At 48.6% G+C, this 144179-nt stretch overlaps 1 protein-coding gene across 1 annotated transcript; it reads right to left on the reverse strand.

Annotated features, from left to right (window-relative positions):
* Window positions 1–10746: 10746 nt before the first annotated feature.
* On the reverse strand, window positions 10747–109791 carry C5H6orf136 (chromosome 5 C6orf136 homolog). Its single transcript, XM_086920704.1, has 6 exons — window positions 109614–109791; window positions 104953–105693; window positions 79071–79159; window positions 29126–29326; window positions 28875–28944; window positions 10747–11497 (listed from the first exon to the last, which is right to left on the reverse strand). Exons 1-6 carry the CDS (start codon window positions 109734–109736, stop codon window positions 11357–11359), a joined length of 1365 nt encoding a protein of 454 aa, XP_086776830.1. The 5' UTR covers window positions 109737–109791; the 3' UTR covers window positions 10747–11356.
* Between the last annotated feature and the right edge of the window lie 34388 nt (window positions 109792–144179).

The following is a 144179-nucleotide window of genomic DNA, read 5'->3' on the forward strand; positions in this document are numbered from 1 at the left end:
GGCGGGGTGAAACCATCAGGGCCGAGAGGCCGGAAATGATATTCACCAGCTGAATAGCCTCCTCAATGGAGGGGAGTGAGGGTGCGGGGGGAGTGGTGTGACAGGAGATCCGAAAAGGTACTGAGTGATAGACTGCTCACACTGGAGTAGAGGGTCAAGTAGAAATGTACAAATTCCTGAGCAATGGCCTTGTTCATATGGACCTCCTTTCTGACTTTTTTTCTTTTGTATGCCCCAGTTTACTTATTCTGGGAATCCAGATCCTTCAAGCAGTGCTCGAGCTGTTAATGTTTTCCTCACCACAGGGCGTTAAACTGGGCAGAGATGGCAAAGAAGGAACCCCGGAGGATGGATTGGAGGGTCCCCCACAGGAGAGGGGAGGGGAAGGGGGGGGGGGGGGGGGGAGAAGCATCAGGTAGATGGTTTGGCTCAAGGGAAAAGGTCATTTGCTCTCTTAACGTGGCCTAAACCAACTAGTGTTGAAGCATGGGTTCATTCAGTCCCCACAAGCAGCCTTGGGGGGTGAGAGGTGAAAAGCGTGATGGTGATAGGGGAGTGGCCATAGAGGGCCGACTCCAATGGCCGCATCCCGCATATAAGGATGTATGTAGTATGGTGGAGACCAAGAAATAATACAGCCGGGCAAAGGACTGGTGATTGAAACCGCAGAAGTAGGGGTTCAAGATCCTTCAGGTGTACGTCAAGGCCACCACAATCCCTCAACAGAGAAAGCGCCGGTGTGCCCAGCCCTTTGGACAGAGCGGTCCATAGCCAGGTGTAAAGCTAGTTGTCGTCTCACCCTATGATACCTCGGAAAACGTGGTGGCGTCTCCCCGGCGGAAGGCAGGGTTGGATCTGAAGGCATTCCCAGGCAGGGTCCTCAGCTGGGGTGAGCCCTGGCATCAGGGGGATCCCAGGCGGTCAGGGGGCTCAGGACATGGCATCTCTCTGGCCCGACACTTGTCTGCTGCCTTGAGTGTCTGCGAGCAGTGCTGCCAATCTGGGCTTTGCAGCAGGTAGTCGGTCAGAGCTGGTGCACCCCCGTCCATCTTGAGGGTCAGCACTCTCCTCCCCTCCCTTTAAGGTTTCGCTATCATCCCGAGTAACCCAACACCAGGGCGCCCCACCGCAGGCAAGGAGAGAAGCGTTTACTGAGCCAGAACAGCAACTTGGCGGGTTAGGCAGCAGAGAATTTAGAGAAACACTCCTACTCCTCCACCGCATTGTCACATTTAATTAATGCACCATGCGCACAGATCTCTTGACCGCCTCCCAAAGTTATGCAATCTTTCCTCATACTTCTGAGAAGAGGCGCTGATTCAGTTAGCTATTGAGCCAGAGAATTGTCCTCACCAAGAAAGCCCTCCTCTTGCACGTCCCCTTGTGGTTGGACTTTTTACCACTTTGTGTCCACCAGGTTTTTCAAATAACCCTTGTCCTGACTGTCTAGTTAGACATGTAGGAGCCTTCACTGTGGACTCGCTCTGTCAATTGCTCATCATTCCCATGTCCCAGTTACTGCCTCCACAAAAAAGTGCAGTCTTGGTGCCTTTACTGAAGAAACCCTCACTTGGATCTTACTAAACTATCATATCTTAGCTCGATTTCCCTTTTACCCTTATTAAGAAAATTACAAGAAGATGGCTTTGAGAAGGATTAAGGGGGCTGACATTTTTCCTGACATCACCACCTTATTCAGACATGCAGGTTAGTGCTGTTGAGGCACAGTGTTAGACTTGTTAACTTCTTTTCCAACCAACAGATCTGAAACGGTTGGTCTGTCACAATCTACATTATCTGCATGCAAGTTCAAACGGTGTGTTCCTCAACAGGCTTTATTTTCACAATTCTTTTATAATCTTCGTGCAGCCCCTAGCTCAGCTGCGTCATACTTTTGACGTGAATTGTACTCTCGCCAGCACACCCTTTCTGAGTAACCGTCGCACTTTGTAAATATGTCCTATCATCGTATGTACACAGTCAAAATGCACCTCTGATTTAATCTGACTGAAGAAACTTCAATAGTTTTAATTCAGAAGCCCACCTGACAATGTTGCTATGTTACACTGATTTCTGAAAGCGCACTATCACATGGGAGGGTGTCCTGGCACTGAGCAGGTATTAGACTAGCCCTATCTAGGGCCACAAGAGGTTCATTGATGAAGCAGATCTTCAGCTTCTTGCAAAATATGAGAAGTGAGGAAGAGGCTCGGATATGTGGCAGCAGTGAATTCACAAGCAATGTAGAAGAAGACACAACGTCCAGATCTGTATGCGAGGTATATACGCGACTAGCAGTCTGGCCAAGCGTAGTGATCTGGGGGTTTGTGGACTTAAATGCAATTGTTGAGAAATGCTGTGTTGCGATGTATGTAGTGCCTTTAAGGTGTGGATGAGAAATCTGAATTGTGCTCTTTTATGTACGGCGAACCAGAGGAGCGCTTTGAAATGAGATGTTTTTGCGGTGTGGGAGGCCAAGTGCGGCCGGCTGCCAGTTTTAAATGGTCTGCATCCTCTTGATGAGTTGCTTGATGATCTTGTAGTCCAGTTTGCTTGTGACTAGGGCGTGGATGACTGTTTTCCGGTTGTCGATTTGCAGCCACTTGATTTTCCTTAGTGTCTTGAAACATAACAGCGGTAGCGCTGACTTCGGCAGTTACGTCAAGTTTATTGTTGCTGATCCTGAAGTTTGTGATGGAAGTGGGTGTAGGTCCTAGTTTAACCACCAGGTGAAGTCCCACGGAGATGGGCTCTTACAGAATATTATGACTTCAGTATTGTCAGAGTTCAACTTCAGAAAGTTGATCCTCATCCAGTCAGCTATTCTGGCCATGCATGCCGTGAAGTTGTTCCGGGTGCTGGGTGTCTTGTCCTTGAGGGAGGGATGAAGTTGGGTCTTATCATAGGAGATGATATTGTGCGTTCTGATGAGGATGCTGCTGGACGGGAGGGTCATGTAGGTATTGAGTAGTGTTGGGCTCAGGAAAAATCCTTGGTAGACTTCGCAGACAAGGCCTCAAGAGTCCGAGGTGAAAGCTGCCAGGCTGACAGATCGGGTCCTGTCAATCTGGAAGGAACGGATCCATCAGAGAGTGGGCCCTTGGATTCCAATGGCTTGTAGGCACTGGATGGATGGGAGACCAGATGCAGCGGAGAGGTCCAGGAGGATGCGGGCTTTACTTGTTGTGGTTGAGCCAGACAGTGCAATGTTGAAGAGTTGATGGTTGTGAGGTTATCAGTGGGGCTTCTGTTGATGATCTTCTCCAGTACTTTGGCTGGGTATGGAAGCAGGGAGATTTGGTCTGTAGCTTACAAGTATCAACGGGTACAGGGAGGTTTCCATAACAGGGGGAGGACCATTGCATAGTTCCAAGCATCTTGCATAAGATGGAGGTGTTCAGGATAGGGCTCCGCATGGCACTGATGGGAAGCAGTCCTCTACAGCAGGTGTGGTGGTCGCAGGGTGTCCGACGTAACTCCTGAGAGGATGGACTTCATGGTGATCGTGATTTCCTCCAGGCTGGTGGTGTGCATGTGGTCAACGTGGGTTCCTTGGATGAGATGGGTAGTCTATTTGCGAGGTATGTCATGAGAGCTGAATTTGTTGCAGAAGAAGGAGCAATTGTTGCAGAGATCCGGGAGAGGTGAATTCTTTCACTATGGCGAAGATCTCCTTACTTCTGTTAGATGTCTGGTGTTGATACAGCCCGCAAAGGCAGTGCAATTGGTTGTCCAAGTGAACTGGAACTGTAGTGATTTAGGGCTGACTTGAAGGTTCCCCTGTCTACGTTGCTCAAGAGCCACTATGACCAGGCCAGCGGTGATCGCGTCATTGCATTTTGTTTTGGTGGGTCGGGCCAACATGACAATGGGAGGGAGGGAGCAGATGGACCGGGCTCTGCATTCAGGAGCAGCTACTGTACGCACAAGTTACTACTTGTGAAACGATATATCTGTAAAAGACATTAGTTAGTGATAGATTCCTTACCTTAGAATATCCCCAGGCGTCAGACTGGATCCGGAAAATTTTGCGTAGCAGTACCCTTGCGCGTCGGTAGGCGTCGTCTGCGGCTCCGCGTCCGTCGTCGGCGTCGTGGGCGCCGTGATGACGTCGTCGGAGTATATAGACGCCGCCTCCGCGTGCTGACGTCAGTTCTTAGCCACAGCTTTTCCGCGCCAGAAGCGCAGAGCCATGACAAAAACCGACACTGGTTCCAAGAAACTAGGGCCCTGAAAGGGGATGACCTTAACCCTAGATATCGGTTCGCAGAACGGGGAGGATGGGTGGGTCGGTAAGGAATCTATCACTAACTAATGTCTCTTACAGATATATCGTTACACAAGTAGTAACTTGTGCATCTGAAAGAGACACGTTAGTGATAGATTCCTTACCTTAGAATAGATACCCCAGCAATACCATCCCCGTGCTGGTGGGTCTGCGAACCAATATTCACACCAGAAAGTCCTGGAGAACGGAACGGCCGAAGTAGCCATCCCTCCGGACTTGACTGTCCAGGCAGTAGTGCCTCGCAAACGTGTGCAACGAAGCCCACGTAGCAGCCTGGCAAATGTCCTGCAAGGGCACACCTCGGCCCAAGGCAGTTGTAGTGGCCGTGGCTCGAGTGGAATGAGCCCGCAGCCCAACAGGTGGTTCCTTCTTAGCCAAGGAGTAACACGCCTGGATGCACATGATAATCCATCGAGAAATGGTCCTCTTGTGCACCGCTTTCCCTTTCTTAGCGCCCGCGTACCCAACAAAGAGTTGGTCATCCACCCGGAACTGGCGTGTGCGATCCAGATAGAACGAGAGCGCACGTTTTGGGTCCAGACGGTGGAGCCTCTCTTCCTCTCTCGAGGGGTGCGGAGGCGGAAAGAAGGTGGGCAATGTGATGGACTGCCCCATGTGGAAGGCCGTGACCACCTTAGGCAAGAAGGAGGGCCTAGTCCTCAAAACAACCTTGTCCGGATGGACTGAAAGGAAAGGAGGCTTACAAGAGAGGGCCTGGAGCTCACTCACTCTCCTGGCAGAGGTGATGGCTACCAGGAAGGCAGTCTTCAAAGAAAGAAGGCGAAGAGGACAGTTGTGAAGTGGCTCAAAGGGAGCGCACATCAGAAATGTTAGAACCAGGTTTAAGTCCCACTGAGGTATCACGAAAGGAACAGGAGGAAAGGTATGAGTGACGCCTTTCAGAAATCTGTTTACTGTAGGGGACTTGAACAAAGAAGGTTGATCAGGCAGCCTCAGAAAGGCTGAAAGAGCAGAAAGATAGCCCTTGATAGTGCCCAGAGCAGAGCCCTGCTGGGCAAGAGAAAGAAGGAAGAGAAGAATCTCAGAGAGAGAGGGGCATTGAGAGGATCCACAGCCTTTGCTGTGCACCATGCCACAAATCTGTTCCACCTGCAGGCGTATACCGTTTTTGTGGAGGGACGCCTGGCTGCCAGAATGATGTTGCAAACTTCAGGAGGCAAGTCAAATAGCCTCAAGTGTCGCCGCTCAATCTCCATGCATGGAGGTGGAGACTGGACAGGTTCGGGTGGAGGACCGCCCCCTGCTGCTGCGACAGAAGGTCCTCCTGAAGAGGCAGACGAACCGGGGGATCGACTGACATACTGAGTAGCTCGGGGTGCCCAGTCCGGAGCCACAAGGATGACTTGTGCTCGGTCGCGCTTGATCTTCTTCAGCACTCTGGGCAGAAGAGGTATAGGCGGAAAGGCGTACAACAGACCGCAGCTCCACTCGCGACGAAAAGCGTCTCCGAGCGAGTGCCGCCTTGGAAATTCCAACGCGCAGAACTGATGACATTGCGCGTTCTCTTCGGTGGCGAATAGATCTAACCAAGGCTCTCCCCAACGCAGAAAGAGGCCTTGCGCCACGTCCGAGTTCAGACGCCATTCGTGATCCATCGAGCACCGACGGCCGAGTTCGTCCGCCCTGGCGTTCAGAGAACCTGCCAGGTGTTGAACCACCAGAGTCACGCCCTGATGTTCCAGCCATTGCCAGAGGCGCAGAGCCTCCTGGCATAGGGTCCACGACCCCACACCGCCCTGTTTGTTGCAGTACCACATGGCGGTGGTGTTGTCCGTGAACACCTGCACTGCACTCCCTCGGACAGACGGGAGGAATGCTTTCAGTGCCTGACGGATCGCCCGCAGCTCCAACAGATTGATATGGAGCCGGGACTCCGCCGGAGACCAGAGTCCTCTGATCTCCGCCTCTCCCAAGTGGCCTCCCCGGGCCCTGGAGGGACACGTCCGTCACAACTACGTGCTCCGGTTGGGGAAGGGAGAGGGATCTGCCGTTGACCCAATCGCGGTCCGTGAGCCACCACTGCAGCTGTCTCGCAGTGCCCTCCGAGATCAGGACATGGTCGGAAAGGTTGCCCCGGTGCTGGGCCCACTGAAACTTCAGGTCCCACTGCAGAGCCCGCATCCGCCACCGTGCGTGATGCACCAGAAGGATGCAGGAGGCCATCAGCCCCAGAAGCTGCAGCGTCAGCCTGACCGAAACCCGGGATAACGGCCCGAAGATCGGAATCAGGGCCTGAATATCCCAGACTCGCTGTTCGGGCGGGTAAACCCGAAACTGCGCCGAGTCGAGAACCGCTCCGATGAAAAGTAGCTTCTGAGAGGGGCACAGGTGTGACTTCGGCACATTGATGGAAAATCCCAGCCTGTGCAGGAGATCCGCAGTAGTCTGGAGGTGGTGGACGACTGCCTGGGGCGAGTCCGCCTTTAACAACCAGTCGTCTAGGTAGGGGAAGACTGAAACCCCTAACCTGCGCAGGTGAGCTGCGACCACCGCCATCACCTTCGTGAACACCCGTGGGGCGCTGGTAAGGCCGAAGGGGAGCACGGTAAACTGAAAGTGCTCGAGGCCTACCGTGAACCGCAGGTAACGCCGGTGGGCCGGCAGGACGGGGATGTGGAAATACGCATCCTGCAAGTCCAACGCTACCATCCAGTCTCCTGGGTCTAGGGCAGCCAAGACCTGAGCCAGTGTCAGCATTTTGAACTTCTCCTTCCGGAGGAAGCCGTTGACGTTCCTCCGATCCAAGATAGGGCGTAGGCCCCCTTTGCCCTTCTTGGGTACCAGGAAGTAGTGGGAGTAGCAACCACGTCCTACTTCTGGCCCAGGAACGCGCTCGATGGCCCCCTTGGCCAAGAGGGACGAAACTTCCTCCTGCAGGAGCCGCAAATGATCCCCCGATACGCGGTGGTGTTGCGGTGGCATGGCTTGAGGGGTCGTCTCGAAGGGGAGGGAGTAGCCCCTTCGGACGATCTGCAGCACCCACCTGTCCGAAGTGACTGTGCGCCAGTGAGAGTGGTGATGGCGAACCCTGCCCCCCACTGGCGTCACATGGGCCGAAAAGCACGGACTAGGAGGGTTTAGAGGCGGATGCTGCGGGGGCAGGTGTGGACTGGCTCTGCTTGCCTCCCCAACCGCCTCCACAGCGGTTTCCACGGCCGCCGCCGCGCTGGACGACAGTTTGCGGCGAGTGGCTGGCGGCACGTGTGGGGACGCCCCTTCCTTGGCCACGAAAGGAGCGAAAGGCACCCACTTGCTGGCGCGGGGCCGAGTGGCCCAAGGACTTGGCTGTAGCCCTGGAGTCCTTAAAGCGCTCAAGCGCGTGGTCTGCCTGGTCGCCAAAGAGGCGACGGCCATCGAACGGCATGTCCATGAGTGTATTCTGGACATCAGCCAAGAAGTTGGGGGATCTGAGCCAGGCGTGGCGTCGAATCGCCACCGTCGTAGCCATCGCTCTGCCCAGCGAGTCAGTTGTATCCAGTCCGCACCTGATCGAATACTTCGCTGCGTCCCGGCCCTCCACTAGGGCTTGGCCGAGTTTGGCCCGTACCTCCAACGGACACTCTGGCAGCACTTCCGCCACCGTTTCCCATATAGAATGGGTGTAACGGCCCAAGAGGCATGCGGTGTTGGAAGACCGCAGTCCTAAGCTAAGGGACGAGAATACCTTTTTGCCAAAGGCCTCGTACCTCTTGGATTCCCGGTCAGGGGGAGCCGTCGGGAAGGCGGTCTGGGAGTTAGAGGCCTGGATAACCAGGCTCTCGGGGGTGGAGTGGGTGGACAGGAAACATGGGTCGCCCGGGGCCGGGCGGTGGCGTCTGGCCACGTTCCTATCTACAGGCGAACCTGTAGCGGGCCTGGACCAAGTGCCCAAAAGAACGTCCGACAAGGCCTCATTAAACGGCAGCATAGGCTCCATGGAGCATGACTGCGGCTTAAGGACCTCAGTGAGGAGGTTAGTCCTCACGGCCGCGACGGGGAGCTCAAGGCCCAACGCCTTAGCAGCCCTCATCAACACCACACTATATGTCGCGCCCTCCTCCGAAGCCACGGAAGGAGGAGAGACGAATCCAGGGTCTGGAGAGGTGTCCAGGCCACTGGCCTCCCCAAGGTCTCCTGTCCAGTCCATGTTAGACTGACATTCCCTTGTCAGAGGGTCCTCAGACCCCTCCCAATCCTCCTCTTCCCCCATCTCCTGAGACTCAGGGTCGTAAGTGAATGAGGATGGGTCATAGGGATGGAACTCCCCGACCGGCGTCGAGATCGGCGTCGAGATCGGCGCCGACAGGCTCCGTCCCGACGCCGGAACCCATACAGAGGAGGCAGTGGGGACGGCGTCGGCCGAGGTCAACGCCGGAGGGGACACCACACGGACCGACCCCGGGGGGGTCGTAAGGTCCACTGGGGACGATCCAACGCCCGACGAGGGCCGAACGGTACCCTGCGGCGTCGGGCCCGAAGGCATCGACGACGCCGGGACCGCAGAACCCTGCGGCGCCGAGCCCAAGGGCAGCGGTGGCGGCGGGATCGTGGAGCCCTGCGGCGCCGGCGCCAAAGACGCCGGCGGCGTCGAGGCCGAAGCACCCGACGGCGTCGGGGTCGCAGCCCCCGACCCACTAGGGCCCCCTGACGGGTTCGCTGGGCCCGAAGGCGCCGCGGAACCCGTCGGAGAAGAAAGGGACCTCATGGCCATGAGGAAGCGCTCTATCTCCTCCGGCGTCGCGTTCAGCCCAGGGACCGGGGGGTATGGAGCCGAACGCGGCGCCCGCGACTCACGAGGAGCCGCGTGGGCGGTGTCACCCGAACCCCCGGCCGCATCGCGCGAGCGTCGGGGGGAGTCGGAAGAGCGATGATGTCTCTTCGACTTCTTATGCTTCTTACCTGACGACTTGGACCCGGAGGAGTGGCGCCGACTCCCGGAGCTGTGACGGCTCCGCCCCCGCGACCTGTCCCTCGACCTCCAGTGGGACCGGGACCTCACACGGCGCGGGGCCGACTGGCGGATCTCGAGTCGCCTGCGGGACCGCTCCCGCCTGGCCTTCCGAGAGGGCCCGACAGTCGGAACAGGCCTCGTCGTCATGGTCGACGCCCAAACACGTCAGGCACAGGCGGTGAAGATCCGTAATCGACATGAGGCGTTCGCACTCGTCGCAGTGCTTGAAGCCGGGCATCCCTAACGGCACCGTCGGAGTCGTGAAGACTTCGAAATAGATCAAAAGATCCAAAAAGTTAGTCAAAAAATGACTAGGGAACTGCTTTTTCCAGATCTGCGCTGGCTGGCGCGGAAAAAAGAAGAACTGACGTCAGCACGCGGAGGCGGCGTCTATATACTCCGACGACGTCATCACGGCGCCCACGACGCCGACGACGGACGCGGAGCCGCAGACGACGCCTACCGACGCGCAAGGGTACTGCTACGCAAAATTTTCCGGATCCAGTCTGACGCCTGGGGATATTCTAAGGTAAGGAATCTATCACTAACGTGTCTCTTTCAGATACAAAGACACATGAACAAGAAAATAACCACCACAGACACAAGACGAAAAATGTGTGGGAGGGGATAGAGAGGAAAATAACGAAGGCAGAGAGTTAGGAGGGGAAAAAGCAGCATGGGCAGATGGTAGTGAAAAAAAAGCAACATGGACGGGTATAAGAGAGACAGCCTGAAAACACAAGCACGCCTAGCATAGGGAGTGCTTGAACACACAAAATTAGCTCCAAAAATGGGAGCAGTAGAAGGACAAGTACTTGGTCCATGCTCCAGGGGACGCCAAACACAAGAGGACATGAAGTACGCATGCCATGACGAATTGGAAGAATGCACATTAGAGAGACACTAAGGCTAACAAATGTTAAGCTGAAGGCGGGGTGCAAGCCCACTGACTGTAAACAACATGTGGGAAGAAAGTGCATGCACTGTCTGAGCGAGACAAAAAATGAGATCATATCCAACTACTCTTTACCTACTGCACTGGCTTACATTACACACAAAGGTATCCAGTTGAAACCCATGATCATTCACAAAGCACTCTACTCTTCTTGGCTTCCATACTAGCTACCAAATTCAGTTGGTGTTTTCCCAATTCGTTTTAAGACCCGCCTACTCCCTCCTCACAGAAAGCTCGCACGGAGACAGTTTTGAGGCAGTTTTATCAGTCACTGCTGTCATGCGTTTAAACTCTCTTCCTTTAAAGCTTCAGGAAACTTGTACACTTGACTTTTCACTGAAAACCTTCTCACTGTCATCCCTTTTCCTTAGTAATGGGATTGGGTCATTCAGGACAGGAAGTTTAGGCATCAGTGTGCTCAACAAAACCTCATACCATAATTCTGTGACATTTTTTTATGTCAATCCCTTCAAAAGTGCCTCCATGTAAACTTACAAGACTCACACCATGTCACACCAGCGGGCTCCTAGAATTAAAACACCTGGTCTTGACTTGTTCCTCTGATAATTTAATTTTGTACAACCTATGTTACAAACGGGCAGAGCAGGTCTGGTGCAGCAGACACACAAAAGGAAAACTGTCAGTGGTGGGTAGGTGGATTTCACCACCTTGATACATACTGAAGTAATGCGCACGTTAAGCCAGCCAAGAGGTGCTGATAACACTATGATAAACCGTTAACATACAACATTTAGACTGACGTTTACAATCGTGCAGAGAGAGAAAAGTAACACAGGCATATTTGGTTTTTTTACTGGAAGACATTGGCACCTACACAGCTGGTTTCTACTAGTTAAGGAAAGCCACTCTGGATAAAGTGCAAAGGATGCCCTCGTCTCGCTCCCCAAGGCACCTTATTCACTGTGGAGGACGGGACTCCCTGAAGATGGAAAAGGGGGGCTCTAGGGTAGCATTTACAGGACTCTTTTGAACAGACAGATCTGCTTCACATCTGTCCCCACGACAGAGCTAGTGGTCAGCTGCAGAGGTTTACAAAAAGGACAATTTGTCTTGTCCACAAATGCGCCTTTCCTACACAGCAAAATAGTTTATGGACATTAGCTCCTGTTCCGAAGCACCTCTTCTTTGTTGGAAATTGACTTCAACACTGCTTTTGCCCTGCCCTACACAGCTGCAAAAAGAGGAGGTTGAGGGCTGGTCGATGCTCTGCCATTCCTAGCGCCACGAGGAGGCCGGCAAGCAGTCGCTTAGTCTTGAAAACAGGGGGTTGTGCGGGCATTAACTGCAAAAGAGAAGACAATTCAAGCACATCAGTGTGCAGCAAGATGACCAGATCTTCTTCACAAGGTAAACATGTCAAGAATGTTAGCGGACAGGTTCAATTCAGGAAACTGACACTACCATAAATCATCAATCTAGGTGTGTTTTCTCCAATATACATTTAGCTTACGCACTGTGCAGGTTGGCAAATGCACTAGCAGACCCACACCAACATGCGTAGCACTGGATACAATCTTTAACCGAGACACCTCATGTCAGCCGAAAAACGCTCCAAAGCACCTGCACTGCTGCCTAGAGAATAGACAAACAAGTTACTTACCTTCGGTAACGCATTATCTGGTAGAGACAAAATCTAGCCGCAGATGCCATACCTTTGAATTCCCCCAGGCGTCAGACTGCATTTTGCATGACCAATACCCCTGCGTGCCTGTAGATGGTGTTGTCCGTGCCGTAAAAGATGTCTCCGTCACCTATATAGGCGCCATATTGGCGCGATTACTTCAGTTACTTTTCATGCCATAAGCGTGAAGCCCTTAATTGCACTGACACTGGTATGTCCAAACTAGGGCCCTGAATGGGACTATCCAGAAGCCTAGAAATTGGTCTGCAGAACGGGGAGGAAGGGTGGGTCGGTAAGGAATCCAGATACTGTCTCTCACATACAATGCTTTACAGAAGGTAAGTAATTTGTTCATCTGATGAGATATCTAGCCGTAGATTCCTTACCTTTGAATAGATACCCAAGCAATACCGTACCCGGTGGTGGACTGAGGACAAATTCTAAACTAGAAAGTCCTGCAGGACCGACCGGGTGAAGTGCCCATTCCTGCGGATCTGTCTATCTAGACAATCATGCTTGGTGAATGTGTGCAGGGACGCTCATGTTGCTGCCTGGCAGATGTCCAGGACTGGGACTCCATGTGCTTCTCTCCCTGCGGTCTATCCAGAACCCTGTCAATTTCAAAAAGAAACTTAAGACTCACCTTTTTGTTTGCTAATCTCCTCTTGTACCTCTCAGGCACCGCGCCTGGACACTCTTGAGTATCCGCACGCGATACAAGTGGACTTAACATAACAATGCAGTGGTCGCAGCTTTAACCATGGTGGTATGAGCACTTAAGCCCTCCGGTGGCTGCTTCTTGTCCAGTGTATTGCAGATTTTGATGTAGAGAACGACCCAGCACGAAATAGTTCATTTATGCACTGCCCGATCCTTCTTCACTCCAACATACCTCGCGAAGAGTTGGTCGTCTAATCGGAACTCTTGTGTGAGGTCAAGGCACAACGACAACACTCTTTTTGGGTGCAGGCGGTGGTGTCACTCGTCTTCTTTAGAGGGATCTGGAGGAGCGTAGAAAGTGTGCAAGGTGACTGATTTGCCCACATGGAATGGTGTAACCACTTTCAGTAAGAAAGAGGTCCTAGTGCGAAGCACCAGTCTGTCTGGAAGCACAGACAGGAATTGAGGCTTGGATAATAAAGCCTGCTGCTCAATCACCCTCCAGCAGATGTCATTGCCACAAGAAAGCCTATTTTGATGGTGAGAAGCCAGAGGGGACAGTTATGAAGAGGTTAGAAAGGAGATCAAATGAGGAATGTGAGAACCAGATTAACGTCCCATTGAGGCATAAAGAACGGAGAAGGTGGGAACATATGACCTTTTTGGAACCTATTTACAATGGATGATTTAAATAAGGAAGGTTGGTCAGGCATCCACAAGAAATCAGATGAGGCAGCTACTCTTTCAAATTGACCAGAGCACATCCCTGCTGGGTAAGGGTAAAAAAATAAGTAACATTTCAGAAAAGGAGTTAGAAAGAGAGCCAATAGACTCCTCTGTACAATATGTTAGAAACTTTTTACATCTACAGGCATATAGAGTCTTGGTGAAGGGAAGCATGACTGCCAGAATAACATTATGGACTTCGGGAGGAAGGTAGAAAGCTATCAACTGCCGCCATTCAATCTCCACGCAAGAAGGCGGAGACCTGACAGGTTCGGGTGGATGACCCTCCCCTGCTGCTCTGACAGAAGATCCTCCCCAAAGAGACAACCTGATCGCAGGATCGAAGCTCATGTTCAGAAGCTCAGGAAACCAAACTCTCCATGCCCAGTCCAGACACACAAGGATGATTTGGGCCCAGTTGTTCCTGATCTTCATGAGAACTCTGGGCAGGAGTTGTATGGGCGGAAAGGCGTACAGGAGGCCTGAGCGCCACTTCACGAAAAGTGTCTCCTTGTGAGAGCTGCATTTGAAACTCCAGCACGCAAAACTGCTGACATTGCACATTCTAGGCAGAGGCAAACCGATCTAACCATGGCTCTCCCCACTGTTAAAAAAAAACTTTAGGGATTTAGTTCTGTAAGGTCCTTTCAGATACTATCACCAATAATGAATCCCATATCATATCTAAGGTTAAGGGCCTTTTGTCTTCCTGGTTTCCTAAATATATTTCTTGGTGGGGAAGATTACAAACTCTTAAAATGATGATAACCCTAATTATTAATTTTTTATCGTCCATGTTATCTTTAAAACTTTCTTCCGCCTTTTTCCATGAGATTGTTTCAATCTCTTCAAAAAATGTATGGAATGATAAGAGCTCGAATTGCTTATAAATACCTCTGGAAACCTTCTGACCTGGGTAGTTGTAATCTTCTGGATTGGAATCTATATCAAATTGCCTTCCTAGCATCTCAAGGTGCACTTTGGTTCTTACGGATTCCCAATATATCCCAATATATACCGTTTGGATTTACATTGAACGTGAGCTATGCGCTCCTTTTTATTCACTCCTTCCTTTCTCAAAGCTTCTAGGCGTGTTTTAGGTCATTCTCAACGTATTATATTAGCCAAGATTAATGCATTAAAATATACTGACAAAAAGGTATCCAAACCTATTCATAATTCAAGATGGTCTTTTTTATGGTACAATCCTAAACGTTCTACTGACTTTGACCCCAGCAGGGCCTCTTTGTGGGCGCCACCAAAAGGTATCAGATTGGTGAAAGACTTCTATGATTCTAATCATGACCCGCTTCACTTTTCTTTCTTAGCCAAAAAAGATAGTCTTAGCAACATGGACTTTTATTCTTTTTTTAAACTAAAGGTTAAACTTTCTAAAATATCCCTCTCTACAGATTGGGTTACTTTTTCACTTTTCTATGTGGTTACGTTCAGGCCATGCTGCGTCTAAAATGTATCAATTCTTATCTGCTCCACTCCCTTCACAGTCTACAATTACTTATGTTAAATGGTCCCATCATTTTGCAGATGACACTTTAAAACATATTTCACAAGATACCTGGCATTTATAGGGAAATTATCCCTATGTGATAAAATTGCTCCTTCAATTATCCAATCCAAATTCTTCACATTAAATCTTCTATATTGGACCCCTCTGGTTTGCATAAATTGAAACTATGAGATGGCGATCTTTGTTGGGACTGTAATCTAGTACCAGGCACCCATCAACATATGTTTTTTGAATGTACGTTAATAAACTCTTTCAGGGGCCGGATACAGAAACACTTATCACTAATTTTTAACACATCTATAGAACTTTCTTTGCCTATGATTTTACTAGGTCCATGGGCTACAGTTATTCCTTTACCCCTTCACAATACGGATCTGGAGCTATTAGTATAATTTTAACAGCAATGGATAAAAGTAAGTCTAACAGAATGGAAATCTTTTCATCTTCTGTCTTATCATACCTGGTGGGCATGGTTCTCTACCTTGGTGGAGCACATACCTTTGCAGAGGAAAAACATTACTCGCCTTGCATTTGTAGTAATGTTTGGCGGTGCTTGGACAATTATATGAACTTATCCTCTCAGGGGGTGGCAGCTCAGTATCCTTTTGATTCAATTTCTTAACTTATTTTCTTATCAGTGAAGCAGATGTCCCTTTCCATCCATTTTATTCCTCTCTTTTTTATCCTTCTGTCTTTCTCTAATATTCTTTCGTCTTTCTCTCTTCCCCGGCCATTCTTGCTGATTTGACTTATTTTTCTAGCAATACAACTATTTTAGGTCAATGTTTGGATATATGTAGTTGGCTTTACCTGCTCCATATTTCTGGGATATCTGCCAATAATTGATGAATTGATGATATTTATTTGTCATGATATTTATTGTTCACTTTATTAAAATAATGATATTTTAGCCTCTCTTTTTATCCCAGTTCATTGGTTCTTGGTTATGAAATCCTTTTTCCTTTTAAATGCTTTGGTACTAATTTATTATATACTTGATTCTGACCTGTTGTATTACAAATGTATTTATTTTTTCAAATAAGCAATAAAGATATTTGAACAAAAAAAAAAAAGAAACCCTGTGCCACCTGCGGGTGGAAATGCCATTCGCAGGGCCCAAAGGCTCACCGGAGGGGTCAGTCCGCTCAAATACGCAGTGCATGGCCTTCTAGAACTCTCTTACATACGCCCTCGGAAAGGGTGGGAGGCTTGCATTCAGCCCTGGCAACAACTCTGCAGAGCCTTACATAAAATTGGCAGATGAGAAGTCGAACATTCCTCGGCTTCTCGTGTTTCTTATGTTTCTTCCCAGAGTGTTCTGATTACTTAGAGTGGGAGGAAGAAGATTGGAGCTCCTGGAGCGGTCTCACAACCTTTCTCTTGATCAGGACCGAGACTGATGCGGTGCCGCCTACCAGGCTGCTAGCAGATTCAGGGAAAGCTCCCTCAAAGCCTCCGGCACCATGGCCCAGACGTCTGTGCACATCTTGGAGTTGTGGTTGTGCTCAAAACACCACAGACCTATGAGGTGTGGGTCAGTAACCGACATGGCACGATGACAGGTGCCACATAGTTTAAAACCTGCCTTCCTCGAAGACATCACCTCGACACACCAGAAAGAAAAGTTCCTCAAAAAGTGAACTCGACAAAACGTCAAGAATAGTGAAAAAAATGACAGAGGCATAGCTTTCTTTGGATCAGAGCTAACTGGTGTGGAAAGAATACAACTGGCATCAGCGCGCCTATATAGGTGTCGCAGAGCCGACTGACGCAACCTACTGGTGCTTGGTGTACTGCTCACGCAAACATTTTCTGGATCATGTCTGACGCCTGGGTGAATCAAAGGTAAGGAATTTGCAGCTAGATGGCTCAACCAGATATTAGTTTACAACAGTAATATCTGAATAGGACAAAACTTATAGGGGCAATGACGTTTATACGAAATTGGCACCTTCAATGATATCCTGGACACTCTAGTTCAGGATCAGATCAAATAATTCTAAAAGGGACACTGTTACTTTGAAGAAATACACTTGTGTTTCCATGTGTGTGTCACCAACCACCACACCCAGCTTTTCCAGCATACACGATTGTAGCAATGCATGCAAATTAACACCTTGGATGTTATGAAGGAGGCAGAACATGTACTGTAAATTAGATCATTATTTGGGGTGGGCGACTTCCTACCTCAAGGAACAATGACAACCCTAGAACCCCCTAAAGTCACTAAATCAACACGAGGCGGTAGCTAAGGCTCAAACTAAGTCAATTTGAGGCAGGCCGTGATGGAGGAGGGAGGGATACACTAACCAGGTTCATCCTGGTCAAAGAGTAAACCTCCTGACCTATTCTTTCACCACAGCTTTTTTAAGCACTCTAGAACCACAGGAGAGGGCCTTAGAAACGTGCAGGGTGTCAGGCAGAGGCTGAAAACAGCAGGGTCCAGTCCAAATGGCACTTGGGAACTGGGCAGTTGCAAGGAGGTCTCTTGTAACTTGTATCTCTGTAGCTTGAACAGCTCAGCAGCCTGACCCTTGGCATAAACTTATTTTTCCTAGTTACAAGTGGGAGCAGGCCAGTCCTTCAGGACTCCTACCACAGTCAGCAGATCCAGACCACTTATGTTCTTTCTCTGATCCAAGAGTGTCCTGTAGTGGGTACCTAGAAATGCCACATTCATGCCATGGGTCGGAAGGATTCCTGGGCATGCTCTCACTAATGGGTTAAGAGTTCTTGAGGGCCAACCCTACTCATGTTTAGCATTTTCAAGATGGAACACTTCAGCCAAATTAAACACAAGCTCTGCAGGGATGTGAAATTCCTATAGTTCGCAGCCCAGGACATATCGTTTGGGGTCAAGGGCATCAAGTTTTCATGTGTATTTTGTCTCTGGGACAAGTAGGCCTAACACACAGAAGCACAAACCCTTTGGCTGCCAATTTACAGTACCACATTATGAATCAGGGAGGGGCATTTCCTGCAGTGAAGGTAATATTTGTGTCCATGTTGTTCAAACTTATATTAATGGTTCATTAATGCAAAGACTTTATTATTAGGGCGAGTGCTCTAAATAAATGCTGTAAGCTCGCCTGCAGTACCAACGGTGGTTCCGGTATAAAAATGTGAACACGTTTTCAAAGTTTCGCAATACGAGGCTATGTATAATGCTCTCAGAATATGCTCTGATTAGATGCAAATATTTGCAGAAGCTTGAAAACCAGATTGACATTTCTTTGCTTTCAAAATAAAATGTTCACCAAAAAAAGCAAGTGGGAAAAAACAAATCATTTCGCTGAACTACAGTAAAATTTTAGGTACCATTTCTTTGCAGCATCATTTAGCAAAATGTGTTGATGTATGCTAGCATTTCCCAAAAATATTCATAATGTAAAATCAGTGTAACCAGTTTCAATAAGATTGTCAAAGACAGTAGGTCTGAAATTGATGGTCATCCTTCTGGTTTTGTCAATGTGTCTCTTGATGCTGCAAAAAAATGGTACCTAAACTTTTACAGAAGTTTAGCTAAATGTTTTTTTCCCCACTTGCATTATTTTGTGAATTTTTTTTTTCTTAAAGCAAAAAATCATCAATCTAGCTTTCAAGCTTCTAATCAGACTATTTTGGGACCATTATACATAGCCTCATATTGCTAAACTTTGAAAACGTGTACACATTTTTATACTGGAACAACTGTCAGTAATGCAGTTCGAGCTTACAACATTTACTTAGAGCTCTCACCCTAATAAACAAGCATTGAAAATGCAATAGGTCTCGCCTTTGATTAAGTTAAAGCCATTTGCTTTCCTAATGGTATTGTATAGCAAAGCAAATGGCTAACTTAATAAAAGGCAAGACCTATTGCATTTTCAATGCTTGTTTCCCCGAGCTACTGGGGAAGAGGTTAATCTGCGACGCCCGCTGCCTCCCTCCCTTTTCACCTGGAATAAAAAAAAAAACAAGGGACTGCAATACGATACGAGCAATCACCTGGGATTCTGCCTGCGCTCCGGCACGGTAGTGAAATAATCTCTCTCTTCCGGTGGTACATTAAAGTCAGACGGCCAAACAATATCAATGTTAATACTTTACCCGGACACTGTTCTGGATGTATTTGTCATTGCTAGAGTGAATTATCCACAAAATGCTCGGATAGTAGGTAAAAAATGCTAATGGCACCCGTTTAAGATGCGCAACAGATTTGTTGCAAATGTCACAAATACTATGACTACAATGCTGACGGTAACATCGCAAATGTCTAAAGCATAACAGTAATTGTCTTGTATATAATGAAAAATTGCTAATAAAACTGTTTCAAAAACTATATATTCAATACTCGAGTGGTATAATGACCAAGCTTCGTGCAGGAGTTTCTGCAGTTTTAAGGTATTTTTGGGTATATGAAGGCCAACGTGACCTGTGTACCAGAGCCCTAGAGTAAAATCATTATATGTAACACGCGAAAACTGTTTATGTGTTGCCTTTCCTGGAAGTATTGAGTGAAACGTCCCTTCGTTTAAAATAAAGAGAAATACAATTGCAAGCAGTGAACACCAGCAAATAGCAATTTATAAATGATGTATAAATAAAAAAGGGTCTGTAAACCCGGGCTACAATCTCAAATGAAACGCAGAGGTCGAGTCTATGCATTAGTTATAACAGCTCCTTAAAAATAAAAAAATTTGGGGTCGTGGCTAAGCGGGCCATCACGGCGGACGCAAACTAGTGGAGCTCCGTTCCGCCCGCTACTTATCCGACTAAATATCCTGTCTCTTCGTACTACCCTGTTGCCAAACTGTTGAATTATCATGATACCATCTTACAGCAGGCACGGGCGAAGGAACCCCTCCTGTATGAAAATCAGCAGATTCTCATCTTTCCAGACTACACGAGATTAGTGCAACGAAAGCGGCAGTCGTTTATGGCGGCAAAGGCGCGCCTTCCGGACCTCAAGCTCCCCTATGCTTTGCTCTATCCGTCCCGCCTGAGGGTGGTGTTCCAGTCTCGCACCCATTTTTTTGATACTCCGGAGGAGGTATTTCAATGGACTGACGAGACAGTGAAAGAGAGAGTGCATACCCCGCCGGGCATAGACTCAGATTCTTCGCAGAGTGGGGCGCAGTCGCAAGCTGCCCGGGGGTCGCGGGAATTTGTGTTCCAGATCCAGGAGGCGCTCCACCTCGGGAGGGGCGAAGGACACCCCTGACCCTCCGATAGTGGATCCCTGAACTCCTGGCACACAGGCAGGAGGGACTCTGACACTACTGTGACTATACAGTGATTGGTATGCCTGGGGAGCCACTGTAGAGAAGCTCGGGGAGAGAGCCAGGGCCGAAGAGTCTCTGGGTACACGATGAATGTGATGATTGTGGAGCGGTGGGGGAGATGTATGAGGGGCAGACCCTTTTCCCCCCTTGCTTAGGGATTATTGGGGGGTAGTTGGGTATATGGGCATTTTGAGAGGGATCCATTGGTGTGGACGGCCTCAGGTCCAACGTTTGGGTCAGAGGGCGGACCATACAGCGAAAGGTACTTCAGTTTTTGATGTATGGGAGTGGGGGGAGGGCAGTTCATTGTTTTGAAGGGGGGGGGGGGGGGGCTTGTTTGGGTTGGGTCGCACGACAGTTGGGGCGTCTTCATGGATCATTTGTATGCACCAGACAAGAAAGAACAGTTTTCCCTTACCTACCACATAATTGAAAAATGCAGCTACTACAAAATAGGTGACAAGAACAAGACCATAACTTGCAATATTACAACAAGGTATATATTATTTATTTCATTTTTATAAATATATGCTCCATAAATTTACTTCAAATAACATTGTTTCAAAAAATTCATCAGATATGGTGAAATTTATAATTTTTATACAAACAAAGTATTTTTATAAATACAGAAAAAGAGAACACAAGAATTTGTATGCACCTCCATGGCCCATCATATGGGCATTTCCATTCCTTGTTTCCGGATGGCAAGTACAGAGACTAGGGCCTTAGGTCCCAGAGCATCCCTACGTGTCCTTAGCTGGAATGAGCGGGGAGTATTGGACAAGGTTAAGAGGGGGGCTGTTTTGCGGCAGGCAAAAAGGGAGCGTGCAGATATCTTGTTACTGCAGGAAACCCATTTACTGGGCAACAAAACACTTTGCTTACAGTGTTTTGGCTACCAGCAGGTCTACCATGCGGGATTTGTCAGAGGCTCCGGGGGAGTGGCCATATTGGTACACCGCAGACTCTCCTATGTTCACTCTACTCCATGGGTTGATCCGCAGGGCAGGTACATATTCATCAGGGGTATGGTAGGAGAGGAGACCCTGGTGCTGGGTAGTGTGTATGCTCCGCCTCCTCTGCAGTGGTCGTTGGTGGAGAAGCTATTTGCAGTCTGGGCTGATATTCCTGAGACACCAGCGGTGATAGGGGGGGACTGGAACCATGTCATGGATGGACTGGTAGATGGATATAGGCCTGGGGGTGGGCGGGCAGCCGGAGCATCCACTAAAGTAGGGGACATGGTTAAAAGCTTGGACTGGGTGGACACGTGGCGCTATTTACATGCACATGGGCGGGAATATACATACATGTCTGCAGTCCACAAATCCTTTTCTAGAATAGATTATATATTTGCCCCTCGAGCAGTTATTGGAAGGGTGGAGTCGGAGGCTGTGCTGTCGCGGGGGCTCTCGGACCATTCCCCCGTCACCATAGAACTTACCTTAGATAGAGGGCGGCAGCCATTTCGATGGCACCTCTCTACATGGCACCTTCATAACGAGGACTATCAGAAACACATGGGGGAGGCCATTGCACACTTCTTGGTGGAGAATGTTGGATCGGTCATGGATGCAGAGATGGTGTGGGAGGCCCTGAAGCCCACGCTGCGGGGAGTAGACATTGCATGGTGTGCGGATAGGCTCTGGCAGCGTAAAGCTAACTTAATCCGCGCCGCAGCAGACATTGAGGTCCTGGAGCGCCGCTGTAGTGTAGATGGAGAAAGTCAGGTGGTGGGGCAACTTCTTTTGGCACAGCAATCCTATGCGTCCCTGCTGCTGGATGAGGCGCGCCAGGTATGGCTTGCGATGCGCAGCAGGATTTATCAGTGGGGGGATAAGTCAGGAACGATGTTACATCGGCTCTGCCAAAGCACGTTCCAGGTGCAGACCCTACCGGGGATCCTGGATGCTGCTGGAGACTATCACAGACCCGAGGGAGCTGGCTGAAAGTTTTGCAACATATTACGCCGCTCAGTATGCCCCGAACGAGTGCCTCCCGCCAGACATGGTAGAAAAATGTATTGCAGATTTGCCACCACGAGCGGTGACAGATGAGGTGCGTGAACGCCTCGAGCTCCCATTGACGGTGGAAGAGTTGGGAGGGGCCCTGGGAGAACTTAATACCGGAAAGGCTCCAGGACCCAATGGGTTTCCGAGCGAGTTTTACAAGAAATACCATCTACAGCTAGGTGCGCATTACAGAGCGGCACTAGAAAAAGCCAGGGAACGGGGCTGCCTCCCCGCAGATTGAAGGCATGCTGAGGTGGTGGTGTTCCACAAGCCACGTAGGCCCCCGGAGCAACATGCGTCATACCGGCCCATATCTCTCCTTAACGTAGAGGCTCAGATTCTAGCTAAGGCACTGGCTAACCGTCTCCTACCCCACATTGTGGGGCTCGTTCACCCGGATCAGGCCGGGTTCGTGCCCAATAGGGCAACTAGACACAATATTCGCAGGGCCCATGTGGTGGCGGCGGTTCGAGATACCGGGAGGCAAGCGGCACGTCCCTAGCGGATATTGACAGGGCCTTCGATTCACTGAGCTGGGTCTACCCGGTGGGCGCTTTTGCCTCGGCTTAACTTAGGGCCTCGTTTCCCGTCATATCTGCGACTCTTGTACATGGACCCGGCGGCCTCGGTTAGGGTGGCAGGGGCTATTTCCTCTAAATTTTCCATTGGGCGTGGCACCAGGCAGGGCCGCCCCCTTTCGCCGTACCTGTTCGCCCTGGCCATGGAGCCGTTGTATAGAATTGCACTCTTTGCTGATGATGTCCTGTTTTTTCTCACAATTTTTAGTAGGTCGGGCCGCGTATCCTTGAGATAATGCAGATATTTGGCGAAATCTTCGGGTTATACATGAATCCTCGTAAGTCGACCCTATGGGTGCTGGGGGAGCATTCCAGGGTGGGGGACTGGGCATCCACGCTACAGGTAGCAGTTGGGGGTATTAAATACCTGGGAGTGTATCTCTGAGGTTCCTGCGATCTCCTGGGAGCGCAACCTGGTGCCAGTTTGGGATCGGGTTCGGACGGAAATGAAGACGTGGTCCCGAATGCCCCATACTATCTATGGCAGGTCGGCCATCTTTAAAATGGTGGCCCTTCCCAGATTACTCTATCAACTACAGAACCACCCCAACCCGATCTCACCCCATTGGTTCCGGCAAGTTGATTCGGCACTGGGGCAGTTTCTTTGGGCAGGAAGAGCGGTGCGGGTGGCGCTGCGCACTTTTTTTTGTCAACATACTGTGGTGGCTGGCAACCTCCGATATCCTTTCCTAGTACCGAGCCTAACATCTCCTGGTCCTGAATGAATGGTGGTATGGGGATAGTGGGGACCCAGCATATGCCCTAGAACGACATCTTATGGGCTCTAACACTCTACATGCGGTTTTGTACGCGGCGCAGTTGCGAAGGAGGTTGCCGCCTGTCACCCAGGTAGTGTTTCGGATCTGGAGGCAGGCACTACGTCGAATGGGAAGGTGGGGCACGTTGAATGAGGAGACCCCGTTGTGGCATAATGGGGGCCTGCCGGCTCTGGCGGCTCTCCAGGGTTTCAGGGGCTGGGATAATATCGGAATTTCGACACTAGGACATGTAATGTCGGGAACAAGACTCAAATCCTTCCAGAATCTACGCGAAGAGTATGATATGCCCCAGTCCCAATTCTTTAAATATCTGCAATTGCGCCATGCCATTACACCAAGCTTGGAAGGTCTTGATTCCCTCCCAGAATTTAGTCCATAAGAGGCCAAGGTCTTTATGGGGGACTTCGGGGATAAGAAGATATCTCGTATTTAACAGACATTAGTCACACATTGCTCCACAACACTGCAGAAGCTTCGGGAGTCCTGGGAGAGGAATGTGGGGGCACTGGAGGAGGAGGACTGGCGGGAGGCGTTGGCGGCCCCTAGAGGTGCGGCCATATCGATACGCTTGTGGCTCATCCAATTCAAATACCTGCATAGGGTCTACTTTACAAGAGAGAGATTGTGGCGGGCAGGCCCCATCGCATCCACAGACTGTCTCCGGTGTGGCTGGGAGGTGGGGACGTTAATCCACACGGTGTGGAGTTGTAGCTCACTGGCTAGGTTCTGGAAAGGGGTGTGGGGTTGTGTGTCTGAGGTCCGAGGGTGGGAACTCCCTCGCACACCGCAATTAGGTCTGCTGCATGTGTTAGAAGTGGTGGGGGGGTAACGTGTATAAGCAGCATTTACTGTTACTGGGCCTAACCTTGGCCAAAAGAGACGTAGCCAAAGCATGGAAAGATCCCCGAGCTCCCTCGGTTCTGGTGTGGAAGAAGGGGCTTGTCTTTTGTATGGGGCTGGAACAGCCAATCTTTGTGGCCCGAGCCTGCCCACGAAAGCACTACCGGATATGGAAGCGGTGGGCTGACTAACGGGGCCTGTGGCTGGAGCCTCCGTTGGAACAGGAGGTTGCTCTGGAGGTGGCATAAAGGGGGCCAAAATGAAGGTGTGTGTACATTATCAGACTAAAGCTTGGTTCGTAGGAACTGTGAGAGGATGTCGTGCGACTGGGGCGGGTGGGATCCGGGTGGGAGGAGTTGGGGGACGGGGGTTGGCGAGGGGAGGTGGGATGTAGAATTGTTAAGTTTGATATTATTTTTGGACTAAAAATGATGCAAAATGATGCATAGATTGCCATTTCTTTGATACTGTGTATTTGATTGGCAGTTAAATCCGGAGTGCGGGCTTCTGCGCTGTGTGTGCAATCTGGCAATTAAAAAAATGTCATAAAGTTAGCCTTAAACCCACATCACCGTGCGTGCCTCCAAGCGCTATTCGCATACCCTTGCAAATGAGTAACCAAAACTAAAAATCATGCTCCCATGTTTCATTTACTACTGTTTCGTTTGCTTAAAATAAACCGGACAAGAATAAGCATTGATGAAATTCACTCAAAGAAAAAACTACATTTAAGCAAAAGTAAAATTTTAAATCAGCCCACAGCTACTGACTAAAGTGGCATAGTCATCGAGTTTTAACAATATGAACACATCGCAGGAGATGTCAAAAATGCCCAGCGCAAAAAGAAACGCCCAACAGCAGGCAAAAAAGCATACGCATTAAAGAAACTGTTTCCATGACCACTATAACAAACATAAAACCTTGCTCCGCTTTGCTATTTTGTCACAGTGAACTTGATATCAGTACATGGAAGTCGCCCGTACTCAAAAGGCTGGAGTGGTCTGTACACCACAGATAGGCAGGATTCACACACCTATCTCAGCGGGGCATGGCCTCGATGGCCAACACTGCTACTCAAGCATGCCTGTAGGAATGACAGCATTTCCATCGCCAGCGGGCAGCCGGGGACGCAAAAAGGGGAGGGGCGAGGTACACAGCCACACATGCAGACAAAGGGTGCACTTCCTGACACATAACAGGTTCTGATGCCCGGGGCTGCAGTTTTCTGCCAGGTTTCATCTATCCCGCTCACAAAGCCAATGCCTGGACTCTGATGCGGCCTGCAGCTGAACGGGGCTCGGGAAGTTTCGTGTTCTGCTACTGGAGCAGCCAAGCTGGGCTGCGGTTTCAATTCGGAAAACTGGAGCAAATGTTTATGTGATAAATTGGACCAAACCTAACACCCATGGCAATTAAACTCAGCCCCGCTCGCACGCAAATGCCATGTACAGAATTAACGGTAAACCACCACGAAGGTTGTGTTTAGAGAGAAAGAAAGGGGCGTCTGTTCTCCCCAGCAGAGGGGGGGGCAGCACGGCCTCATACTGAGAGCCCTGTGAGCCACACGAGAAAGACTGGCAACAAATCACCTATGAGAAACCATGCGCAACCACTGCATAATTACATATGCTCTATAAAAGACCTACCTACAAATCAAAAAGGATTTTAGCAGCTAGTACCCAACAGGCGGGATCTATCAAGGCCCCAACATTAAGATCTGTAAATGAGTTACAAAAAAGCGTGCTATGACAGGATATATGGAAGAGGAAAACAGAAGAACCACCCTGAGTTACCAGGACGCTCTTCGCTGTCCTCAGATGAACATCTCCTCTTATGAAGTTCCTGTATTGTAAGTGCCAGCGGGGCAGTTCAATACCAGAGTTTAAGACTGTCACATAAAATGCATTTAGATACAATAACACGAAATGGTACTTATTGATATAGTCAATATTAGTCTCAACAGTGTGTGAATGTTTCTGTGCTTTTCGAGAGGAGCAATGTTTTTTTAAACCAAGAACTAGTTCATTTTAATCTGAGAAAGCTCACCTGAAGGGCACGTCTTGGGAAGGCGAGGCTGCTTGCGCCACTAATGATTCCAGAAATATACCCATCTAGTTACCAGCTCTACATGGTAACGAGACAATGCAAGCCGCTACTTCACCGAGCCTGAAAGGGCCCCTTCAGGCTGCAGTAGTACCCTCCGCGAAGTACCTGGGTGACCTTTCGCTTGCAGTCAGTGTGTATTAATTATAAAGCGCCTGCCAACCCATTCTAATCAATGCAAACCCAGCTCCAGTTTCTCCAGCGGTGAGACAAAAAAATGTTTTGCCGCGTTACACTCCAACAAAGCACGGCTCTCCTGGCCAGACACAGCCCGGAGCGGGCTATTGCTGCCATTGCAACTAGAGCACACTAAATTACCTCTTATTTGTTACCATCCATAATTGATGGACAGATTGAAATATAGCTGCCGCTGTATCACGGAGCGGGTCTACTGAAAGGATGGGGGAGGGTGGGAAGCTGTAATGCTCGGTTTGCTCCTGCACTAAATATTTCCTTGCAGAGACGCGGCTCGGAGGTGGAGCCCCTCGGAGGGAAGGCAGTGCAACACTGAGAGTGTGGTGGGGGGTGGTCGCCAACGGGTGCACGGAACAGTATTACATACACTCTTTTCCTTCTCTGAGGGACTTGTCTTGGAGGTGCAGCCCCAATGAAGGGAGGAAAGAGCTGAGGGGTAGGAGAACGGTAGGGCCTGGTGAAGAGAGCTAGAACGTTTAGTCTGCTTTTTGCACTACACCACTCCTTGCAGCGACAAGTCCTGGGGGTAAAGCCGGTGGGAGGGGGAAGAGGGCATAGTTGTGAGGGGGCGGGGAGGGCCCGGTGTAGTGCGGGAAAGGCAGGGAGCGGTAATGCTCAGTCTTAATTCCTCATCACCCTCTTCTCTGCGGGGGCAAGTCTTGGAGGTGGAACCCCAGGGAGAGAGGGGCGCGCACAGATGGGGAGGGAATGGTGTGGAGGGCCTCGGAAAAGTAGGGAAGGGACAGGAAGATGTAAAGTACAGTCTCTTTTCTGCACCCTGTCATTCCTTCTAAAGTCAAAGCTTAGAGATGGAGCCCACGGAAGGGAAGGGGCACAGAGCTAGAGAGCAAATGATACTGACCGCCCAGACAAGGGATTATAAGCCAGCGCGCCTTCCACCTCATCTTTTCTTGTTCCTGCAGGGTGAAAGCCTGTGGAAATGAGGAGTACAGAGATGGGGGTCGAGGGGTACTGACAGCACGGTGAGACCAGTAAGACTCAACATGACGACTGCACTACCTCACTCCCTACAGGACCACAGGTGTCAGCCGCAGCCTGTGACACAAACACGAGTACAGATGTGGCAAGGGATACGAACGAGAAAGCCTAGTAAACAGCACCCGAGGGTTTTAATGATACCATGAAACTGTGAACTTCCTCACCCTGCCTGTGTTAGGGAGTTCACCACGTGCCTCCTCCAGGGGAGTGCACTGAGCGCCTTCTTCAGCCTCTGCGTCGGACGAAAGCTCTGACCTCTGTCCAGAAGTGCCCCGGCCAGCACAAGTTCCACGCAGCCCCAGCCGTCCGCGGGCGAACAGACAGGCAGCGCAACCCCGGGCTTTGATCACACACACGGTCCGCTTACCTCATATGGAAGAGCGCCCTTTATCAATCAGTTTTGCTCCGTGGATGCAGCGGCTCCCACCAAAATAATCCTCAAACACGTCCAGACCCTTCCAAGAACAGGAGAACAAGCGCGGCGCGGTCCCGAAAGTAAAAGAGGATCTCTTGTCTTTATGGGGCCATGTGTTTTGAACACATGGCCCCATGGCCCCAAAAAGATAAGAAAGCTTTTATGCCAGAAGGAAAGCAGGAGAGCCCGTCCAAATGGGCTGTCTGAAAAAGAGAAAAGTCTACGTCACAAAGAGCTCTTTCCCAATGGCTGGCCACCATTTAGCATAAACGGTGACACCGGCCATTGGGAAAGAGGGGCGTGGCTTGAAGCACTTTACTGAAAGTCCTCCAAAACATAAAATCTCGCCGAGCGAGCTGCGCAGGTGCGCAGCCACGCTAGCAGAGACCTAAAAAGGCTTTGCATTAATGAACCATAAATACAAGTTTGAACAGCATCAACACATGGACACAAATATTACCTCAACTGTAGTCAAAGCCCTTCCTTGATCCATAATGTGGTACTGTAAACTGGCAGACAAAGGGTTTTTGCTGCATGGGGTTAGGCCTACTTGTCCCAAAGACAACATACACATGAAAACCTGTTGCCCTGACCCCAAACCATATGTCCAGGGCCTCGGGCTACTGCAAATCAGCTTAGCGGATCTCTTACAGTATCTGAAGAAACGGAGGAAAAGCATAAATGGATTCCTCAACCAATACAGAAGGGGAGCGTCTTCTAAGCTTTTCAAAGCCATAGTTCATTGAGCCACAAAAGAGGGTTCCCCTTTCGACCAACAAATTACAGATTTAGGGACTTGCAAGATAAAAAGGAAACACACTACTTTTTCAAGTTGTGGATAAATGAGATTCACTTTCTGATTTTTCCTCCTGCCAATATTAGAGAACAGAGACTCTCACACAACAACCTATTTATAGTCTAAAGCATGCCCTGCCTCACCTTGTCCACTTTGTGGTAGCAGATCAAGCCGTCTGGGCCAAGAAAGAATGTGGAATGGGCATCATAGCATCTGTAAAACAAAAAGGACCCAGTGAAAGGAGCAAACGCAGCACAAATTATCAAAGAGCAAGAGTTTCTCTCTCACAACTTCTGAACAAACTGATAATGTCCGAATTCAAGACTAGAATGACCAGATGTTCGCTGAGCACCTGACAGTACAATCCCCAGAGAAGGCTGCTGCCCACACTCACCTGTACAGTTCTGTCTTATCTTTCTTGTAGAAACGGAACATTAGCACATGGAAGGGAAGCCCCGTCACCCGCCACCGAGCTTGGACACTCCAGTTGTCAGGATGCTGCGTCAGCTTCAGCACCTCCATCTGGACATCGGCAAAGTAGTTCCAGGCCAGGAAGCGCAAGAGTGTCAGCACAACCTGGTACATAGGGCGGCCACTGGGAATGAGAGGGAGAACAGTGAAGTACTTTATTAGAGGCCAAAAACTACCAGTATCAACTTTGTTGTTGCCATCAGCGAAAACAAATTTGATAGTTAAATCAGCCCAGAACAAATCAATGCCAGAGGTAGGGGGAATCGAGTCCCGCTTTCAGTAGAGCCAGTGCCAAAGTCACCACCCTGCAAGGTTATGTAATCATAATAAAGCATAGCTTGAGAGTCTATCAAAGACACTGCGGTTCAATGTAAGCATTCTTGGTAAATAATGAAACTATGAAGAGCAGGAAAAAAAGGTCATTAACCATTTAAGCTGCAAAACCATTACTAGAGCTCTATTAACTGTTTCATAGTGATCTCTGAGCTACCGGACTGCTGTTGTATTGCCGAGCCGTGCCGAGCCGCTGCTCTGCAGGGCCGTGAACGTGACCCAGTACCTGCAAAGAACTACATACCTGCCAGCCGCGAGCCCCGTGCCTCAAGCCCAAAGAAGATCTTGCGGCTGCACTCAGCAGCGTGAAGGTAGACAGAGGTAAGCGGCGACAAGCCGGCTCTTCCTTTCAGAGGGCAAACAACAATGTGAGGAAAGGAGTGGGGGAGCAGGCTAAAGCTGCAGTTCCTCCCGTATGCCTACAAGTGGTCTGCTTTAGGCCGGCGCGGCAGGACGGTCCACTTCACCCCCCCCCCCCAGCACTCATACGAGAAGCACAGCTCCGCACAGGATTCCAAGCCACACAGTCCTAGAGCCCTGATAGGCTGAGGAAACCCTGCAAGGGCCAACAACACGAACATGAAAGGACCAATAATACGATATTTTATAAGGGGGTGAGTCCCAATAAGCCCTCAAACCGGCTCAGTTAGACAGCCAGCAACGATTGCAGTGACCATCTGGACTGTGGACGTGACAGACTAGCGGCATAACAGTGGCTACGTGAGCCTGTGGAGGGGAGATTTCGAAGAGGCGGTGACATCCTATACTAATCTCCAGCTAGTCTGAAGGTGCCCACCTGTCCACACGCTAAATTTGATTCCTTTTTGCTGAAAGCCACCACAGATGGAGAATTAAATCGCACTGATGGAGAAGAGACTGTCGCTGGGTGGAGGGGGTAACTCAATAGAGGTTGGTCATAATGAGGTACTGGAATACAGTGACGCACAGGCAGGGGCTGTTGGGCCAGACCACTTGGATCAATTACCAGTGTCTTTTCCATCACCGTCTCCTAGTATTCTCAGCTACAGCAAAGGGAAAAACACTACCTAAAAGGAAAAGAGCGCCTCAAAAACTGAATAAACCCCCAAAAAACTAAAAAGATCAAGGAAATCGACCCCAACCTTAATTGCCACAGAGCAGATACCCCAGCAAAATGTGCCAACTTTAATGATGCCGCGATCTCTTGAGGAGACTTTAACAGAAACTAACAGCCTTGCTATAGCCTGTACTTTCACGTTTGACTGCAATAGAAGGAATGCTAAAATCCCTAATGATTGACAAAACAGCGAATGGTGAGTCACTCACAAACAAAGATAAAACTCTTGTGCAGACATCTAGTAATGTGAGTCCCAGAGCGCACACAGTGTTTCCCTTGCGGGAGCGAGCAAGAGCACCATCAGTTTTAAAGTTAATTACAAACAGATGGTTTCAAAGCTCGCTCCCGCAAGGGAATCGCCAAACGTGCATGTGTTGCCATTGAAAGCAATGAGTGCACGTTTTTGGCCTAAAAACCGAAATCGATTACAAGAGGTCTCCTCCTATGCAGCGCATGCGAGCTGTGTAGGCGAGACCAAAAAAAGACAAGGAGTGGTATAATGTAGTTGCTCCCTATCAAATCTTATGCTTCCAAGCGATGTGGGAAGTGGACCCCATTCTTCTTAATAGTTATTGATGTTTTAATACCCCGGCCATCCCATCGACCAAAGGAAGAGCTAAAGGGGGATTGCAGACGTGTATATCTAACACCATCAGATTTAAAGTGGCATGCTTTGTTAATAAATCGCCATTTTTTTCACATCATATTAGATAGCAACCATAGCTTAAATTGGCTGATAATAAATTTTATAACAACAATTTTGTGACCCCATAAGAGGTGGTAAAAGACCTCGAAGAAACAGAGGATATAATACTTAAACAAGTAAACCCACTTTACTGTATATGGGCAGGCGATTTAATCATAGCAATATGCAAGAACGGAGATTATCGTATGTGCCAACAAATCTCACAAAATGAGGGCTTGAATGACCATTTTAAGCACACCGTCTATGGAAATGCTCTGAATAACCAGTTAATGGTATTGCAGGTGGAGATTAGGACACAGAGAACCCTAAATAATGGTCAAATAATCCCGACATTTACGGGGGGGGGGGGCACCTCGGTGATAGATCATATAATAAAATCTATTAATAGAAAGAATGATCAAGTGGAGGTAAATATAAGGATGACAGAATTTAGTGACCATGCTAACCTCTCCCTAATGCTGCCTTGGTAAGGCCAATGTTCAACTAAAAAGAGCACTATAACCCCTAAACTTGTCCTAGCTAGACGAAATGGCTACTCCTTAAATGGAGTAAGATTGACGAAGTGCTTTTTTCCCCCCGATTGATACAGACAAATTATAATGAGGTTACCTCCTGTCTAAACCAGCTAACAAATAAACCTCAAGTAGTTACTGCATTTATGAAGATCCTAGAGGCGATCAAGCAACAACTAATTCGCCCATCGGGTGCAGGTAACCAGCTACAAAATCGCTGGTTTGATAACTGCTCAAAAGCCTCTGCCAACCTTCCCCATGCCCTAAAAGTTAAACCAAGGGATAAATTACAAATTAAAATGAGAGATGTAAACAAGCTTGTTAAAAAACAGAAAAAACAAGTATGATCTGAAGCATGGGAGAAATTAAGGACAGCAGCCAATGATAGTGATTCTAAATCTTTTGGAGAAGTGGTTAATGCACCATTTCTACAAGAAGTAGGTGGCCCATCCACAGACGTGTGTATAGACGAAAATACGTGGATAGATCACTCCCAAAAAATCTTCTAAAGGCTGAATACAAGTACTACTGTAGAACAGCCGGACAAGATAATTTGCACTCCCCCTAGTTTTTTAATATGGAGGCGGTAGAGAGTGCATTGTCGCAAGCATCATCATTAAAGGCAGCAGGACCAGATTTGGTACCAGTTGATATTTTTTCTGAACCACAGAACCTTTTGGGTCCCTCTACTCACGCTAGTATTTAATGCCATTGGCATCCTGGGCCCCCTTCCATCTTGGAAACAGTCCATTATAGTAACGATAAACAACAAGCATTTACAATGCAACGGTCTCGCCTTTGCAAAAGTTAGCGCTTTTGGCATTGTAAATGACAAATGTTTTATTTATGTGTTGGTTTTGGAAACAGATAAATAAATGGCATTGTCATGAGCAGTAGAGAGTGAGTAGTAGAGAGTGAGTAGTAGAGAGTGAGTAGTAGAGAGAGTAGTAGTGAGTAGTAGAGAGAGTAGTAGTGAGTAGTAGAGAGTGAGCGTGTAGTAGAGAGTAGTGAGTGTGTAGTAGAGTGTGTGTAGTAGAGAGTGTGTAGTAGAGAGTGTGTAGTAGAGAGTGTGTAGTAGAGAGTGTGTAGTAGAGAGTAGTAGAGAGTGTGTAGTAGAGAGTGTGTAGTAGAGAGTGAGCAGTAGAGACTAGTGAGTGTGTAGTAGAGTGGTGAGTGTGTAGTAGAGTGGTGAGTGTGTAGTAGAATGTGTAGTAGAGTGTGTAGGAGAATGTGTAGTAGGGAGTGTAGTAGAGTGTGTAGTAGAGAGTGTGTAGTAGAGAGTAGTGAGTGTGTAGTAGAGAGTGTGTAATACAGAATGTGAAGTAGAGAGATTGAAGTAGAGAGATTGAAGTAGAGAGATTGAAGTAGAGAGATTGAAGTAGAGAGATTGAAGTAGAGAGATTGAATTAGAGAGATTGAATTAGAGAGATTGAATTAGAGAGATTGAGGTAGAGAGATTGAAGTAGAGAGATTGAAGTAGAGAGTGTGGAGTAGAGAGTGGAGAGTCTGTAGTAGAGTGTAGTAGAAAGTAGTGAGTGTGTAGTAGAGTAGTAGAGAATGTGTAGTAGAGTAGTAGAGAGTAGTAGAGGGTGTGTAGTAGAGTGTGTAGTAGAGCGTGTGTGTAGCAGAGTGTGTAGTAGAGTGTAGTAGAGTGTGTAGTGTAGAGTGTGTAGTGTAGAGTGTGTAGTGTAGAGTGTGTAGTGTAGAGTGTGTAATGTAGAGTGTGTAATGTAGAGTGTGTAATGTAGAGTGTGTAATGTAGAGTGTGTAATGTAGAGTGTGTAATGTAGAGTGTGTAATGTAGAGTGTGTAGTAGAGTGTGTAGTAGAGTGTGTAGTAGTGTGTAGTAGTGTGTAGTAGTGTGTAGTAGAGAGTGTAGTAAGTAGTGACTGTAGTAGATAGTGTGTAGTAGAGAGTGTCTAGTATAGAGTGTGTAGAAGAGAGTAGTGGCTGTAGTAGTGAGTGTGTAGTGAGTGTGTAGTAGAGAGTAGTGACTGTAGTAGAGAGTAGTGACTGTAGTAGAGAGTGTGTAGTAGTGTGTAGTAGAGAGTAGTGACTGTAGTAGAGTGTGTAGTACAGTGTGTAGTAGAGAGTAGCGACTGTAGTAGAGAGTGTGTAGTAGAGTGTGTAGTAGAGTGTGTAGTAGAGAGTGTGTAGTAGAGAGTGTGTAGTAGAGAGTAGAGTGCGTAGCAGAGAGTAGTGACTGTAGTAGAGAGTGTGTAGTAGAGTGTGTAGTAGAGAGTGTGTAGTAGAGTGTAGTAGAGAGTAGAGTGCGTAGCAGAGAGTAGTGACTGTAGTAGAGAGTGTGTAGCAGAATGTGTAGTAGAGAGTAGTGACTGTAGTAGGGAGTGTGTAGTAGAGAGTAGTGACTGTAGTAGAGAGTGTGTAGTAGAAAGTGTGTAGTAGAGAGTGTGCAGTGATTTGAGTTTTACATCAAATTAAAAACAGGAACAGAACAAACTCATCCTATACATTATTGTGGTAGGTGCCCACGCATATAGGGTTAAATGATGCGTTAGATGCCACAGGTCCCACCAACACGCTTCCTTTATGATAGGAGAATGCCCAACATCGCGGAGATTTGCTCTCTGCTCTTCCCGGATATTTGTATTTTCAAATGTATAATGTTATCCTGCTAAACGAAGACGATGCTCAAACTATAAAAGAAGAGGGTTTCACAGATATGTTAGTCCTTCCGGGCAAACGAAATGACCCAAAGAAAGATCAAGTGACAGTTTAGAGCTCCAAGTGAGTCTTAATAAAATCAGTGTCTGGAACGCATAGCATCAAAAAACGAGCGGGGCATCAAACTGCAGTGTCATTCAATCAAAGCTTCAAGGCTTCTGAGCGCTAGCCGAGAATTATTTTTTGTGAAGCACTAATCACTGTGGAAGGTGCCCCTGCTATCCCAGATGTGAGAAGTCAGTCTGATATGAAAATAAGCAGTATTTGGAATGAATGTATTTGGCAGGGGGAAGGTGGGGCGGCGCAAGACCGTACTGACGAGTGAACAGGAGCCATTTTGTACCGAGTGATTCTGCCTGTGTGCATGTAGACAAACCAGGCAGCAGCATGAGCATGTGATTCGGTAAAATAACAAGCATTTACAATGCAATGGTTTTGCCTTTGTTAAAGTTAGAGCTATTGGCATTGCTCTTGACACTCTGAAGCTCCACTCTGCACTCTGAAGCTCCACTCTGAAGCTCCGAAGCTCCACTCTGAAGCTCCGAAGCTCCACTCTGAAGCTCCGAAGCTCCACTCTGAAGCTCCGAAGCTCCACTCTGCACTCTGAAGCTCCACTCTGAAGCTCCACTCTGCACTCTGAAGCTCCACTCTGAAGCTCCACTCTGAAGCTCCGAAGCTCCACTCTGAAGCTCCACTCTGAAGCTCCGAAGCTCCACTCTGAAGCTCCGAAGCTCCACTCTGAAGCTCCGAAGCTCCACTCTGAAGCTCCGAAGCTCCACTCTGAAGCTCCGAAGCTCCACTCTGAAGCTCCACTCTGAAGCTCCACTCTGCACTCTGAAGCTCCACTCTGAAGCTCCACTCTGCACTCTGAAGCTCCACTCTGAAGCTCCACTCTGAAGCTCCGAAGCTCCACTCTGAAGCTCCGAAGCTCCACTCTGAAGCTCCACTCTGCACTCTGAAGCTCCACTCTGAAGCTCCACTCTGCACTCTAAAGCTCCACTCTGAAGCTCCACTCTGCACTCTAAAGCTCCACTCTGCACTCTAAAGCTCCACTCTGAAGCTCCACTCTGAAGCTCCACTCTGCACTCTGAAGCTCCACTCTGAAGCTCCACTCTGCACTCTGAAGCTCCACTCTGAAGCTCCACTCTGAAGCTCCGAAGCTCCACTCTGAAGCTCCGAAGCTCCACTCTGAAGCTCCACTCTGCACTCTGAAGCTCCACTCTGAAGCTCCACTCTGCACTCTAAAGCTCCACTCTGAAGCTCCACTCTGCACTCTAAAGCTCCACTCTGCACTCTAAAGCTCCACTCTGAAGCTCCACTCTGCACTCTAAAGCTCCACTCTGAAGCTCCACTCTGCACTCTAAAGCTCCACTCTGAAGCTCCACTCTGCACTCTAAAGCTCCACTCTGAAGCTCCACTCTGCACTCTAAAGCTCCACTCTGAAGCTCCACTCTGCACTCTGAAGCTCCACTCTGAAGCTCCACTCTGCACTCTGAAGCTCCACTCTGAAGCTCCACTCTGCACTCTAAAGCTCCACTCTGCACTCTAAAGCTCCACTCTGAAGCTCCACTCTGCACTCTAAAGCTCCACTCTGCACTCTAAAGCTCCACTCTGAAGCTCCACTCTGCACTCTAAAGCTCCACTCTGAAGCTCCACTCTGCACTCTAAAGCTCCACTCTGAAGCTCCACTCTGCACTCTAAAGCTCCACTCTGAAGCTCCACTCTGCACTCTAAAGCTCCACTCTGAAGCTCCACTCTGAAGCTCCACTCTGAAGCTCCACTCTGAAGCTCCACTCTGAAGCTCCACTCTGAAGCTCCACTCTGAAGCTCCACTCTGAAGCTCCACTCTGAAGCTCCACTCTGAAGCTCCACTCTGAAGCTCCACTCTGAAGCTCCACTCTGAAGCTCCACTCTGAAGCTCCACTCTGCACTCTAAAGCTCCACTCTGAAGCTCCACTCTGAAGCTCCACTCTGAAGCTCCACTCTGCACTCTAAAGCTCCACTCTGAAGCTCCACTCTGAAGCTCCACTCTGAAGCTCCACTCTGCACTCTAAAGCTCCACTCTGCACTCTAAAGCTCCACTCTGAAGCTCCACTCTGCACTCTAAAGCTCCACTCTGCACTCTAAAGCTCCACTCTGAAGCTCCACTCTGCACTCTAAAGCTCCACTCTGAAGCTCCACTCTGAAGCTCCACTCTGAAGCTCCACTCTGCACTCTAAAGCTCCACTCTGCACTCTAAAGCTCCACTCTGAAGCTCCACTCTGCACTCTAAAGCTCCACTCTGCACTCTAAAGCTCCACTCTGAAGCTCCACTCTGCACTCTAAAGCTCCACTCTGAAGCTCCACTCTGCACTCTAAAGCTCCACTCTGAAGCTCCACTCTGCACTCTAAAGCTCCACTCTGAAGCTCCACTCTGCACTCTAAAGCTCCACTCTGAAGCTCCACTCTGAAGCTCCACTCTGAAGCTCCACTCTGAAGCTCCACTCTGAAGCTCCACTCTGAAGCTCCACTCTGAAGCTCCACTCTGAAGCTCCACTCTGAAGCTCCACTCTGAAGCTCCACTCTGAAGCTCCACTCTGAAGCTCCACTCTGAAGCTCCACTCTGAAGCTCCACTCTGCACTCTAAAGCTCCACTCTGAAGCTCCACTCTGAAGCTCCACTCTGCACTCTAAAGCTCCACTCTGAAGCTCCACTCTGAAGCTCCACTCTGAAGCTCCACTCTGAAGCTCCACTCTGAAGCTCCACTCTGAAGCTCCACTCTGAAGCTCCACTCTGAAGCTCCACTCTGAAGCTCCACTCTGAAGCTCCACTCTGAAGCTCCACTCTGAAGCTCCACTCTGAAGCTCCACTCTGAAGCTCCACTCTGAAGCTCCACTCTGAAGCTCCACTCTGAAGCTCCACTCTGAAGCTCCACTCTGCACTCTAAAGCTCCACTCTGAAGCTCCACTCTGAAGCTCCACTCTGAAGCTCCACTCTGAAGCTCCACTCTGAAGCTCCACTCTGAAGCTCCACTCTGAAGCTCCACTCTGAAGCTCCACTCTGCACTCTAAAGCTCCACTCTGAAGCTCCACTCTGCACTCTAAAGCTCCACTCTGAAGCTCCACTCTGCACTCTAAAGCTCCACTCTGAAGCTCCACTCTGCACTCTAAAGCTCCACTCTGAAGCTCCACTCTGCACTCTAAAGCTCCACTCTGAAGCTCCACTCTGCACTCTAAAGCTCCACTCTGAAGCTCCACTCTGCACTCTGAAGCTCCACTCTGAAGCTCCACTCTGAAGCTCCACTCTGAAGCTCCACTCTGAAGCTCCACTCTGAAGCTCCACTCTGAAGCTCCACTCTGAAGCTCCACTCTGAAGCTCCACTCTGAAGCTCCACTCTGAAGCTCCACTCTGCACTCTAAAGCTCCACTCTGAAGCTCCACTCTGCACTCTAAAGCTCCACTCTGAAGCTCCACTCTGCACTCTAAAGCTCCACTCTGAAGCTCCACTCTGCACTCTAAAGCTCCACTCTGAAGCTCCACTCTGAAGCTCCACTCTGAAGCTCCACTCTGAAGCTCCACTCTGAAGCTCCACTCTGAAGCTCCACTCTGAAGCTCCACTCTGAAGCTCCACTCTGAAGCTCCACTCTGAAGCTCCACTCTGAAGCTCCACTCTGAAGCTCCACTCTGAAGCTCCACTCTGAAGCTCCACTCTGAAGCTCCACTCTGAAGCTCCACTCTGAAGCTCCACTCTGAAGCTCCACTCTGAAGCTCCACTCTGAAGCTCCACTCTGAAGCTCCACTCTGAAGCTCCACTCTGAAGCTCCACTCTGAAGCTCCACTCTGAAGCTCCACTCTGAAGCTCCACTCTGAAGCTCCACTCTGAAGCTCCACTCTGAAGCTCCACTCTGAAGCTCCACTCTGAAGCTCCACTCTGAAGCTCCACTCTGAAGCTCCACTCTGCACTCTGAAGCTCCACTCTGAAGCTCCACTCTGCACTCTGAAGCTCCACTCTGAAGCTCCACTCTGCACTCTGAAGCTCCACTCTGAAGCTCCACTCTGCACTCTGAAGCTCCACTCTGAAGCTCCACTCTGCACTCTGAAGCTCCACTCTGAAGCTCCACTCTGCACTCTGAAGCTCCACTCTGAAGCTCCACTCTGCACTCTGAAGCTCCACTCTGAAGCTCCACTCTGCACTCTAAAGCTCCACTCTGAAGCTCCACTCTGCACTCTGAAGCTCCACTCTGAAGCTCCGAAGCTCCACTCTGAAGCTCCACTCTGCACTCTGAAGCTCCACTCTGAAGCTCCACTCTGCACTCTGAAGCTCCACTCTGAAGCTCCACTCTGCACTCTGAAGCTCCACTCTGAAGCTCCGAAGCTCCACTCTGAAGCTCCACTCTGCACTCTGAAGCTCCACTCTGAAGCTCTGAAGCTCCACTCTGAAGCTCCGAAGCTCCACTCTGAAGCTCCGAAGCTCCACTCTGAAGCTCCGAAGCTCCACTCTGAAGCTCCACTCTGAAGCTCCACTCTGAAGCTCCACTCTGCACTCTGAAGCTCCACTCTGAAGCTCCACTCTGCACTCTGAAGCTCCACTCTGAAGCTCCACTCTGCACTCTGAAGCTCCACTCTGAAGCTCCACTCTGAAGCTCCACTCTGAAGCTCCACTCTGAAGCTCCACTCTGCACTCTAAAGCTCCACTCTGAAGCTCCACTCTGCACTCTGAAGCTCCACTCTGAAGCTCCACTCTGCACTCTAAAGCTCCACTCTGAAGCTCCACTCTGCACTCTAAAGCTCCACTCTGAAGCTCCACTCTGCACTCTAAAGCTCCACTCTGAAGCTCCACTCTGAAGCTCCACTCTGCACTCTAAAGCTCCACTCTGAAGCTCCACTCTGCACTCTAAAGCTCCACTCTGAAGCTCCACTCTGAAGCTCCACTCTGAAGCTCCACTCTGAAGCTCCACTCTGAAGCTCCACTCTGAAGCTCCACTCTGAAGCTCCACTCTGAAGCTCCACTCTGAAGCTCCACTCTGAAGCTCCACTCTGAAGCTCCACTCTGCACTCTGAAGCTCCACTCTGAAGCTCCACTCTGCACTCTGAAGCTCCACTCTGAAGCTCCACTCTGCACTCTGAAGCTCCACTCTGAAGCTCCACTCTGCATTCTGAAGCTCCACTCTGAAGCTCCACTCTGCACTCTGAAGCTCCACTCTGAAGCTCCACTCTGAAGCTCCACTCTGAAGCTCCACTCTGAAGCTCCGAAGCTCCACTCTGCACTCTGAAGCTCCACTCTGAAGCTCCACTCTGAAGCTCCACTCTGAAGCTCCACTCTGCACTCTGAAGCTCCACTCTGAAGCTCCACTCTGCACTCTAAAGCTCCACTCTGAAGCTCCACTCTGCACTCTAAAGCTCCACTCTGAAGCTCCACTCTGCACTCTAAAGCTCCACTCTGAAGCTCCACTCTGCACTCTAAAGCTCCACTCTGAAGCTCCACTCTGCACTCTAAAGCTCCACTCTGAAGCTCCACTCTGCACTCTAAAGCTCCACTCTGAAGCTCCACTCTGCACTCTAAAGCTCCACTCTGAAGCTCCACTCTGCACTCTAAAGCTCCACTCTGAAGCTCCACTCTGCACTCTAAAGCTCCACTCTGAAGCTCCACTCTGCACTCTAAAGCTCCACTCTGAAGCTCCACTCTGCACTCTAAAGCTCCACTCTAAAGCTCCACTCTGAAGCTCCACTCTGAAGCTCCACTCTGCACTCTAAAGCTCCACTCTGAAGCTCCACTCTGCACTCTAAAGCTCCACTCTGAAGCTCCACTCTGCACTCTAAAGCTCCACTCTGAAGCTCCACTCTGAAGCTCCACTCTGAAGCTCCACTCTGAAGCTCCACTCTGAAGCTCCACTCTGAAGCTCCACTCTGAAGCTCCACTCTGAAGCTCCACTCTGAAGCTCCACTCTGAAGCTCCACTCTGAAGCTCCACTCTGCACTCTAAAGCTCCACTCTGAAGCTCCACTCTGCACTCTAAAGCTCCACTCTGAAGCTCCACTCTGCACTCTAAAGCTCCACTCTGAAGCTCCACTCTGCACTCTAAAGCTCCACTCTGAAGCTCCACTCTGCACTCTAAAGCTCCACTCTGAAGCTCCACTCTGCACTCTAAAGCTCCACTCTGAAGCTCCACTCTGCACTCTAAAGCTCCACTCTGAAGCTCCACTCTGAAGCTCCACTCTGAAGCTCCACTCTGAAGCTCCACTCTGAAGCTCCACTCTGAAGCTCCACTCTGAAGCTCCACTCTGAAGCTCCACTCTGAAGCTCCACTCTGAAGCTCCACTCTGAAGCTCCACTCTGAAGCTCCACTCTGAAGCTCCACTCTGAAGCTCCACTCTGAAGCTCCACTCTGAAGCTCCACTCTGAAGCTCCACTCTGAAGCTCCACTCTGAAGCTCCACTCTGAAGCTCCACTCTGAAGCTCCACTCTGCACTCTGAAGCTCCACTCTGCACTCTGAAGCTCCACTCTGAAGCTCCACTCTGCACTCTGAAGCTCCACTCTGAAGCTCCACTCTGCACTCTGAAGCTCCACTCTGAAGCTCCACTCTGCACTCTGAAGCTCCACTCTGAAGCTCCACTCTGCACTCTAAAGCTCCACTCTGAAGCTCCACTCTGCACTCTGAAGCTCCACTCTGAAGCTCCGAAGCTCCACTCTGAAGCTCCACTCTGCACTCTGAAGCTCCACTCTGAAGCTCTGAAGCTCCACTCTGAAGCTCCGAAGCTCCACTCTGAAGCTCCGAAGCTCCACTCTGAAGCTCCGAAGCTCCACTCTGAAGCTCCACTCTGAAGCTCCACTCTGAAGCTCCACTCTGAAGCTCCACTCTGAAGCTCCACTCTGAAGCTCCACTCTGAAGCTCCACTCTGCACTCTGAAGCTCCACTCTGAAGCTCCACTCTGCACTCTGAAGCTCCACTCTGAAGCTCCACTCTGCACTCTGAAGCTCCACTCTGAAGCTCCACTCTGCACTCTGAAGCTCCACTCTGCACTCTGAAGCTCCACTCTGCACTCTGAAGCTCCACTCTGCACTCTGAAGCTCCACTCTGCACTCTGAAGCTCCACTCTGCACTCTGAAGCTCCACTCTGCACTCTGAAGCTCCACTCTGCACTCTGAAGCTCCACTCTGAAGCTCCACTCTGCACTCTGAAGCTCCACTCTGAAGCTCCACTCTGCACTAGCTCCACTCTGAAGCTCCACTCTGAAGCTCCACTCTGAAGCTCCACTCTGAAGCTCCACTCTGAAGCTCCACTCTGAAGCTCCACTCTGAAGCTCCACTCTGAACGGTCAGACTCCAAAAATCGGCCCTAATCACAATAGTATTATTTCACCTGCGTGAATATAAGTCTTTGAAATTCTGGCCTGTGGTAATACACACAAGTAATATAAAATTGTTGTTCCAAAGAGCATTAAATGGAAATAAAACAAGTACCAGACCCATTGACGCCTGCACCTTAAAAGTGAAACTGACTGAAGCAAGCGCCAGGGCCACATTGGAAAAAAAAGCCACACACATTAGATGCAGTCAAGGCGCGCTCACGAGGTCAGAAGGCACTCCACATGAACAACTACCAGACACATTGACGCCTGCACTTTCAAAGTGAAATGAAACAAAGTGAAACTGACTAAAGGAAGCGCACGGCCCATTAGATGCAGTCAAGGCGCGCTCACGAGGTCAAATCTCCAAAGGAGAAGCTCGTGACAGCCTGACTACAGCAGAAAAAGCTCGTAACAGTCTGATGTCCACAATATTCCCAGAAAAGTGGCAACATAAGTTGTCTCGCATAGACAGCAAAAGCTTCGCTTTTGCTTTCGTCTAGGCGAGACCTAAAAAAGGAGATGGTTCCTAACCTGCAAACTATCAGAATGGAAGACTGGGCATGTGAGAAAAGGATCCTGGCGGAGGTGCAATATGGATTCAGGAAAGGTAGAGGGATCATGGACCAAAGTTTGACCTTGGCACTTCTAGCAGGAAAGTATACACAGGCCAAACAAGAGCGAATATGCTACTTACCAGTATGCATCTGTTCTTGGCATGTAGGGCTGCTGACATTCATATCTGTGCATAGATCGCCACCTAGTGTTGGGTCCGGATGATTGCACATTGTTGTCTTGGAAGAGTCTTCGAAGTATCACGAGATAGGTGGCTCCTCCCCTGGACTACAGTGCGCATGGGCATCCTCAGATTGTTTTTCGCCATTGTGGCAGAGATGGAGTGTAATACAGTGAGTGATATCCATGCTACATAGTAATTCTAAATGCTACAGCTGCTACAGGCACCGGGGAGGAGGGTGGGCGATATGAATGTCAGCAGCCCTACATGCCAAGAACAGATGCATACTGGTAAGTAGCATATTCGGTTTGAGGCATGTGGGCTGCTGAATTCATATCTGTGCATAGATTACATAGCAATCCTTCCTGTTAGCGGCGGCTGCCCGTGCCAGCTGCAGCAGTCTGAAAAAGTTTTGAGAACAGCCTGTCCTACAGCTGCCTGCTGTTTAGAATGCACATCTACGCAGTAGTGTTTCGTAAATGTTTGTGTGGTGGACCAAGTGGCTGCCTTACATATCTCTTCTAAAGGAATATTCCCCAGGAAAGCCATGGACGCTCCTAACTTACGTGTGGAGTGTGCTCGTGGTGGAATGGTTAGTGTGCGTTTGGCCTTAGCATAGCAAATCTGTATACACTTAACGATCCACCGGGCTATCCCTGCTTTGGGAATGGGGTTGCCTTTATGTTGTGGAGAAAAGGCAACAAAAAGTTGTTTTGTTTTTCTGAAATCCGTTGTTCTGTCTGTATAGTACATTAGAGCCCTTTTGACATCTAACGTGTGTAGGGATCTCTCCGCGACATTTTCTGGATTAGGAAAGAAAACTGGCAGTTTTATGGTCTGGTTCATGTGGAACTGCGAAATCACCTTAGGCATAAAGGTAGGGTTGGTGCGTAATACAACCCTATTTGCGTGGACCTGTATGAATGGCTCCTGAATGGTTAGTGCCTGGAGTTCACTAACTCTCCTCAGTGAGGTAATGGCTTCTAGGAAAGCAACTTTCCAGGTCAGAAATTGAATCTCACAAGAATGTAGAGGTTCAAAAGGTGGTCCCATCAATCTGGTGAGGACCACATTTAGGTTCCAGACCGGCGACGGTGGGTGTCTGGGAGGGATCACTCTTTTAAGTCCTTCCAGAAAAGCTTTAATGGCAGGCACTCTGAATAATGAGGAGCTGTCTGTTCTGAAGATAGGCTGCTATGGCGGATAAATGTATACGAATGGAACTGTACGCTAGATTACATCTGTATAAATGCAACAAATAACAGATAATGTTTTGAATAGATGCATCCAGTGGGTTAATGTCATTGTTGGTACAATATATGACAAACCTTTTCCATTTAGCCGCATAGCATGCTCTGGTTGTGGGCCGTCTTGCCTCCTTGATGATATTCATACATTCTGGCGGCAAGTTGAGGTAGCCAAATTCTAGGACGTCAGGAGCCAGATCGCCAGGTTGAGCTGTTGCGGATCCGGATGCTGAATGTCGCCATGGCTCTGCGTCAAAAGCCTGGGTGTGAGGCGTTGCCTTTGATGCGGTACCATGGATAGTTCTAGAAACGTGGTGTACCATGGTTGGCGTGCCCACATTGGAGCAACCAGGATGAGGGTCATCGAGTGTTGCCGTAGTTTGCGCGCCACCAGCGGTATCAAAGGTGCTGGGGGAAAAGCGTACGCAAATTTGCCTGACCAGTTCATCCATATCGCATTGCCCTGCGACTGTGGATGTGGGAACCTGCTTGCGAAACTTTGGCATTTTGCGTTTTCCCTTGTGGCGAATAGGTCTATCTCTGGATGACCCCATTGCTGGAAGTACGGTTGAAGTACTGATGGATGTATTTCCCACTCGTGCATCTGGTGGCTGTGTCTGCTGAGCAGATCTGCCATCTGGTTGTCTTTGCCCAGGAGATGTTCCGCCATGAGGAAGATGTTCCTCTGAATGGCCCACTTCCACATGCTCTGAGCCAGATGAGACAACTGTGGAGAGTGTGTTCCTCCCTGCTTCTGTATGTAGTACATGGCAGTCATGTTGTCCGTCCGGATCAACACAACCTTGTTGCACAAGTGTACCTTGAAAGCTTTCATCACCGTGAAGATTGCCATCAGTTCCAGAAGGTTGATGTGCATCTTCTTTTGCTGTACTGTCCATAGTCCCTGCACTGTGTAGTGGAGTAGATGAGCTCCCCATCCTTGGAGAGACGCTTCCGCCGTCAGTACAATTTGTGGCACAGGCTCTTGGAACGGTCGGCCCTTGCAAAGCTTTTGTGGGTTCCACCAATGCAGAGAGTTGAATGCCTGACTGCTCACCAACACTAGGTCTTTTAACTGTCCTTGAGCCTGATTCCACTGACGTGCTAAGCACTCCTGAAGCCGACGCATGTATAGTCTCGCGTGCTGGACTATGAAAATGCAGGAGGCCATCATGCCTATCAACTGCATGAACACTTTCGCTGGAAGCGAGTGTTGAGGTCTGAAATTTCTTTTCAGCAATTGCATGCTGTTTATTCTCTCTGAATTTGGCTGAGCTTTGGCTGCCAGAGAGTTGATTGTCGCGCCAGGTACTGTCGCACATGGGCGGGCTGAAGATGTGACTTCGGATAATTCAGTGAGAATCCCAGACTGTGAAGAAGATGAATGGTGTGGGACATGTGGCTGGCACACTTCTGGGCCGTCTTTGCTTGAATAAGCCAGTCGTCCAGATATGGGTAGACATGTATGTGCTGTCTCCTGAGGTGTGCTGCTACTGTCGCCAGACACTTTGTGAACACCCTGGGTGCCGTCGTTACTCCGAAAGGGAGGACTTTCAACTGATAATGTTGATGTTGAATAGTGAACCTGAGATACTGTCTGTGTGATGGGTGTATGGGTATATGGAGATACGCATCTTTTAGATCCAGTGTTGCGAGGAAGTCTCCCTGACTGAGTAACGGCAGAACCTGCTGTAAGGTGAGCATACGAAAATGCTCTGACAGAATGTAACTCTTTAGAGGTCTGAGGTCCAGTATAGGTCTGAGAGACCCGTCCTTTTTGGGTATTAAAAAGTACAGAGAGTACACCCCTGACCCTTGGTCGTCTACGGGCACGAGCTCTATGGCCCCTTTTTGCAGCATGCTGACGACCTCCTGCTGCAATAAGTGTAAGTGCTCTGCGGACATAGGACGGTGTCTTGGTGGGATGTTGGGTTGAGTGGACGTTAATTCCAGACAATACCCGTACTGAACAATGTCTCTCACCCACCTGTCTGTGGTGATGGACTTCCAGACTGGCAGGAACTGCTGTAGTCTCCCCCCGACAGGTGTTACATGGTTGGGGGGCAGTGACAGGGCGTCACTGTTTGGTGTTGGCAGAGGATCTGGAACTGTTGTTTCCTCTGCCTCTGCCTTAGACGTTGTTTCCACGATATCCACCCCGGTTGTTCTTATTGTAGGTGGATGGTGTACCTCCCTTATTGTATTGTGTCGGTTGTGTTGACTGGCCTCTTGAGGGGCCCCTAGTATTGGAGCGACGAAAGGAGCCACCCCGAAACTGCTGTGACTGCAGAGCCCCCATAGACTTTGCAGTCTCTGTGTCTTTTTTAAGTTTTTCAAGGGTGGTGTCAACCTCAGGTCCGAATAAGAAGTCTGGGTTAAGTGGCTGATTGAGGATAGAAGTTTGTATTTCAGGTTTGAATCCTGAAATTCTCAACCAGGCGTGTCTCCTTAACATAACACTAGTGTTGATGGCCCTGGCTGCAGTGTCCGCTGCGTCTAGAGCGCACTTGTTGGAAGCATTGGTTATCAGTTTCCACTCCTGGATGAGTAGTTCTGCCCCCTCCTTGTACTGATCAGGTAGGTGTTGCAACAGTGTCTCAAGAGTATAATAATGTGACCTGTCATATCTGGCCAAGAGTGCCTGAGTGTTGGCAATGCGCCAGATGTTAGCCGCCTGCGCAGCTACTCTTTTTCCTGAAGTTTCCATAACTTTTGACTCTTTGTCAGGAGGAGGAGCATCACCTGTAGTCTGGGAGTTTGCTCTCTTACGTGCATTAGAAACAACCAATGAGTCCAATGGCAACTGTCCCCTTATATAAGGAGGGTCCACAGGGGCTGGTCTATATTTTTTCTCAATCCTTGGGTTTAACACCCTGACTCTAGTGGTGTCTTTAAAAATGTCACCAGCATGCTTGAGGACCCCTTTGAGTATGGGTAGGGTTTTGACTGCCCTTTCTGACGTGGAAAAGGTGTCGACCAGAAAGTCTTCATCCACAGGGTCAGCATGAAGCTCGACGTCATGATTACTGGCTGCCCTTTCAATAAGGGCGTTAAAAGCAGTTGTGTCCTCAGTAGGAGATGTTTTCACACTGTACACATGAGTGTCAGGGCCAGTCTGCGGATCCCTCGAGTCAGCAGGGTCCACCCATTGTTAGTCTTGATCATCAGGATCAGTGTCCACATGATAGAGGTCATCCTCATGTTCATCATCCCCTGCATCCACATCTGAGTATGTTGGGGAAAAATTTTGAGGTTCCTGTCTATAGAGATGGAGGGGTTCCACAAGAGCTGGAGATGATGTTGAAACTCTTCTTCTTCAAGGGAATCTTATATGATTCCATGGGAGTTTCTGGCATTAATTTTCTTTTGTATATGGACAGTCTACCAGTTTCCGAGTCGATGAATTGCCTCGGCTCCCGGTCTTCAGGCTCTTCTGTAGCCTCCATTTCCGCCGACACCTGTTTAGTGCCGCCGATAGCTTGTTTAGGCTCGAACATCTTCGGACGCACCGCGGGTGGTAACCCGAATTTGATAGGTGTCGAGGCGGTCTGAACTTGTCCGACCAGCTTCGGCGTCGGGGCCTACTTCGGTCCGACCGCTGTAGCCTTATCCTTGATGCGTTGGAGTGACTCAGACACTTCCTTGGCTATGAATGGACTGGGGCGCGTCGACTCGACAGGGTCCTTGGAGCCAGTCTTTGACTTGTCCGTAGGCCTCGACCGAGGATCGATCCAGTCTTTCGGTTCGAGCCTCTTGTGCGAATCGACTCTTCGGCGTCGGCCTTGGTGGTTCGACGGCCTTGACCTTGGTCTTCGGTGCCCCAACCATCAGATCGACGACCTTCTTGAGCTTTCCGGTATCGACGGCCATCTTCTTTTTCTTCGGCTCCGAGGGGTTTGAGGCTTTGGAGCCGACCAGAGTCACTTGCACTTTCCGTTTTGGTTTCGTCAATGATGCTGTCGGTTTCGATTTCTTTGTATCGACCAATGGCGGTTTCGAAACCGAAGGCTCTTTAGTAATGTTCGAAGCCGGGCCTTTATGCGGGGCTGTAGAACGAGATTGTAGATCTCGGGTAAGGCCTAGTGGCGATCCCTCGACCGGAGCCTTATTGAGTGCGTCATCGTCGGCCTCCGTATAGCGGGTTGGGCCTAGCTCTTCGCCTGAGCTATCTTCTACGGCCCCAAGGGCCTCCACGTCGTCCCCTACCTCATAGACAAAGTTTTCGTCTTCGTCTTGCACCTCTTTGTCTTCGGCTCATACTCTGAGTCATGGCCCGAAGCCGGATCGGAGCAGTGTTCCGGATCCTCTTGGTCTTCGGTCCCAAAGATGTTCACGGAACAGGCGCTGACTTCTTTGACTCCAATCGAGCCGTGCGTCGAATCTTAAGAGTTTTCTTCGACCTGAACCGGGCACAGGCCATACAGTTGGCTTCGTTGTGGTCTGGGGACAGGCATTTGTTGCACACCGGGTGACATCGATGTGCGGTTATTTTGCATTGCAAAGGGGACACCTCTTGAATGGACTTCTTTCCATTTGAGATCGAAGATCGGGTCGAGTGTGGAAAGAAACTGGTTGAGTCCTCGAAGTCCTCTAGAAACAAGGCACCGATACCGAACGGACCGATACCGACGCTGTCAAAAGCCTTTTGGCTTTGTAGAAAAGTTTTCCTAACTTGAACTAAGATAGTAACATCCGAACCGGCGGAAAAAAACAATCTGAGGATGGAGATGATGCCCATGCGCACTGTAGTCCAGGGGAGGAGCCACCTATCTCGTGATACTTCGAAGACTCTTCCAGGACAACAATGTGCAATCATCCGGACCCAACACTAGGCGGCGATCTATGCACAGATATGAATTCAGCAGCCCACATGCCTCGAACAATCTGTATATGGCATTGATGGATCTCTCTGCTGCATTTGACTGTGTTAACCATAACAAGTTGTGGCAAGTCATGGAGCAAATGGGGGTGGAGGCGGCAATAATGTGTTTCATAAGACAACTGTACACAGGTGGCACAGCAAAGGTTCGCCATGGAAGGCTGGGTGAATGCACCAGACAGTTTAATATTACAAATGGAGTAAGGCAGGGCTGCGTACTTGCGCCCTTCCTGTTCTCATTGTACACCAACAAATTAAACGAGCACCTGGTCGAAAAGGTAACAGACACTTCAATCGCAAGTAGAATGCAGCTCCCCATCCTGCTGTACACAGACGATGCGGTCCTGCTGGCACGAACTCCTTTAGCCCTACAAAACTATCAATAATTACGTATCCTTTATGAAAACCCTTGATCTACAAGTAAAGAAAGCGAAGTCTTTTATTATGTGTATTGACAAAAGTAAAAAGAAAGGAAATTATGCCATCGAGAGAAAAGTTGACATTGTAGCCAATTTCCCATATTTAAGCATCATCTTCGACAATAATTTAGATTGGAAAATGATGGTCTCTTCAAAGGCCACACAGATTAATAAATGCAGAGCCGCAATCTTCAGGTTCACATTGAATCTGGGTAACAAATCAATACCAGAGATGGTCAAAATCTATCAGTCCACAACTGTCTCTGTGGCTACATTTGGGGCATCAATATGGGGTATAACCAATGTGGGTACTGTCTGCCCCTAAGGCATGTACCAATGTAATCACACACAAAGAACTAGGTTTACCCTAGATATCTGACACAATCAAACTGGCCCCTTTGTTACTCTGGTTGTCAATTTGGAAACGGGAGTCAGTACAGATAAACCAATGTATCATAAATGACCATGAAATTGGCATATGGGTCTAAAATTGTGTGGCTAAATTATATAAGGTGCACTCTAGAATCTCTGGGATTGGGGGTCCTTTACAATGACCCCGCACAATGTGAAACCTTTTCGAAGGCAAAATTAATACAATCTTTCTTAGAGAAATATGAGCAAGAAAGAACATAGATACAAGGATAAAGCCAAGGTAATAGCATATAATAAGAGACCCCTATTGGTGCACGGACAATTTTCGTACCTTGCTTGTGTGACCAATAATCGCCATCGCTTCATGTTAACAAGGTTTCGGTTGGGCTATGTAATGCAAATGCTACTTACCAGTATGCATCTGTTCTTGGCATGTAGGGCTGCTGACATTCATATCTGTGCATAGATCGCCGCCTAGTGTTGGGTCCGGATGATTGCACATTGTTGTACTGGAAGAGTCTTCGAAGTATCACGAGATAGGTGGCTCCTCCCCTGGACTACAGTGCGCATGGGCATCGCCTCCATCCCCAGATTGTTTTTAGCCATTGGCAGAGATGGAGTGAACTATGTGAGTGATGACCATGCTATGAGCATATATATATATATATATATATATATATATATATATATATATGAATACTGCAGCTGCTACAGGCGCCGGGGAGGAGGGCGGGCGATATGAATGTCAGCAGTCCTACATGCCAAGAACAGATGCATACTGGTAAGTAGCATTTGCAGTTCGAGGCATGTGGGCTGCTGAATTCATATCTGTGCATAGAATACATAGCAGTCCCCCTCTTATCGGCGGCCGCCCGTGCCAGCTGCAGCAGTTTGAAAAAGTGTTCTGAGAACAGCCTGACCAACAGCTGCCTGCTGTTTAGAGTGCACGTCTACACAGTAATGTTTAGTAAAAGTGTGTGTGGTAGACCATGTGGCTGCTCTACAAATATCCTCTAAGGGAATGTTCCCAAGGAAAGCCATAGAGGCCCCCAACTTTCTGGTGGAGTGGGCTCTTGGTGGAATAGTGAGAGTGCGTTTAGCCTTAGCGTAACAGATCTGAATACATTTCACGATCCACCTAGCGATACCAGCTTTGGAAATAGCATTACCCTTGTGGTGTGAGGCAAATGCAACGAAAAGTTGCTTGGTCTTTCGAAAATCCTTTGTCCTGTCAATGTAGTACATTAAGGCCCTTTTAACATCAAGGGTGTGGAGCATCCGCTCCGCCAGCGACTCAGGGTTTCGAAAAAACACTGGCAACTCAATTGTCTGGTTTATGTGGAATTGAGATACAACCTTGGGTAGAAATTTAGGGTTAGTGCGGAGCACCACCCTGTTAGCATGCACTTGGAAAAATGGTTCTTGGATGGTGAGTGCCTGCAACTCACTAACCCTCCGTAGCGATGTAATTGCTACTAAGAAAGCCACCTTCCAAGTTAGAAACTGAAGCTCACAAGAGTGCAGTGGCTCAAAAGGAGGACCCATCAGCCTTGTATGAACCACATTGAGGTTCCATTCAGGTGCTGGTGGTGTCCGTGGTGGAATGACCCTTTTGAGTCCTTCCAGAAATGCCTTGATAGCAGGAACCTTGAAAAGTGAAAGGTGTTGCCTATTCTGGAGGTATGCGGCCATAGCAGACAGGTGAATGCGGATGGAAGAATACGCCAAATTGCATTGGTACAGATGGAACAGGTAACAAATGATGTTCTGAATGGAAGCATCTAGCGGGTCAATGTCGTGGTTTACACAGTAAACGACAAACCGCTTCCATTTAGCCGCATAACATGCTCTAGTAGTGGGCTTCCTTGCCTCCCGAATGATGTCCATGCAATCGGGGGGAAGATTGAGGTAGCCAAACTCTAGGACTTCAGGAGCCAGATCGCCAGGTTGAGCTGTTGCGGATCTGGGTGCTGAATGTCGCCATGGCTCTGCGTCAGAAGGCTGGGTGTGAGATGAAGCCTTTGATGCGGTACCACGGAAAGTTCCAGAAACGTGGTGTACCATGGTTGGCGAGCCCACGTTGGAGCAACCAGGATGAGAGTCATCGAGTGCTGCCTGAGCTTGCGCGCCACCAGCGGTATCGGAGGTGCTGGGGGAAAAGCGTACGCAAATCTGCCTGACCAGTTCATCCATATCGCATTGCCCTGCGATTGCGGGTGTGGGAACCTGGCGGCGAAGCTTTGGCATTTTGCGTTCTCCCTTGGGGCGAACAGGTCTATCTCTGGATGACCCCACCTTTGGAAGTACGGTTGGAGTACTGATGGATGTATCTCCCACTCGTGCATTTGGTGGCTGTGCCTGCTGAGCAGGTCCGCCATCTGATTGTCCTTGCCTGGGAGATGCTCCGCCATGAGGAATATGTTCCTCTGAATGGCCCACTTCCACATGCTCTGAGCCAGATGAGACAGCTGCGGAGAGTGTGTGCCTCCCTGCTTCTGAATGTAGTACATGGCCGTCATGTTGTCCGTCCGGATCAACACGACCTTGTTGCACAGATGTACTTTGAATGCCTTTAAGGCCATGAAGATCGCCATCAGTTCCAGTACATTGATGTGCATCTTCCTTTGCTGTCGTGTCCATAGTCCCTGCACTGTGTAGTGGAGTACATGCGCTCCCCATCCCTGGAGAGAAGCGTCCGTCGTCAGGATAATCTGTGGCACAGGCTCTTGGAACGGTCGGCCCTTGCAAAGGTTTTGTGGATTCCACCAATGCAGAGAGTTGTATGCTCGACCGCTCACCAACACTAGGTCTGTTAGTTGCCCGTGAGCCTGAGTCCACTGACGTGCTAGGCACTCCTGAAGCGGACGCATATGTAACCTCGCGTGCAGGACGATGGAGATGCAGGAGGCCATCATGCCTATCAACTGCATGAACACCTTCGCTGGAAGCGAGTGCTGAGGTCTGAATCGTTGGATCAGCGCCTGGATACTGGCGATTCTCACTGAATTTGGCTGCGCAGTGGCTGCCAGAGTGTCTATTGTCGCGCCCAGATACTGCCGTATATGGGCGGGTTGGCGATGGGATTTTGGGTAATTGAGTGAGAATCCCAGATCGTGCAGGAGATGAATGGTGCGGGACACGTGGTCGGCGCACTGCTGTTCCGAGTTTGCCTGAATGAGCCAGTCGTCTAGATAAGGATAGACGTGGATGTTTTGGCGTCTTAGATGCGCCGCCACAGTCGCCAGGCACTTTGTAAAAACTCTTGACGCTGTGGTGACCCCGAAAGGCAGAACCCTGAACTGGTAGTGCTGGTCTTGAATTGTGAATCTGAGGTACTTCCTGTGTGAAGGATGCAGGGGAATGTAAAAGTATGCATCCTTGAGATCTAGCGTAGCCAGGAAGTCCCCCTGCCGAAGCAGAGGGAGAACCTGCTGCAACGTGAGCATATGGAAGTGTTCTGACAGAATGTACCAGTTGAGGGGCCTGAGGTCCAGGATGGGCCTGAGGGATCCGTCCTTTTTGGGGATTAGAAAGTACAGAGAGTAAATTCCTGATCCCCTTTCTTGCAGTGGCACGAGCTCTATTGCCCCTTTTTGCAGCATGGCTTTGACCTCCTGCTGCAACAAGTGCAAGTGCTCGCCGGACATAGGACGGCTTCTTGGAGGTATGTTTGGTGGAGTGGAAGTAAGTTCCAGACAGTAACCGTACTGGATAAGAGACTTGACCCACCTGTCCGTGGTGATGGATTTCCACGCGGGCAGGAACTGCTGGAGTCTCCCCCCGACCGGTGTTGTGTGGTCGGGGGGCAGTGACAAGGCGTCACTGTTTGTTGGTGGTGGAGGACCTGGAGCTATTGTTTCCACGTCCTCTGCCTTTGACGTTGTTGCCCCTGTAGCCACCTCTACCCTTGTTGGTGTATGGAGGTTTGGGTGTTGCTTTTAAAGTACTGCGTGGATTGTGATGCCTGACCCCTTGAGGTGCCTCTGTTATTGGAGCGGCGAAAGGAACCACCCCGAAACTGCTGGGATTGGAGGGCCCCCATAGACTTAGCAGTGTCCGTGTCTTTCTTCATTTTTTCAAGGGTTGCATCCACTTCTGGGCCAAACAGGTGGTCTGGATTAACTGTTTGATTTAAGATGGTTGTCTGGATGTCTGGTTTAAACCCTGATATTCTAAGCCATGCATGTCTACGCAGTAACACACTAGTGTTGATAGCCCTGGAGGCGGTATCAGCCACGTCCAGTGCACACTTAATGGAAGCGTTGGTGATTAGCTTCCCCTCCTGAATTAACATTTCAGCACCCTCTTTGTACTGATCGGGTAAGTGCTGCAGAAGTGTTTCTAGGGTGTCATAGTGCGCCCTATCGTAGCGTGCAAGTAGGGCCTGCGTGTTTGAAATGCGCCAAATATTAGCTGCCTGTGCAGCAATACGTTTTCCTGAGGCTTCAAAGATCTTCGATTCTTTATCTGGGGAGGAGCATCACCCGTGGTTTGCGAGTTTGCCCGCTTGCGTGCGTTGGATACCACCAAAGAGTCCAGTGGCAAGTGTCCCTTGATGTACGTCGGATCAGTGGGCGCTGCCTTGTATTTTTTGTCAATACGAGGATTGATGACCCGCGCCCGAGTGGGATCCTTGAAAACCTCAGGCGCGTGCTTCAGCACCCCCTTGAGCATAGGCAATGTCTTGACAGTCTTTTCAGCCACTGAGAAGGTGTCAAACAGAAAATCGACATCCACTGGGTCCACATGGAGGTCGACATCATGGTTAGCCGCAGCTCTCTCAATCAGCGCGTTGAAGGCTGCTGAGTCCTCTGTTGGAGAAGTTTTTGCTGCAAAAAGTTGTGGTTCATGACTTGACTGAGGGTCCTCAGGGTCGCCTCCAGCAGACCAAGGTTCATTGACCTCCTCCGGATCCGAGTACGCTGGATAATTGTACTCGTCCTCCTCATCTCCGTCGCCCTCCCCAGCGATAGAGTGAGCTGGTGAGAGTGCTAAATTTTGTGGAGATGCAGGTTCCACAGGGGCAGAAGTACCCGCAGAGTCCAACTTCTTCTTGAGTGGAATACGAAAATGTTCCAACACTGGCTCCGGGGTGATCCTCCTTTTAAGGAGAGAGAGTTTGCCTGTGTTGGCGTCGATGATAACCTCTCGACGCTCCTCGTCCGCGAGTGGCTGGAGCCGAGGCTTCGACACCATCAATGATGCTTTCGGCGCAGACACCAGCTTCGAGGGCGCCCCGGGCCCGTGTTTTGGAGCGAAAGCCTTCGGCGTCGTCTTCGGTGGCAGCGTGTAACGGATTTCTGTCTGCGCTTTCGCCGGTGTCTGTGGAGGCTTCGGCACCACATCTTTCGGTCCGGGAGCCAAGGTGTCCTTCCGAATACGTTGAAGGGACTCCCTGACCTTCTTGGTCAAGGACGGTGAGGGCTGGACCGGCTCGAGCGATTCCCCCGAGTCCGGAGTCGGGTCGGCGATCAAAGGCACGGTCTTCGGAGCCGACACATCACCACCCTTGGCCTTGTCGACCGGAATCGGCGCAGCCAGAGCTTCGGGGTCGTCTTGACGAGTCTTCGAGGCTCTTTTCGGGTCGTCGACCTTCTTCGGCGCCGACGCGGCCGCGTCGGTCGTCTTCGCCTTCGGCTTCGACACCGGGGTCTTCGGGTCGGCCATCTTAGCATGGCTCTTGATGTCGGCGGCCATTTTGGACGACTTAGGCGCTGAGGCCTTTGGAGCCTTTAGTTTCACCAGTGCGACTTTCACTTTCGGTTTCGACACCGCTGGTGTGGACTCTGATGGCTTCACTTTCGGTTTCTGTACCGGGAGTGGCGCATCACCAATGTCCGTGGCCGGGGCCGTGGGACGAGTAGTAAGGTCTTGGGTAAGGCCCGAAGGCGATCCCTCGACCTGGGCCGTATAATGGGGATTGACCCCTGAGTCAGTCTGAGGATGCTCCTCCTCCGAGCTATCCTCCACGGTGGCAATGGCCCCGTCGTCGTCCCCTACCTCACCGACGACTTCCTCAAATTCCTCGTCCCCCGCGTCGTAGTTGTCATCCTCCGAGGCCGGGCTGGAGTCCGAAACTTGTAGGACGGTGTCGTCATTAACGTCTTCCTCAAAGATGTTGTCCGGCGGGGGTGCCGATAACTGGGCCTGGAGCCTAGCGGCTCTACGAAGCTTGAGAGTTTTCTTGCACCGGAACTTGGAGCAGGCCATACACCTGGCCTCATCGTGGTCCGGCGACAAACATTTGTTGCACACTGGGTGCACGTCGAGTTGTGAATATTTTGAGGTGCACACCGGGCACCTCTTAAACGGAGTTCGTTCCATGTTGAGTAGTCTGGAGCGTCGTGTAGGCCCGTCCGCGCCGACAGCACGCGGAAGGACAGCAAGTGTTCGGAGCCGATGAATAAACAAACCCGAACGATTAACAATACCGACGCAAATCCTAAAGACCTTTTGGTCTCAAGTTAGAAAAGTTAAACAACTATCGATTCCGACAGAGGGAACCGAAACACATCCGAACCCAATGGCGGAAAAAAACAATCTGGGGATGGAGGCGATGCCCATGCGCACTGTAGTCCAGGGGAGGAGCCACCTATCTCGTGATACTTCGAAGACTCTTCCAGGACAACAATGTGCAATCATCCGGACCCAACACTAGGCGGCGATCTATGCACAGATATGAATTCAGCAGCCCACATGCCTCAAACCTATAATGCTGGGCTACCCAGCGAAGGTGTTTTCCAAGAGCCAATTGGGACGATATCTGTGTGACTCCTGATCAAGACAACCAATTATCCACATATTGTATTTCTGCCATTTTTACAAAACAGAGGAAAAGATTTATCATTCCATTCTTGAAGAAATTCTGTTACGTAATTACAATACTGCATTGTTTGTTATGTTACAATTAGAGACTCCTTATGCTTGCTTGGCAATGGCCTAGTTTTTCTGTGCAGCATCCAAAACTCGTTGGTTAGCAAATGTGATCAAATGTTTCATTTCTTATAATAAGCAAACTACGGAAAAATATAAATGCATCAAGATACAGTTGAATTAGTGAGGTGATATTCATGCTGTTTAAGGGTTTTATGAAAGAAAAATGGTTTTAAAACACAAGTGTTTATGATCATTTATTTGATACATTTGAATATCCATTTTTATGAACTTTTATGTATTTGCTTTAATGGAACAAATCTTTTTATTCAAGTTTGAGCAAACAAAGTAAAGTAATCCTATGGTAGTACACATCTATATGCCTACAACCACATTGGCTGGCAGCGTATAGATTGCATAAAGATCTTCAGTACACAGCTTTAGTGCCTACAACCCGGTGGCCTGCAGCCTTACCTGGACTGCAGAAGTAACTCTATATACAAAAAGGAAACACATAATGGGAACTTAAAGCCAAGGATGGTCCGTGTATTAATGTATGTGCTCATCACGCAGTTCTTGCCCAATCAGCTGCGGGATGTACTTGTCTATGTATTTGCTTTTAAATGCGATATAAAGTACTAATAGATGGATCTCTGACAGAGTACGGGAAAAGAGTGCAAGAAAGATTCGAGAATAACAAGTTATTTACCTTCGATAACGATATATCTGTAAGAAACATTAGTTAGATTACTTATCTTAGAATATCCCAAGGTGTCAGACTGGATCCGGAAAGTTTTCGGCAGCAGTAACCCTGCGGGTCGGTAGGCGTTTTCTGTGGCACCGCGGTCACGCCGCCCTCGCGCTCCGACGCCAGTTCTGTACATAGCTTTCCACACCAGGAACGCAGAGCAATGCAAGAAACCAACACTGGTGTCATGAAAGTAGGGCCCTCAAAAGGAGATACCTTAACCCTAGATATCGGTTCGCAGAATGGGGAGGATGGGTGGGGCGGTCAGGAATCTAACTAACTAATGTTTCTTACAGATATATTGTTACCGAAGGTAAGTAACTTGTTCATCTGAAAGAAACACATTAGTTAAATTCCTTGCCTTAGAATAGATACCCCAGCAATACCAACCCCGGTGGTGGGCCTGCGAACCAAGATCACACCAGAAACACCTGGAGAACGGAACGGCCAAAAAAGCCATCTCAATGGGGGTCTGAGGTGGCGTTTCTTCGTCAGGACCTCCAGAAGGCGGTTGACCGAATCACGGAAGCTGAGACGCGGGTCTCCACTGTTGAGGATACTGTGTCCGCCCTCCAGAAGAAGGTCGACAAGCTGGCCATGGTCTCCAGGGAGCTGGCGGCTAGGGCCGAGGACGCCGAGGGGAGGGCCCGCGGCAATAACATCCGCCTGGTGGGCTTTCCGGAGGGAAGCGAGGGGTCCTCGATGGGAAGTTTCCTTTCAAACTGGCTCTAGGCGCTGCTACCCGCTGAGGACATCTCATCTTGCTTCATTGTCGAGAGAGCGCATCGTGCCCTGGGTAAGAAGCCACCGCCAGGTGAGCGCCCACGTCCGGTCATTGCTCGTCTCCTTAATTACGCAGACCGGGATGCCATACTGCGCTTTGCCCGAACACATAAACAGAAAATGGTCTTGGATTCCCATCCCATCATGGCTTTCCCGGACTACATCCGGATTGTCCAGCAGCAACGACAGTCCTTTGTAGTTGCTAAGCGGCGACTGCGTGACCTGAATCTCTCCTACGCTCTTATGTTTCCAGCCCGCATGAAAGTAATCTATCAGTCCAAATCCTACTTCTTCGACACCCCTGAGGAGGTCTTTGCATGAACTGACGAGCGCCAGCATTTTAAACCACACACTCCGCCACCTCAAGACTCCTCTCAGGGTTCGCATCGGAGTGGCTGCCAAGGTGGGGACACCTCTCACTGGCAACACCACTCCAACTGGCGTTCCCAGAACAAGAAAGACGCTGTAGAGTGAGATACACTGGGCTGTGCTACCATTGGTTGCTCTATTTTCTTCTTGTGAGGGCTGCAGTGACACACCTAGACTCTGGACATTGTGTCTAAGGGACCTTTCACGCTATCTCTGGCAGGGATGGACCTAACGCGCCTTCTTGTTCTAAGTTAATGGGAGGGTTTGGGAGAGGGGAGCCATTGGAGGGTCTACCAGGGTCTTCCGTTGGAGGGCCAGGACGAGATTCTGCGGCGACAGATACTCAGGTGGGTGGGGGGTTGGGCAGTTCGTTTCGCAGTTATGTTGTATGTTATTTGCACCGTACCATCTCACATGCTTATATGGTCATCCGTGCTTTGCTCCATTTAGGGCTCATTACACACACAGCTAGGGACACTCCCCTGGGGGACCTCAATATTGTACTCTGGAATGTGCGGGCCTACTAAATAAGGTCAAGCGAGGGGTGATTCTGACCCAAGCCAAAAGCTACTCCGCCGATGTTCTGCTCCTACAAGAGACTCACCTACTGGGCAACAAGGCCCTGTGCCTTTCCAGATTTGGTTACAACTTGGTGTACCATTGGGCTTCTCCAGCGGAGCGCGCGGACCGGCCATACTTCTTCATCACAGGGTCCTCTTCCAGGTTACTCGACAGTGGTTAGACCCCGGCGGCCGCTTCACGGTCATTTCTGGTTCTGGCAGGTAAGCAGATAACGATGGGTAGCATATATACGCCCCACCCCCCTTAGTCAGACATTTGTGGAAAGACTGATGCAGCTCTGGGGAGAACTTCCTGACGGCTTGATTATACTTGGGGGGGGTGGGGGCTCTAACAACATTATGGCCCCTCTAGACAGGTGGTGGGCGCAGCCCCCCACCGCCCCCTCAGATCTAAACTCACCATCCTGGCGCATGCTTTAGGCTGGACACACATATGGTGGGCCCTTCCCCCCTGCAAGGCAGGATACACATAACGTCTTCGGTGCACCCCACGCTTTCCCGCTTGGACTACATGCTTCTTTCACATAGCTACACACATAGGGTAATGTGCACCTCCATCCTCCCAGGAGGCTTGTCGGACCACTCACCTACCCAGCTCAAACTCCGTCTGCAGACCAGTCGTCCCTCCTATTGCTGGCGCATGTCACTATGGTTAGTGGAGAAGTGTGGCTCAATGGTTAGAGCGGCAGACCCTGATGCAGAGGTCTGGCCCGGAACCAGGGTTCAATTCCCCGCCTCGGCGGGTCTTGGGCTAAAAAATTCCACGGACCTGATCATTCTCGCCTCGGTGCCTATTCCAATCATGGAGTCCCACTCTGCAACTCTGGGCAATAGCTTGCTTAATCTCCACAACGGCCCCCACAACGCTAAGGATGCCTGGCCTCCACCTTGAGGGTGCCCAGGAGTGGACGCCTCACAGAGAAAGCCAGGATGGGTTCCACAGCGGTATTCGTACAAGCGCCTTGAGACCCTTGCGGGTGAGTAGTGCGCTATACAAGTATCAATTTTTTATTTACATGGTTGCTTTGTGATCCCGAGTATCTGGAGGCGCTTCACCGTGCTACGGTGGGTTATTTTGCCTCGAACTTCGCTCGGTTTCATCCCAGATATCACTTTGGGAAGCCTTCAAACCCACGATATGTGGGGTAGATATTAGCTGCCGCACGGGAGAAAAGAGACGCCGCTTGGTGCAGATTCAAGCACTAGAAGAGCGACAACCTGACCTCCAGGACGCAGTGATGGAGGGTTCGGACGGGGGTGCTCGCCGCAGTGTGCTCCAGGTTCAACAGCAGTTGCACAAGCTACTTGCAAACAATGCCAAGGAAGCCTGGCTGGCGACTCAATACCGGATATATCAGTGGGGAGATAAATCCAGTCAGATTTCCACAGACTTTGCCAAGAGAGGTCCTCCCCGACGCAGGTCCAGTTACTTAGATCCTCTACGGGCGCCTTGTGCTCCTCCCCAGAGACAGTGGTGCGGGTTTTCGCTGAGTTCTACGCCGCGCTGTACAGCGCCTGTGAGGACCTCGCCGATTCGCTCATAGATGCTTTTCTAGTATATATACCTCCGAAGCGCTTATCGGATGAGCAGCGAGACGCTCTTGACAAGCCCATCTCTTAGGACGAATTGCAGGCCGCTCTCACCAATAGCCACCCATGCCGCGCACCGGGTTCCAACGGGATCCCCAGCAACTTCTTACGCCCCCATATGGGGACCGCTGGCCCCCATCTTCTTAGTGCATTGCATCAGGCGCTCTAGGAGGGAATCTTGCCCCCTGATTGTCGGCATGCTGAAATCGTTGTTTTCCTCAAACCGTGCCGCCCGCCAGAAGACCCGTGCTCGTATCGCCCCATATCTTTTTTAAATTTTGAGCCGAAGCTGCTGGGGAAGGTGCTGGCTGATCGCCTCCGTACCTGTATCCTTGACCTCGTCCACCCGAACCAGTCAGGCTGTATGCCGCAACGGTGCACAAGGTATAACATATGACGAGCGCATAACAATGTCGCCGAAGCCCACCGACTGGGACGCCCCGCTGCAGTCCTACTGGCCGATATCGATAAGGCATTTGATTCCCTGGGCTAGACTTATCTTTTTAAATTATTGGAGGCTGTTAATTTAGGGCCTCGCTTTCAAGCGTATGTTAAACTATTGTACACAGACCTAACGGCCTCAGTGCGGGTGGCAGGGTATCGCTTGAAACCCCTTTCATATCCGGAGGGGAACAAGGCAGGGATGCTCTTTTTTCCCGCTTCTCTTCGCTTTGGCGATTGAACCGTTGGCAGCGTGGGTGCGCCTGGCCGCGGTCTACAGGGGACTGGTTTGGTCCCCTGAATACTCAGATAAAATTGCACTCTATGCGGATGGCGCACTATTCTTTTTCTCGGACCCTTGGGTCACCGGACAGAGGGTGTTGCAAATTCTGAGGTGTTTGGGGAAACGACAGGGCTTTGCGTCAACCCGTCCAAGTCGACGCTTTTCCCTATTTACAGGTATCAGGGGTGTCAAGACTGGGCCTCACAGATAGTCATTGCAAACAATGGATTTAATAACCTAGGTATTCATATCACTGGAGACCCCACCTTGGCGTGGTCGCTTAACATCGCCCCTCTGCTTCCGGTGGTCCGGGAAGAGACAACAATATGGTCCCATCTTCCCCTGTCGTTATGAGGCAGATCTGCAATTTTCAAAACGGTGTCCTTGCCAACCTTGCTATACAGACTGCAAAACTACCCATACCGTATCCCACCGTCCTGGTTTCGTCAAGTGAATGCTCTCCTGAACAGTTTCCTGTGGGGTGGGGGAGTGGTGAGGGGGGGTGGGGGGGGGGGGGGGGGTTTGAGTGGCTCTGGCAACCTTTGTCCAATCTACTTACTGTGGGGGCATTGCGGCGCGGACGTGTGGTCGTACTACTGGGCGACCCAACTGCTGGTCATCAATGATTGGTGGAATAACCCGCAAAGTGATCCGGCTTACGCGGTGGAGCGACTCTTCCTGGAGGTGTATCCACTGCTTGATCTCCTGTATAGTAACTCTACCCTGGAAGCCCTCCCCCCAGCCTGTCGCACAGTGATCCAGATATGGAGATGCGTCTCTAGGTCCATGGGTATGCTGACATGCGAGACACCCCTCTAGTGGGGCACGTGCCTCCGACCGTTCTCAGCTTTGCCCGGATTCCATCGTTGGGACACAATGGGGATCTCTACACTGGGTGATGTGATGCGCGCACCTACAATTAAATCCTTTCAAAGGCTGCAGGAGTTTGACCTACACAAGTCTCAATTCCATAAATACCTCCAGCTTCGCCACGCTCCGTTTCCTCTGATTAAAAACCTTACAACGCTACCAGAATTTCACCCACTGGAGGGTAGACTGTTGATGGGTGATCTGGGAGGAAATCAAATCAGCCAACTCTATCAGACACTGACCACACATACCTAGACTAACCTGCACTGGACGAGGGCAGCGTGGGAGACCGATACACCGACCCTTTCGAATGATGACTGGACTGAGGCCCTTGCCAGCCCCAGGGGTTCAGCGGTGTCCTCTAGATATCGACTGATCCCGTTTAAATATCTTCATCGGGTGTACTACACCCGCCTCCGTCTCTGAAAGATGAGGGCTATCCCTTCCCCCACCTGCCTCAGATGCCAGTCGAAAGACGGGCCCTTTTTGCATACGGTCTGGGGCTGTACGGCGCTACAACATTTTTGGTCTGGAGTACTATCCTGCCTGGGGCGAGTGCTGGGTGGGACTCCCAACAGATCCTCGACAAACTCTTCTCCACAGTACAGAAGATATTGGGGGGGGAGGGGGGGGGGGGGGGGGACATATGCAAAAGACACCACCAATGATGCCCTCATCAGCGACTTGTGTACCTATGATCCGTGCATTCTATGAACATTGAAAATCTAATGTAAAAAAAAAAAAGCCATCTCTCCGGACTGGACTGTCCAGGCAGTAGTGCTTGGCAAACGTGTGCAGCGAAGCCCACGTAGCTGCCTGACAAATGTCCTTCAAGGGGACTCCCCGACCCAGGGCAGTGGAAGCCGCCGTGGCCCGAGTGGAATGGGGACGAAGCCCCACAGGAGGCTCCTTTTTGGCCAAGGATTTACAGACCTTGATGCACTAAAGGACCCACTGAGAGATGGTCCGCTTGTGCACCGCATGTCCCTTCTTAGTGCCCACGTAGCCAATAAAGGGTTGGTCGTCCACCCGGAACTGTTGTGTGCGGTTGAGGTAAAAGGAGAGTGCACGTTTTGGGTCCAGACGGTGGAGCCTCTCTTTCGAGAGATGCGGAGGCGGAAAGAAGGTGGGCAAGGTAATGGACTGGCCGATGTGAAAGGCAGTAACAACCTTGGGCAGAAAAGAAGGCCGAGTCCTCAGAACAACCTTGTCCGGATGGACAGAGAGGAAAGTAGGCTTAGAGGAAAGAGCCTGGAGCTCACTCACTCTTCTGGCGGAGGTGATGGCAACCAGGAAAGCAGTTTTGAGAGTCAGAAGACGAAGTGGGCAATTATGAAGTGGCTCAAAGGAAGCACACATCAAATAAGTAAGAACCAGGATCAAGTCCCACTGAGGCATCACAAAAGGAACAGGAGGGAACATGTGCGTGATGCCTTTTAAGAACCTATTTACAACAGGGGACTTGAAAAGAGAAGGCTGATCAGGAAGCCTCAAGAAGGCTGAAATGGCCGAGAGATAGCCCATGATAGTGCCCAGATTAGAGCCCTGCTGGGCAAGATAAAGAAGAAAGAGGAGAACCTCTGAAAGAGGGGCTGAGAGTGGATCCACAGCTTTTGCTGTGCGCCATGCCACAAATGTGTTCCAGTTGCAGGCGTATACCGTTTTTGTGGAGGGACGCCTGGCTGCCAGAATGACATCACAGACTTCAGGAGTTGGCCTAACGGCTAGGGTGCTCGACCTCAGACCTGGGTTCGAATCTCGGTAAAGACGCCAAACATCCTGTGATTCTGGGCAAATCACTTAATCTTCCCGTGCCTAACAAAAATGAATGTGTGTCCTCATGTAACGTAACTGGTGCTATGTAAAGCGCTCCGATACCAGATTCGGGTCAAGTTCGCTCAATATAAAACGGATTAAAAAAAGTCAAATGGCCTCAACTGTCGCCGCTCAATCTCCACTCATGTAGGTGGAGACTGGACAGGTTCGGGTGGAGGACCGTCCCCTGTTGCAGCGACAGAAGGTCCTCATGAAGAGGCAGACGAATCGGGGGATCGACTGACATACTGAGTAGCTGAGGATACCAGTATCTTCATGCCCAGTCCGGAGCCACAAGGATGACTTGGACCCAGTCGCGCCTGATCTTCTTCAATACTCTGGGCAGAAGTGGTATAAGCGGAAAGGCGTACAACAGGCCGCAACTCCAATTGTGACGAAAAGCATCGCCAAGCGAGTGCCCCCTTGGAAATTCCAACGTGCAGAACTGATGAAATTGCGAGTTCTCTCCAGTGGCGAATAGATCTAACCAAGGCTCTCCCCACTTCTGAAAGAGACCTTGCGCCACGTCAGAGTTCAGACGCCATTCGTGATCTATCATGCACCGGCGGCTGAGTTCGTCCGCCCTGTCGTTCAGGGAACCTGCCAGGGTGATACCCTGGAGTTCCAGTCATGTCCAGAGGCGCAGAGCCTCCTGACAAAGAGTCCACGACCCCACCCCGCCCTGTTTGTTGCAGTACCACATGGCGGTGGTGTGGTCTGTGAACACCTGCACTACACTTCCCCGGACAGAGGGAAGGAATGCCTTCAGTACAAGCCGGATCGCCCGCAGCTCCAGAAGGTTGATATGGAGCCGGGACTCCGCGGGAGACCAGAGGCCTCTGATCTCCGCCTCTCCAATGTGGCCCCCCCATCCCAGGAGGGACGCATCCGTCACCACTGTGTGCTCTGGTTGGGGAAGGGAGAGGGATCTGCCACAAACCCAATCACGGTCTGTGAGCCACCACTGCAGCTGATTCGCAGTGCCCTCTGAGATCAGGATGTAGTCGGACAGGTTGCCCTGATACTGTGCCCACTGGAACTTCAGGTCCCACTGCAGGGCCCGCATCAACCACCTGGCGTGATGTACCAGCAGGATGCAGGGGGCCATCATCCCCAGGAGCCGCAGCGTCAGTCTGACCGAAACTCGGGATAAAGGCCGAAATATCGGAATCAGAGCTTGAATATCCCAAACCCGCTGCTCGGGAGGATAAACCCAAAACTGCGCCGAGTCCAGAAACGCTCCGATGAAGAGGAGCTTCTGAGAGGGACTCAAGTGTGACTTCGGCACGTTGATGGAGAACCCCAGTGAGTGCAGGAGATCGGCCGTAGCCTGGAGGTGTGAGACGACTGCCTGGGGCAAGCCCGTCTTCAACAACCAGTCGTCGAGATAGGGGAAGACTGGAACCCCTAATCTGCGCAGATGAGCTGCGACCACCGCCATCACTTTTGTGCACACCCGAGGGGCACTGGCGAGGCCGAAGGGGAGCACGGTAAACTGAAAGTGCTTGTGGCCTACTGTGAACCGCAGGTAGCGCCGGCAGGATGGGGATGTGGAAATATGCGTCCTGCAAGTCCAACGCAACCTTCCAGTCTCCAGGGTAGCCAGGACCTGAGCTAAAGTAAGCATCTTGAACTTCTCCTTCCGGAGGCAGCCGTTGACGCTCCTGAGGTCCAAGATAGGGCGCAGGCCCCCTTTGCCCTTCTTGGGAACTAAAGGGCCGTAACTTCCTTCTGCAGAAGTTGCAAGTGATCCCCCAACATGCAGTGGTACTGCGGTGGCATGGCTGGAGGGGTCGCCTCGAAGGGGAGGGAGTAACCCCTTCGGACGATTTGCAGAACCCACCTGTCCGAAGTGATGGTACGTCAGTGGAGTAGGTGATGGCGAACCCTGCCTCCTAATGGTGTTGAATGGGTCTGAAAGCTCTTAATAGGAAGGCTTTGATGCTGCGGGAGCGGATGTGGACTGACCGGGTCTCTGTCCTCCTGCACCACCATGGCGGTGGAGGTTGGTTCTGCGGCCTGTGGCTGGACGAACGTGTGGGGGCGCCCCTTCCTTGGTCACGAAAGGGAGGAAAAGCAGAGGTCTGCCTGGGCTGGCCCGACAGGCCCAAGTACTTGGCCGTAGCCCTGGAGTCCTTGAAACGCTCTAGCGCACGGTCTGCTTTGTCACCAAATAGGCGACGGCCATCGAATGGCATGTCCATGAGCGTGTTCTGGACATCCCTCGAAAAATTGGCGGACCTCAGCCAGCCGTGGCGACGGATCTCCACTGTCGTGGAAATCGATCTGCCTAGCGAGTCCGTGGTATCAAGTCCACATCGGATGGAATACCGTGCTGCGTCCCGGCCCTCAGCAAGAGCCTGGGCGAGCTGTGTGCGGGCCTCCTCCGGACACTGAGGCAGCACGTCCGCCACCGTATCCCACAGAGAGTGGGTGTAACGGCCCATAAGGCATGCGGTATTAGTGGACCACAATCCTAAGCTGACTGAGGAGAACAGTTTCCAGTTTCTTCCCAAACTGATCAAGACTTTTGGATTCCCGATCCGGGGAAGCGGTCGGGAATGCGGTCTGGGACGTGGAGGCCTGGATCACCAGACTCTCGGGTGGGGTGTACGGACAGAAAGCAGGGGTCGCCCGGAGCCGGGCGGTGGCATCAGGCCACGTTCCGATCCGCAGGAGGCACTGTGGAGGGCTTGGAACAAGTGCCTATAAGAACGTCTGTGAGGGCCTCATTGAACGGCAGCATAGGCTCTGAAGAGCTTACTGGCGGTTGAAGCACCACGGTCAGGAGATTAGTCCTCACGACCGCAGCAGGGAGTTCAAGAGCCAAGGCATTGGCTGCCCTGCGCAACACCACACCATATGTAGCACCCTCCTCCGTATTCACGGAGGGAGGAGAGATGAAACCAGTGTCAGGCGATGTGTCAAGTCAAGATTACTGGCCTCCACCAGCTCATCTGCCCAGTCCTGACTTAACTGGCACTGTTGTGCCAGAGGGTCTTCAGACCCCTCCCAGTCCTCCCCTTCATCCGTGTCCTGATAAACAGGCATAAATGACAGTGCCGGGTCATAGATGAATTGCTCACCCACCGATGCCGGAGACGGACCGGCGGCGTCCGAGGACGGCGCTGGGAGTGGCACCATGGGGGTCGGCACCAGCGGTGGAGTCGTGAGGTCGACTGGCACCGACCGGGATCCATGCCTGGATCCCAGGGTGTCCTGCGGCGTCTGGACCAAAGTCGTCGACGGTGCCGGGGTCGAAGCCGCCGGCACAATAGGACCCCCAGTCGGACCTGCGGGGTCCAAAGGCGTGTCGGAAGGCCTTGATGGCGGGAAGAGAGTCCTCATGGTTTTCAAAAAAATTCTCAAACAGCGATCGCCCTGACGCTAGAATCAACACCGGGGAAATCCGCCAGGTTATTTAACGAGCCGCGAGCATTAAATACCCGGATGTGCTTGAATTATAAACGGATTGAAAGCCGCCTGACAAGAAAGGTTGATTTTAATTGAAATGCTTTCAAATAAACGAGATCATTAAAAGACCGCGGAGCTAAGAAAGGAGCAGAACGAGGGCTCCAGAATCAATACGAGCGATAACTTGATGCACAACAATGGACTTTTAACTCACAACAATCGCGCTCTAGCGTGGGAGTCTAACCTTGAAGATAAAGTAGACTCAGTGCGGACGTAAATTATACAGTCTTTTCACCCAGATGCTTTTGCATAGGTGAAACGTTACAAACTGGAGAAATTTTAATAAAACATTGTCCTGAAGAAGGAGACCATAATCACCATAAGTCTCCGAAACGCGTCGACGCAAACAAAAACGTTTAAATTTGGAGTTGTCAACAAACAGTTGGGTATAAGAAATGTATATCTTCCCATTGTTGCCAACAAAGTGTCCGAATTAACAAACACTAAGACAAAGTTTACTGTCTCGGTTCATATTTCTCCTTCACCACATTAGGTGGCTTTTTTTTTATGTATGTAATAGTTTTAAATGAAATTGTTGATTAATTTATATGTCTCTTTTATATTAATAAATTTGTATACTGTGTATAATTGTTTTTGTTTTCATTATAGAGCCTTTCCCAAATGTGTTGACCACATAAAATCGAATGTGAGTAAGTGACTGCATGTAGTGAGTGCTTCAGCTGGCAATTATTCCTAACCCCCAAAAGGAATACTTTGTTTTACTTAACAGAGAGTCCTCATGGCCACGAGGAAGTCTCGAATCTCGCCCGGAGTCGCATTGAGCCCAGGGACCGGAGGGTGTGGAGCTGGATGTGACGCTTGCGGCTCCGGCGGAGCCGCGTGGGTGGTGCCACTCGAACCCTCGGCCGAGTCACGCGACCGGTGAGGGGAGTCAGAAGAGCGATGTCGCTTCTTCGACTTCTTGCCATGCCTCGACTTAACTGAGTGCGAGGACTTGGATCCCGACGTGCGGTGATGGCTACGGCTGCGCGACCGGTCCCTCAACTTCCTCATCGACCGGCGCGGAGCCGACTGCCGGAGCTCGAGAAGCTTACCGGACCGCTCCCGCCTAGCTTTCGAAGTCAAGGCCCGACAGTCAGGGCACGACTTGTCGTCGTGGTCGGCCCCTAAATAGTAGAGACACCGGCGGTGGGGGTCGGTAACCGACATTAGTCGGTGACAGGCTTCACACGGCTTGAAACCGTGCATCCCTACCGGCACTAGGAGTCGAAGCAGACTCGAAAAAGATAGTCAAAAAGACCAAAAAGTTAGTCAAAAAGTTACTACGGGTACTAGCTCTTCCCGGATCTGCGCTTGCTGGCGCGGAAAAAAGAAGAAGAAGAACTGACGTCAGCTCGCGAGGGCGGTGTCTAAGTACTCCGACGACATCATCCTGGCGATCACGGCGACGGACGCGGAGCAGCAGACAACGCTTACCGATGCGCAGGGGTACTGCTGACGAAAACTTTCCGGATCCAGTCTGACGCCTGGGGATATTATAAGGTAAGGAATCTAACTAACGTGTTTCTTTCAGATCTTTAATTTATGCTACACGTCAAACTTCTGTACAATTAAACATTGATGCTACATATGTCTGCACAATCTAACACGGATGTATGCCATACACTTCTGTAAAATCTAGGGTGGGCTGGACTGTTCAGTCTCGGACAAATTGGATGGGTGATTTGTAAGCTGGAAAAAACATTCAAGTTAACTGGGTTCTATTGTAGCATATATGGATTAAAGTCACATGATATACATGGAATTGTGAGTAGTCTCCTTTCTCGGCTGGTGGGCAGGAGTAGAAGCAGATCTAAATACATTCTTAAACAATACTAATCCAAGAAAATATGGAAACAAATAATGGCCTGCAAATCTCTGGGTCAATCACCAAGTCACAGCTCAGCAACCCTGCTACTCAAGCCATTGCCAAGTTTGGAAGTCCCAAAATGTAAAAAAATACCCTAACCTCATTGGACAAGGAAACTTTTTCTTCCATATTCCGTTTGAGTTCCATGAACCCAGAGACCGGTTTGCAATACTGACGGCCTTCAATTGGCTGGCTACAACATCAGAAATAAGCATTGGCATAGCCAATAGGTATCACCTTTGGGACATTATAAGTGTTTGGCCATGCAACAGTTGATGTTGCTGCAACAAGGAAATTGCACCGCATAACTAAATACTCATAAGGTTCCAAAGGCAAGATCTATTGGCTATGCCAATGCTTGTTAACACAGTGGGAGGGCCTTCCTATGGTAGTGCACGAGGCAGGCCAGGATTGAGTTATAAATCGGGACAGTTGTACTGAAGAGCCTCTATTGTTGCCTCAGCACTGACATACGAGTTCATTATGCAAGTGAGGATAAAGGTGCTTTGTAGGAGCTCTAGGGCACCGCAGATGTCTCAGTACACTAGTTCAAGATTCAAATTAGGATGGAGGTGTCTTATGTGAGATATTGGTGCATGGGTCAGTTCACTATAAATTATGTTGTGAGAAACTTGTTATTGCCTCAGAGCTGGGAAACACTGCAAAATGCAGGTCAGACAAGAGTTGCTCATATTTCAATACTGGGATGAAAGTGCATAATACAAAAAAAATAGAAGGGCATTGTGAAACAATTCAATGGACATTACTTGAAAAATTACAATAGTTCATGGATTTTTTTAGTAAGTACACAATAAAACAAGCATTGAAAATGCAATAGGTCTTGCCTTTGCTTAAGTTAAAGCCATTTGCTTTGCTAATGGTATTGTATAGCAAAGCAAATGGCTTTGACGTAATAAAAGGCGAGGGCTATTGCATTTTCAATGCTTGTTTCTATTGTGAACTTTGACAATTATCGAATTTGAGCAACGTCGCACATAAGGTATCTATCGCTGTGTTTCTCGGAAAAGTTTGAAATATAACTTCAGACACTGTCTTTGAATAGCTCTCTCAAACAAACGCCTTTTGAAAATATACAAACTATAGCAATTTCTCACTTAAACCGGACACAAGGTCAAACTGAAACACAGCAATGTGGACTGATACTAAAAATTCCAAAATAGATTTGGGGACATTACCAGATAAACATTGCGGACACAATGCTTGCATATACCGTACATATATTGCACTAGTGCACCAGAGACCAAAACCGGGATGTAATTTGTCTCTGAATACCAGGCACCTATTCAGGGTACTAGAAGAAACACAGCACAACTTTTCTGTCAAAATATTGTTATATGTTGAATGTTGATCTAGTAAAAGCATTTGATTATCAAAGCTGGATTTGCCTGTTCACAGTACTACATTTACGGTTGAAGACTGACTTCTTAAAATGTGTTTTCCTATTATTCACAAGCCCAACTGCCAGGGTTAAGACCGGGAATATAAAATCCACCACGTACAAAGTTTACACCAGACAGGGATACACTCTAACATCAATGTTAAATGTATTGGCTATAGAACCCCGGGCAAACATACTGAGGATATAAGGCAGAGACAGGGGTATAGAATTGTTGGTCTCTGGCGCACTAGTGCGAGATTATTAGGGACAGCAGTCTATAGATTATCTTTGTGAGGATCTCAACGCAAGGTGGGTAAGGAGGCTATCAATATCAAGCCTTCCCTAGTGGCATTCATAAGATGTTCTGCCTCCTATCCAGTACAGTACATTTGCGCCAGACTTGGTGCCAGTATTTCTATATATATGAAATAGAATTATATTGGTAGGCCATTACTGGAACCTTCACCACATGCTACCATCACTGGAACCTTCACCTCATGCTATCTCCAGAGCTGTTCACTGGACATTGATTGAGTGTGCCTTATGTAGGGAGGTTTAGATATTATTGTGAGTAGTTTCTTCACAGTCCTCTCTGATCACAATGATCAGAGGCCCCCCTCTGCTATGACTTACGAAACCAAGTGTGTGCTCTGGTTGAATAAGTGTGTACATTACAGTCTGGGTATTGTGGTTTATTTCTCTTTCTCAGGTACTAATGCCTCCTTTTGTGTGCCGTCTTGCACTAACAACTTTAGTAAAAGGGATAACATGATGACAAAGTGGGACCTTATCGACTCCAGTAGATGCACGACTACTTCGGACAGATGCTTGCTCTGCTGGCTGATCACAAACCCCCGCTGCTGGGTGTTATATGGAGTAGGCAGCGCACAGCAGAAAGCACTTGGAAATTGTAGAATTTCTTGTTAGATGACAACTAGTTCAGAGAATTACTGAGAGCAGTAATAAGGCATTACTCCACGAAAATGAAGGAATGTCCTCCGACTCCTTAGCAGTGTGGGGGGCCCTCAAGGTGGTAGCTAGAGTGGGAATAAAGAAAACGCTTGAGGGTGATATGATAAACATTGATCGTAGACTACCACATCATGATCTTGAAAAGCTTGGCTATCCGGTCACCCATTTAAGATCCTCCTAGGCACCCAAATACCTAGAGGGCAATATGGGGTGCTACCGGCGCTTCGTGGAGCAGCGTCGGTCAGGATGGTCACAGTATCAGGCAGCCGGTGCGGAGCACTGTAGCATTTTCTGCAGGCTGCGTTCCCTCATGTTATCCCGCAGTGCTCTGTAGTGATTTTGAGGCCTTCTGTTAGCTTAGAATGGCCATTCGAATGCGGCGCTTTTAAAATGTAAATCAACCTTCTGACCACAGAATGCGGCGTTAAGTTTATTTAAACTCCTGCTTTTGTTAGAAAACGTTCCCATCTGTAAAGGGAATCTCTTGTTTTCAAAGCTAATGTAATTTTAGTGCTATTATCAGTTCAATGTCGGCTGTCGTTCGGAAATCATGTAAAAGGAGACGGGAATATAAAACAATGTAAGGCAAAAGAACGTAAGCACGCAACCCTGGTACTGTATTAATGAAAAACATAATTCGCGTAATATTCTACGCATTCAAGTCTTTTAGATGAAACAGTGATGAAAAGTCAAGCAATGCTCTTCTTACAAAACCTGCTGTTACGAATAGGTAGTTCTGCTAAAATACGACTTGACTGACAGGTGCTACTACAGAAACAACAGGTTACAGGTTGTCTTTATGGGGCCATGTGTTTAAAACACATGGCCCCATGAAAATAACAAATCTTTTGCGACAGGGAGGAAGTCAGACGAGCCAGTCCAAGTGGGCCATCTGACAAAGAGAAAGGTCCACGTCAGACAAACCTCTTTCCCAATGGCTGGCCACCGTTTAGCATAAACTGTGATGCCGGCCAATGGGAAAGAGGGGTGGGGCTTAAAGCCTGATACCGAAGCTCCCCATAATCATTAAATCTCACCAGCGGGACTGCGCATGTGTGCAGCCCGCGCAGCTGAGACATAAAAAAAAAAAAAAATCAGACTTAACACTCATTAGATTGAAGTTTGCAAATGCCAAATAGAAAACTTCCCACAATAGACTGGGCCAGAGTGCTATATGGAGGCTACTTAGGAGTGTCGGATTTAAAGTAAAATAAACTGCCGGCCTTTACATTTGAAGTGTAGGCAGTGACCCAGAGATAGAAAAGATGCACAGGCACCCACGGTTGTAGTGAAAGTTAAGATTTTCATGGAACAAGAGGTGGGAAGTGGCGTCTCATCGCCAGCACTAGCACGGCATCTGTGGACACACAACCACCATAGCTGCTCATAGTGACATCTTCCCAAGCCCCGAGTTTTCAGCTAGGAGCACTCTGCATATTGGGACCAGCAGTTTCTCCTTTCCTACTTCGAATAAGGACGCAGAAGCCCCAACTTAAAATGTACTATAAGTTGAAATGCCGGGTCTGCTGTATTGCTCCATGTCTACAGCATAGTATGGACAGGCAGAAGTTACATTGTCTTTCTCAGGATGGAAAAGTCAAGAAGACAAAATCGGCTACGGCCGTTGGAATATTCAGATACTGCTCTTGAACCACAACTCCTAAGGGTGCTTCTTTTAACAAGACTAGTTCATGCTAAAACGAAAGGATAGCTAGTTTTGTATCGTTTGGTGTTCACGGAAGTCTGGGTGTGACTTTTAAAAGAAAGAGGGGTGCATTCTCACAATAACGGAGAGCGTCTCCAGCACCAACAAAAACGGAGCCCGCCATACAGTAACTCCTTGAGGTAGTCTGTGGTTACCCCAGTTACCTAGCTTTGTTACGGAGTTCCGTGTTGCTGGGGCTCTGTTGCCCCTACTGCTCACGCGTCGCAGCGAGCAAGTAGTGACACGACGTGCGCAGTTCCATGATTTTAACGTTGTGGAGGTGTGTTCAAACATGGAAAGCGGAGTGTGAGAGATGAAAATATTTGTTATGCGGGGGGAGTCCTAATCTCAGGTACAGTGTACGATCTGTTACGTTTGGCAATTACAAGACTAATGACCGAAGGAGTGGGTAGAAGACAGTTCACTCAGGGTGTTTTCACGAGTACCACTGGTGCTTTTTGCTATTTAAGGTTGTCTGCATCTTTAGCTTATTTTGTTACTCTAAAGTAATCGTTAGCTGACACCTTAGTCAAGTGCGAGGGAGACACTACATTTCTTGACTGTACACGGACAACTTTGGGAAGAGCCGAGCCCGAGGGGAGGGGGTCTGGCTTGGATTTTACGAGCCAAAGCACAACGCTAGCCATAAACTAACATAAAGAATAAAAAAAACAGAGACACCATCCTTGTGACCGAGTGACAGACCTCCTTTCAGTGTAATGTAACCCTTGAAACGCATATTCAAAAATAGAAACTAAAATATAAAACATTGATTTTTCAGAAAGACACACATTCCCTGGATGGTGTCATCCGTGATGTCATGAGTGATGTCACTGACCATGTCATGAGTGATGTAATATGTGACGTCATCAGCAGTGCATTGCAGGCGCGCAAGTTATAGTGAGTCCAACTAACTATAACGTGGGAATTTCAATGGTTTTATGTCAGTAAAATTTCCAGCTAACTATAACTGGTGTGAAACCTATGGTTTTTTCAGTGAATTGAATAGGTTTTTTAAATGCCAATTCCCAACTATAACGTGTGTGAAACCTATGGTTTTTTCAGTTATTTTCATAGGTTTTTTAATAGCAAATTGTTGGGCTACATCTGGCTGATAATTGAGCTACATTTGTTTTTTTTTGTCTCTGGTGGCCATCTTTGGGCTACTTTGGGCTACATTGGGCTACATTTGGGCTCTAACATATTTATAGCCCAATGTAGCCCAATATATATTTTTTCAAAGTTAATATTCGTAAAAACCACTGGAGCATATATCTTGAGACATAGCAAAGGCACATCGGGGTACCAGTCCCTACAATTTTGCCAAGTTTGGTGGAAATCCATGGTGGAAATCCATTCAGCCGTTAGGGCTAAAAGTGAGTTCGACCGCCCTATGGAAATTAACATGGGGAAAACACGTTTTGGGACCCCCCTTTTATCTCGGCTCCCGCCTGACGAATCCCCCCCACATTTTCAGGGAAGGAGCGGAGCGGGCCACGAACTTTGAGAAATTCGCGAAGATTCGTCCACCGGCGCCAAAGTTATTCCCAATAGAATGTTGCGGATTTCCTATGGAAAGTAGATCCTAACTATAAATATATATATATATTTTTTTTTCACTGAAAAAACCACAGGTTTCAGGGATGTTATAGTTAGCTGGACATTACACTCGTACCAAACCAGTGAAATTCCGCCGTTATAGTTAGTTGAGCTAACTATAACTCGCGCCCCTGCAATGCACTGCTGATGACGTCACATATTACATCATTCATGACATGGTAAGTGACTTGTCAAGAAAGGAGACTGTGCCCGTCAGGAGAGACCCGATTCCTGGGAAGACCTGTACGTGACCCATCGAATGGAAAATATTCCTGAGGACAACTGGACTGACTGAGCCTTTCCATGAGAATTAAGATTGCCAAAGCTCAGCCCAAGAGGAAGCACAATGCACCAAGAGCATAATTCGTGCATATATAGCGACTCCTTCGCCTTTAGAAAGAGTTGAACCTGCAGCATCTGTTTACAGGGTGCTTGTTCCAGCAGCCTCCTTCCTAAGCCCCATATCAACCAGGAGGAATGTGACCTTCACAATCCCAGTGTGTGGTCCAGTCTCACTGGTTTTAGAAGAATGTGCCGATTTCGGGTTCTTTGAACTAGTTCCTGGGCCTTACTCAAAAAGATATTGCCGGTTCAAGTCACAGTCACTATCTAACCCTACAGACCAGATCAGTCACCAAAACACTACAATAGCATTGGGCCCGTATTTCTTATATCCAGTTACAATCTCTGATCCTGTGCGCATTCCATTTTTAATTCCCACTGAATGTTGCTTACCCCATCGCATTGAATTTGAACTGCTATCCCCTCCACTTCCTGAAGTAAGTCCTAACAGCTTGCCCTGGTTACCCTGGCAAACAAGCATTTACAATGCAATAGGTCTCGCAGCATTAAAGTTTAAATACTGGCATTGTAAATGACAATGCTTTGCATTAATGGTTTTTTTTAATTTGCAATTGGTATATTAACATTTTTTGTGAATGGTTAGCTGTTGCTTATGCTAAGCAAAGTTGGAAGTAATATAAAGTGCTAGTCTTGCTTGTTATAAGCATGCTGATTTAAAGCGCCCTGATACCTGCGGGTAATGTTTGCGCTATATAAAAGTGAAAACTGATAAATACATTTAAAAAAGCCTACCTGTACCACGTCCGTTCTTCTTTTGAAGGAGTGGGTCTACGGGAGGTGAGAGCCGGCACTCTTTGTAGACCAGGCAAGATGGCACGGAAGAAGCTGGCATGGGCACCCAGTGGGCACTGCCGTCGAGCCCAAAGCTCCTTGAGGTACCCTATAGACCAAGGTAGGCGTAATAAAGCTACTAGCCCCCACGCCCCCGCCCCCCAATTACCAACTCCATCTCTAAATGATGAGGAGGGTGGGCAGTAATAGATACAAAGGGGGCATTAGGCTTTCAAAGCGAAACTTTGAAATCTGTTGATAATGGACAGCCCCTCACTGACACAGGAAAGAGATTTACCCTCGAGATAATCGAGAGTCCGTGAAGGGGGCGCAGCCAACAGGCGAGTCAACAGTGAACACAGGGTGAGAAGTAAAAAAAATGTTTACATTTGATACAACGGTCTGGGGTGCTTCTGGACGTTGTTAACTTTGCAATCTTCTCTATATTAATGCCAAGTAGTTGAAACAGAGCTGCAAGTGGTCTGGTGTTTCAGACAGTTCTGGGATTTTGTATTGTACAGCCCTCTGCATCCATGTAACCATATGCCCATAACTCCACATGCGAAAGCAAAATACATGTCCAAGAAAGCACAGCGTTTCTGGCATAAAATCAGGAATGGCTGCCCAAGCGTGTCGCGTGTCGTGAGGATATGGATACCTGGCAACTGTGTCGGGAGGAGCCAATGGTAAGCATGAATTAATCAGTGTGTTCAGCAAGTAAAACAGAGTGTGGTTGGTAAATGTTTTGAGACACGTAGATGAACGTTATGGGAAGATCCGGGTTTCTTTAGTGCTAAAATAAGTGAGCCCAGAAAATCTGCGGGGTCCAGGGAGGGGCAGAGAGATGGCTGCAAACCAGTAACTGCCCGCTCTTCAGGGTGCTGTGGACACCGAGAGCCCCAGGGCTGGGTGTGGTGGGGAGGGGAAGGCTAGTAGGTCATGAATTATTCATTAATAAGCGTAAATCACTAGTCAGGAATGAGTCGATCACAAGTCAGTTTAACATTACAATGTAACGTACCATCATCCACACAAGCATCACTGCGCTGCACTCACAATACTTTGGTGCTTTAGCAGCCATTTCATCGGGCATGATCAAAAGTGTTGCGACACCACAAAGCAGTTCTTCATCAGCGCTGCATCACTAACCAATAGAAACGCACCACGAGTGCAGCAGTAGAATGCACAGTGATGCACCATCAACTAACAACGCATCGTAATCACAAAGATGGGAAGTAAATAAAACAAACTTACAGCATCATCACCATCACTTTGTTTTTTCACTAAAGTGCCTACACCGAGTAACAAGCCAAAGCCGCCCATGTTACCTTACTCACCAGCGCGGGTTCCATTCGTAGAAATTACAGCTGGCTTCGGACCAGAGTTTCAAGACCCCTCTTACAAATCCATTGGGCCAGAAGTTTGTGGAGGCCCGCCCACGTTACCTCACCAGCGCGGGTCCCATTTATAGAAATTACAGCTGGCTTCGGACCAGAGTTTCGGGACCCCTCTTACAGATCCATTGGGCTAGAGGTTTGTGGAACTGTGAGTCGCTCAGTAACAAACACAACATCTTGGCACTCTGAGTCCATAAAACCCGCCCACAGGTGAAAGACGGACGTGTGCAGCAGCTTCACACCCAATGAACGGCGAGCTAATGTTCTCTCGCCCAATCCTAGCTCACAGTTCTGCTTCCGAGACCGGACAGCCAATCAAACAATTAGCAAGAGCTCACTCAGCTACTCTTGGATCGCTGGGCGTGAAACCGAAACCACGGTGGGAGCGCACGAGATGCCGTCGCCATGAGCGTGCACATCGGCTGCAAGCTGTGGATCGCGGAGAAGACACGCCGAGCCTGCTGCAGCTGAGAGTGACCCGCTGCGGAGGAAGAGGGACATGCGAAAAGAGCCCGGTGCGTGAGGGGGGAGTGTGGGGGGTAGAGGGAGGGGATGTGTGTGTATGTGTGTGTGCGCACGCGGCGGCGGCGTGTTCTCTATGTGTGTGTGTGTCTAGTTACAAGGAGTCAAGGGAGACAAGAGATTCTGAACGCGCGCGCGACCTGATCCGGTTGCGCGTGCACATCACTTGTCTCCTGTCTCCCTTGACTCTTTGAAAGCAGAACTGATTACAATAGAGTCTCGCAGAGACGATCGCCTCGCAATCGGTTCGCAGGTGCGAGACCTAAAAACTTGATCATTCAATTGGCATACACCAGTACAGTAATTCGTGGACAACGGTAGTGAATGGCAGTGCCCTCAGCAGCTTCTGCCACTAACAAATGTCTTCTCAAGAACACCAAGAAAAGGCTTTACAACTTGACAGACTTTTCACTAGGCAGCAATTTTCACTTTGTCTCTTACTTCAATACAGAGTGTCCCTGTTCCCTCTGCTTGACAGCATCTGTGTCAAGACACAGTCACTGATGGAGAAATTATCCTGGGAGAGGGAGACAGAGAATAGTTGACATTGATTCTTGGGCAGGAAGAACAATCGCACACAGGAAGAAATAACTTTAAGAAGAGACAATGATAATAACTGTGGGGCAGGAGAAACTGGAAGTGGACAAGTAGATGCTGTAGATGGTGAAAAACCAACCATGACGGTGCTGGCACATGGTGCACACATACTGTGCACCACCAGTCACGCCAAACTTTCATTACGGACTCCTTTTGTGAAAAATGGAGTAAAAGAAGTGGACTTATCTGACCCAACCACTGGATGAACAGCATGTAATTCTATATACGAGTCACGTCATAAAATATAAATATTGCCCCCTTTTAAATTTTTACCTATGACATGAATGCAACACAAGAGTAAGCAAATAAGGGCTTTTCACAGCTGCCAGAAAGCATGCGCTAGACTGCTGCCTAATATGCTGAAACTGCCACAGCAACAGCTGTTTGAGGAGCTTTAAGCGCTATGACAAGTATCGGACAACTGCAGAGGTCTACAAATATGCTAATCTGTAGGTTCAAAGCATACACACAACAGCTGTCAGGTGGCCAAGCAAACAGTGAAATAACAGAAACATAGCAGGCTCTGTGATACTCACCGCGTCTTCATGTTCAGGAGCCCGTTGTCAAACTCCATGTCCTGCGAGTACATGCTATAATCGTGCCTCTTCAGGAAGAAGTTGGGAAGCTGGAGAAGGAAAGGTATACCATTAGCAATAAAGGGGTAAGTAACCCTGTGTAACAATTCCTTTGTTCAATGTGTAGGAGAGTAGGGTCTGCAATCCTATGATCACCCAGATTTTTTGCTTTTGTTTCACTGGTTTACGACTTTCTCTGGCTGTGGGCCTGCTAATCAGACCCACAGCCTGGCTGTTCTCTTTCTAAATTACGATATGTACCCTAGGTGCATTTACCAATTGGTACTGGGCCACCTTATCAGACCCTGTAACTCAGGGCATAGTGTACCCAGGGCCGCCAGGGGCTGCAGCATGTATTATGCCACCCCTGGCTGGCCTCCTAAATTTGACACAACTGGCTGCATGACAGCTGGGGCAAAGTCGTGTAATCACCCTTTGCTTTAGGTATAGTAACACTATATCTAACCATACAATGGACCCCCGAGTTCCTATCAGTCACTCCTATGGCAGGCCTTGACAATCCTGAAGGCAGAGTGCGTGGGCTCGTGTGAACTAGGTTCTGGCCCGAGCCGAGCCCGGTTGCAGCTTGCGAACAAAGATCCAATGGCTGTTCCATGATAACGCGACACCGAAGTTACCGATGTGGTACGCGTTATCAAGGCATGTCGAGTAAGGTGTCATACGAATCAGGATGCTGCCCTCTCACCAATTCTGGCGACGAGGTTAGCATTCCGCCCTTCTAGAGGGACACGGCATGTACGTAACTGTGAACCCCGGTTAAAGTTAACTAAAGCCTCAGCTCCACAAAATGGATGCTGCCACCACAGACACGAGTCTGACCTCCTGCTGCTGGGAGTCCTTCCAGCGAGGAGCGCTTGGACAAAGGGTTTCCTGTCGAGGGCGGTGTTCGCACCGTCCCAGACAGGGTTTGTGTATTCTGGGTAGGTAGGGCTTTTGCGAGAAGGTGACTGCGGAGTGGCACCCCGGTGCTCACTACGCATCTGCCGGTCAGAACCAGTTCCAGGGGCGCCAGCCCTGGCCTGGGGAAAGTCCGGCAGGGGAGAGGGGTGTAACTACCCCCCTTCCTGGTCCCACCCTTAGGGCAGGACCTAGTCATGTACCCACCCCTTTCTTTAGGATAAAGGCCGGAGCGGGGACCCTTCCAAATTAGATCATCTTTGAATCAAGAACTACTTTCTACGAAAGGACCTTCGAGACTCTTCTCAAGATTTCTCCCTTGTGACTAAGGAGTAGTCACCCTGCATCAGCGGGCACCATCTAAGAACTCTGCGGTTTGCTGCAAGTCCTTCCTCAAGGATCCGACGGCCCAGCTCGACGAGAACCGGCTTCCCTGGCACCTCTGACCTCTACCCACGTCATCAGCTCAGCTGTGATCTGTGGGTGCGACGAGACCTCGAGGGACCGGCCATCATCAAAACCTGCACGCTCTTAACCAGCACGACCATCGAAGTAATTCCCTGGTGAGTGCTCTGGGGTCCGAGAAGCCCCGACCCTGAGCCGCTCCAGCACCGAAGTGCAGTCTCCCAGCATCTCCACGATCTGCGTGGGGCCCTTCTGCTCGCTGCTCAACACGTTGTCCGGTCACTAGCCGCTGGCTTGTGCCCTCCTGGGACGACATCCGACAACCAACGCTGCTGGTCTGGTTGCTCCAGACTGGCCTTCGCTTCTATCTTTGAGAGAAGCACCCCGGACCCTCCTGGTCCCCTCAAGACGCCATTTTAGGGCCACCACGTGGCCCTGAAATCTGCCAAGGCTTGTTGCCCCAATCCTGGGCCCAGCGACGCCGACAGCATCATCCTTCGTGGGACAGCTCGCACCTCCATCCTGGTCGCCGACAACGCCTCCTGGTCCGTGAGACTGCAGAGCCTAGCGTCGCCCACTCACCTAGTCGAGGTGACGGCCAACCGGTGCCCTCCTGGTACCCTCTGACTACTGGCTAGTAGTACGAACTTGGTCCCCTCTGCTTTCAGGTATCAACGATCTCTGATCCAGGCTTGGATCTCTACGAACTATTCATCACTGGTCGCCGGCCAGCAACTCCTTTTTCTTCCGGCTCCTGGCTCGTCAGCGAAGACCCCCGACGCCTGTAAGACTTGTGCAGCCGCAGCCCTCGTGGCTAGGTAACTTCGGCATTTCGGTGCCTGCATAGCCTCCTTACTCTAGGGTCCTGAGTCCCTCGCTTCCGACTTGCCTTATCGGGTCCGCCCGAGACCACTAAACTTTCCGTGTCCTCGGACACTTGTTTTAATTGTGCACTTGAAGTATTTTCCTAAGAGATTTGGTTTGTGCTTAGTACCCTGTCCTCATAAAGAGTACAGGGCTGTTGTGAATCTTAATAAATATCCTGTTTATTTTCATAACACTTGTGTGGTGTCCTTTCACTGGGTGTTCAAGGGATACATGTGTGGTAAACAGCTGGCTTAACACGCCCTCTCGAGTCTTTAGCCTTAGACTGCTCGTATCCACGCTACTAGGATAGCTGGTCTATAGGTTGACTTACAACCAATCATCATAAGGGTCGTTTGGAACGATACATAGCGGTCGCTAGAATAGCGAACGCTGCATATCGGGCCAACTTCTCACACAATGTATGCAATATATCCTAAACATTCAATTTCTAATAGCAAACATTATAAATTTAATGTAAGAAAATGGTTCTACAACAGTTTTTAGGAATCAAATTGGGATACAAGGAACACACAACAAAAACAAGGAATTCTTAGTCAAAAATGACGATTGTATTGTGTGAGTATTATGTACACATTAACTCTTTGAGCGTCGGAAGGCCCATGGCCCTCAGACGTCACAGTGGGCGTGTGTGTCGGATGGCCGGGGTCCGTCCGAACTGCGCACGTGTATTTTTATCCGCACCGCGGCAGAATGTCCGCCACGGTGAAGCGGTTAATGAATATGGCTGTCAATAAAACAATACAATACAGGGCAATAAAGTGACTGAAGTGCAGAAAGGTGGCTTTTGGTGATAAGTGAAAAAAAGCTATACATGTATTATACAAATAGGTAACATTTAAGACAAATAATAATGTTGTACTGTCCAATCCTAAAAGCATGAACACATGACCTAAGTGTAACCTTATATTTGGGTCAGGGAAGATGCATGGACTAATGTGACTGCAACGACAACGTTTCGACCCTGGGCGGAAGCGCAGCTTAATATGAGTCAGGGGCAGGTCTTCATCATGACTGGTAGGTTGGCAAACAAGTGTTGATAGCCTGTCGAATAATGAGCAACAAGGATTCAGGCGTGTCCTGCCTATATAGTGAGCTAAGCAAGGTAATGCATAGGTGATTGAGCGCTTAACTCAAGGAATAAATGCCAGGGATCCCATGAAGTAAGTAGATAGTGATCCGAATTATGAAGAGCTGGGGGACCTACACCAGGAGGTTGTGGTCTAGGAAAAAATCAAAATAACTGTAGACACATTCGTAACTGTCGCAAGAACGTAACACGTATGGGTCCTGTCTAACTAAGAAAGAAAAAAAAATTTAAAAATGAATAGCAAAGTGACTAAGGGGGCGTGAGTCCTGTTAATATCCAGTAGTAGCGTGCATTCAAAAGAGGGATATTAATTAATCCAGGAAATGAGACACAAATTCTTAAACATGTATCCTGAAGGTACTGTGTGTTTGCAGAAGGAAAGAAAGCATTGTTAGGTCACCTAAAATGGGTACAATGAAGTAGACTAATGCTTTGAAAGAACACACAACCATTTAACAGGTTTTAAATGGACCGAGGTCACTCAACGTGAAGGTGCTCAACATTAGAGTCATTGCAGCACAGCCATGCCTTTCTTGTATGTACGCTCATGGCTCCAGTGTTTACCGGTTGAGATGTAATCGCACAGTCCAATGCAGCTGCATCAAAATGTTCATATGAAGTGATCACATATTCCTAACCATTTTGAATATCAAGTGGGAGCATTATGCCACTGGGTGCGTTCCTGCAGTGCAGTTACCGTTTACGCTACTGGATTACATATCAGGCTTCCTTTCTTAGTACCAAAGCATCTACATGAATGTCACTGTTGTGGACTGGACTTGGAATTCCTTCTGTAGTGTTACGCAGTGATCACTGTGGCAGCGCCGTGATTCCAGTCCTTGGCTTTTAACAGTCAACCTGATGCGTTCTGGGAGTTCTTGTCTTGGTTAAGTCCAGTGAACCAATTCGACTAACTTACCAGAAAATTATTTGTAACAGGAAAAGACAGAACTGGAAACATGGTTTCCTACTGTCATGGAATCTGGTGGCTTCTCTATACTCTCATATCAGAAGCTGTGTATCCAAAACTCAGAGGTTGCAGGCCTCGAAAAATCTACTTGCCTACTCGCAATGGCGAGCCAGATTTAACTGGGCGAGCGATTTTATTTCCTTCTGGCGAGTGAACTTCAGCTGGAAAGGATCATGTGAAGTGTTCATTCAGAAAGTGAATGAGCAATAAAGAGGACTTTAAATCTTGTTTTGTGTTCAATAAATGAGGTCAAATATCAATTTGTCTTTTTATTAATTGCTACATATATTATCTTGAAAAATGTGGTTTACTTTTTATTTCTTGCTACAGTTAGAGGATTATGCAAAGAGAGATGTGTCAATTATTGTGAATCAATAGGCTGTCAGTTTTCTTATTATATAAAAACATTTAAATACCTTGTAAAAGAATAGTAAAAATATTTCAAAATATATCAGGAATTCCGAAAGCATTTTTTTTTGTAATTCAGACTTGCGATGCAAACACATATTTAAACAGAACCAAACAAATCACAACACTTTACTTGATGATGTGCAAATGACAAAAAAATTCAGAAACTCTATTTTCAAATATTGTTTGTACACTGTATAGTTTTATCAGCAAAGCCACATGTCAGTGGGAAGTTTTGTGACCTTATCAATGGAAAATCTGCTGATTACAAATGATAGTGTTCTACCACTTCATGCTTTAGTTATATATTTATTAAATGTAATAGTTGTTAAACATGATTTGAGAAACATTCCTTCCCCCGTCCTGATGACAATGCTGTAAATGAGCTAAGAGGCAAGTCAGGGGTCATGTGCATCCTATATGTGACTAGATTTTTATTATATAGAGAGAAAACGTTTAATTGAATCAAACAAGAGTTTTTTGTATAGCAGACGTCCTGAACTCACATATTTGAAGGTGCTCTCATATGTGACAATGAAGAAAATGGCGGCTCAGTAAATTAAAATATTTTACCATGATCGCATCACTTGAAACCAGTTTATGAGTCAAGAGCATTACAGTTAGGTCGAGTACAGTATTTAAGTTACTAGACCCGCAGGTCTGGTAACAGTTTTATGATTTTGAGGCCTGGTTTGTGTTATATTCAGCACTAATCACCCCTTATAGGCACAACACTCCGAGCAGGTGCTTCATGCCCGCGTCGGCCGCCTCTCTCATTGGTTATCGTATGTTCATAAAATCTGGTCTGCTCCCACAAATGGCCACAAATTCCAATGAAAACTGACATAATTCTACAGAATGGAGTCCGCCTCATTGCCTAACCTTGAATCCTCAGTATTAGCCACAATCTCTGAGAGAGAACCTTTAACTCTGAAAAGAACAGACATCGTGCAGTCAATTTTCCACCCTCTCTAAGTGCAATTGCACAGCAACGTTCCTCTAAAACAGTACGGCAATCTTAATTCCACATGACGGGACAGGAACCAATATGGTTATGGAGATATCAGAAAAAGGAGTAACTTCACTTCTTTATTCTTGAGCAAATTTTGCAAGAGCAAAACGCTAGCCAGCCCATGAGTTCCATCCCCAAATTACTTGTGGGTACTGAATGCCACCCGACAAACAACTGGTTTGTTTTACTAATTTAACTAAGACACATCATGTCTCTCCTATGACTTCCGGTTTCCTCTTTACCTTCGCATAGCCCCAGGATGCTCCCATCGGAGTGACAGTTGCTCTTTACAAATAATCAAATCAACTAGAGCACTCTTTTATAGTCCAAATTTACTGCTCCAGAAAGCATCAAAGCCTCTGTTGCAGGGATGGATTCTGCGGAGTCAAAGAACTATGCTTGGGATTATGGGACCACAGTAGGCAGGGACTGAGTCATCTCATCATCTCATCTGGAACCTCCTCGACACCACAGCTCCAGACGTTGCCTTCCTCACGGAGACCTGGATGAACGCCTCTTCAGCTCCCGACATCGCCATCGCCATCCCAGAGGGCTACAAGATCGTCCGGAGGGACCGAAACGCCAACCAGATGGGAGGAGGCATCGCCATCATCCACAGGAGCACCATCCGTCTCACGACCAGCACCGACAACTCCCTGACCACCGCCGAACACCTGCATTTCCAGATCCACACCAACCCGAACACCACCCTCAGAGGCACCCTGATCTACCGACCCCCTGGACCACGCACACAATTCAGCGAGGACATCGCCGACTTCGTCAGCCCACATGCCCTCCCCTCCGCTGACTACATCCTCCTGGGAGACCTCAACTTCCATCTGGAGAACAACAACGACCGCAACACCAGCACCCTGCTCGACAACCTCACCAACCTGGGACTCAAGCAACTGGTGTCCACCCCCACCCACCTCGCCGGACACACACTCGACGCTGTCTTCTCATCCAGCAAGGACATCAACTTCAGCCACACCACAGAGCTTCAATGGACGGACCACAGCTGCGTCCACTTCACCTTCAAGAAAACAACGACCCACCACCACCAGCAACAGACCGCCCGCAGAAGCTGGAACAAGATCACAGCAGACCAGCTCGCCACCTCCCTGAGCCAGCACCCTCCTGCCAGCTCAGCGAACCCCAGCCAGGCCGCCGACAACCTCACGAAGTGGATCAGCAACTGCGCGGACGAACTCGCCCCACTGAGGACCCCGCCCAGCAGACCCGGCAGCAAGAAAGCCCCATGGTTCACCGACGAACTCAAGAGCTCCAAGAAGAACTGCCGAGCCCTCGAGAAAGTCTGGAGAAGGGAACCGACACCGGACAACAGGACCTCCTTCAAACTTGCCACCCGGAAACACCACCAGCTGATCCGCGCCGCCAAGAAAACAGCATTCAAGGACCGGTTGGACAACAACGCACACAACTGCAAGGAACTCTTCAACATCGTCAAAGAGCTTTCCAACCCCAGCGCAGGAAACAACGACATCACCCCATCGCAAGACCTCTGCAACTCCCTGGCTTCATACTTCCACAACAAGATCGCGGACATACACAACAGCTTCAACAACCAACCAACGCACACCATGACCGAACAACCACCCCCCACCACCACCCTCCACGCCTGGACCCCGATCAGCACCGAAGACACCATCCGCACGATGAACTCCATCCACTCCGGATCACCGACCGACCCCTGCCCTCACCACGTCTTCAACAAAGCCGACGCTGTCATCGCACCCCACCTGCGAGACATCATCAACACATCCCTCGACACCACCATCTTCCCCGAGAGCTGGAAACACGCCGAACTCAGCGCCCTACTCAAGAAACCAACAGCGGACCCCACCGACCTCAAGAACTACCGCCCCATCTCGCTCCTCCCGTTTCCAGCCAAAGTCATCGAGAAGACCGTCAACAAGCAGATGGCCGCTTTCCTCGAGACGAACGGATCCCTCGACCCCTCACAGTCCGGCTTCCGAGCCAACCACAGCACCGAGACCGCCCTCATCGCCGCCACCGACGACATCCGAGCCCTGATGGACAATGGAGAAACAGCGGCCCTCATCCTCCTAGACCTCTCCGCGGCATTCGACACGGTCTGCCACCGCACCCTAGTGCAGCGCCTCAGCAACGTCGGAATCCAGGACAAGGCGCTGGAGTGGATCACCTCCTTCCTCGACGGGAGAACACAGAGAGTCCGCCTACCACCGTACAAGTCAGAGGCCACCGAAGTCATCTGCGGCGTCCCCCAAGGATCATCTCTGAGCCCCACCCTCTTCAACGTCTACATGAGCCCCCTCGCGGCCATCGTACGCAAACACAACCTCAGCATAATCTCCTACGCCGACGACACCCAGCTGATCCTCTCCCTGACCAACGACCCCGCCGCCGCCAGAGCCAACCTGCACGAAGGGATGAAAGAGGTAGCCGAGTGGATGACGACCAGCCGCCTGAAACTGAACTCGGACAAGACGGAGGTCCTCATCCTGGGCCCCTCTCCCTCCGCCTGGGACGACTCCTGGTGGCCTCCCGCCCTGGGCACCGCACCCAAACCGACAGACCATGCACGCAACCTGGGCTTCATCCTGGACTCCTCCCTCTCCATGACCAGGCAAGTCAACAACGTCTCCTCGGCATGCTTCAACATCCTACGCATGCTACGGAAGATCTTCTGGTGGATCCCCACCGAGACCAGGAAGACCGTCACCCAGGCCCTCGTCACCAGCCGACTGGACTACGGCAACGCCCTCTACGCCGGGACCACCGCCAAGCTCCAGAAGAGACTCCAGCGGATCCAGAACGCCTCAGCCAGACTCATCCTCGACATCCCACGAACCAGCCACATCTCCGGACATCTGCGAGACCTTCACTGGCTCCCCGTCAACAAAAGAATCACCTTCCGCCTCCTCACCCACGCACACAAAGCCCTACACGACCAAGGCCCGAGCTACCTCAACAGCCGAGTCAACTTCTACGCTCCCAAACGCCACCTCCGATCAGCCAACCACGCCCTCGCCGCCGTCCCCCGCATCCGAAGAGCGACTACAGGAGGAAGGTCCTTCTCCCACCTGGCCGCCAAGACCTGGAACTCCCTCCCGACCGACCTGCGCCTGACCCAAGACCACCTCTCCTTCAGGAAGAAGCTGAAGACCTGGCTGTTCGAGCAGTAGCGGCTCCCCCCCCCCCCAGCGCCTTGAGACCCCACGGGTATGTAGCGCGCTTTATAAGTGTCACTGATTGATTGATTGATCACCTTAGTGCCCATGAGCCCGGGACCGACCAGATATAGTGTGTCTCACTTGCCCTCCTACTCACTCACAGAGGAACAAGTAATTAGACACCACAGAGCACAACACTCCCAAACTTTTCAGGAATCATGGTTGCAGTACACACACTTTCCCTCTCATAGTCATACTTTTTATCTGTGTTCAAATACTGTGTTTTTACCGCACTTTGTTCATTTGCACTCCGAGCCGCCCACGAGCTCCAGCTGCCATCTTGGGGCTGGTTGGGACGCGCTCTAGCTTATCACCACTTCCGGGAGAGAGCTATTTAGGGCGAACGAGCACAAGGCTCGGGGATACCCTTTGAGATTTACATGAGCACGAGTTAGGACAGCAGCATGACAGAAAGGACCTAATACATATATTTAGAGCTGAAATACTAGCATTGCATATTTTTAGAGCGGAGCCACTAGCATTGCACACTATTGCGTGACTACGACGCCTCACTTGCTCATTAATTTGTATAATATATACGTGAAGTAATACGTTTTTATTTGTGTTCAAATACTGTGTTTTTACCGCACTTTGTTCATTTGCATTCCGAGCCGCCGACGTGCTCCAGCTGCCATCTTGGGGCTGGTTGGGACGCGCTCTAGCTTATCACCACTTCCGGGAGAGAGCTATTTAGTCCTCACTCAGCAGGATGCGCAGCGGGCGCGCGCCGAAGACGCGCCTAAGACAAGCCCGTCTGCGCCCGTCCGAGCCAGATCCGGGCCCAGGGCTATCCCCCCTGGTCCTGCTGCCACCCAAGAGACTACGCCACCCCTATATTACACCTCCGCACAGCTCAGAGAAATGAACCCAGGTTTGGGTAGGTCCTGCCAAGTAGTATCGCCCCTCAAATGCCTGACATCCACACTTACATCATGTGTAGGCTGCGTTTTTTCTCTTCCTCCTCCTCTACCCACGATTAACACCACATCGTACTCACCTCCAATCACCAGTGCCCCGCTCTCAGTTGAACACCATTATAGAGCAGCACTGATTAATGCTCGTTCCCTCCCTAAACACAGTCTGGCTATTAGGGAGTGCATTCTTAACCAGGAACTGGACATTCTCTTTATTACGGAATCCTGGGGAGATGAGGCATCGGGCCCTGATTTTGTTCTGGCCACCCCTGAAGGCTACTGTGTGGCCAGACAAGACAGAATTTCTGGGCGAGGTGGCGGCTTAGCCATTATTCACAAAGACATTTATCGCGCAAAATTCGAGCTCATTCAAAGCCCTAATTGCGAAGCTTATGCGTTTGCCATCAATCTCACGCAGAAGCAAGCCTTTAAGGGGACACTTGTGTACAGGCCACCGGGTCCTCGTACTAAATTTCTAGCTGCACTCACAGAAATGACTGAATCAGTAATAGGATCCCCGGATTACACGATTCTTGGGGACTTTAATTTCCCTCTTGAAAACCTGGAAAATAAAGATACAGCCCAACTCATCACCGATATGCAGGCATTAGGACTGCAGCAGTTGGTGAGGGCCCTACGCATAGAGCCGGGCACACACTGGACGGCTTGTTCACCAATAATCCTGGCATTGATTTGTCAGCGGTGTTACCTTTAGTATGGTCTGACCACCAAGCTATTATTTTTAGGATTCGATCGTTACCATCCAAATCCTCTCAGACTAAAGCCCGGTCGTCAGTGGGGACACGGATGTGGAAAAACGCAGACATTCCACATCTTACAAATCTCCTAATGTCATCAGTCCCAAAAAGTTCATGCGACCCTGATACTATGTCCATTAATTTTCAGGACTGGATCTTGAAGGCAGCTAATCAGGTTGCACCTGAAAAATTCTATTGCCCAAACAGAGCTACTCCATCGGCCCAGTGGTATACTGAGGAGTTGCGTCTCCAACGTCAGTATTGTAGAAATTTAGAAAGGTGCTGGAGAAAGCACTATAGCCCCTCCGCTAAGCAAGTTTATAAAAACGCTTTAGCGATATACAAGAAAGCTGTCAACACGCAAAAGAATGTCTTTTTTACTGGTCAAATTGAGCATGTACAGAATTCCGCTAGGATGCTGTTTCAAGTGGTGAGCTCTCTCTCTAACCCTCCTGCGGGACCCGTGATTGAGGAATATCAGGAACTTTGTAGTTCACTGGCCACATTCTTCACCACTAAGGTGATGGATATCTATTCCACTTTTATCCAAGAACCGTTAGGAAGAACCATTGATCAATTCACTAATTTGCCTCTTACTCATCCTCCCCTTTCTCATTTTCAGTCAGTCACCGAAGATCAGGTCAGCAACCTTGTTGCTAAGATTAAATCGGGTTCTCCGCTCGATCCATGTCCTCCTACCATAATGAATCAATTAAATAATACCATCACTCAGCCACTCACCGATATTTGTAATTCCATCTTCAAAACCGGTGTCTACCCTGAGATTTGGAAGAAGGCCATTGTCAAACCTTTGCTTAAGAAGCCTTCTTTAGACCCCACCATTACGGCCAACTACAGACCTATTGCATGCCTTCCCTTCCCGGCTAAAATCTCAGAGGCCATTATGAACCAGCAGCTCTCAGAGTTTATTGAACAACATAAACTCTTGGATGATACTCAGTTCGGGTTCCGGAGGGGACACGGAACTGAGACAGCACTGATAAAGGCCTCCGATGAAATTAGAGACATCATGGATTCGGGAGGAGCGGCAGTGCTTATTCTGTTGGACCTGTCGGCGGCTTTTGACACGGTCGACCACACCATCTTGGTCGACCGTGTCGCAGCCCTTGGGATTAACCATCTGGCCAAAGATCTTATAGCCTCTTTTTTAGCTAATCGCAAGCAGGCAGTCAAACTGGGTAGTTATTACCCATCGATCTCTGAACTGCCATGCGGGGTCCCTCAAGGATCCTCGTTAAGTCCTACGCTTTTTAACATTTATGTCGCAGACTTGGCGAGGGTCATCAAATCGCATGGGAAGCGTTTAACTACCTACGCTGATGACACCCAGCTTGTGATGGCGGTGCATAAGAATGGTCCAGTGGTAGCAGCTAAACTTCAGGAGGGGCTACTGGATGTACAATCTTGGATGCACAGTAACTGTTTAAAACTTAATGCGGAGAAAACTGAGGTTATGACCTTTGGTAATATTTCTCCAGAGTGGTCCCCTATATGGTGGCCCAGTCAGATGGGCCCTTCCCCGGTCCCAGCTACCAAGGTCAGAAATCTTGGAGTGATCTTCGATAATAAACTATCCTTTAGACATCACGTAAACAAGGTAGTTTCAGCTGCATTATTTATGTTGAAAAAGATTTTAAAAAACTCCTGCCGTATTTACCAGCATCAGCAGGAAAAACACTGATTACCACCCTAGTGTTTTCCAAGCTTGACTATGGAAATGCTCTCTTTTTCAACACGCATAAATACATCCTGAATAAGCTTCAATCTGTCCAAAATATGGCAGCACGGATCCTGCTCAACATTCCCAGGCGCCACCCCACTTCGGCAGCCATACGACATCTCCATTGGCTAAGAGTGGAGAGCAGGATCAAATTCAAAGCTCTATGTATCGCCTATAAGGCCATCCATCACACCGGATCGAAGTTCTTAAAAGAGGCATTTCAGGTGTACACCCCTAAAAGGAATTTAAGATCAGCAGCAAGCCGTCTACTGTCTGTACCCCGTACAAGAACGGCTACTTGGGGTGACAGACGATTTCTGGTAGCAACTCCCATATTGTGGAACTCACTCCCCTCAGATATTAAATCTGCACCAACCCTCATTGGCTTCCGTAAGGCTTTGAAGACCTGGCTCTTCAATTAATAAGTTCATGTCCTGATTAATGTATTTCAGAGTATCTCATTGCGCCTAGACACCTTAGGGTAGTAGTTGCGCACTAAAAATCTCATAAATAAATAAACTAGTCAACAATGAGCTCTGATAGAGACACGAGGAAAGTTTAGAATGTTTATTTTATCTAGCGTGCTATAGTATGCAGTACTTTGAGATAGAAGTTTTTATTGGTTTCAAAAGTATACACTAAGTGTCTCTCAATTTTAAGATGAAGACCAATCTGCTGGCTTTCAGAAAGGCATTAAAAACTTGACTTTTTAATCAATAGTTTCAGGAATTAGGATTATCAACCATTCTATCTGGTAGGCTTTTGTCTTTTAGGCCAGCGCCTAGACACGTTTGGGTATTAGAGCGCTTTATACATTTTATTTTCATCTCTAAATTTCAGTCCAATTTCTGGAGTGGTAATGTTATCCTACGGGGGAAAACATATACTGCATTCAGACACTTGTCAGCGACTTACGTGACTGTTATCCTGGACTTAAAGAGAGTATGGGGCAAGGTCCAAGGCAGCACCAAAAGGCAACATTGGGCGGCTGGATGCAGAGATGTGTTACAGTGTTGGTTGCCCTGTTCACTTCAATGGGGATCAATCTGGTTGGAAAGAGGCTGCAGTATGGGATGGGGGAGGGAGGTCGCCAATCGGGTGAACCCACAGGGGGCTCAGTCCTTGAGATGCTCAGGCACATAAGGACACCATTGGACCACTTATCCTCGGGCTGTGGGACTCAGGTGCAGTGGTGCTTTTAGGTGTTGGGTTTGTGCTGTGGAAGACACTCCCGGTTTGCGGAGGCCTGCAAAAAGAGGCTGCAGGCAGCGTCTGGGAGTCCAGCCTGGGCAAACCCAAGGGTGGGCTCAGCCTTTGAGGGCGTCACGGCCCCATTGGCACCGTCACCACTCGGACTCGGGCGAAGGGGCTTGGGTACAGAGGTGCTTTGTGACCTAAGGTGGCTGAGGTCCGAGGCTCACTCCTTGCCTCGGCCCTACAGAAATGGGGGCTACCAGGACAGCAGGGCCAATCTCAGTATGGGTCTCACTGTCCCCGATGTCCCTCGACGTGCAGGTCAGTCTTCCTCGGCGTTGGTGTCCGGGATGGACACAACATGCATTCGTTGCTGCAAGGGGTCTGGTACCCCGGGTATTGGTGCTGTGCGGGTCCTGGTGTCCCCACACTTGGAGGGAGGACAGATATGATCTGTGAGAGCACAGTGACCACTTCCCGGGCAGCTGCGGCATCGGTAGTCCCGGTAAGCTGCAGGGCAGTGAATCAAACCTTGGTTCCTTGGTGCCTGCGAGGGAGTAGCTCCTTTACTCCAAGGAAGTGCTCTGGTGATTCACTGTCAGCTCTCCAGTTTTCTTGGAGTCTGCACAGCAGCAGGATGAGACGTTTTCTCCATGATTGTCAGGGGCAGCAGGCAGGTTTGGCGCCAAGTGAATCGCTGCTCCTCTGTTCTCGTGTCAGCACTCTTCTTTGTTCTTGCCCAAACTCAGGTCCTAGCATCAGGAGAGCCACTGGGTTGTTGCATGAAATTACAGGTAGTAGCCAATGGGCTACCTACCTTTGCTGTGACTACACCCTCTATATGGCCATGTCCTGTGGGAAGTGGGCATAACCATGACCCAGAGAACCCATTCCACCAAAAAACACGATGGGGGAATTTTCCTAGTCATGTGCACTTCAGGTATTCCACCTTACGGGTGGTACTAGCCTGAGGGTGAACACACCTCTTGACTAGCTAATTTGCCCACCAGTCCTGATACCAAATAGACCCAAGCCAGGGGGTGCCATTTCCCTTACCTGTGCAAGTCTTGGATATCAAAGGCGGCTGAGGCCTTTGAAGCCTCCTGCCTTGATATGCTGATTTACCAGCCTTCCTAGAGGTGTAAACACCTCCTGCCAGAGCAGGCTCTGCCTCCGGGAGCATGGCTCACCTCCTAGGGGTCAGAAACTAGTCTGTGGTGGCAGGCTGGACTGGACCAGATCAGTCAGCTAGCACACCAGAGGGCTAGTAGGGCTCAGGGATACCTCTAAGGTACCCTCTGGGTGCATGTATTAATAAATCCATCACAGGAATCAGTGAGGGTTTATTAATTTGAGGTGTTTGATACCAAACACCATATGTTTCAGCGAAGCCATTATGTAGCTAGGTAACTCATTTTGACCAGTGCCCAATACATACCTTAAAGATGGCTTCCCTGCTCACTTGTAATATCTAGTGCAGGAACTAAACATTACAGGTGCATATCTGCTCAAGCATATATGCCCACACGTGCTATAACGCACCATGCCTTATGTCTGAAAGTCCTACTGTAGGGGTGACTTTCATATAGCCCAAGCAGTGTCTTTGGCATAGCAGACAGGAGTGTGCAATGTAGTGTTTACAAACGTGGTTTGCGCCATATCATGCAACCTGCAATGGCAGTCTGTTTGGGATTTGTGTTTGTGTTCCTTAGGGTGGCAGAAGATATGCTGCAGCCTTTGGTCATCTTTAGTACCCATACCTCGGGCACCATTTCCAGAGACATGCAGGGGTGCTAAAGTCCTTACGTTCAAATACTAGGAGTTAAGAGGGATTTTTAGGACTAGGTCGCCCTCCACTCATTCAATCAAAAATCACAAAAACCTAGTCCAAAAGGCAATAACTTTTATAAATCTATGGGCATACATGGATTTGTCAAAAGATCATTCCAATCACACTCCTAAATGTAGAAGTAGGTGTCGTGCTCAAGATACTTGCCAAATAATAAAAGTAGCCAATCTCTGATAAGTCTAACACTAGACAACACAGTACAAACATTCACTAGAAAGACGACATTTGAAAAAATGTGTGAATAGCTAGAAGACACCTCACGGGCGCACCACCAATGGGGCTCCTGGTTGGTACTCACCAGGGTAGCCCTGTTCTCATCATCGGTGTCAACTAGCTTAACGCAAACGTGTCCGACTCCCAAAAGTAAAAAGACAGTGAATGGTGCAGTGTACACAAACTTATATGTGACAAGGACTAACAACGTTCAACATATAACACAACAAATACTGTGCAAACAAGAATAAGAACCTTTTTATTTGTATCCTCTTGTCTGCCAACAGTGAACATATATACATAAAAAGGAGAGAAGCGAATACTACCTATCGATTCGCTTTCAGCTCGCTGCCAAAAGTGAGGTGTCTTCTAGCTATTCACACATTTTTTCAAATGTCGTCTTTCTAGTGAATGTTTGTACTGTGTTGTCTAGTGTTAGACTTATCAGAGATTGGCTACTTTTATTATTTGGCAAGTATCTTGAGCACGACACCTACTTCTACATTTAGGAGTGTGATTGGAATGATCTTTTGACAAATCCATGTATGCCCTTAGATTTATAAAAATTATTGCCTTTTGGACTAGGTTTTTGTGATTTTTGGTGCTAAAGTCCTTAGCCAACTGTAGAACATACAGATATGACCTTGTTTTAAGGAAGGAGCACTGGCACTAAGGTCTAGCTAGCAGGCCTCAGTGCACTGTCAAGAGTCAAAAATCAGCATCTAGTAGCTAGAAAGGGAGCAAAAGGTGGGAGAGACCACTGCAATTGCAATCAAGTTTCCCGCAATGGAGCAAATGTCTGGTCTATTAAATCAAACAAAATAGTCTTGTGTACAACAGAAATTCTGAACTCGCATATTTGAAGGTGCTCTCATATGCAATAATGAAACGACTAGCAAGCTCAGTGAAATACAATATTCACCTAGAATCCCACAATTTAAGACCAGCTTATGGGCCAAGCACAATACAGTTAGGTCAAGTAGATTATTCAAGACACTAGACCAGCAGGTCTGGTAAAATTTTTATGATTTTGTTTAGGCCTGCAAGGCCTTCTGATGTAACTGGTGAAATTCACGTCATAGAACTTAACCCAAACGCTTTGGTGAAGGTAGATGGGAACAGAATGGCTCTGAACTAAGGTATTTTTTAGGTCTCGCCTGTCGATGCGCATGCGCATCGAGCAAGGCAAGAGTATTGGGACTTATCCGCTCTTTATCTACACTGCAAGGAATCGTGGCGATTCCTTGCAGTGCCCGTGACTTTTAAGCTCAATGCGCATGCGCATTGAGCTTAAAAGCGCGTGCACGTCCGTCTTTGTTTACCCGCTCCGCCCCCTCCCCTTCCCGCCGTGTCGCATTTCTCCTCCCCCCTCCCCTCCGTCCGTCTTTTTTTTTTTTTAATTTAACCCGCTCCGCCCCCTCCCCTTCCCGCCGTGTCGCATTTCTCCTCCCCCCTCTCCTCTCTTCCGTCCGTCCGTCTTGTTGTTCCAGGTAGCTGAAATATGGAAATGTAAAACGCCAGAAGCCCCCACTTCCCTCCCCGGGGTTGTTTTTCTCGCTCTCTCTTTTTTGCGCAATCCAGCATTTATCTTTTCAGGGACAGCTCTGCCACGTGTTCCGCTAACGTCTGCCAGGGTTAAGCCTGGAAAAAAATACATTTGTGACCAACTGCTCTCCTGGCAAATCAAAGATAGTGTTTGGACAGGCTGGGGTTTATGTCACTCGTGCCTTGCCATATGAGGAGGAACCCGGCTCGGCTGGCAGCGTTAGGACAAACTGAAGCAGCCCCCCTCCCCCAACGCCCTGCTGCACACGGTGGGGGCCGGGGGACGTGCAATGATAGAACGAGAGGGCGAGCCAGCCGTAAATATCGCCTGTAACCTTCATCCGAAACGCAGGGCTGAAGCCATTCAGGCAAAACCCGGAGATTTATGTGCAAAAACCATCTCTCTCGAGCAGGCGGTGCCGTCTCCGACCCAAAACTCACATTGGTGTACAAGCTCCAGCCACCCCCCCCCCCCGTCTGCCCGAGGCGCGTGAAATACGACCGCCTGGCATCCAAGGTTATTAAAAGGAGCGTTTTCTTTAATTACAGGAAAACAGGGCGCGATCCGCCTTCCTCACCTCTTTCCTACGCGCAATCTCTCTTTTGCTTGTAGTCAAGGTATGGGGAAATATGTCCTTTCGATATACAATTAATAAAATATATCGCCTGCATCGTCATTCATGGTATATTTCGCAATATCAGCAAGGGAAACTGCACATGCAAAATATGCCATTCCATTTGTTTCACGAAAAGATCACACGATATATATCTGATAAAATGCATATTTTTATATTAGCAGGCCGTTTTAGTTCGAAAACATTTCCTATAGGTGGATGTATTATATTCTCTAGGTTCTGCTTTTTTTCTAAATAAAATAAAGTACAAGAAAGAAACGCGAGGGTCTGCCATGGTTCTTCAGGGAGGCTGCGGTGGGAGCAGGGTATGGATTGATACAATGCAGCACACCTATCCAGTCTGAGCTGGCTGCAAGGCTCTCTAGGGGTGCCTGCGGGGCTGCCCAATATGAATGCGGGGGCTGCAGCACTACACCTACAGAGACATGTACGCAGACGCACGCCCTCACTCACCCTCAACTCCTCACTCTCACTCACCCTCACTCACCCTCACCCACCCTCAACCCCTCACCCTCACTCACCCTCAAACCCTCACCCTCACCCTCAAACCTTCACCCTCAACCCCTCACTCACCCTCACTCTCACTCACCCTCACTCAGCCTCAACTACTCCCCCTCACCCTCACTCACCCTCAACCCCTCACCCTAACTCACCCTCAACACCTCACTCACCCTCACCCTCACTCACCCTCAACACCTCACCCTCAACCTCAACCACTCCCCCTCACTCACCCTCACTCACCCTCACCCTCACTCACCCTCAACCCCTCACCCTCACTCACCCACCCTCACCCTCACTCACCCTCAACCCCTCACCCTCACACAGTGCAATAGGTCTCAGACCATTTCAGTTAGAGCTTTTAGAAATGTTTATGGCTTTTTTTATTTGTAATTCTTTAGCATTGGCTACAGGAAACAAAAATGCTAAACATTTACAAAAAAAACCCATAAACAATTCTAAAAACACTAACTAATGGTGCGAGACCTATTGCATTTCCAATGCTTGTTTTATTAGACTTTAAGACTAAAAAGCACAAACAAGACAACAAACCTGTGCAGTGTGTACATTCAAGGACAGGTACTAATGTACTTTTATTACCATGCAAGTGGGAAGATAAACAGACATCAGGCACTGCTTTTCTTTAAAAAAGTCACTCTTATTTTTTTAGCTTATTACAATACAAAACCGCTTTCTGTTGCATACCGACCCTAAACGCCTTCCCAAGATACGTGCACTAACCACTATTTTCATGTCATGAAATTACCCAGGCTCCTTCTAGCCTTTTCTTGAATATAAAGATAGCAATCTTAGAACACTTAAGAAACTGTATTTGAAAATACTTTTCCAGCATGCGTAAAGATGCAGAGGTAATCCTAGTGCCAGGGTATTTATTTCTGTGCAAGGGAATGGATGTCGCTGAAGTGCCTTGGACGGCATTGAACAGAACAGAGGGGTGTGGAGGGCCCTATCTCGGTCTTTAACGCATCATCGTGACTCATCTAAAGTGCTTTATCTAGTTCTCCAAATAACATGATCTGCTGCGGATTTTGTGGCCAAGTGAGGACATGTGACTCTGGTCTTAGAAACAATGGGGAGTTTCAGCTCTACGGTCGCCCATGGGAACTAATGACCAATGTAAGGCTTCTCATCTGGTTAGGTCCTTGCAGAACGGAAAGCCATCATGCTTTCTGAATTACTAGTAACCACCAACTCCAGCCCTGCAGGCATCTTCTGCAGCCAGAGCAGAAACCAGGATTGCAGGAAAATAAGAGATTTAAGGCCAAAACATATTCAAAACCTACAGATACAAACCCAGACCCTTAGTCCTGCCAGACTGTTTGAGGAGTTATCGGACACTGAAGGGATGAGGTTATGATGAAGACATGGCTACGTCTTTTTCCACACCTGATTTTAATGCTGGACATGAGATAAACCAGATCAGATTCTAAGCCATATTTTTAGAAACTGGGCTAGTCAGAAGGGACCAGACAATGGGCCCGATTCACAAAAGTAATCGGAGATAAAATCCTAACTTTACGACTTTCAGTATTCACAAAAGGCATTTAGTAGTAGTAAAGCTAGGATTCCTAGTACTAAATCCCTTTTGTGAATACTGAAAGTCATGAAGTTAGGATTTTTCTCAGTTTAGTTGTAAAGCTAGGAATCCTAACTTTACTACTACTAAATCCCTTTTGTGAATACCGAAAGTTGTAAAGTTAGGATTTTGTCTCAGATTACTTTTGTGAATCGAGCGCAATGTGTGCATAGTGAAGAACGGAAATGAAGATCCAGCTGAGCCTTGCAGCATCCAGAAGCACTAGAGCGAAGCAGTGGGTGGCAGCAGGCAGAGGAGGTGGCAGGAGCTGTAGGTAAGCCTCTCTGCCTCAGGAACCCCAGCCCAGGAGATTCCAAGAAGATGTAAGAGAGGACAGGAGCACATGGGACATAAGGACCCCTGGCTGAGACCCAGGGCCCTGCAGAGCTTCAACTGACAAGGTGTAGAGCACGGCTGGGGCCCCGAAACCATCAGCTGACGATACTCTTCGAGACACCCACACACCTCAGTGAAAGCATCAGCTGTGCACTACCTTACAGACTAAAATCATCTGCAAGTGGATCTTACAGGGGGAGAGGTTCACTGGAGAAGACAGAGAGATCCCAGAACAGCTCTTTCATCTTATTGTTTACCTAATTTGAAAACCTGTTAATGCTCAAAACACTAATATGACAACACCCTCTGATGGTTGCCGTTTCGGGTATTTCTCCCAAGATACAATCCTCTTCTTAGCTATGACTGTTTCTTTCCCAGGTTTATCGACAAATCTAATCGGTGTTGAATATATTTTGTTGCCAGAAGGTTTGAAAAAGGTTTTTTGTCCCCACTTGACTTGATTAGACAGTTGTCTGGGCAGGATAAGTTACAAAAATAAAAAATAAAAGCTGATAAGAACGGATAACTGCACACCTTAAGGAGCACTGAGGCTGCACTGTATAATGAGGTTCAGTACATTTGATACATGAAATTTGGTTTAGTAGCAATATGATCTATTATATTTTGACCATTAATATGCTTTCTAACAAAGTTAAGCGTACACTAAGTGGCACAAGCCTGGTCAAAGCCAATCGGTATCGCCATTATAACTTATTCGCTTTCCCAATGGTGTTTAGCCATGTTGTGCATTGAAGCTAAAGTCATTTTGAAGAAAAAAAATCTTTGACGTAGCCGCTCACCCCATTTTGTGTGCGCACACGCCACACATGCGAGGATCTTTGTTTTCTTTCTAGTTAAAAGAAAATAAAACTTGCAAAACTGTTTTGTTTTGTAAGCGAGGGGGCAATGGAAGTAACACAGGAATGCAGAAGCACCACGGGGTGGGGGGGGGGGGGGGCAGGAAACGGACGTGAAAGCAACATGGGTGGCAACCCCAAGAATATTACAGAGATGGGGGAGCGCAAGAGGGGTTGCAATTGAGAGAAGCATACATTAAAGCCCAGCACCAGGAGAGAACACCACAAGGGTGTGACATGCTCCCAGCCTGGAACAGTTGTAGAGTGGCAGAGTTGTTGCGGTATCCACAACACTAAACAGCAAGGCACGTCCTCCACTACCAGTAACCGGCATACCAGTCACTGCCATACCCTGAGGATCCCGTGCATTCCTATTCTACATTCCTTCTTGACACACTATATTCTGCATTCCCACTTACTATTCTTAACACTCTTACCACAGGGAGACAGCTCAAAAAGACATGCACTATCAAACAGTGCACAATACAAAGAAAACAAGCATTTAACAATGCAATAGGTCTCGCAGCATTAAAGTTTGAGTTACTGGCATTGTAAATGACAATGCTTTGCATTCATTTTTTTTTCTTTGCAATTGGTATATAAACATGGTTTGTGAATGGTTAGCTGTTGCTTATGCTAAGCAAAGTTGCCAGTAATATAGAGTGCTAGTCTTGCTGTGCAGAGTAAATATAGGCCTTGTTCGCTAGGCCTTTGTAATGGAAGTCAACAGACATGGTCAATGACCACAAGTGTTTCACTTGTAGCAGTGCAGAGTGATATGGTGTAGATTGTATGCCTTATTTCCCATATAAATACTAATATGTTTTGTTTGTCCTGCAAATGGTGGCAGGTGAATTAGCTAAACGTGCAGCTAGCTGCCAGACAACAGCCAACTGGTTCGCACCATCTACTTATGTGTGGTCTGCTCAATACCGGCTTCTCGTTTTTTTTTTTTTAACTGGTTCACTCTTGCCAGGATGCCCATCACACAGTTTTGTTTTATGGGTTAATCTTGCCCGTGGTCAGTCCCTGTGCTTTCAATGTGCCAGATTACTGAAGGTGTGTGCTTGGATCTAGTGACTGTGATTTATAGGACCGCCAGATTCTTTGGCTGCGTCCGATTCTTGCCTGGAGCAAGGATCGGATGCAGCCAAAGAAGTTTAAAATTGGGTATTCTTGGTCTTAACAATAGCCTGCTTTTGTACTTTGTATTAAATTTCTCCTCATGTATCATTACTGTTCCTATTGTGAAGCGCTCTGACGCCTTCGGGTAAAGTCTGCGCTATATAAAAACGCATAAATAAAATAAATAAGGATGGGGCTGCTGGGCTGCTGGGCCGCTGGACCTGGCGTGGCCTGGGGGCCGAGGCTGGTGTCGGCTTCAGCTCGCCTACCTTTGCTTGCTGAGTCAGTCAGTGCATCACGCCGTCACCATGTCTTGTGCTGCTCTTCAAGGGCTAGGGCTAGGGCTGGGCCTGGGCGCTGCCGCAAGTTGGCTGTGGTGTAGCCTGGGTGGGCGGCAGATGCCTATCAGACCTATGTACGTGTGTTTCTGTATCCCCGCCTTTACCAATCTAGCCTGCTTGTCTCTTGTCTATCTATCAACCTATCTACCTTTCTTCACCTTTCTTCCTGTGCCGTTTATCTGTCGGCCTTCAGCCCCGTGGCAGTGCAGGGCCCGCGCTCTCTGTGCATGTGCCTGCCTGCACACCCCTGTATTGAAAGATGGGCGGTGCTTGGCTGAGGCAGCGAGTGGGAGCGATGGTTGCAGCATTTCCAGCCCCCCCGCCTCCGTGAACTCCTCGTGAACTGTGCCTGCTATTGAGACCCTGGCCCCCCATTCTGCCACGTCCTTGCCAAGCCCGCAATGGCAAGGTCATGCGGGGTGCTATCTGAGACCACCCGAGACAATGCAGCGGGCCGGCCTCCAGATAGTAGCCTCACACGAGAATCTTAAGGGGGAAGCCCTGGCAGGCGGGTAGCAATGTCTGCAATCAAGCGCCTTTGCGGTCCTGGCAACTCAGAGGCGCTCTGCAGTGAGGCCAGATCACTGGCACACTCCTGAAAGAGCAGAGTGGCTCGAGGAAGGGGGCTCCACGGATGACTGCTAGGCTGACCCCTAAAAACATTTCCAAAACGCACTTTAGAAGAGCAGGGCGAGTTTACACAGCTTCACCTCGGGTTACCACGTCAGATCAAAACAAGCTCTTTGTAGAAGTAAACTTCAGAGGGGGTTAAGAGCCGAGCACCTGCCCAGCTGCAAGGGTTTGAAGTGGGGGACTGTTTGACTAATGAAGATACAAATGACTGTGCTCTCCATCCAGCGTTGAACCTTCCCTCCTAAGGCCCACAGACAGTAATGCTGCGGTCTGTCCCTGCGCCCAAATCTTACATTTATGCCAGCACGCATGACGGTGTGAGCCCCCACAAAAGCTGTCGCTTTACACACAATGCACTCACTGGAATCGCCAGCAAGAACAGATAAAATGCACCGAGTAGAGAAAGCGGCAGCCCGCTTGTAAACGGCGTGAAATAATAGAAAATGTATTTCGGGTTAGTTGTCCGTGTAAGTATAGACTTAGTACTATGATAGCACGCTTTCAATTTTCCGAAGTTCGTGCGACTCGTTTACTTAAGCAGTAGTAAGAATGCGTCTTTAAAGAGACCCCCGTCTGCGGTACCAACCTGTCAGCATAAAGATGTGAAATCTCACGACTCCTAGCCAGGAACACTCCCAAAAATGGATACCCTCAACACATGCACTGTTGCAGCACCCATAACAACGTCATATCAGGGTGACCTTTTGCACGTTAGCCGTCTGTGCAAAATGTGATTCATCGGAGCCTTCTTAAAGGCAGGCGGGTACATTTGTCCTGGGTTCGAAAACCCCAAATGGATGAAACCTGTAAAAAAATGCTCCATAATGCAGAATCCTGCGGCCAGCTAAGAGGCACATTGCATTGTAAGCTGCCGCCCCTCCCCCTCAGAGCACAGCTGCGGATCGCAGAGACTTGCAAGGTTTGAAAAGAGAATAAAATATATTTCTGCTGGACTTATTGTACGCGGCCCGCGGTGCGACTCGGCCTCGTCTCGCCTCGGCTGAAGCAGTCCTATTGTGAAGCACTATGACGCCTTTGGGTAAAGTCTGCGCTATATAAAAACACAAATAAAATAAATAAGGATGGGGCTGCTGGGCCGCTGGACCTGGCGTGGCCTGGGGGCAGAGGCTGGTGTCGGCTTCAGCTCACCTACCTTTGCTTGCTGAGTCAGTCAGTGCATCACGCCGTCACTGTGTCTTGTGCTGCTCTTTAAGGGCTAGGACTGGGGCTGGGCCTGGGTGCTGCCGCAAGTTGGCTGTGGTGTCGCCAGGGTGGGCGGCAGCGGCCGGCAGCAGCAGTGACACACGACGAGTGTCACTCACCTTACGAGTCCTCCTCCCGACCTCCGCTCCTTTCCAGTCACCGGAGCAGGCACCACCAGTCCACCAGTAACATCACCACATACCGTCTGCCGCCCCGGGGCCCGCGCCGAAAGCAAAGAGAGCGTGCACTACTCACGTGACGTCAGCCCCCAGCATATATGGGAAGCGCGAGGGGGAAGCAAATTAATTAGTGGGACAACCAGATTAGATAACACACTCACAACAAGCAAGAATGTAGCAAGGTGGACTGCTGAGCCAGGCCTGCAGGCCCCAATCATTTAATGTATGCCAGACCTATGCTAAGGCTGCCTTCTGCTCAAGGGGTGGGCGGGGTCATCATGTGCCTCATGGGGCTGTGGCGCACTGCGGAGACGCAGTCGCTGTGAGCGTGCACATCGGCAGCTCCTAGACTAAATTGGAGACTGACTCACGCGTGTGACCAAATCCCATGCGCGTGGCCAGCTCTTGTCTCTCCCTCTCCCATTGACGATGCTGCGCGCGTGGCCAGCTCTTGTCTCCACTCGTTGTCGGCTGAGCCGACGACTATAGTTTTCAGCGAGAACGCGCTTCTAGCCGAGACCTACAAAGTAGTGCTGTGAAAAGCAAGTAATGAATGAAGAGATGCCAGCCAATCAACGCAATGGTAAAGAGACAATACTGCATGTGAAGGACAAAGACAAGACTGATAAGCTGGGGCACCAATAAAAAGCCGTCAAATAAATGAGAGGAACGCCAACCAGTGATAGACAACAAGCAGGCTCCAAGCCCCTCTATGTTCTTGGTAAGTTATAATATGCCATGCAACAAGAGCTTAGCAGGCTCGACCTATAAAGGCGTTTTGGGGTTCTCCTTAAGGTGAAGAATTCCGTAGCTATATTAATATGGTGAAAATACGCTTCAGACAACTGCTTTTACCGGGAAGTCTCTTTCTCTTCATTAACGCCTCAATGACTAGTAATTGGTATTGCTTCCAATTAATAACAATGCTGTGGGGACCATTATTTAATTTCTCAGATAATTATCCCATTTACAATTTCCCTCATCAATCGGGGAATAATGTGTGTTTTCTGCACCAAACTCCATTTCTCTGAGTATTTCCAGGCTTTTATCCCTAGGAATATTCTGTCTGATTTTTATCACCTCAAGTAATATCCATGCGTGATAAAATATGACAAACCTTTAACTGTGCCCCCACACAAACAGGAGTTTGGCTAGATTTTTTTAAAGAGAAACAGCTTTTCAAGTCAAGTCAATTTTATTGTATAAAATTATTAAAAATCATTACAAAAATGCATGTAGACCATCATAAGACATAAAACACTTTTTAAAATGTTGGCAATTAAAACAGCTTTTGTCCTTACCTCATGCCGCAGCCGCTCATATGCCACAGCCAGATGTTCTTCCATATCTGGGTCACTCTTCCCTTGTGTTGACTTTGCTTGTGTGTCTTTACCAGTCTGAAAAGCCAATAGAGGAGTGGACAGGAGACTCCTGCAGTCTTGGCAAGGAAACCCTGCCAGATAGGGCATTCTGCAGAATGTGGGATCAAAGAGGGTCCTGAAGGAATCCAAGTCGCCTCCGTTGAGGTGCCATGCTGGGGGGCCGCCACCATTCAGATGCCATGCCCAGAGTCTGCTGCCTTCTGTGCCATTGAGGCCCCCTGTTTTCAGACCCCATTGACTCTCTGCAATGTCATCTTCCCTGTGGGCTTCCACTGTGGTAATGGAGCCAACAATGTTCTCCAGAGGGAAACACAGAATAGCCTTCTTGGGCTGTGCCCGGGTGCGCGTTTGCACTAGTAGTGAAAGGCCCTGCTCTACTTGCTCCGCCAACAAACGGTCGAGGTGGACAAGGGAAGAGTGTGGTGCCTCCATCGGGGTCTTGAGCTGCTTCCCTCGGCTGCTGAGTTGCAGGCAGAGACTAACCTTGTCTTTGGACACACTAGTGAAGGACTGCACATGCAAGTCTCTTTCAAGAGCCCAATGGTGGCACAGGCTGTAGCAGGTGCAGTTGAAGGGAGAGGCCCCAAGGTCGGGGGATGATGAGCAGCAGAGGGAAGGGGAGCTTTGCAGGCCTTCATGATCCACTGCAGCGCCATCGATCTGTAAGAAGGTATTTCAGGTGGTGTTACTGTTTAATCTCAAAGTTAATGTACTGAACAAAAAGACAAGAATGTCTGAAACTCTATCCCTCGCCCATCCTGCACTTGACGGGCAAAGCCCTATATCACTGTAACATCACAACACTCAAAGCAAACAATACTCTCAGAAACAGCCATACGTTACCTTCAGAAACAAGTGTCAGTGTAGACCAAAAATGGGTAGGTTTTAAGTGCGTCAGGTAGGTTAACACTTCACGGGGACCTCTCAGAGGCGGTGCGGAGTATAACATGTTATTGCAGAGTGCTTTCTTTGACATGTCTGCGGTGAATCCCACCCTCGTCGCCAATGTGGGTGAAATGATGGAGAAACATCAAGGTGGCGCAGGTAAGTCTTTATTATCTCCTGTCATGAATGGCACGAACGTCCCAATCCTGCTCTTTGCAGACCAGGGCTCGACAAATTCACTCGACCGCTCGCATTTGCGAGTGAGATTGATAAAGGACGAGCTATTTTTAGGTCCTACTCGCCCTTTCTGGCGAGTAGGAATACAAACTTGACACTTGACCTCTGCCTCTGAAAGCAGAGGAAATGTGACAAGATAGGAAGATTTAAAGGCATTTTTATTGCACACAAAGTAAATGAGCAATAAAAATGCTTTTAAATCTGGTTAACTTGTCACATTAGCTCAGTTTTCAGAGTTTGAGGTCAAGTTCATTTAAGTTAGGTCGAGGAGATTTTGTAGTTTACTAGACCTGCAGGTCTAGAGAATTTTTTATGATTTGTCGAGCCCTGCAGACGATTCCTTACTTATTTCCAATGGGCTTGCAAATCCGAATGGATAATTTTTGGATTTCAGCAGGAGTTTGGAACTAAACGTTGCCCAAACTAAATTTATGGAGTTCTGGAAAACCAAGGGTAAATCAAGAGAGATTAGGATCACACGGGAACCTTTAGAGCGGGTGAAAAGCTTTGACTATTTGGGGATAAGACTTAGCAATACGCTCGGCTGGGAGCCACAATTGGAAAAGAGCCATTTAACTCTTGTTTATAGGTCAAAATCAATTAGACATTACAGGCAGTCTTATACTCGATCAAGGACCACAGCACTTGAAGTGTATTGAGCAAAAGCTCAGAGTGGTGCCTTGTATGGAGCAGAGATATGGGGGTATATCAATAAAAATAAACTGACGACATCTGAAAATATCTTTCCTGGATCACTCATCTCAGCATCTATTACCCCTCCCTTAATTCCACTGTTTTTTTAGGGACAAAAAGAATTGGTGATATGGCTTCATGGAAACCTTTACTGTACTGGCTGCGCTTGTAGACAACACCGCATATTTGAAAACAACAAGGGACTCCAAGTTTAGTCAGCACAGGACCTCAGGGAGCAACTATTATAAACACAACAATGGTCCCATGCAACATGTTGCATGGGACCATTGTTGTGTTTATAAATGTAGACAACACCGCGGCTTTCAGATTATTGCAACTCTCTAAAGAAAGTTTTGAAGATTAGTGGTGCTAAAAGCCTACCTTGGTTTAAGCATGTTGCAAGTTGGTTTACAACACTCGGTATGACAGCATTATGGGAACACCCAGAAAAGGCAAATAGAGAAGTGTTGTATCTTGAGTCTTCCTGTTGCTCAGCTAGAATGTCGGTGTTGTGGAATGTTGGATGGGTGGAATCCTAGTGGTTTGTGAATGTGAGTTGGGTGAGGGCTGAGCAGCAGGACAGCTGCTCCTGATGGGGTTATCGTTTTATCTTCTTAACTTAACATCTTAATTTAATAAAGTAACTTGAATAATCTATTGTTAAGTATCCATCTTCTTTCCGATTACATCAAGAAGATTGTTCAAAGTTCAAGATTAGTTATTGGGCGGCCGTGGGAGAACGTTACGCCACTAGGTTAGTAAATGGCCAATTAACTTTAAAAAATGTATGTGCTAAGCCATGCCCTTCCTTTGAACCCTACCTGGATCAAATCATGCCACCACTTACAATAAGTTTATATGTTAGATTTAGTTTGGTAACCTCCTACTACGGTCTCCCAGTAACTGGGGCACAGGATTATCTCTAGAACGTTACCTTGCATGTGCAAAACAATGGAGACAGAAGAGCATATCCTCTTTTTCTGCACTAAAAATCAAAAGATCCGACGGAGATGGATACGATCGACCTGCTTAAAAATTGGAGCCAGGCAACACCAGGTTGCCTACATAATCCTAAAAACTGATACTACAGGACTAATAGTCTATGCAGTCAGTCGTTTCCTATTCTCGTTCTGGATTAAACAACAAAAGTTTTTGCACATCGCTAGAGCCGATTGTTAATATTAAAATCAAACCAGTGTGATTCTGACAATTGATGTATCGGCACAAATGAATTGTATGCTGTATACAAAATCTTTTTTATCATTGCTTCCCTAGTGTTGTGCTTTTTTAAAATGCAGGATTATTTACATGCTACGAGTTCGATCACTGTTTTTAGAAATTTAGACACGGTCCTTTTTACCTATTTTAGCTTTGTCTGAGGACTCATCTGGTTTAATTGTCTTAAAACCTAAGTCTTGATTGTATTTGTATACTTTGATAGTTTTAAGTAAATAACTGAATAAAGTTATTCAACAAAGTCTTTATTATCAAGGTAGAGTGCCCACGACATCTAACATGGCCCTGTCACACAAAGATCCATGCAGCAACTGATATGCCGATCACTGCCAGAACCATAGCCAGACAACGGCCACTCAAGACTTCGTGAAGTTACACTACTCCTGCGCGTGTTTAAATATATAGGAGAGGTTACTGAAGATCACATTCAATACCACCTACAACAAACTCTTATACGGGAAATAGATGTCACAGGGAGTAAATAGAGAAGAGAAGGTGCGAATAGAACAGTCAAGAGAAGGTGTAAATAGAACAGAGAAGGTGTAAATAGAACAGGGAAGAGAAGGTGTGAATAGAACAGGGAAGAGAAGGTGTGAATAGAACAGGGAAGAGAAGGTGTGAATAGAACAGGGAAGAGAAGGTGTGAATAGAACAGAGAAGGTGTAAATAGAACAGAGAAGGTGTAAATAGAACAGAGAAGGTGTGAATAGAACAGAGAAGGTGTGAATAGAACAGAGAAGGTGTAAATAGAACAGAGAAGGTGTAAATAGAACAGAGAAGGTGTAAATAGAACAGAGAAGGTGTAAATAGAACAGAGAAGGTGTAAATAGAACAGAGAAGGTGTAAATAGAACAGAAGAGAAGGTGTAAATAGAACAGAAGAGAAGGTGTAAATAGAACAGAAGAGAAGGTGTAAATAGAACAGAGAAGGTGTAAATAGAACAGAGAAGGTGTACATAGAACAGAGAAGAGAAGGTGTAAATAGAACAGAGAAGAGAAGGTGTACATAGAACAGAGAAGAGAAGGTGTAAATAGAACAGAGAAGGTGTAAATAGAACAGAGAAGGTGTAAATAGAACAGAGAAGGTGTAAATAGAACAGAGAAGGTGTAAATAGAACAGAGAAGGTGTAAATAGAACAGAGAAGGTGTAAATAGAACAGAGAAGGTGTACATAGAACAGAGAAGGTGTAAATAGAACAGAGAAGAGAAGGTGTAAATAGAAGAGTGAAGAGCTCCCCAGACCCCGGCTGAGATCAGCCCCCCGTGCCTCACGGTGCACAGACGCCGCCTGAAGGTCAGGGCCCCCAGGGGGGGGTCTGGGGGGGTGGATCCACCTACAGCAGGACCTGGCAACGATCAGCAACATGGCAGGGCCCGCGCATTAAGGCTTTTGGTTTGTGGGGGTCCCTTGACGTCACTCCGAGCCGATGACGTCACCTGCTTGGAAGGTCACGGGCTGACAGACGCCCCCACCTCCCCCCTCCGGGTGACATTGACGAGCCCTCCACGTGCAGCTGTCACCCTCCTCACCTGTCCCTGCGGGTTGTCATCCTCCTGCCCCCGCGGGACCGGGGCTCTGCGGACCGCTAGGGCCCCCCCGAAGCCCCGCGCCAGCCCCGGGACCCCCCGCCGGTAGACACAGGTCCCCGCCATCGCCAGGCACCGGCAGCAGCACCACCAACGGCCGGTCTCTGCGTCTGACGTCAGCGCGTAGACCGGACTCGAGCCACCGCCCCCTCGCAGAGGAAGTGCGCGAACCGGCTGCCATGTTTGAAAGGGATCGGAAGTGCAGCAGTACCAGGAGTGTCTTTTCAGAAAATCAAAGACCGGAAACATTGAGGGTCTATCCCCAGCTTTCTCTCTCATTTTTGTGTAACTAAAGAAAAAGAACTATTAAGCAAGTTACTTTATTACATGCTGGATTAAGTGTACCCTTATAAAATTGTTTTCCTAAATTCCACACATGTCACCCGGAATCAGTAATAAAATTAGGGTTTTTTTGCCCTAAGATAACATGACTTTTTACGATGGGGAGTAGGAGAATTTCAGGATGGCTGACACATTTTTAGCTGGAAACTTCAATTAAACGCACTAAGACGTGCCAAAGGACGACATAGAAAAAGGACTACAAAGACGAGGGACGCCCTTGAAGTTGGCAGGCGTCACAGCCATGTTGGAACGGGACATCGCCGCTTGAACGAGTTGTAAGGCGGCCATTTTCCATCAGGATGTATCCTGAGAGCCTTGCAGGGCAGAGCCGACAGCCGAGGGTTTCCAGCCACTGGAGGGGAGTGACTGGGAAGGGGGAGACTCACTGCAGCCAAAGGGGGGCAGTAGTGGTCGTCCTGGAATGCTGTGTGATTGAACTGTGAGGCTTCTGTCCATGCAGACTTCAGACTGGAAGTGTTATTTATAGCTGATATAGTTCCATTCTGCAGCTTGTATTGAGAGTTACATGGTTCACTCAGCACCCTGGTGGGCACTTCATAACAGACAACTGAGAAATAAACTGATGGTAAAGCAGAGATCTCGAGTATTGGTTCATTATTTGAATCAGCCCAGTCCACAGCTAGCAGCACGTACTCCCCACTCATTACCCACACATGCATGCAGGCACTGATAGCACATGGTTTCTCATTCTTGAGCATGCAGGCGCTTCCATAAACATGCACTGCCTGCAGACTGATACATTTACACACCTGATTTCTTCCAGGATGAAGGCCCTTGTCTTGTTCGCTTGGGGTAGTTTTGTTCTTGTTAGTTTTCTCATTCATTCTTGTAGTAGTTTGATAATCATTCTGGATCTAGGGGTAGGCTACCCTAGTGCATGGTAACTGTAGCGCTCTAGTGTTTCCCGGGTCTCGGCCGAGACCCAAAAACACCTACACACAATGTAGCACCTTCTGGCCAGGCGTGTCCAGAAGGGTATAAATAAATGACTGGAGGTCGCTCGTGGCATCCGGTCCCACAGAGTAACTAAGAGAGTTGTGTCATTCTTTGGCTGTCCTGATTAGGCCCTCTCAGTAAGTTACCCTCCTCGCTTGAACTGGCGACGAGGGTGGTGCATGTATGTCCCCTCGGAAGCAACCCAGCAATCAACAATTGATCGGAGAAGTGAGGAGGTTTCCCTCGGCACCGCTAACCTGCGTGGTCGCCGGCGTGGAAGTGCAGCTCCGTGGAAGTCGTAGTGCCTGCTCTGGAAGAGCGGACCTGGAATCTGCAGGTGCCGGTAAGCAGCGTGCGGGGAGCTGCGTGAGGGACCGGCGGACGAGAGGCCCGTGAAGAGGGCGCAGTGAGCCGCGGTGTTCGGCTGACGGAGTAAGCCAAAGGCCCGAGTGCGCGACATCGCGCGCGCATGCGCAGTGCATGCGTGCTGGCTCAGAAGGGGAAGACGCGTATGCAGGCTCCGACGCGGCGCAGAAGCAACGGCCCCGATGACGGGTGCAGTGGCAGTCTGAGCGCCGAGAGTGACGAGGTGAGCCAATATACGAAGGGACGCCAGGGGAAAAGGATTACACGGCTGTTGACGCCGAGGCTCAAGAGCATAATTACCTGAAAGGGAAAAGACGAAGGAAAAAAATAAATAAAAGAAAACGTAATGAGCATTGGTAAATGCCAAAGGGAAATTACTCTTGGAAAGGAAAAAAAAAAATCAGCAGTAATGAGTGGAAAAGTGAGTCAGGATTGGTGCATTATAACGTGTGTAAAGGTGAATGCTTAGGAAGCCACAAGGAAAACAAACATTGGCACATGTAAAGAATGCCACAGTGTGGAAGACAGCCCCAAGTAGTCCTTGTCACGATGTCTGTTTCCGTGGACAATGCAGCACAAGGAGGAGCACCGCAGGTAGCACCCCCAGTGCAGGTGGCTGGACAGCAGGCACGGGTACAAATGATTCCACCATCTCCACACTCACAGATCAACCCCATACCGCCGTTCAGCGCACTAATCGATCCAGGGACAGCAGCACCAAGGTGGACAGTGTGGCTAAGCAGACTAAACAATTACTTCACTGCCACTAGGGAAAAGGACAACGAGGTAAAAAGATCCCTGCTCCTACATTTTGGTGGAGATGAGCTCTACAAATTGTTCACGCCCTTGCCGAATACTGGGCTAGCAACGGACTATGATGCGGCTGTACAAGCATTGAATGCGTACTTTGACCCTCAGTTGAATCCTCATTATGAACGTTTCAAGTTCAGGCAGTCCAGGTAGCGGGAAGGAGAAACGATGGACGCCTTCCATGCGAGACTGAGAGAGCTCATAAGTACATGCCCTGATGACGATCAAACAAAAGAGGTAACAGCTCAGCTGATTCAAGGGTGCAAAAACAAACACCTGAGGACACTAATACTGAGACAGCCCCGAATAACACTGGATGAAATATTGATGCTAGCCCGGTCTCACGAACTCTCTGATGCACGAGCCACAGCAATGGAAGCAGCCATAAACCCGATCGCGAGCGCTGAAGTCACAGTGAAGTCAGAACGTGTAGATGCAGTGCAGAACTGTGGCCGAGGAGGACGAGGAAGATGTCCGACCTGAACGCCACGCCGCACGCCTTGCGGATCCTGTGAGTATGAAGAGCACAACCAAGATGGCTGCCCGGCACGTGGCAAGGCATGTGCCAAATGCGGAGGACTGAACCATTTTGCCAGTGTCTGCAGAAGCAGTGCGAGAGGAAACTTTCGAGGGTCCGGAGCAACAAGCAGGAAACCACCGACGAAGGCGGTGAGACAACTAGCCCTAGAAGAGACCCACCACTCAAAAGGAGCGAGAACACAAGCCCGTTGGATAATTCGTCGACCGACGACGAAGAGGAGTGCTACTATGTCTCGTTCGTGAGCGAACTCAAGAGACGACGGAGACCACAACCAAAATGTCAAATTCAAATTGATGGCTCGACAGTCACTGGAGTCATAGACACGGGAGCCACAATCAACGTACTGGGCATACAGCACTACAAGGCGCTACAACCCAGGCCACAATTGGTGCCATCGAAAGCACGAATATTGACGTATGGCAGCAAAACGCAGCTACCATTACGAGGAAAAATGACCGTGCAAGTCAGAGCAGAGGGTCAGGAACTGACAACCACGTTCCATGTCATCGACAGGGAAGCAGACTTGCTAATCGGAAGCCATACCGCAGAGGACCTCAAGCTAATCGCTTTTGCCAATGCAGTGAAGGCGCTGCATGCAGAGGAAGTCCTACAGATGTTTCCATCGTTGTTTCGAGGGCTGGGAACAATCAAAAGACCGCCAGTCAAACTGCACATTTACAAGGCCATCCAGCCCATATCATTGAGGCATCTGAAAATCCTGTTTCATCATCGATCGGCAGTGGAGCAAGAACTGAAGAAACTAGAGGACCAAGGTGTCATAGAGAAGGTAACGGGACCAACGCCATGGGTTTCACCGATGGTGATTGCTGAGAAACCCAAACAACCTGGCCAAATACGGATATGCATCGATATGCGGATGCCCAATAAAGCGATCAAAAGGGAGAGGCACCTCACGCCCACGGTAGATGATATACTGACAGACCTGAATGGAGCCCAGTGGTTCTCCAAACTAGATTTAAATGCAGGCTACCACCAGCTGAAGTTGGCCGAAGAAAGTCGCTATATCACAACCTTTTCTACACACCTATGTTAAAATCTAGTTTGCGACATCAACATTATCGGCGCCATCTTTTCCCCTTTTAGGCCCATTCGTGCGAGTAAGTGGCAGCCATTTTGAATGCCATGGCCTCTCTGCCCACTGCCGATAGCCAGCGCGTCTCTCTCTCTCTCTCTCTCCTAACCTCGCAGGCATCCCCCGCGCGCTGACAGCCCCCGCTCTCACATGCTTGGGCCATAAACCCCTCTCCAGCGCAACCCTGCCTCGGAACCCCATCCTGTTCCCAGCTCAACACCTCCCTCCATTCCTTTCATGATCCTGTATCCTTTGATAAACCCCCTTTCCTCTGTGCTCGATTGTCCTGCTCGTTCCCAGGCCGCCACCTGGCCCTGCGGATGCTGTTTATTGCCCCCATACAGTAGGAAGCTTCTCCCATCAAAGGATCCACAACTGATCAAAGCCCCCACCCCATGAGATCCGATCAACCACATGCATTCCGGGAATCGGCGGAATGCCCAGCTGCGTGACAATCATCACCTGTTGTGACCGGGGTGGGGACTTCTACTGTAAATGTGTGTGGGAACGGGCTTGGAGCGGGGATTCCGAGGATGTCTTTCCGTACATCAAAGTATTGACAAAGATGTGTTTTATGCAATAAAGCCATAAACCTGTGTATAAGAGGCCAGGCCTCAGAGATGCGGTTAGAGCACTGTTGTCTGAGTTGACGTGTTCTGCTCCGTCGGAATAAAACTTCTGTTTCCTGCCTTCCAGTCTCCAGCGCCTGCCTCTTTGCTTGAAAGATTCGAGTGGTATGAGAGGCGGTTAGCGCCGGGCAATACTTAAAAAGGTTATCGATCAACATCGGCCCTACCTTTTTCTACACCTAGGTCTAAGAAGATATAAAAGACTGAACTTTGGAATCACTTCAGCTGCGGAAATCTTTCAAAATGCAATCAAGGAGATCTTGTCAGGACTGCCGGGAGTACTAAATGTCAGTGATGACATACTGATACATGCCAAAACAAGTGAAGAGCACCATCGAAGATTAAGAGATACACTGAGAAGACTGTCAGACTTTGGAGTGACACTCCACAAAGAGAGGTGCCAGTTTTTCCAGCAATCCATAGAGTTCTTTGGATACGTCTTTGACTCGGAAGGTGTTAAGGTGGACCCCCGAAAGTCGACGGCTATAAAGTGTGCTCCAGTTCCAACATCTCCGTCGGAAGTGCGAAGTTTTATGGGCATGGCGCAATACTGTGCCCGTTTCATTCCCCAGCTTGCCACCATAGCTGAGCCTCTGAGGAATCTGACGAAGAAAGAGAATCCCTGGCGGTGGTCCAAGGCGGAAGCCGAAGCGTTTGACAAGGTGAAGGCAGCGCTATTGGACAGCACAACAATGGCGTATTTTGATACAGCGAGGCAGACAGAGATATTAGTAGATGTCAGCCCGGTAGGTCTGGGGGCACTTCTAACGCAAGAGGCGGAACCGGGAGTATGGGTGCCCTTAGCGTTTGCCAGCAAGGCCCTTACAGCTATGGAAGCCAGATACTCACAGATTGAGAGGGAGGCGTTGGCAGTGAAATGGGCCTGCAATCACTTCCACCTATACAAAACAGGTCATCCGTTCCGGATGGTCACAGATCATCAGCCACTGGTACCATTGTTTAGAGGGACGGCTCCGCATCACCCGCCTCCGATTGAGAGATAGGCCATTCAGGTCCAACACTATCAAATGGACCTCGTCTATAGGCCCGGGGCGAAAAACCCGGCGGACTTCCTGTCATGACACCCCACGAGTGAAACCGGTGTAATGGTGGATCAGGAAACGCTAACAGAAGAATTTGTGGACATGGTTTCTCAACAGTCGTGCCCTCAAGCGCTGGCAGCAGATGTCATTTTAGCCCAATATGACCATGATGCGGAAATAACGAGAGTAAAAGAAGCATTAGAAACTGGATCATGGGAGAACTTCTTGTGCAACGTCAGCGGCTGGAATGAATCAGATCGTACCCGCCTGTCACAATTTTGGAAGATACACAATGAGCTCAGCATAGCTAGTAATGGACTAATTCTTCAAGGATCAAGGGTAGTTATTCCTATCAGGTTACAGGGAAATTCAGGACCCCGTATGAACCTGAGCCGTGGACTATCAAAGCAACCAAGGGCACTGCGGGACTGCCCAGAGGAATGGAGAAGAAGTGACCAGGAACGTATCGCAGTTCAAACGTATCCCTCCTGTAACAGATTCCCCGGGGAGTAACAACAGGTCAAATGCTGAAGCCGCAAGCCAGCCTGAAGGCACAGAGGATCTCGCCACTGATGGTAGGTCTGAGATCGCCTCACCGCCTCCGACCAGAGAAGAACCGGATCCCCAGATGGTCAGGGGACAGGGTGGCTACAACCTCAGGCCAAATCCAAGACCGAACCAGAGACTGGCTGATTTTGAATGTTGACTGAATAAAAGTTCCCGAACATTTACCAACTTGGGAAGGGATGTAGCGCTCTAGTGTGTAGGGGGTCTCGGCCGACACCCGGAAACACCTACACACAATGTAGCACCTTCTGGCCAGGCATGGCCAGAAGGGTATAAATGAATGACTGGAGGTCGCTCGTGGCTTCCGGTCCCACAGAGTAACTAAGAGAGTTGTGTCGTTCTTTGGCTGTCCTGTTTAGGCCCTCTCAGTAAGTTACCCTCCTCCCTTACAGTAACCAACAAATGTATTGTATTGTAATTGCATTTATATAGCGCTTACTACCCCTGAAGAGGCGTCAAAGCGCTTTTTCGGGGAGTAGCACGCTACTCCGGGACCCACAGAGGATTTGTGTTGAATTAGTATAGTGAAACATGCAAGAACATTTTAAGTGGTGGATAGGTTAGTCAGTTATTTGGATTTGGAATAAAAGCAAAAGGATAGGGGAGGACAAAGGTTTGTATTAATGGGAGAAGAGTTGGCCTATCGGCTAGGGCGGGCCACCTCGAATCTGGGGAAACGGGTTCGAGTTTCGGCAAAGACGCTGAACATCCTGTGATTTTGGGCAAATCACTTAATCTCCCTGTGCCTAACAAAAATGAATGTGTCCTCTTGTAACACAACTGGTGCTATGATAAGCGCTCTGATACCCGATACTTTCGGGTCAAGTTTGCGCTATATAAAACTCTGTAAAATAAAAAATACGTTACCATGTATTTGAATGTAGTGACACCTGTTGCATTCACAATGCAGCCTAGCACAATAAAGATCAGTTTCTTCTACTCTCAGTTTAGGAATTCACCTGGCCTGCTTAAATGATATTTTGTATCAGTCCAATTTATTAGAAATTGTAATTTTTTTAAATCTTTGTCTTCTTTCACATTTTAAACAGTGTTTCGTCTTTCGTCTATGTACATATCAAAAACGACAGCCACTTATAACCGTGTGGACTATCAATAATGAACATATTGTTTGATAATATGGTGTCCATTATATCATGTCTTGTTTAGCCTGGAATTCTTCCTGTTGGCACGCTAGATGTTAACCAGAAACGTATTTTTAACTTTTGACACAAACAGACTCTTTGGATACCACTTCACAGAGTGGGGCTCTCAATATCCAAAATCAAAATCTGCCTCTGTAAAAAAATAACTACATTGAGACTGATTTCTTTAATACTTTCTCTATTATTTCATTGATATGGTTCACTTTACCAGTCCAAAGCTGCCAGCTTATTGATTTGGCTTTCTGTGGCCACACTTCCGTGTGCAAACACCAGATGGCCAAGCTCTTGCTTGCATTTATGGTTAGCATAGCAAGCATGCATATGTTTTCCTATGTTGCTTATGTTATGCTTTCGCTAGGAGCGTATCATTACCAGTAAACAAACAGTAGGTATTCCAGTTCACCCGCCTGTACACCAGCAAAAACGACCACGTCCATGTGCATATTTTCAACATGAGATCTACTCTACGTCGAGATATGTGTCGTAGATCTCACTTCTAACTTTGTTTAGACTCCTATCTGGATCAGCACCAGCGCTAATTGGGGTTGCAACACTTGCGATCAGTAGAGGTCTGGTGTATGGCCTTTCAATCAATTAAGAGATGGAATTCTGCATAGATTTCTTCTTCCGGAGCAGTGTGCAACTCAGCAAAAAGCGCTTTGACGCCTCTTTAGGGATCTTCCTACTATGATCTCCCAAATAACACCTTCTATCTATACTCTTCCGTCTTCTATCCCTCCATTATCCTACTCAATGCAACTAACTGACTCACATGTCCCCCGCTCAAATTAACACATATTTCCCTGTACTAATTCAGCACTTGTGCATTTTGGTTCCGAAGTAGAGTGCTACTCGCCGGAAAGCACTTTGATGCCTCTTCGAGGGTAGTAACAGATTTATAAATATAATTACAATATCAATAAGATGTTAAAAATAACATTTTCTAAATTAATAAGAACAACAAGAAAACACAAAAGACAGTAATTGTAGGGATAAGGATCTATTGCCCGAAGTCTGTCTTTCCTTTCTTTTCACTTTTTGAAACTGAACACGGGCAGAAGCGTTTTGAGCAGTGGCGGCTCCTCCACTAAGGTGGGGGAGCATTGCCCCACAAGAAAAATAAAATGATAATAGAAATGTTATTATTGTTTTACTTTTCACTTTTGGCTGGTGCTGTAAAGGTGCAAGCGGGGCTGTGTCGGCCTGCTAGCAGGGGGAGGAGTGGAAAGCACTCTAAAGTCTGCATGAATATGTGTCCGACCGTCTTGGGCCAGCCAAACTGTCATGCATACTTTTCACATTCCCCACCAGGCTGAATTACACAACCTCGTGGGGAACATGACCAGGCTCCCAGTCCCCACCTGAGCGCCAAACCATGGCACTCGGACCAATCACAATGCCTCTGTAAGGCAGCATTGTGATTAGCTAGGGTAGCCTGGGTGCTTCCTGTTTCAGCGCAACTCGTGGATGAAGAGGATGGAAGAGGGCCTGCCGCTGGGAAGATAAGTGCATTTTTCTTTTTCTTTATTCCCCCTCCACTTTTTTTTTGTTTTACTCCCTCCCCCCTGCCTGCCAACCACTACTCCCCGGTAGCAGCCGCTACTGGTCTTGAGCCTGTTTTCCCTAGAGTTCTTTTATTTTCTTTAATGCAAATTATATTTATATTGTTAAACTTATACAGACTGCCGCCTTACCAGCACAAGTGTCAGACGCCATTCGGGGAGGTAATGGGGAAAAACAGGCTACTGGACCTGAGCAGTGGGGGCTGTGGTCACTGCCCTTTGATGTCTCAGGATCCACCACACTTTGGCCCTGCCAGCTGGCCAAGTACAACCCTTTCAGCCCTTGACTCTCATGGCAAGTCGTCACAGGCTCCAAGAGAGATTAGCGCCGGTGTATGACAAGGTCAGTGCTTAAAAAACATCCAACAGTGTAAATACTTTATTGTTGAGATCAGTGCTTATATGTATAAAAGAGAGTACTTTAAAACATAAAACTACAAAACTCAGGTGCTCCGGGTCTCTAGCGCAGGGCCACTGTCTTACAGAAGAGTCCCCTGTTCGACTTCCTCCCACTCTTTTCTAGTGTCAGGTTAATGCTCACTTGCCCCCTCAGGGGCCAGGCTCATGGACTCAATTTCTCAGTCTTATATGTCTCACTATGCAGTTTCTCTGGTAGGCCTAACTATACTTCTGCATTCCATAGTCCATGTCCTCCACTTGCCGCAGAAAGACACACTGTTAGACCTGGCATCCTTGTTGTGGTTTACCCTAACTTTTTGCCTTGAGACTTCTTGTTTTTGCTGGTTTTAGGACAATGCACACTGTATCCCTGCTAACCAGTGCTAAAGTCTTGTGCTCTTTCACTAAAACATGGTAACACTGGCTTATACCCAATTGGCATTTTAATGTACTTGTCAGTCCCTAATAAAAGTGGCATAATATGTGCCCAAGGCCTGTAAATTAAATGCTAATAGTGGGCCTGCAGCACTGGTTGTGCCCCACCGTAGGTAGCACTTTAAACATGTCTCAAGTCTGCCATTGCAGAGCCTGTGTGTGCAGTCTAATCTGCCATTTTGACCTGGCAAAATAAAGCTTTTCCAGGCCCACAACTTCCTTTTTTATACATATAAGTCACCCCTAGTGTACGCCCTGGACAGTGTAGAGGGCAGGGTGCAATGCATTTAGGATGTTAGACATGTACTTTTAAGTTTGACATGTCCTGGTAATGAAAAAGTCCCAAATTCTTTTTTACTATTGCAAGGAACTCTTCCATAGGATAACACTGAAGTTGTCTTATTACATTCTATAAGTGTAATTTCCAAATGGGAAGAGATAGCCAGTTCATGTTTGGTGTCGCTGGAATCATAATTTTAAATCCTAACTTATGGGGAAGTTGGATTTTAAATTGCAGTTCTGAAAATGCTGCTTTTAGAAATTTAAGTAAACAACAAATTTGCCTATGCCACAACACTATTTGAAGCCCTCGTTATTTTTGCTCAGTGGTCAAACACAATTCCTTTTAGTTTGCACCGGTATTTTATTTATACATAAAAAACGTAATAGTTTGTATATTTGATGTAATATGTCAAGTATTCCTTATTCAAAATGTGGACTGTAAATGATTCATTGTAGATTGTTATATATGTATATTTGTTTGTAAATTTTTGTACAGAAAAACACATTTTTCTCTTTTTCAGACATAAATGTGGTAACTTGAAAACAAAAATATCAAATCAAAAGGTATAAATAAAATACTGATGCAAACTAAAAGGAATTGTGTTTGACCATTAAGCAAAAACAACGAGGGCTTTAAATAGTGTTGTGTTATAGGCAAATGTGTTGTTTACTTATTGTTGTATGGTCCAGCCGAGACCACATTCCAAAGGGCCAAACTCCTTAGCTTTTCAAAGCTTTTAGAAAGTTGCCATTTTCTTGCAATAGCCATTTGGTGCCTCCATCCTGTCTCTGGGTCACATGAGTGGGTGTGGGTGACAGTTGGGCTTTGTGTATTCCTCCTAGAAAGCCACTCACAATGGGAGCTTACGTGAGACTGGATTGACCATCGCTGGCAGGATGGGAGGGAGGAGCTGGGCACAACCTTACTCACACGTGAATAGGCTGTGTACTGCCTCCAGACAAAGATCAACATGTCCCCTGTAGTTAGTCCGGAGCCAGGGCAGGGAAGGTAAGGCAAATATGCAAACAAAAGGCATGTCTCTACAAACCTCTCCCCACTTCAAAGGCAAGACTGTATATAAAGGAATGACCTCAGACACCAACACTTCAGTACACTTATTGACCTGTGGACACTTTGCCATGAAGAAGGACTGCTATGCTGCTCAAGGACTGCCACTCTGCCGGACTGCTTTAAAGGAACTACTGCCCGGGTGTGCTGGCCTGCTGGCTTCTTGCCTGGGGAAGAAGTGGACCTGCAACTTCATCTTGAACCCAGGGCACCAGAGTGACTCAAAGGGCTTGTCTGCTGGCCTCCTGATCTTAGCCTTGGGGACTTAAACGGATTCTGGACCCATCCTCAGCACGTTCATGACCTCTAAGTGGCACCTCTTGAAGTATTTCGGGGTTCCCAAGGCCTACACGCTCCGGAGATAACCCACTCACACTCAAGAACTGTTGGCACGGAAACTGTAAAAGGCAAAGAACAAGTTTATTAAGACCCCATGGGGTGGTGGTACACTCAAACAGCACCCTTCGGTAATGCAAGAGGTATCACACCGAACATCGGTGCAACCTCATATTATATACAGTTTTGGGGCAATAAAAGATAGGCGGCACAAGTTAAGACACATTTTCGAGACATATATGGTCATGTTTTGGAATACTGCCAGCTCATTGGAGGGGGGCACAACTCCACTGGTCAGTTTGGTGCACATTCCTGAAGATCTACGGGTCAGTGGAAGCTGCGCATGTGCGGCTTGACCAGTACTAAAAATAGCCTGTTGCTGGGCAGACAAGAGTGGTCAGTAGAACGGACAACGGACTAAAGGGCACGTCGGCCACGAGGCCGCTCATGATCTAAGATGGCCGCCGCAACATTAAAAATGGCGCTCATCATATATAGCCAAGTTAAGGAGGACAACGTGTAGGTTCAGCTAATCGCTAATGCGAACGGGCCAATTACGACAGACGACCCTTTTAGCGTTTAGCTGAATCTACCTCATAATGAACATAGTCAGGGTGTTCGTCCTCGATGTCTATTAACATAATTTGTGTCACCTCTTTGTGTAGCATTATTTTGTCGTGGGCAAGAGCTCGCCTCGATGGTAAGCAAGCTGATAGACACATTGAACATAAGGCGGGGCCACATTGAATACATAAGCATATAAAGAACATTGCTCCCACAAGTATACAGAGAATTGTCAACAGTTTCCAGCCCCAAGTTGCAATCATGGACCAGAACCATCCTGAAAGCGTCCAAGTCCCATTGTCCGGGTGTATCTCAGCAGCTATTTTATGCAGCTTGGAAATAGCATCATACACAGATGGAGAATTGTCCGGGACGTATACGCAACAGCTGCTTCCGATAATTCTACATGCCCCCCCGCGATCAGCCAAAACAACGTCCAACACCATACGATTTTGGAGGGTGACAATTCTGGAAATCTGTAGTTCCTCGGTAATATTCCCCAGGGCAACGGCAGTGTCATTCGCAACAGCTTCGACAACGCGTGTCAGTCGTCTGATTTTCCGGCTGTTCAATGCAGCCCCCACAAAGGAGAATAGTCCCAGATTAAAATCCACATACTGTTGTAATGCAGTGTCCGTTTGATCAATGTCCTCTAGGGCAACAGTTCGTTTAACCCTGTTCAAAACGAAATCGTGGTACAATGTGTAATCGTTGTGGTACATTGGAGGGGCAATGAATACAGGAGGTAGCACAAACGATACGTAGCACGTGCCCAACCACCCTACTGGAAGCTGATGGTACCCCTTCGTTCCACAGATAAAATATGTGTTTCGAGATGCAACAAATGAAATGCCATTCGGGCTATCAAACGTGAGAGTAATGTTACATTCACTTTTCCCCACTGCAATCGTGCCCTTATTTCTAATACATAAATCGGCTTTTGTAGCAATGACATTTATGACATGAGCACTAGATACATTCACATTTCGCTGATTGCTATACACACGTGGAGCAGATACATTGTCAGGCCTGTACTCTTCCCATTCGAAACGTGTGCCCTCAGCCCGGGGAAACCCATCCTTGTCATGGAAACATACTTTATTCAGACGGAAAAGCACCCCCCCCCCTTGGTTGGCCATCTCAGAGTAAAAAGGAGGGTGTACCAGGCGTTGCATGACCCATTGTGTGAAAACGGGAGTGGAATAAGTGGGGTGCCCCCTCTCTTCTGGTGCCCAGGCAACATTCCACACACCCAACAATTAGAGGTATTGGTCATATTGTGCGTGTGGTGAAGAATCTGAATGAAGCTGTTATTTAAATACGTTTGGCGATGGCGCTCTTCATGGAAAGGCAGTGTAAAATGAAAATGTTCAGACGGTGCCGGGGTAGTCGGCAGCAAATGTTCACGTACAGGTACCACAAGTTCGACTACCCAGGCTATAACAGCTATCACCACAATGGTCAAGACAAAGAGAAAGGCACCCAATACTTTCTTGTTACGGGATGCCATTGGTGCCATAGTTCAAGAAAGTTTGTGCAAAGTCTCAAGTGGCACAAATTGTTCACAAATTGTTCACAAATTGTCCCAGATACACGTGCGTGTATACCTAAAAAAAAGGAAAAAATGCGGTGCTGAACTCCGAGGTAGCCGTTGTTTTCTTCTCCGGGCCAAGACGGGTGTCGCTACTCTGGCAGAACTGATCCCCCCCCTTGGAATTCCCGGTTTCCGTTTCACAAACCTGGAGCGGTAACCAACCAGTCATTAAAAAGGAACAAAAATCTTCTTATCGTGGACGTAGATCGTAGCGCTCTCTTCCGGTAGCAGATTGGTCCGGGAAGGCTCCCTCCACTTCGGCCGACGTCACAGCTGGGCTCTTTTCTTTCTCCAAGATCTCCTTATAATCAGTCAACACAGCAGGAGTCACCAGATCCGGAGAGACACGGCGACAGTGTGTCGAATGCACCCACCGCTTCCTGTTTGTCACTCGTACTGCGGTGCGGGTCGCCAGGAGGACCTGCTCGGGGCCCTTCCACCTGGGCTCCAGACTGCTTGCTCTCTCAAACGAGCGGACCATTACATGGTCACCAGGACGAAGATCGTGGCCCTCTCCAGTAGAGTTATCAGGGAGCGCTTCTCGAACCTGTTGATGAATAGAGAGCAAATCATTTGTTAATCGTGCCAAATAATCATTCATCATAACACAAGGCACATCATGTATTAATCGCGGCTTGGGCACCCCCCAGATATTCATAGGGCGGCCAAACACCACCTCATAGGGCGTAAGGCCAGTTCGTGAGTGGGGTACTGATCTAAGAGATAGTAGTGCTAGCGGCAACGCATCTGGCCACTTCAACGATGTAGACGCCACAATTTTGGCCAGCTTAAGCTTCAACGTGGCATTGTACCGCTCGACCAAACCTGCTGACTGAGGGTGGAATACAGCGTGGAACTTTTGCTGAATCCCTAACCCCTTCAGTACATATTCCACAATCTTTCCAACAAAATGGGGCCCATTATCGCTCCACAAAAATTTGCAAACCCCAAAGCGAGGAAAGAATTCCTTAAGCAACACCTTAGCTGTTGTCAAAGCCGTATTGTCTTTCGTGGGGTAGGCCTCAACCCATTTGCTAAAAGCGCACACCACCACTAGGACGTACTTCAGGTTATTGCAGCGCTCGAGTTGGATGTAATCCATTTGAAGCACTTCAAACGGTGCAGAAGGTGGAACGAACCCTCCTTTCGGAGTATGGGTCCCTTTTCCAGGATTGTGTTGCAAGCATACCAGGCAGGTCTGCACTACTCTCTTTGCAGTATTCGCAATCTCGGGATGTTCCCAAACTCGTGTTAAAAACCGAGTGATTGCAAGAGCTCCGACATGGGCCAGTCCATGAGTCATCTGGACCATCGCCTGTAAGTAAGCCGCAGGCAATTTCCACTTCTCCATGTCTTTGCTTCTCCAAAAACCCTCGTCATCTAGTACCCCATCTGCTGCCCAAGCCGCAAGTTCAGATTCTGTGGCTGATTTTTGAATATCCCGTATCTCTGCTCTAGCATCACTCCATCGCTCAGCCTGTGATTGTACCACGTACATGGGGGAGCTAGTTCGGGACATAGCCGTTTGCCTTGCTATGCTGTCTGCAAAGGCATTTCCTTGACCTACTTTATCCGTAATCTTCTTATGGGCACTGCACTTCACTATCGCTACTTTTTTAGGACTAAGCAACGCATTTAGGAGATCACGCACTAGCTCTCCGTGCATAATGTGCTCCCCGTGTGATGTCAGGAACCCGCGTTCCCTCCAAAGAAGCCCGAAGTCATGGGCCACTCCAAAGGCATACCGACTGTCCGTGTAGATGTTCACACATAGGCCAGCACTCAATTCACAGGCTCTTGTTAAAGCTATCAGCTCTGCTGCCTGAGCCGATTTTTGTGGTATTCTAGCTGTTTCTACCACCGTCTTAAGAGTCGTGATCGCATATGCTGCGGAAGTCGTACCATCTGGCAGCCTTAAACACGATCCATCAACCCACAGTTCCCCATCCACATCAGGAAGTGGCACATCCTGTAAGTCAACACGACCCTTTGTCTGTTCCTCAGTCAGGAAAACACAGTCGTGATATTTTTCTTCCTGACCCTCCTCGGCCGGATAGGGCAATAAGGTGGCAGGGTTCAAAGTAGCGCATCTTTTCAATGTTATGTGTGGCGCTAAGAGTGTCAGCTCGTATCCTGTAAGTCGTGCACTCGTGAGGTATTGGGTCTTTGTTTGATTTAACAGGGCATCTACTGCGTGAGGGACTAACACCAACAATTTGTGTGATAACACTATGCCCTCACTCTGTCGTATGGCCACTGCTGTTGCCGCCACCGCTCGAAAACACCCAGGCAACCCTCGTGCTACAGGATCCAAAATGGCAGAGAAGTATGCACATGGTCTCTGCTTATCCCCGTGTAACTGCACTAACACTGACAACGCGCACCCATCATTCTCGTGCACGTACAATGTGAAAAGTTTCGTGTAGTCTGGTGTTCCTAACACGGGTGCAGAACAAAGGGCCTGTCTCAACTGTTCGAAAGCTTTCTGACATTCATCTGTCCACTCAAGAGGCATCGGTGTGGCTTTGGACAGTAATGCTAGCAAAGGTTTTATGATATGTGAAAAGCCCATGATCCATTGCCTACAAAAGGACGTTAACCCTATGAAGGCACGCACATCTCTCTGCGTGCGGGGGACTGGTGTGTCTAAAATTGCTTGAATTCGATCAGATGCCAATGCCCGCCCCTCCTTAGACAACAGATGACCGAGGTAGGTCACCTGGGGTCTACAGTATTGAAGCTTTTTCTTGGAAACCTTGTGATTGTTTTGTGCCAAAAAGGAAAGCAGTGCAAGCGTACTCTGTTCACATTGTGCATAGGAGTCGGCGGCGAGCAGAAGGTCATCCACATACTGGATGAGCGCAACGCCAGACTGCAATTTAAAGGAATCTAGTTGTCGTTTCAAAGCCTGGCTATAGATGCTAGGGCTTTCGGTATATCCTTGGGGAACACGACAAAATCTATACGATTTATTATTGAGCGTAAAACCAAACAGATATCTGCTATCTGGGTGCACAGGGATGGAAAAGAACGCATTCTTCAAGTCAATAACGCTAAAGGTGGTGGCCGTCGGTGGAACCAGAGTAAGCAAAGTCGTGATATCAGACACCACCGGGTATTGGGGAATGACAATTTTGTTGATCTCACGCAAATCAATAATAAATCGATAGATCTTGCCATCTGAGTCTCTCTTAAGAATCGGTAGAATAGGGCTGTTACAAACATTATAAGGGACCTCCTCCACCACCCCTGCTGAAATCAAGTCCTGTACAATATGTGTCAGTGCAATTTCACCTTCTTTCGAAATCTTATACTGGGGCACTCGTGGTAGAAGGGCCCCCTCCTTAACAGCAATGCGTATTGGTGGAATGCGCATCTCTCCCACATCCGTGTCTGAAATCGCCCACAACGTGTGCGGCAGGGAAGCCAAAGCAGGGATGTCTAAAATGGCATAAAATCTGTCAGGGTCAGGGCAATCATCAGGGTCAGGATAATTATCGTTCAGAATAACCCGCACTCCCTCAGGGGCGCAACGTATCGTTGCTCGAAAATATTTAAGCAAATCAATCCCCAGAATATTGTCCGGGGTATGAGGTGATAACAAAAATTGGCCGAAGCTAAAGTATTTGTCAATGCATAGTGCAAGGGGCTTGGACAATGGGCTGGGGGAGGGTGTGCCATCAAACCCTACACACGTAATCATTTCGCCAGACAGGGGAGCCCTCGGAACCAAATTTTTCGACAGAGCGTTACGAGTAGCTCCTGTGTCGACTAGAAACTGATCAGTAGAACCCAAAATACCCGCTGTTACATATGGACCTTGCTGATCTACCGGCACTTCAACTGATTCCTTACCCCATCCTATGCAATCCTATGCATGCACATAATCCTGATGTTCCACATTCTCTCCTTCCGAAATCTGATATTGATTCCGTCTGTCAAACGCATTTCGTTCGTCCTGGCCACGGCCCCTCTCCTCAACCTGTCTAGGATCACCTCCGCCACCTCTCGTTCCAGTATAACCTCCTCTTGACCTTCCACTGCCTCGACCACGCTGACTACGCTGTTCACGAAGTACCGGACAATCTTCGGCCCAATGCCCAAACTCCTTACAATAAGCACACTGATCCTCCGCAATGTCCGTACAACCATACGATGCGTTACCTCCACCTCGTCTACCTCTATCATTCCCTCTGCCCTGTGTTCCCCGAACCTGCGCCAACATCACCTTCGTTTTCAATTCCGTCGCCTTTTTCTCTACACTTTCTTTAGCCTCCACTTCCTGCCGCTCATAATACTGAGCCATAGTTAACAAGGACGCAGGGGTCGCCGTGGCCCAGGAACTTTCACTCGACTTCAATCGCTTTGCAATCTCCGGTAGGAGATTAGCTACATACTTATCTACAAACAAATGCCGACCCGTATCATCAGTTAAAGATTGACCACTGTAATCATGAAACGCCTCCTCGAAGCGTGTAAAGAAATCTGAGACCGTTTCATCGGGTTTCTGCTTGCACGACGTTAACATGGTCCAATCAATCTTTTTGGGGGGGACGAGCGTTTTTAATTTATTCAATATAGCTGCCGGAAGGTCTAGAATTAACTGGCAAGGCTTACATGCTGGTTCTCTGTCCAAATCTGCAGCATTTATGTCTTTCCATGTCCCCCCCAATATCGTTTCATCATTATTTTTACGAATTTGCCGCCACATATCAGGTGGTAAAATTAGTCCAAAAAACAAATCTATATCCACAAGAGTCATCACACAAGACGATATAGCCCCCTCCACCCCCTCATAAAATGCCGCCGGATTCTTTCGAAGATCAGGTAAAGAAGTTTTCAATGCCATGACATCTGCTCTATTCCATGGCGTATATACCCAATTATACACAAAATACCCTTTCGCATCCTTGGACAATTTATCATCATCCGTACCTTCCCCTTTTGGTGGAACATACAAAGGCGCGGCTTCACGCATAGGCATAACATGCAACGCAGAACTCTTATCTGAACCACGGAGAGAACGCTCCTTAGCCTGCCCGTTATTTCCCAAGTCGGACTCCTTTTGCCTCCGTTTTCGTTCCTCCCGCAATTGGGTTGTCTCATCCCGCAGCTTGATCAATTGCTTGAACAGGTCGTCAACATCTGTAAGATCAAAATCACCTTTAGCTAAATTCTCCCGATACACTGACAACACTTTAGGCTCTAACGTATCAGAAAGTTCACGATATGCGTTTACAACTTCATCCGCCAGACTGGACAGAAAATACATTAATTCAAGATCCGACCACCCTTTCTTTTCTGTTAACAACTGCTCCTGAGTAACACAATGCTTATTCACTTTACGAGCCCAACTGCGTAAATGAGCGGACCTCTCCGCAGTAAACCTGAGAGCCGATACCCCCTTCTGACTCGACTGATCCTGTCCATCATCCTCGGAATCCGCAGCCGGAGCCGTCGGTGAAACGTACGGAGGCGGTGACCGATCTAACAAAGAAAAATCATCAATTTCATTATTAAGGACAGGATAAAGTGGTCGGCGAATAGGAAACTGACCAGTCGTTTGCAAATTACGTTCCCGTTCCTCCCTTTCTTTCTTCTCCTGAGCCTCTTTTTCCTCAAGCTGTAAAGCCTTATCCCGAGCAGCCTTGCGCTGCTCTTTGTCCGCCAAGGCAACCTCACGCTTCATTCGCTCACGCGCCGCTTTCTCCCACATTCGCACGCAATCAAACATGTTTTGTCTAGACCTGCGTTGAAACATACACTGCTCTACAAATTGTATTTTACTCAAATCATACGACCCGTGTAGAGGCCATTGCAATTCAGGATCGGCCTTGGTGTATTTATGCCATAATTTACTGTACATAATAGGGGGAAGGCCAAGCTTTATGTACATGTCCCTATTTGGAGTCCCCTCTGGGGGAGCCGGCTGTGATTCCGCTAACCTAATCGAGGTACCTTCTCCAAGACAACACATTCCTCGGAGTGTGCTGAAAACAGGCATGTTCAAAAAGTATCACGAAAGCGTGACACCGAACAAAAAGGCACTTACAGTTCTCCACACGATTGTGCCGCTCAAAGGAAAAAAACAAAGTTAGAGAAACATCTCTACATGCCTGCCTATGTGAAGTGCACTACACATATAAGTTCAAAGGATCACAAATTCACAATGTTAGCTAACTCAAATCAAAGTTCATAGGACTCGGCAAGCGTCCGAAGACTACCTCACCGATCACAAAACACAAATTGTCAGTAAGCGTCCGAAGACTACCTTACCGAACACAAATCTTACCAAATTCCCAACTGTCCAGATTCCAACTGCCAAGGTCTTGTAAGCCAAATCAGCCAAACGGCACTTTCTCAATAATGCAGACACTTCGAAGACTCAGTCGGAGACCGGCGCCACCTGGAAGGTCAGATCGGAAGGAAAGGAAAAACACCGTGGCAGCCAAGACTCGGGTCACTCGTGGCAGCGCGCGCCCATGGCGGGTTTCCAAGCCTTCGTCACGACCTCTCCTTCGGGCATCCGAGTCGCCGATGAGTCCCTTCGTGGTCGCCAATTGAAGTATTTTGGGGTTCCCAAGGCCTACACGCTCCGGAGATAACCCACTCACACTCAAGAACTGTTGGCACGGAAACTGTAAAAGGCAAAGAACAAGTTTATTAAGACCCCATGGGGTGGTGGTACACTCAAACAGCACCCTTCGGTAATGCAAGAGGTATCACACCGAACATCGGTGCAACCTCATATTATATACAGTTTTGGGGCAATAAAAGATAGGCGGCACAAGTTAAGACACATTTTCGAGACATATATGGTCATGTTTTGGAATACTGCCAGCTCATTGGAGGGGGGCACAACTCCGCTGGTCAGTTTGGTGCACATTCCTGAAGATCTACGGGTCAGTGGAAGCTGCGCATGTGCGGCTTGACCAGTACTAAAAATAGCCTGTTGCTGGGCAGACAAGAGTGGTCAGTAGAACGGACAACGGACTAAAGGGCACGTCGGCCACGAGGCCGCTCATGATCTAAGATGGCCGCCGCAACATTCAAAATGGCGCTCATCATATATAGCCAAGTTAAGGAGGACAACGTGTAGGTTCAGCTAATCGCTAATGCGAACGGGCCAATTACGACACTCTCAGGTCCTGGACCCTTAGTGTGGCTCATGGGCTCTTTAAATTAAGCTTTGTGACCGCAAACAGGCCAGTTTGCACCGGAACCACACTGTGTGCAACGAAATACAGTGCGGGCTGCTTCCAGCCGGTCTCTTTGTATAGCAGCATTAACCACCTGTAGGGGATCGCCAACACAAAGCTCTAGCCTGCCCATCCGTGGTGCCCGGCCTGCTCTTAGTACCACGCTGACTGTTACCCACAACACTCTCTTTGCTCCTTGTGACTCTCCAATGGAAATAGGACTCTTGGCAAAAAACTTAAGAAGGAACATTTTCAGCTGGACTATTCTGGGATAGTATCTAACCAGCGATCCATCGCCGTCAGCCTGAACGTATGACTTTGATCCGGTACCGAACGACCACATATTCATGGCTGGCATTTTATGCTTTTAGGCACTATTTTACAGTTTTTTCCTTCTAAAATGTATAACTCTGGTTCTACTGATTGGATTTATGTCGTTTTGAGCTTGTTCCTTTTATTAAACAAAGCTCTATTTCTTCTAACCTGGTGTGGAATCTTTATTTGTGGTGTTTTGACTGTTTTACTGTTTTGAAATGTTACACAAATACTTTAAACATTGTCTCTAGGTTAAGCCTGACTGCTCTGTGCCCAGCTACCAGGGGATTGAACAGCGGTTAATTGGGGGGTTTGCCTGTGTCTTACCCTGATTACGATCGTGGTTGCTGCTTGGCCAGGGCTTACACCCCAGTCAACCAATAAACCAATTTCTAATATGCACCGTCTGCACAGGTGCTGGCACTCTGCTCCTAGCCTGGGAGTAGATGAGTCAAATTGTGAAGTCTGCATGCTGCAGCAGGCCCAGTATGGCTTTCTTTGTATTAGCAGCCCTCTTCTGGGCACACAGTGACTCAGCTGGAAATTGATGAGTTTGTGGCTCAGCTGGACAGACCTCCCATGGCTTTAAGCAGCAATGCAGTCCACATACAGGCTCGGTCCAGGTGGACCAGTTGTGTTGTGATGGAAAATCTGACTGATTGCACTTGTAGTCAGTTGCTGAAGTACACAGTTGACAAATGCTCGGAGACAGCAGTGTCCCATACAGTGGCATAGTCTGTTTGGGCACTTAGGCCTAGAACACGCAGCTAATCACTTGCAGTCCATTGGTTTACACTTGGAAGTGCAGCAGGGTTGGCAACATTCATATTTTTCCATGGCGGAAAATTGAGCTGGTCCACTGGCCTGTGATGGATCCATTCGGACACACTTCGGGAATGTATCCAATAAGTCACAAAGTGAGGGGCCCCCCCAAGAAGGATGAGAGGCAGATCTGTGGGGGAAATAGTCAAAATAGAGAAAGAGATAGATCTGCCCCTTTTCTGATCAAGGATAGGCTCTTATAGAGTCCAATTTCTTTCAGTAGTCACCCATTTAAGCGCTCACCAAAGAATCAGTGCCAGATTAGATTCAAACAGAAACATATTTATAAAAAATATAAATCATTTTTATTATTATTTTCTTCATATTTTTAAAGTACATATGAATATAATCATTTATTAGAACAATTCAAAATCACAAGATAAAAGACAAACACCCATCAACCTTCCAGCATTCAAACAAAAACACATTCAAATATCACAAACAGTCATTCTCATACAGGATTCATTCATTCATTCAGCTCAGATAAGATTTAAGAGAAGTTGCTCTGAGAACATCCTGAACAGTCCTCGCAGCCATGGGCCGGGGGTTGATGATTATAGGTTCAGGGCAGGTTGTTTCAACGCCGACGCGCGTTTCGGTGCCAGGCCTGTGGACTGGCCGCACCTTCGTCAGGGAAGGAGAGGGGGTGGGGGTTTGTACTTGACAATATGGAAAATGCTTCTGGTATCCAGGCACTCTGTAGAAAAAACACATCTTTTAGAATTGTGTTTAGCCCCCATTCCAAAAAACATTGTAAGAAAAACACTCATTCGTTATCCTCATATTTTTTTCCTCTTAAACAATTTTCCTTTAAGTCTAAATACAATTTTGCTGATCACATTGTACTTAATCATAGTGACTTAATCACATATTGGGGGTATTGGTGAGCTCAGAAAATGGGTGACATATTAGATGACGTTTAGAAACAGACAGTTAACACCAAAGGTACATTTAAGACCCATACATTGGACCCTCACATACATACTCATTCTCTTATCACTATACTCGTATGCATAGAGCATAGATCACTCCATTCGTCTTTTAGTGTATATAAATATACACACATTTAAATAATCCATCACGTATGTCAAGTTTTTTTAAAAAAAGAAACATGCTTCAAATTCCCATGGTAGGTTATGTTCTGTGCGGGTATTACCTTGTGGTCACACCCAGATCTGTTTATATGGTTCTACCGGAGAAGAATGACAGGCCTTTTTCAATTAGGCACAGGCTTTCAGAGCCTTCCAGTTGTCCTATACAATAAACAATAAGGGCATTTCAATGGCCAGATCATCATTTCCAAGGTCACTTTACTCTCAGATTACATGTGACACTTCTTACCTAAATATAGGTTCTGATGTGCGAATAGCGGAGCGTAATGGAAGGTTAGCGCAGGAAGCCAAAGTCTGTTTGAAAGAATGGGGAGAATGCAATTAGCGGCGCCTCTTTTTCACAGTTGCATTTAAAGACACAAGCGACTAAAAACATGATGAAGTACCTACTTGGTCGCGTTTGCAAAGTAGCGTTAATGAGCGTTCTTAATTTCTCACACTTTTGCAATTCGAACGATAAGCAGCTCTCAGCAAGCATCTGTATTCAGTTGCAGGGTCAGCTCTAGCGGCGTTTTATTTATTCGGTGCCGTCAAGGTCTGCTGGGAAGAGGCACACATAAAAGCCCGCATTAGCTCAATCGGAAGGAATCTTTCATTACAGGCTGCTCGGTAAACGCGTGTATGGGCAGTGAGATTAGTTAAAAAACAAAGACTAGGTATAATTGCTCGCCGTAAGCTCTGGGGCTAGTGTTGCTATTTGTATTCCAAAGTTACGGGCAACACCTTCAGACCGAATTTCGGATCGGCTTCTAAGGCTTAGCTCGTGGGAGTTTAGTTGCGCGCAGAGTACTTACATATATGGTGCTGGTGGAGATTCCTACTTCGCTCTACTTCCGGCTGCCGGTGGGCGACAGCTCAACCCACCGCTTCCCTCTATTTAAGGTACTGCACATGCCATATGGCTTTCAGGTGTGCTAGACAGCTGACCGGCACAGGAAAAAGGGGAAGATCCGGACTGGATTCCTGATGTCAACCAAAACCCGAGATGGAGTGGGCCGCTCCGTTTTTTCTTTGAGTTTGCATAGTGCTGTAGTTTCTCAGTACAGATAAGATTCAGCAGATGGCATTTTCCCATGGGCATGCCTCGTTCAGTCCAGACTTCGCCGCATCTAGTAAAAAAATCCAAAAGACCTCCCTCTTTTTTCTGATGGAGGTAGTATTTTTGCCTGGGATTTCTCGAATCTTTTCCAGGATGGACCATTTTACATCCTGTTCAGTGTGTTTCATTTTTATCCAGTGGGCAACAAGGGGGGCTCCCCGCCTTTCATTCCGAATATTTCCTTTATGTTCGCCAACTCTAGTTCTACATTCGCGGCTGGTTTCGCCCACATATGGCAATCCACATGGGCAGATGATAACATATATTATATTGGATGATCGGCAGTTACTCATGGTATTTAGTTTTATCTGGCGATTTCCAATGTTAAGAGAATCGCCTACAATGGCATTAGGGCACGTGTGACAGTTGCCACACCGATGATTTCCTTTTACAGGTGGAAGGCCAGAAATGCCTGTCTGTTTTGGGCCAACTTGGCTCCGAACTGCCCCTTGTACAAGATGGTTTCTCAAATTCTTGTTTCGCCGAAATGCAAAGATGGGTTTAGTTAGAGCTTCCTCTCCTTCATTGCCATTCAGGATGTGCCACTGTGAATTTATGATTTAAAAAAGGGGGTGGTGATGAACAGAGTGTCTGAGTTAAACAGACCACTCTTACCCAGTCCAAAGATCAGGGCTTGATCCATCACCGTTATTTATCTCACTGCGCCATCCCAGCTCAGAACCTGGCTATATGCAAATCAGTCTGTCCCTGGCCCAGTGCATCATGAGAACAGGGCAGACTAAACTACCAAGCCAATTCTTCACCAGAAAGGAGACAAGCTACCGGGGACCGGTTTCTGGCATTTCAGCCTCTTCGGCCCGGCTTGCTTGAATCCTGATGGAGCAGTGAGAAAGGGACTCATGTCTGAGTATACCCTGCCACACCTATAGTGGCCAAAAACGATTTAAACAAGCAGAGGTGCTGCACAGGGCTTACAATAAAATACTGCATAGAGAGGTGCTGCACAGGGCTTACAATAAAACAAGCAGAGGTGCTACACAGGATTTACAATAAAACGCATCATAGAGAGGTGCTGCACAGGGCTTACAATAAAACACCTAATAGAAACGCGGCATGAATGATATTAGAAGCCATTTGTTGGGAGTGCGTTTGTTCCACACTTCAACAAACTGTGTGATCCCTTTATCTACTTATGCCACATTTCCACTTTTTGCTGATATTGGGTGCGCCTAAAACAGGAGGACGTCAGCACCGAGTGGACCACCCAGTGAAAGAAACAAACACATTTGAAATCTTTTTGCCCCTCCCAAGCACCCTTCGCCGGAAGGTACCCAACTCTGTGTGCAGAAGTGCACATGCAGCAACAGTGTCCGCCACTTCTACAGCAGCTCCTGTTTCAGGGGCCAAGCACAGCACACTCAGAATTCCTGCAGCTTTCAGAAGCATACACCAGCTCTCATAACCCTTCTAAGAGTCCCATGCGTGGTTTCAATGGAAATATAGAAGTGCAGGCACTCACTGTTTAGAGTACCTGTTTGCTTCTGAGAAGTGCAGGTACTCCCTCATTAAATGTATTGCAGGAATGCTGAGAAGTGCAGGTACTCTCCCTTTAAATGTATTGCAGGAATGCTGAGAAGTGCAGGTACTCCCTCATTAAATGTATTGCAGGAATGCTGAGAAGTGCAGGTACTCTCCCTTTAAATGTATTGCAGGAATGCTGAGAAGTGCAGGTACTCCCTCATTAAATGTATTGCAGGAATGCTGAGAAGTGCAGGTACTCCTTCAAATTTATTGCAGGAATGCTGAGAAGCGCAGGTACTCTCCTTTTAAATGTATTGCAGGAATGCAGAGAAGTGCAGGTACTCTCCCTTTCAAATTAAAGTAGTGCAGTACTCAGCACAGGACAGTACCTGCCCTTTTAAAACACCAGCCTCATGATTTTATACACCGCTCCCACTGTCGCTGTTAGTACGTGTTAACTCAAGAGCTTTGTCTGGAATAGGGTCGCCAGCCATTCGCCTCCACTGTTGATCTTTATTTCATGAGACACTTCCAAAACGGTGCAAATTCTTTAGTGGTGCTCCAAGTAAAGAGCAGGTTCAATTTTATGTAAGACAATCACATCTATTCATTGCAAGATATTTGTGAATTGAGCTCAGTGCATCTAAAATAGAGGCTGTGGACAACCCACGTGAAAGCAATCTGCACTCCTCACTTCAAGATCCTGGGGCACTGAATACACGATATCCCTTTGTTAACAACAGGGTTCATGCAAACAAGCACAGTTTATGATTAGAATAGAGCACATAGTTTAGCACTTCACATTTTAAAAAACAACGGCATATAATGGTGTTGTAGGGCCTGGGGAGAAACCACCACATGGTATTCCACCTTAATATCAGCTGTGGAAAAATACTGTCCCACCAGAATTTTGTGAGGGTAAGTGCGTATAGGCAGGTATATATTTACGATTCCTAACTCCACATATACCTCCCTAACATATGAAGGTGAGGAGTTACGAAAAGTAAATCTATGCTACCCTGTATCCACTTAGCAAGGTACGTAAATGTGAAGTTAAGAATAGTAATAGTAAATCTTTTCTAATGTATATGTACTGAGGGTGACGATATTTTGCCCCTATTATTTTTGACACAATATTCTGGCGGCACAACGTTTTTGTTCTCGATGTTTCGACATAAACCAAACCATGCACCGTATAATTCAACAACACTATACCACACACATTTTATGCAGAACTTTCTCTTCGCATAGGTTTAAACTCAATTTAAACACAAAATGTAAATGTATTTGAGTTTGTAAAGCGCACTGCTACCCGTAGGTTTCCTGGCGCTGTATAACGCTGGGGAATCCGTCCTGGCTTTCCCTGTGAGATGGTCCCTGCTGGGCACCCCCAAGGTGAAGCCAGGCATCCCTGGCGTTGATGGGGCCATTTGTGGAGATTAAGTAAGCTATTGCCCAGAGTTGCTAAGTGGGACTCATGGTTAAAGTGGCACCCAGACGTGATTTATCGAGCCCACTGGCATTGGCCCAACACCCTGCCGCGTCGGGAATTGAACCCTGGTCCCGTGCCGACATCTGTTGCTGGGTCTGCCGTCTCTAACCAGTGTGCCACACTACTCCACAAACCACACCAATGCACAAAATGTTTGCACTTGCATTCAATATTGTTTGCCTCTAAATTCCACAGAGCTTTCAGGACAGGAGAGAGGAACACAAAGAGGTGGAAAATAGAAGAGAGAGGAAGAGAGAGGGCTAGAGTGAGAGATAGAAAGGGAGAGAGGGAGAGAGGTAGAGAGAGAGCATTTGGAAGGAAGTGGGAGAGGACAGAGCGTGTGAGAGAATGGAGAGGAGGGGAGAATTAGCTGACTTTTGAAGCACTCACAATAAAAAAAATTTAAAATACTGCACTAAGCTGAAACTTCTGCAGTCCCAGTGCATCCTAGTGAATTCATTCTGCCATTATTTATAGCTACATTTAATATTTGTTCAGTAAATACGGAGATTTATTCATGTGTCAGCAGAATCTCTGCAGAGACTAAGCGTCACCACAAGATGTAGAGGCCCTGAGTTGTTTGCAGAAATGCCAAATAATCACCTCACTTAACTGCAGTAAATGTGGCCCATTATGCAACATTTGCTGCTTGCTTTATAAGGAGTTGCATAAAGAATATTTCACCTTGAAAAAACACATTTCCTGTTACGTTTGCTTGCTTTTATGAGAAAAGGGGCAAACGCAGGTGGGGTCAATCTAAGTCCCATGTTACACATTTTAAAGGTGCAGCAATTTTTAATTATTTCAAGTCCTAATATACAAACATCATTACATAACAAGCTTTGGCAGAGTCAATAGGTCTCACCTTTGGGACCAATGGGTTTTGCAAAGGCCTTTTAGCAACTCTGTACAGTAGAGGTTGTTAACCTGAGGTCCACAGACACCTTGGGGTCCGCAACACTTACTCAAGGGGTGCATGACTATTTAGAACGAGCCAAGATTACAACTCCTGCAATGGAGTCAGCCAGTGAAGATTAATATTTTTGCCGTTGAGAAGAAAAATAATGAAACGCCGCAGCCCGGCTTCAACGGGAAGCCAGGCAATCTGTGTTGGGACGGGGGCGGGGCCAGAGAAATACAGGAAGCAGACGGGAGTCTACCCCGCGCTCCAGTGCCCGCCGGAAGATTTGCGTGACTGCGTCTCAGCGCGGCACCCGCCTGTTGCCCAGAATGACCGGATGGCTGCCGAGGGACACGAACAAAGAACCTGGTGAGTGGGGCGGCGGGGGTCTTGGTGCGCATGCGTGTATGCGACGGCGGGGGTGTGTTCTCTGTATGTATGGGTGCGTGCGTGCTTGTGTGTGTGTCTCTGTGTATGCGTGTGTGTATGCAGTGTGTTTGTGTGCGACGGCGGGGATGTGTTCTCTGTATGTATGGGTGCGTGCATGGGCGCCTGTGTGTCTCTGTGAATGCGCATGCGTGTGTGGTGCTTGCGAGGCAGGAGATGGGCACAGCGCCGTGAAGGGAGGGGGAGGGGGGGAGCGTGTGTGTATGCAGTGTGTGTATGCAGTGTGTGTGTGTGTGTGTCTGCGCGCGTGTGTGTATGCGACGGCGGGGGTGGGTTCTCTGTATGTATGGGTGCGTGCATGGGCGCTTGTGTGTCTCTGTGTATGCGCATGCGTGTGTGGTGCTGTGCGCGGCCCCGAGGAGGAATCTGAGACAGCGACGCTCGTGCGTGAGCTCCGTCTCAGATTCCTTCTAACACGCCGACAACAGTTGTCTTCGCAGACAAAGCAGGCTCCGCCTGCTTTTAGGTCTGCTCGCCCTAAAAAGGGGGTGGTGATGAACAGAGTGTCTGAGTTAAACAGACCACTCTTACCCAGTCCAAAGATCAGGGCTTGATCCATCACCGTTATTTATCTCACTGCCCCATCCCAGCTCAGAACCTGGCTATATGCAAATCAGTCTGTCCCTGGCCCAGTGCATCATGAGAACAGGGCAGACTAAACTACCAAGCCAATTCTTCACCAGAAAGGAGACAAGCTACCGGGGACCGGTTTCTGGCATTTCAGCCTTCTTCGGCCCGGCTTGCTTGAATCCTGATGGAGCAGTGAGAAAGGGACTCATGTCTGAGTATACCCTGCCACACCTATAGTGGCCAAAAACGATTTAAAAAAAGGGGGTGGTGATGAACAGAGTGTCTGAGTTAAACAGACCACTCTTACCCAGTCCAAAGATCAGGGCTTGATCCATCACCGTTATTTATCTCACTGCCCCATCCCAGCTCAGAACCTGGCTATATGCAAATCAGTCTGTCCCTGGCCCAGTGCATCATGGGAACAGGGCAGACTAAACTACCAAGCCAATTCTTCACCAGAAAGGAGACAAGCTACCGGGGACCGGTTTCTGGCATTTCAGCCTTCTTCGGCCCGGCTTGCTTGAATCCTGATGGAGCAGTGAGAAAGGGACTCATGTCTGAGTATACCCTGCCACACCTATAGTGGCCAAAAACGATTTAAAAAAGGGGGTGGTGATGAACAGAGTGTCTGAGTTAAACAGACCACTCTTACCCAGTCCAAAGATCAGGGCTTGATCCATCACCGTTATTTATCTCACTGCCCCATCCCAGCTCAGAACCTGGCTATATGCAAATCAGTCTGTCCCTGGCCCAGTGCATCATGGGAACAGGGCAGACTAAACTACCAAGCCAATTCTTCACCAGAAAGGAGACAAGCTACCGGTGACCGGTTTCTGGCATTTCAGCCGTCTTCGGCCCGGCTTGCTTGAATCCTGATGGAGCAGTGAGAAAGGGACTCATGTCTGAGTATACCCTGCCACACCTATAGTGGCCAAAAACGATTTAAAAAAGGGGGTGGTGATGAACAGAGTGTCTGAGTTAAACAGACCACTCTTACCCAGTCCAAAGATCAGGGCTTGATCCATCACCGTTATTTATCTCACTGCCCCATCCCAGCTCAGAACCTGGCTATATGCAAATCAGTCTGTCCCTGGCCCAGTGCATCATGGGAACAGGGCAGACTAAACTACCAAGCCAATTCTTCACCAGAAAGGAGACAAGCTACCGGGGACTGTGAATTTATGGCTTGACGGATTTTGTTATTCACCGTGATTATATATGATTATATTCATATGTACTTTAAAAATATGAAGAAAATAATAATAAAAATGATTTATATTTTTTATAAATATGTTTCTGTTTGAATCTAATCTGGCACTGATTCTTTGGTGAGCGCTTAAATGGGTGACTACTGAAAGAAATTGGGGGCATATTATCAAGCCTGTGCGCTAAAATTATCGCCGCTTTATCGGCCGAAAACGGCTGATAAAGTGGCGATAATGGGCTTGATAATATGCTCTGTGGAATTCCAATCGAAGCCCATGTTAGATGTCTTCACATCTAACATGTGCTTCGATTGGAATTCCATAGAGCATATTATCAAGCCCATTATCGCCACTTTATCGGCTGTTTTCGGCCGATAAAGCGGCGATAATTTTAGCGCACAGGCTTGATAATATGCCCCTAGGACTCTATAAGAGCCTATCCTTGATCAGAAAAGGGGCAGATCTATCTCTTTCTCTATTTTGACACTTCGGGAATGTGCCACTGACCAGCAGCACGCAGCTTTCATTGGGGCAATCCACCCTGACACACTTCAGCAGTCCTGTGGATTTTCCTCTTCAGATTGGGTGCCTGGCTCCGAACTGCGATCACACTGGCCCTACTCTTGGGAGTCTTTGGTGGATGGACCCTCACCTCTGAGGTCAACAATTCTTGTCCATGCTGGCAGTCAGCACCTTCGCCAGGGTTGGCTCGCTCCTTCCCTCTTGTGTCCGGCAGGGCATGTCCAAGCATTCCAGGAAAGGGAGAAAGTTCTTCCTTCAGAACTGACTCTGGAAAGCTGGCTGGCTGGCAGACACCTGCCCTGGTGGGGCAGCAGTCCTGCAGGTGCTCTGTGGAGCACCCCCCATAGGCCATAGAGAACGCAGAACTGAAACAACACTTGGGTCATCGGCGCCCACTTTTACACAGACACGGCAGACAGTGGCTGTGTATTTTCAGTCTGCCCTTTGAGAGCCAGTGTGGGTCAGTTCCTTTGATGTGTCCTTCTCAGGCTGTGTCTAGAGAGGTGCTTCCTGGCTGGAGCACCAACAACAGAGGCTTAAAGAGGGGTGATCATTCAGCACTAAGCTATCACCAGGCACAACCAGGAAGTGAGACAAAAGGCTGGCCTTATCAAATCGATCAGTAGATGGTCATCAATACCTAAGTGCAAGGTAAGTGCAGCAGCAATGCTATAATCAAAGGTACTTTGCCGTGTTCTCTCATTGTAATTTATGTGTCGTCACACACCCTCTTCCTTAATTATTTTATGGTGACTTATTAACATTATTGAAAATGTAAGCACATAACAGGGCTTCATAAACTTTGTACATTTTTTAGAATAGACCGTTAACTGTATTTCTTTTTCATAATAATACAAGGGACCAAGACCGGATCCTACAATTTCCTCTCTCAGCAGAAAGGCGTGTGGATGCTCAGAGAAGCATAGGTCCAAACAGGACAGATAAGTTTACCCCTCAACACCTGTCTCCTTCCTGCACCCACCCAAACTCATGCATGCAGTGTCTGTTCCAGGTCAGATGTGCCTAGAGCACGGGTACTCATAGTACGGCCCGCGGGCCGCTGGCGGCCTGTGCAAGCCTTCCTGTGCGGCCCGCGGACCTTGCAGACATTATGTGTTATTTGTTAAAAGTTTTTTTAAAGTGTGCTCAAACACCGCCGGTTGCTGCTCTATGGGGGCCGGGCCATTCCAACCATAGTCAGAGTGGAGATGCAGGGGCGCTAGGAAGAGGTCATACATCAAGGCCTCATTAACAATTAAATGGTCTTTTAAAGACCTGTGAAGTACTCGGGTGACTGGCGCCAAAGGGGGGCTTTGATCTGACTGCTCGGGGTGAGAGTCAGAATTACAGCCAGTGACAGATGTGAACCCAGGCCCAGTGGTGGGACACAAACCCAGCAAAGCATTACATTCTGAGAGAAAACAAGCTGGCTTTTACATTACACAGGGAGAGGGGGGAGTGGGGGGGCTGTCTCTGGGCTGGTGACGGGGACGTGTAGACACAGTATGTGTGCACTGCCCGAAACACAGAGACAGATAGAGACAGACAGGGACAGACTGACAGAGACAGAGACAGAAAGAGGCAGAGACAGATAGAGACATATAAAGACAGACAGATAGGGGCAGAGACAGATAGAGGCAGGGGCAGACACAGCTAGATAGAGGCAGAGACAGGGGTAGACTGACAGAGGCAGAGACAGATAGAGGCAGAGACAGAGGTAGGGGCAGACAGAGCTAGACAGAGGCGGAGACAGGGACAGACTGACAGAGGCAGAGACAGAGGCAGGGGCAGACAGAGCTAGATAGAGGCAGAGTCAGTGACAAACTGACTGAGGCAGAGACCGAGAGAGGCAGAGACAGAGGCAGAGACAGATAGAGGTTGAGACAGACAAAGATAGAGAGCGAAAGAGACAGAGAGAGAGACAGAGATAGAGACAGAGATAGAGGCAGGAACAGATGGAGGCAGAGACAGACATAGACAGGTAGAGGCACAGACAGACAGGGACAGAGAGGGAGACAGGGACAGACAGACACAGGGACAGACAAAGACAGGGAGAGAGACAGACAGGGACAGAGATAGAGAGGCAGAGAGACAGAGATATGGAGCAGAGAGAGAGGGAGATGGAGGGAGACAGAGGTAGAGTGACCGAGGGAGGGTGACAGAGGAAGGGAGACAGAGAGAGAGGGAAACAGAAGGAGACAGAGAGAGGGAGATAAAGTCAGAGGGAGGGAGTCAGAGGGAGGGAGTCAAGGCAGAGAGAGGGAGGGAGAGGGAGACAGACGGAGGGAGGCAGAGGGAGGGAGACAGAGGGAGGGAGTCAGAGGGAGGAGTCAGAGGGAGGGAGTCAGAGAGAGGGAGAGGGAGACAGATAGGGAGACAGATAGAGGGAGGGAGACGGGGGAGTGAGACAGAGGGAGGGAGACAGAGGGAGGGAGACAGAGAGAGAGAGAGAGGCAGAGTGGGAGACAGAGAGAGAGATGGAGACAGAGGGACAGGTAGACAGAGAGAGGGAAACAGAGGGTGAGGGAGACAGAGAGAGGAAGACAGAGAGAGGGAGACAGAGAGAGGGAGACAGAAAAGGAGACAGACAGAGGGAGACAGACAGAGGGAGGGAGTCAGGGGAGAGAGAGGGAGACGGACAGAGAGAGACAGACAGAGAGAGATAGAGGGAGGGAGACAGAGGCAGACAGAGGGCGACAGAGAGAGAGGGAGACAGAGGGAGAGGGAGACAGGGAGAGGGAGACAGAGGGAGGGAGACAGAGGGCGGAGACAAGCAGAGGGAGACAGAGAGACAGGGAGGCAGAGTGGGACACAGAGAGGGCAAGGGAGACAGAGGGAGAGGGAGACAGGGAGAGGGAGACAGAGGGAGGGAGACAGAGGGGGGAGACAGGCAGAGGGAGACATGGGGAGAGGGACAGAGTGGAAGACAGAGGGAGACAGAGAGCAAGGGTGGCAGAGGGAGACAGAGGGAGGCAGAGTGGGAGACAGAGTGAGACAGAGAGAGAGGGAGGCAGAGTGGGAGACAGAGACAGAGGGAGACAGAGGGAGACAGAGAGAGAGGAGGCAGGGAAAGAGACAGAGGGAGACAGAGAGAGAGAGGGAGGTAGAGTGGGAGACAGAGAGGGCAAGGGAGACAGAGAGAGAGGGAGACAGGGGGAGAGGGAGACATGGAGAGGGAGACAGAGGGAGGGAGACAGAAGGAGGGAGACAGAGGGAGGGAGACAGAAGGAGGGAGACAGGCAGAGAGAGACATAGGGAGAGGGGGCAGAGTGGGAGACAGAGGGAGACAGAGAGAGAGGGTGGCAAAGGGAGACAGAGGGAGGCAGAGTGGGAGACAGAGTGAGACAGAGAGAGAGGGAGGCAGAGTGGGAGACAGAGGGAGACAGAGACAGAGGGAGACAGAGACAGAGGGAGACAGAGAGAGAGGAAACAGAGAAAGAGACAGAGGGAGACAGAGAGAAAGAGAGGGAGACAGAGAGAGAGGGACACAGAGAGAGGGAGACAGAGAGAGAGGCAGAGAGAGAGGGAGAGGGAGACAGACAGAGGGAGACAGATAGAGAGAGACAGAGGGAGACAGACAGAGGGAGACAG

Source organism: Lissotriton vulgaris, chromosome 5, assembly GCF_964263255.1.
Source record: "Lissotriton vulgaris chromosome 5, aLisVul1.2, whole genome shotgun sequence".
In the NCBI taxonomy this organism is placed as follows: Eukaryota; Metazoa; Chordata; class Amphibia; order Caudata; family Salamandridae; genus Lissotriton; species Lissotriton vulgaris.

Coding starts and splice junctions, on each gene's coding strand:
- C5H6orf136 (XM_086920704.1), bottom strand. CDS start 109,736: ATGGCGGGGACCTGTGTCTACCGGCGGGGGGTCCCGGGGCTGGCGCGG. Junction 79,160..104,952: donor ATGAGCGGCTGCGGCATGAG/GTAAGGACAAAA, acceptor TTCCTTCTCCAG/CTTCCCAACTTCTTCCTGAA. Junction 29,327..79,070: donor CTCCTGAACATGAAGACGCG/GTGAGTATCACA, acceptor TCTCATTCCCAG/TGGCCGCCCTATGTACCAGG.